Here is a 144,179-nt window from a genome sequence, read left to right on the forward strand (position 1 = left end):
ACTGCACAGGTTATATGTTTGAAGCTTTATCATCACCAAGGTAACTAATGTGCTCTGTTTGCTTTGGCTGTTTCCTTTTTCTGTCTGGGATGAAATAATTTGACATTGTTGCCACTTCCCCAATATTTCTTCTTGTGCTCATCAAGTAGACAAGTGTTGGCAAATATCAGAATATCACAGATACTGGGAAATCTGCAACAGTAGAAAATGCTGGAAATATTCAAGAGATAAGTCAACATCACTGCAGTGAACAAATAAGTTTGCATCTTAGATGTGGACAGAGTCCAGCCATGGAAATTAAAAAAAAGAAAAGATGTAAATCAGGCTGACTATTTCTTATCTCCTGTTTTACATTATACTATTGAGTCAGATTAAATTCAAAAGACACTAGGGGCTTCCAGAACTGATTAACTCTAACCCAGAAAAAAAACTGAGCTTGATTGGGACTATTCTATTCTCATTCCCATTTATTTTATATAAGTGCTGGGCTCAGTGGGTAATACCCCTGTTGCTGAGATTGAGGTTGAGAATTTAATTCCAAGTCTAGGGCAAGCAATAAAATATAGATTTATGCTCCCAATTCAGTACTTAAGGAGCATTGCACAGCTATGAAATGTGCTCATGGAATGATACATTATGCTAAAGATCCATCTGCCCTATTGGGGAATGTATAAAATACCATTACATCACTTTGAAAAAGAGCAGAGAAGATAGCCCTGGTGTCCTAGCCAATATTTATCTCACAATCAACATTACAAAAAATATGTATTACCTGGCCAGTGTCACATTGTTGTTTGTGGGAACTTGCTACGTCCACACTAGCTGCTGTCTTTCTCACAATACAACAATGACTGAACTTTAAAAAAAGTACCTGATTAAATGCAAAGTGCTTTGGGACGCCATGAAGATATTATACAAATGCAGTTCTTTCTTTTCATTTCATTGCTGTTTATGGGATCTTGCTGTTTAAATATTGACAGATCTCTTGTATGAATGAGGTATATAATACACTTCACGTCATTGTAATTTATTGTAATATTAAGTGGTATGATCAGGTGCTATATACACATAAGTCTTTATTTATTGAAGAAGGTAAAGTCATCAAATTTATTTTTAATTTCATTTTCAGGAAAAGACAAGGTAGGCATTCGTTACTTATCTTAATTACTCTGAGAAGGTGGTGTTGGGGTTCTTGAATCACCAGCCGCTGGATATAACAGTTAAATGGGGCAGACATATATCAGCCAATTTAGGAGCGGGCATTAATGAACCATCCTTTCATGATTACCAGACTTTTCAAAACATTTGAAAGAAATATAGGAAACACAGCAGCAAATTTGTACATAGTAAGCTCTTACAAACAGCAATGGAATAATGACCTGATAATCCTTTTTGCATTATTGGTTCAAAAATAAATATTGGCAAGTATATCAGGGATAGCTCCCCCTCCCCACCTCTTCAAAGTACACACGTGTCAGTTTGATATTTGTGTTCAAGTCAACTCAGAAATTCTAGACTACAGTCCAGCAGCATAACCACTCACTAGTGAATTTCACTCCAGGTGGAAGCAGTCAACGTAACCCCAAAGGGGCCCATTTATTTACTTCAATCAAGGTATTTCTGACAGCTGTTTCTCTTTCCTTTCTTCACATGATTTGTGACATTTATGTTTTTTTCCTACAAATTTCCAAGCACAGCTTTGAAGTAATACCTGACTCACTGAAAATACAGAATGATAAAAGAGTGATAGGGAATTTCATTTTAACTCTTGTAATGGTTTTGGATCAACATCAAAGTATGGGGAGAAAGAAAAAATAGATCAGAGTATTTTCTTTCTGGTTAGAATCAATGAACTGTGGAGTCGTCAAGAGATTTAAAGGGATCTAGTAGAGAAGTCACTAGAAGCTAGAGTACTGGTACAAATCTAGTCTAAAACGCTAATAAAATGCTTACCTTTAATCCAATCGGGCTGGAATATGAAGTATTGGAAGCTCATTATATTTATAAAAACTTTGATTACTTCCAATTTATAGTAATGCGTTCAGATCTGAGTACCACACTTCAATAAAAATATAGTGGTCTTGGAAAGTAGGAGTGCTGATTTCCAGATTAATCAATGGGTTCAAAGGGTTAAATTATGTGGACAAATCGCATAGACAAAGGTTGTAAATATTTGTAATCACCCTGTTCAGGCATGTTAAGACACATCAGGAGCAGGTGGGACTTGAACCTGGGCCTTCCAACTCAGCAGTAAGGACACTACCCCTTCACCACAACAGCTCTAAGACAAATGCTGGTATTCCCTTGAGTTATAGATTAAAGGGAGGGTTAACTGAAATACTTAAGGTCAAGTTAAGACATTGATCAGCTATGATCTAATTCAGTACAGAACAGGTTTGAAGGACTGAAAGAATTTTTTCCACCTTTATGCATGCAACTCTCTGAAACATTTTGGAGTGTCAATTGCCATGATATCATTGAGGCGTTCATTGTGACAAGAAGCATATTTCTTTATGTAACAATTTTATGTTGGGAATGCATATCAGTCCAGAAATAAAGGAGGCCATTTCAATACATCACCTTGCTCTCCTGCTAACATTTCTGTCCCAGGCCTGCTCCAGTGATCTAGTAAAGCTCCATGTGAGCCGAAGGAACCAGTACCTCATTTTCCACTTCGGCACTTCATAACCTTCAGGAATTAACATTGGGTTCAAATAATTCAGACCATGAACTCGGTCCTCCATTTTGAAAAACCCACCATCCACTTCCCCCAAACACCCCATCCCACCCTTGTGTCTTCCTTGCATGGGTTTGTTCTCAGTAGAGATGATTTACTTCCTGCTATTAACACCTAATATTAACACCCATTAACACCCATTATTCATCTTCTCAACTATTATTAGCCATCCTTAAACATTTTGTTCTGACCCTTTTACCATCTGTTTCCCTTGCTCCTTCTCCTCTCCCTTTTTGCAGAGCAGAAAAGTAATCATTTCTCCAGCCTCCTCCAGTTTTGAAAAAGAATCATATTGGTCTTGAAACATTGACTCCTTTTCTCTCTCCACAGGCAGTGCTGGACCTACTGAGTTACTCTAGCACTTGCAGTTTTTATTTTAGATTTCCAGCATCCACAATACTTTGCTTTTATTACAGGTGGCCTCATTTTGCGAACATTAAATCCAATTTGGTTGAACTCCATTTGTTTTTGGTGTCAGTTGTTGCAGCACCTCATGCTATGGTTACCTTTAGATCCATCACTTTCAGTATTAACACAAAATCCAGGCTGACACTCCAGTCAATACTGAAAGAACACTATCTCATTAGAAATGCTGTCTTTCAGGTGAGAGGTTAAAATCTGTCCCGTGGCATTATTCTGAAGTAAACCTAAATTTTGGCTAATATTTATTAAAACAGACTGTCTGGTTATAATTTCATTGGTTATAAATTGCTTTGGGATATCTTCAGATTCCTGGAATTTGCTCCCTAAGGGCATTGTCGGTCAAGCTACAGCATGTGGACTGCAGCAGTTCAAGAGGGCAACTAGGGATGAGAAATAAATGCTGGCTCAGCCAGTGATGTCCACATCCCATGAGTGAATATTTTAAAATTGCGAAAGGCATTACAGAAGCAGAGGTTTCTCTTTTCAGTTAACAGGAAGGATGGTTGTATAAACTCTGTCTCTAAATGTGAAAACATTGCTGGAGGTTTCTCATGCCTCAAGCAAGTGTTTTATAACCCAATTTATAAAAGATAAAGTATAAAGATTTTTAAAAAAATGTATGCAGGTGCTGTGAAGGATTGATGCATCTACACGCTGGGGCATGGAGTGTTGGGGCTTGTACATGCAATTCTCAACGTGCAGATTTCTCAGTCTTATTTGGCTCTTTATGGGCAGAGGTTGGAATAATAAATTTCCAGGAGCTAAGAAGGGACATTTATCCCTTTCACTAAAGTTAATTCCTATAGTTTCCACCTTGATTTTAGCACCCATAATATTTTTAAAAATATTTAAAACAAAAAGCTCCATAGTGACTCAAGCTGGGCAGACTTTCATATTTATAAATAGAGTGCCAGACAGATGCTCAGAGGGAAATGGTGAATTTTGATGGGTGGTTGGTATGGCATACTTTCCTTCTTTTCCCGGGGTTGCAATTCATTGCTGGAATTTGATTTCACAGTCACCAACAGACATCCTGACCTAAGTGTCTGTTTATGGTCGACTGTTTCAGCATAGGGGTGGCGGGCAGTACAGCCCAACCTGACATCCACACAGGCTCAATTTCCAGCAGGAATTGGTTATAGATCCAATCAATTGTGTTCTTTCCAAATCCTGGGGCATTGAGGTTAATTATATGGATCTGAGACCTTCCTGGATCATTAGACTTAGCATCACTGAGGCAGATGAATTTACTCACAGGCTTGGTTTTTACAATAAATAGAATCTCATTTATATTGGCGAGTTTCTGAAACATGCCTTATAGAATTAGATCAATGTCATTTAACGTCAGTAAGTAGACAATAAAACCCCTCAAAGCAGGAATCTTATGATTGGATTTTATAATCAAGCATTCAAAGTGCAGTCCCATCCTTGAATCAAAACATCGCCTCATAAACCGGACACATTCATTAGTGGGGTTGGACATCAGAAATTCGAAAGGAGAGGCCAAACCGAGCTCAGACCGAATCTCCTTTTCACTCACTTCACTAGACTTGACTAAAAGACAAGCTCGTGAATCAGACTGGCTCAGTTCCAGCACAATTGCCACTGAGTCGGAAGATCACAGATGTATCTTTTCGGCAAGACGTTAAACCGGGGCCTCTGCTTTTGAAGAGTAGAGAGTTGACAGTCAAAGAATAATCCATGAAAAGTGAGGTGCTTTGGGACCTACAGGTGATGTGAACGGCGCCAAATAAATGCAAGGTATTCTTGATTGATGGTGGCAAGTGGATAAGCTTAAAATGATTTGAGATGTGACCGGGAACAAAAAAAAAGACGGAACTGTAAGACGATTAGGACTTAAATGCACATGGAAGAGGGAGTGCTTTTGTAACAACCATCTGGACAGGAAACAAATCGCTGGGCAGGGTTTACAGACAATGGGAGGCAGGGTTGGGGCCGAAGTGGGTGGGGTTGTTCGTTTTCCACGTGGGTCGACTGGTTCCAAACAGTCCCGTTAAAAGTGGCAGCGATCGACCGTTCGTGAAGAGCTCCGAGGGCGGGCGGTCAAAAAACCACAGGCACCACCGACTGAAAGAACCGCTTCACTCGGGCAACCAGCAGTCCGGGAGCGGAGGATAATTCAGGTCCACACACTCCAGCAACCAGCAGCGATTTATTAGCGTGCACAAGTAACAGACGAGATTTCACGCCGAAACTTTTGTTTTAACGTGGAAACGGGCACTTTCTGAAAAAAAGCCACTTCCGGAACCTCTCTCTGTCTCTTTCCATCCGCACTGTGTTGTTACGGGATGTCGCTTTTCCCTCTCATCCTTTTGACCATTGAGCTGTTCGGTTTCTCCGCAACTTCCAAACCCCACCGGTTCGACAGGACTCTGGTAAGCGGCAAACTTCAAACTGGATCCCGATCCGAACTTCTCCCAGATTCCTTTATATAAACGTATCCACTGCGGTCAAATAACTCATTCCTTTTTGATACAGTTATGGCTATTTAAAACCAGTTTAAAGGTACATTTCCTCTCAATATAGTCAGGCAGAACTTGTATTTATACAACCGGTTACAACGCCACAACACTGGCCCAGACGCAATGAACTTACTGAAGTACTCTGTATTTCACTTACTGTGTGGGGAAACAATCTATAAATTCTATCTGAATTGCTAATCCAGCATCTGCAGTCATTGTTTTTACCTTCATTATTACAGTGGGAGGATTCTATAACGTTTAGGTGTTGGGAATAATATTCTACTGAAGACAATTTGAACCTATGTTTCACAAAATTAAAGAGATGGGTAAAATAAACTAAGAATTATTTCATAGAATTCCATTTCTATATTGATCTGCGTTTGGGGATATTCTTGAAATCCAGAGTTCAGATATTTTCTGCCCAGTTGTGGTGTTTTCACACACGCACATTGCGGAGTTTCGGCTGGAGAGGGTGTAATCTGTTGCATGTACCTGAGTTAAAGTTGGTCCTGTGGCTCTGATCATTCAGTGCAGGACGAGTCCGAACAGGCTGCGATCGGCTCGGTGACAGCGGGGAAACCTCTTGAGTGACGAGCAACGCAAACCCCTTTCCTTCTGTCTCCCTGTGTGCACGGTTACGGGGCGAATTTCAGTAAAATTACTCCCACTGAATAAGGAAGGAAGCTTTGCCTATTTCGTGAACGATTTGTGTTCCTCCTAACAAGTACGTCACGCAGCAGAAGATTTAGACAATTTCATAAATGTCCATAAATACAGATAGTGTGATTGTGGCGGATTGCCTCAGTTGGTGAATATTTCCCCTAGAGGTCGCAGTTTTATTCACTAGATTGCTGTGAGCAACCTGAATCAGTCTGTTCAAGGGCACTTGCTAGAAATGAACAGCAGGTTAGTTACCATCCACAGGCGACAGAGAAAACCGAAATGAATTTTGAAGCAGCGGGGACGACCATTATGCCTGTCATAATGATCTCGACTGCGTTGTCTGAAAATGTGGTAGAAACTCATTCAACAGTGACTTTCAAAAGGAAATCTGGTAAGTGGCTTGGAATTGGTAAAGCAAAAGGCAGAACCAAGGGCAAGGAATAGAGGAATGGAACTAATTGAATAGTTCCAGACCATATGAACATAGAACATTACAGCGCAGTACAGGTCCTTCAGCCCTCAATGTTGTGCCAACCTGTGAAACCAATCTGAAGCTCATCTAACCTATACTATTCCATTATCAAAGTTAAAAATCACACAACACCCTTTTAACTTTGTACACCCCAATCCAACAATGGCATCTCCAAATCATATTCCATTATCTGTTTATCCAATGACCATTTAAATGTCCTTAAAGTTGGTGAGTTTACTACTGTTGCGGGCAGGGCGTTCCATGATCTTACTACTCTCTGAGTAAAAAACCTACCTCTGACACCTGTCTTATATCTATCACCCCTCAGTTTAAAGCTATGCCCCCTCGTGCTAGCCATCACCATCCGAGGAAAAAGGCTCTCACTATCCACCCTATCGAATCCTCTGATCATCTTGTATGACTCTATTAAGTCACCTCTCAACCTTCTTCCCTCCAATGAAAAAAGCTTCTAGTCCCTCAGTCTTTCCTCATAAGACCTTTCCTCCATACAAGGCAACATCCTGATAAATCTCCTCTGCACCCTTTCTAATGCTTCCACATTCTTCCTGTAATGCAGTGACCAGGACTGTATGCAATACTCCAAGTGCTACCGCACCAGAGTTTTGTACAGCTGCAAAATGACCTCATGGTTCCCAAACTCAATCCCTCTACCAATAAAAGCTAACACACCATACACCTTCTTGACAACCTTATCGACCTGGGTGGCAACTTTGAGGGATCTATGTACATGGACACTGAGATCTCTCTGCTCCTCCACACTACCAAGAATCTTTCCATTAATCCAGTATTCTGTATTCCTGTTACCGAATGGAGTGGATGTCCTCGCGCCTGTTCCTTATGATTATAATATATTTTATTTCAAACATAGCAATTAATATAATAAAAAATAATATAGTAGATATTACTTAAATTCATTTCTCACGTCCCCACTATAACAACGTTATCTTTCTGAAAGTTGCTGTGACCTCTGGAGATTAAAAAACACGCTTCCTTTCACATCTACGATCTCTATCCCATTACCTTCTGCTTTCTCAATAATTCTATTGTAAATTAATTCTTCAAGTTAAATATATTTCCATAGTATCTTTATTTCCTGAAAGCTAAGTGATTCTGTTTACATGACAACAGTGACTACACTTCAAAAGTGCTTCATTGGCTGTTAAGCACTCTGTGGTGCTGGGTGGTTGTGAAAAGTGCTATGTAAATGCAAAAGTTTCCTTTTTCTTTTATAGAAAAGGGAAGAACCAGCCATGATTGAATGGCAGTGCAGATTCGATGGGCTGAATGGCCTTATTTCTGCTCCTATATCTTATAGAATCTGCACTGTGATTTATCGATCAGGTAAGTGCGGAGAATGGATTTGTTGTCGGGTGCAATTATTTTATCACAGTGCCCTCAGGCAGTTTGTTTGTAAGCATCTGATTGCCTGCTTTCTGCCTAATCCTATGATGATGGAGGATTCATTGTACCATTGCTTCCGTGAAACGCTCTCATCAGAAAGATGCAAAGAACCAGCCTGCTCTTGGCACAAGAATGACCACATCTCTGGTGTGAACCTTAGGTTTCACAGTGGAAGACACACTTCCATCATTCTCTCCTTCTTGAATTCTTCTCCTGCAGTTGGCAGAGAGAGATTAGGAGAAACTTCTCTGCACAGAGGGTTGATGGAACATGGAATGTTTTTGCCACAGTAAGTAGTGTAGGCAGGGGAAAATATTGCATAATATTGCATTATACACTGCAAGAGAATGGGTCAATGTGGGATTGGTTGCTGTGAAGAAGAAGTGCAACATCAGATTAAAATAGAGTCATAGAGTTGTAGAGATGTACAGAATGGAAACAGACCTTTTGGTCCAACCTGTCCATGCCAACCAGATATCCCAACCCAATCTAGTCTCACCTGCCAGCACCTGACCCATATCCCTACAAACTCTTCCTGTTCATATACCCTTCCAAATGCTTTTAAATGTTAACATAGAATATTACAGTAGAGTACAGGCTCTTTGGCCCTCGTTGTCGTGCCAATCTGTGAAATTAATCTGATGCCCATCTAACCTATACCATTCCATTATTATCCATGTGTATGTCCAATGCCCATTTAAATGCCCATAACGTTGGTGAATCTACTACTGTTGCAGGCAGGCCATTCCACGCCCCTACTACTCACTGAGTAAAGAAACTACCCTTGATATCTGTCCTAAATCTATCACCGCTCAATTTAAAACTATGTCCCCTCGTGTTAGCCTTCACCATCTGAAGAAAAAGGCTCTCACTGTCAGCTTTATCTAACCCTCTGATTATCTTATACATCTCAATGAAGTCACCTCTCAACCTCCTTCTCTCCAATGAAAACAGCCTCAGTTCCCTCAGACTTCCCTTGTAGGACCTTCCCTCCATATCAGGCAACATCCTAGTAAATCTCCTCTGAACTCTTTCCAAAGCTTCCACATCCTTCCTATAATGCGGTGACCAGAACTGTATGTAATACTCCAGGTGTGGCCTTACCAGTGCCTTGTACAGCTGAAGCATGACCTCGTGACTCCAAAAATCAATCCCTCTACCAACAAACACCAACACACCATATGCCTTCTTAACAACCCTATCAACCTGGGTGGCAACTTTCAGGGATTTATGCACCTGGACACAGAGATCTCTCTGTCATCTACATTGCCAAGAATTTTACCATTAGCTCAGTACTTTTTATTCCTGTTGCTCCTTCCAAGGTAAAGCACTTCACACCTTTCCACATTAAACTCCATTTGCCACCTCTCAGCCCAGCTCTGCAGCTTATCTATGTCCCTCTGTAACCCACAACATTCTTCAGCACTATCCACAACTCTGCCTACCTTAGTGTCATCACCCATCAACCGCAAATTTACTAACCTATCCTTATTCGCCCACATGCAGATCATTTATAAAAATGACCAACAGCAGTTGCCCGAAAACAGATCCTTGTGGCACACAACTGGTAACTGAGTACCAGGATGGACATTTCCCATCAACCATCACCCTCTATCTTCTTTCAGCTAGCCAATTTCTGATCCAAATCACTAAATCACCTTCAATCCTGAAACTCTGTATTCTGTGCAATAGCCTACCATGTGGACCTTATCAAATGCCTTACTGACATCCATAGACATCACATCAACTGCTTTACCTTCATCCACCGGTTTTGTCACCTTCTTGAAGAATCCAATAAGGTTAGTGAGGCATGACCTACTCTTCATAAAACCATGTTGACTACCCCTAATCAACCTATTCCTTTCCAGGTGATTATAAATCCTATCTCTTATAACCTTTTCCAATGCCTTACCCACAACCAAAGTACAGCTCACTGGCCTATAATTACCAGGGTTGTCCCTGGTTATTTCATAAATCATTTTGGCAAGAGTCTGAGTTGGAGAGTAGAAGTAAATAAAAGTGAGTATATATAATAGGCATTCCCAAAATATATCTTCAGTGTGAAAAAATGAATACAAGTATAATGTATAGATTTTAAATCATTTTCTTTAATTGCCAAACACCTTGATGGGCAAGAGCAGGCCTGAAGACATGATCTCATTTCCAGTTTATAAGATAGACATTAAAATTACATATGCACAACTTGGTGGCTCATTTTGACGGCAGTGACAATTATAAGTGAGCTGCTTTTCAATTCAGCTTTGATCTGTGTAGGTTACACACAGGACCTGCCTTCAGTGGTAATTTTGATTGCTGTAATGTCATGGAGAGCTAATGCTTTCCAGCAGGATTTATGTAATAGCATCAGATGTTTTTGCAAACAAATTGGAACAGAGTTTGCCAAACATTTTAATCATGAGGACCTACATAAGAATATGCTTCACTTCAATTGAGATTACATATTTATTTCTTAAGGAGTTTAAATGCAACTTGATGTGTGCATTTGTGATGAAGAGAATGTGTCTGTAGTGGCATCATTTGCAGTCCCTCACAGATGAGGATGACTCTCTTCCACTCTCAGAGTGTCAGTAGGTGTCTGTACTGACCTATGGAGCTATCGCAGGCTCTGTAAGACCTGGGCCAGAAAGGTGGTCCTGGGGAGAGCTGGAGGGGGTGTTGCCCTTTTCACTGTTTTTGCCTGGCTTGCTTTTTCCCAACAGCAAGTCTCCAGGTGCTCAATGCCTTCCAGGATGTTCTTCCAGCACTTTGGACAGTCTTGGGTCAGTGATTCCCAGGGTTCTGTGGGAATGTCACACTATGCCAGTGACGCCTTGAGGATATCACTGAAACACTTCCTCTGTCCATCTGGAGATGGCCATACATCTCTTATAAGGGACAATACTTGGGTGTGGGTTTGTGTGTGGTCAAGGGAGAATGAGTTTGTGTGGCTGCCCAATCAACACACCAGCAGCTGATGGGAGTTGCCAGCATTTATGTTTTTAAACTTTCAATTTAAGTTCAAACTGAGAACTTTGAGAAATTGATGTAAAGCACTTGGCAGGAGCTTTGAAGCGTCTTGATTCTTATTTTCATTAGCATCACAGAGCTTCTACTAACTGTGAAAATATCTGAGATTTCAATGTGTTCCTCCTTAATATTGAGCAGGAATTTTGCTGCAGAATTTGAGTTATATCAGTAAATACCAGGATGGCACCATATAACATCACCAGTGACAGATCGCTGGAGTGACAAAGTTCTACATTATACACACATTAACTGCTCAGAGCCTCTACTGTATCACAGAACTGCAATCTATCAGTGTTTCATTTATAGGTCCTCTAATCTTTCTGTCTTGATTAACAGTAATAATTTAAGAATTGAGGAGAACCAATATTTGCATTTTAAAATAACTACTGATATCTCCAAGTCCAGACACATCACTTTAACCTGATGTGCCTGTTGGAAGTCTGGGGGATTTGATGGAATGTTGGTTTCAAAGCCTGCTTAGTATTTAATTATTTGCTGAATTCACATAATTTTACAACATTGAATGAGACAAAATTCAGGCAGTGATGCCTAATGGCACCACGACTGGGATATCTCTTGCCCTGTATCTGTTGGAAACTTCCTTGCTTCCCGTATGCAAATAGCACTAGTGCCTGGAGAATTTCATTCCCATTTGCTGAACTTACTGCTGTTTCCCAGCACTGCTATGTGCAAAGTGGCCCTAGACTCTGTGAAATGGTAATGAAGGTCACAAGGTTTCCCAGAAGAGGGACAGAGTCTTGTGGAAATCTCACATACCGAGTTAAGCTCAAGAATATATCTGCTGAATGGCTGGGCTTCAGCCAAGGATTAAAATGGATAAAGTAACCATGTTAAAGTAGCCAGTCACCTTCAGCTTCCTTGCTATCTCTTTTGGTGCATCCTTGCAAGATGGTAGTTTGTAGCCTTGCCCTGGTAGGTTCCCTTTTGATAATGGAAGTCATGGTGGAACATACCTTACAGAAAATATGAATCCCAAATCCAGGTTTGGATTGGAGGCAGATGACGAGTTATGGAGGAATTATCTTCCTTTGTGTAGACCTCCACCCTAATAGTCTACCTGCTTCCAATCACAGAGCTGTTGAAGTGGAGTTTCATGATCAAACTCAAAATCAGAAATTGCTGGAAAAAACGCAGCAGGTCAGGGAGCATCTGTGGAGAGAAATCAGAGGTAATGTTTCAGGTTCTTCGGTTTATTTAAAATTTTATGATATTGCTTCAGGTTGAGTTATTTGTGCAATCTTTCTCCTCAAGACTTCTCCCTAAAACAATCAAGTTGGAAAAGGGAATTGTTTTCCATTGTGAACACCATGCATCAGTGTCAATAACCTCCAAGATCAGATATGACGTAGTTTTCTGTATGTACACCTTTCTCTAATGTGCCACAGACTTAATGGCAGAACAGCATTTTTGCTGAACCAATGCTGTACTTTATTTTCCCACACTGACCATTGTATTGCAGTTCCTGAGTAAGATGTTTATTTGTGCTGTAGCAGTTAGAGTTTTAGAAACAGTGAATAGGAGCAGGAACAGGCCATTTGACCCATCAAGCCCGCTTGATGGTAATGATCTATCAAGCCAGATTTAATTCCGGTATCTGACATGTTCAATAATATCATTAGTCACAACAATTAGGGGCTCTTGGTGGGATGTTTGAATTCACTGGGCTTAAAAGGAACCTGTGTCTTCCTTTTAAACACAAGGCTTTGTGGTGGTTCTGGGCATAAAGCAGTTGTATTGTGCTGAAGTTTATTGCACTAGAGTTTGAAAATGGCTTTAAATGTTGCTAAGAGTTTTCTATAAGTGAGGGATTTAACTGTGGACTACTTGGAACCATTGACTCAAGCTAAATTGAGAGAATTAGCAGATAAATAGAAGTAGAAATACAAGCAGGATCTTTAAGGATGAGATGTTGCAAGTGATTATCTAATATTTCGAACTGCAAGAAAGGAAACCTGAAATTGGGAAGTCACAAGTAGTTAAGGTACAGTTAGAAATGACAAAACTTGAATTGGAGGAGATAGATAAATAGAGACTAAGGTCATAGAGTTAAGGAAACTTGAAATGCAAAGAGAGGAGAAAGAAAAACAGTAGAAAATACAGGAAAAAGACAAACAGAGGGAGTTGAAATTAAAACAATTCGAACTTGAAAGAAATAGGGAATTTTAAGGAACGTGAGCAGGCCCTGGTGCAGCTTAGAGAAAAGATTATGCAAGAGGTGCTAGTTTTAGAGAACAGACAGAATACTATCAAACTAATAAAGGAGAAAACACAGAATCAAAAAGTGAGATTAAAAAGAAGTAACATACTTCCAGTTGGATTCCCTACAGTATGCAAACAGGCCCTTCAGCCCAACAAGTCCACACCAACCCTCTGAAAAGTAACCCACGCAGACCCATTCTCCTATATTTACCCTGACTTGGCAATTTAGCACAGCCAATTCACCTGACCTGCACATCTTTGGATTGTCTGAGGAAACTCACACAGACACAGGTAGAACATGCAAACTCCACACAGACAGTTGCCCGAGGCAGGAATCAAACCAGAGTCCCTTAGGCAGCAGTGCTAACCACTGAACCACCATGCCACCCCAACACATACCCTGCAAGTTGTGAACCTGTGACTTGCAAATTAGTCAGTGTGGGGGTCCAACCCACGACCTTGGCGTTATTAGCACCACGCTCTAACCATCTGAGCAAACTGACTTACACTACAACACAATACAGTTGCTTTATGCCCAGAACCACCACAAAGCCTTATGTTTAAAAGAAAGACACATGTCCCTTTTTAAGTGCAGTGAATTCAAAAATCCCACCAAGAGCCCCGAATTGTTGTGACCCCAGTCAATGATATTACTGAACATGTCAGATATCGGAATGAAATCTGATTTGATAGGTCATTGCCATCAAGTGGGCTTGATGGGCCAAATGGCCTGTTCCTGCTCCTATTCACTGTTTCTTAATGTTCATCCTGCAATTCAGTTACTAGTGGTGTACTGTAAGGATTTGTTTTGGGGCCACTGCTGTTTGTCATTTTTATAAATGACCTGGATGAGGGCGTAGAAGGATGGGTTAGTAAATTTGCGGATGACAATAAGATGGTGAAGTTGTGGATGATGCTGAAGGATGTTGCAGGTTACAGAGGTACATAGATAAGCTGCAGAGCTGTACTGTGAGGTTGCAAATGGAGTTTAATGTGGAAAAGTGTGAAGTGCTTTCCTTGGAAGGAGCAACAGGAATAAAGAGTACTGGGCTAATGGTAAGATTCTTGGTAGTGTAGATGAGCAGAGAGATCCCAGTGTCCAGGTACATAGATCCCTGTAAGTTGCCACCCAGTTTGATAGGGTTGTTAAGAAGGCATACAGTGTGTTAGCTTTTATTGGTACAAGGATTGAGTTTTGGAGCTATGAGGTCATGCTGCAGATGTATAAAACTCTAGTGCAGCCACACTTGGAGTACTGCGTACCGTTTTGGTCACTGCATTACAGGAAAGATGTGGAAGCTTTGGAAAGGGTTCAGAGGAAATTTACTAAGATGTTGCCTGGTATGGAGGGAAGGTCTTATGAGGAAAGGCTGAGGGACTTGAGGCTGTTTTCATTAGATAGAAGAAGGTTGAGAGGTGACTTAATTGAGAAGTATAAGATAATCAGAGGGTTCAATAAGATGGACAGTGAGAGCTTTTTTCCTCGGATGATGATGGCTAGCACGAGTGGACACAGCTTTAAATTGACAGGTGACAGATATAGGACAGATGTCAGAGGTAGTTTCTTTCCTCAGAGTAGTAGGGGCATGGAGTGCACTGCTTGCAACACTAGTCGACTCCCCAACTTTAAGGGTATTTAAGTGGTCATTAGATAAACATATGGGTGAAAATGAAATAGTGTAGGATAGATGGCTTCAGACTGGTTCCACTGCTTAGCCCAACATCGAGGACCAAAGGACATGTACTGTGCTGTCCTGATATATTTATACATGGAGGCTACAAGCTAATGTCATTATATAGAGTTGATTTAAAGGTTGACTTGGTAAATTGAAATGTTGCAGTGGGAGTATTGAAACAAATTCCTAAAGAAATAATTGGTTATATTGGGAAATGATTTGGCAGATTCAAGAAATATAGCTACAACTGGTGAAGGCAGAAGAAACTGAAATGTTACTAAAGGACCTTTTGTATTGTTTTCTGACTGTGTTGTGACTAGATCCTAGGCCCAAAGTATCAGACAGGAAGAAAAGGAGTCTATGAAACATGGAGAGGATTTGAAAATTCAGTTATTGGGCTTAATTTTTGAAAATGTAACTGAAAAGGATGAAGTTGAAATGAATGAAACTGAGATGTCTAACTTACATTTTTTAATAGAAATGCAACAAACTGAGTGAAAAGTTTATAACAGACAGCCTTCTCATGACTGAATCAGAAACAGTCCCTGAATATTATTATTTGAAAGAGATTGTCTTAAAAATGAAGATAGTCTCAAATACCAGCTAATGAAGAAAGTGCAGTGGTCCACCACATTGTAGCCCCATCTGAGTGTTGTAATGAAATTTTATGGGTGATTCAATACATTCCTAAGGCAAAACTAGAAGCAAGAGTAGGGAATTTAGCCCCTTGAGTTTGCTCCACTATTTAATATGATCATGGCTGATTGCATCTCAGCCTCGAGTCCACTTTCCTGCCCACTCTCCATAACCCTTCCACCCATTACTAATTAAAAGTCTGTCTATCAACTCTTTAAATTTATTCAGTGTCGATGTCCACCACAGTCTGGTGTAATAAATGGTGGAGTAACTTAACAGGTACTCTGCATCAATCATCATAGTGGAAGAATCTAGTTGCATACCAGAACTTCGAAAGTCAGGGTAGAGGTGAATGTAGTGGCCATCACTAAGAAGGAAGTGCTGGGGAAACTGAAAGAAGGTGGATAAACAACCCAGACAGTCCAGAATTCTGAAGGAGATAGCTGAAGAGATCGTGGCAGCATTGATGGCTCAGGTCAGAGTCCATTTGGAATATTGTGAGCGGTTTTGGGCCCCATATCTAAGGAAGGATGTGCTGGCCTTCGACAGGTTACAGCGGAGGTTTTCAAAAATGATCCCAGGGATGAAGGCTTTGTCATTTGAGGGACAGCTGAGGACTCTGAGTCTATATTTCCTGGAGTTTAGAGGATGAAACTTACAGAATATGGAGAGGTCTGGATAGACTGAAGATGGAAAAGATGTTTCCACCATTAGGACAGAAATCATTTCCTCGGCCAAAGGGTGGTGAATCTGTGGAACTCGTTGAGTATCTTTAAGACAGAGACACATAGGTTCTTGATTAGTAAGTGGATCAAAGATTACCGGAAGAAGAGAATGGGGTCCAGAAACATGCTAGCCATGATCGAATGGCAGAGCAGACTCAATGGGCCGAATGGACTAATTCTGCTCCTAAATCCTGTGGTCGAATAAATTCCACTCATTAGATATGAGTGTTGCTATCTGGGCCAGCATTTATTGCCTAGCCCTAAATGCCCTTGAAGGTGACAGTGACCTGCCTTCACTAGCTGTTGCAATTCATTTGGTGTTGGGCCACCCACAATATCCATCAGGAAGGGAGCGCTAAACATTTGACCCAGTGATATTGAAAGAACAGTGATATATTTACAAATCTGGATGGTGAGTGGCTTGGAGGGGAACATGTAGGTAGTGGTGGTCTCATGTATCTTCTTGCTTTGTCCCTCCAAACCAGAGTGGTTGTTGATTTTGTAAGGTGCTTTGGTGAATTTCTGAAATGCACCCTGTAAATGATACATGCTAACGCTACTGACCATCAGTGGACAGAATGTTTGTGGATGTCGTGTCAATCAAGTGTTGCTTTGTTCTGGATGGTGTCAAGTTTCTTGAGTGTTTTTGGAACTGCATTCATCTAGTCAAGTGGGGAATATTCCATCACACTTCTTGAGTTGTGCCTTATAGATGGTGGTTAGACTTTGGGGAGTCAGAAGGTGAGTTGTTCATTGCAGGATTCCTAGCCTCTGACTTGCCCTTGTAGCTACAGTATTTGTGTGACTAATCCAGTTCAGTTTCTGGTCAATGGTAACCCCCAGGATGTTGGTAGTTCAGAATTCTGTGATGGTGATGCCATTGAATGTCAAAGGGTGATGATTAGGCACTCTTGTTATAGATTATCATTGCCAGGCACCATTTGTCAGTCCAAGCCTGGGCATTTTCCAGGTTTGGTTGCGTTTGGGAATGGATTGCTTCAGTATCTGAGAAGTTGTGAATGGTACCGAATTGTGCAATCATCAGTGATCATTCTCACTTCTGACCTTATCATTGAGGGAAGGTCATTGATGAATCAGCTAAAGATGGTTGGGCCAAGGACACTACTCTGGGGATCTCCTGCAGAGATGTCATGAAACTGAGATGACTGAGGTCTAACAGCCACATCATCTTCTTTTGTGCCAAGAACTCCAACCAGCAGACGGTCTTCCTCCTGAATCCCACTGACCTAGGGCTCCTTCATACCACACTTAGTCAAATGTAACCTTGATATCAAGGGCAGCCAGTCCTATCTCACCTCTGGAATTCTGCTCTTTTGTCTATATCTGGACCAAAGCTTCAATGAGATCAGGAACTGAATGGCCCTGGCAGAATCCAACCTGAAATTATTACTAAGCAAATGCTGCTTGATAGCATTGTTAATTACAACATCCAGAACTATACTGGTGATCGAGCATAGATTGATTGGATGGCAATTGGCTGGGTTGGATTTGTCCTGCCCTCTTTGTGTACAGGACATAACTGGGCAATCAGCCATATGTTTGGGTAGATTACCAGTGCTGTAGCTGTACTGGAACAGTGGGGTACAGCAAGTTCTGGAGCACAAGTCGACTATTGCCAGAATGTTATCAGTGTTCAATGCCTTTGTAGTATCCAGTGCCTCCAAATATTTCTTTATCACAGGGAGTGAATCGAATTGTTTTAAGACTAGCATTTGTGATGCTGGCGACTTCTGCAGGGGCTGAGATGGATAATCCACTCAACACTTCTGGCGGAAGATTATTACAAATGCTTCAACCTTTATCTTTTACACTGATGTGCTGGGCACCTCCTTTATTGAGGATGGGGAGGTTTGTGGAGCCTCCTCCTCCAGCAATTATGCATGTCTCCACCATCATTCATGACTCAATGTGGCAGGACTGCAGAGCATAGATCTGATCTGGTTGTGGAATCACTTAGCTTTGTTTATTACTTGCTGCTAACGCTGTTTTACATGCAAATAGTGCTATTTTGTAGCTCCAGCAGGTTGACACCTCATTTTAGTGTGACTGGTGCTGCTGCTCCTGTAGGGTTTATTCCCTGGCTTGATATTAATGGCTCTATGGGGGATATGCTAGGCCTTGCTTTTGTATATTGTGATGGAGTACAATTCTTCTGCTCATGATGGCCCCCAGTGCCTCATGGACACCCAGTCTTGAGTTGCTAGATCTGTTTGAAGTTTGTCCTATTTGGCATGGTGATAGTGCCAACACAACGGAGGCATTCTCAATGTGAAGATGGGATTTTGTCTCCACAAAGACTGTGTGCGGTTGCTCTTACCAATACTGTCATGGACAGATTTTTTAAAATTTCAAAAAATATACTTTATTCATAATATTATTTTGATATCTATACAATTGGTCATGCCATTCTTATGCACACATTGCACTTCTTCACAGAGATCGGAATTAATCATTCATATATACAAGTCTGTACACTGGGCCCCACTGACGTCTCAGCAAAATATCTGGATGGTCAATTTCTGAGTGGGCCCCCTGTTCTTCTTAGGCAGGCAGGCCTTACAAGGTGGTCTTTCCCCACTGTGCCTTGGCGGCAGCTGCCCCAAGCTTCAGTGCATCCCTCAACACATAGTCCTGGACCTTGGAATGTGCCAGTCTGCAACACACAGTCGGGGTCAACTCCTTCAGCTGGAAGATCAACAGGTTTTGGACAGACCAAAGAGTGTCTTTGACCGAGTTGATGATCCTCCAGGCACAGTTGATGTTCATCTCAGTGTGCGTCCCGGGGAACAGACCGTAGAGCACGGAGTCCCGCGTCACAGAGCTGCTCAGGACAAACCTTGACAAACATCACTGCATTCCTCTCCAGACTTTCTTTGCATAGGCACATTTCAGAAGGAGGTGTGTAACAGTCTCGTCCCCTCCTGTCATGGACAGATACATCTGCAGCAAGCAGGTTGCTTTCCTTCTTGTTGGTTCCCTCACCACTTGCTGCAGACCCAGTCTAGCAGCAATGTCCTTTAGGACATTGTCAGTAGTAGTGCTCCTGAGCCAGTCTTGGTGGTGGACATTTGAAGTCCTCCATCCAGAGTACATTCTGCCACCCTCCGAGCTTCCTCCAAGGGCTGTTCAATAAGGAGGCATGCTGATTGATCACATGAGGGGGTGGGTCTACATGGTAATAAGCAGGACGTTTCATATCCCAAGAACAAGAGGAATTAAGAGACGTGCAGTTACACAAACTCTTTCATTATCATACAATGTCCCAAAGTGTGTTACTATCAATAGTTTATTTTTGAAGTGTAATTCAGATTTAATTCAGGCTGCACCGGGGATTGAACTCACAAAATTCTGACTCAGAGCCTACAGAGCCACATCAGGCACAAGAAATTTCTAATCATCAGTATTTATATTAACATCTCAGTCCTCGAGAGTTAGAGATGTACAGCGTGGAAACAGACCCTTCGGTCCAACCTGTCCATGCCGACCAGATATCCAACTCAACCTAGTCCCACCAGCCAACACCCGGCCCATATCCCTCCAAACCCTTCCTATTCATATACCCATCCAAATGTCTCTTAAATGTTGCAATTGTACCAGCCTCCACCACTTCCTCTGGCAGCTCATTCCATACACGTACCACACTCTGTGTGAAAAAGTTGCCCCTTAGGTCTATTTTCTACCTTTCCTCTCTCACCCTAAACCTATGCCCTCTAGTTCTGGACTCCCCAATCCCAGGGAAAAGACTTTGTCTATTTACCCTATCAATGCCCCTCATAATTTTGTGAACCTCTATGAGGTCACCCCTCAGCCTCCGACGCTCCAGGGAAAACAGCCCCAGCCTGTTCAGCCTCTCCCTATAGCTCAAATACTCCAACCCTGGCAACATCCTTGTAAATCCTTTCTACCCCAACATGTTTCAATAATTCAGGGCTCCTTTAAAAAGGCTGAATGTGCCATCAATAAAACTTGTCACCCTCGCCGAGAGCTCAAATAAGCTTCATACACAGCTACTGTAAGCACTTACATTTTTTAAAAAAAGGCTATTTATTTATTTTTTAATTGCCTAAATGCTTAAAACATTGAGTCTCTGTGCTCCGCAGAAGCAGGATAGTAATTTCTCAGGTTTGACACCAAGCTGAAGTCCTATGAGTCACAATCTTAAAGGAATCAGGCTCTGCTCCAGACCCTGGCTTGGCTGCTATGTTACAAAAACACTACTCATGTTATACTTGAAGGGTGTGAATCCCTTGTGTCCTATTCCACAATTTATTTTGGAAAAAAAAGATTTAATTTTTTGTTAATCCCACAAGCTCTTTCCATGGTAGAGTAATTACAGATGTTGTTGAGTGACAGGCTGCTGGCATTTATGTAGACCTCAGGCAGTCAGTGGCTACACAGAAGGTTATGTTCACCCTATCCCTTGGTGGGTGATATTTTGACCTTGGCTTGTTAGGGCTGTTGCATGGCTAATGCCGAAGCATCAATCAGTTAATTTGTTAAACTTACTCACACGTTAGCAGAATTTTTTTGGGGTCTGAACAGTTGCTGAGATGAATTCAGCATTGTCCTCAGCAGTGACATAAACACCGCACTAACTCATACATAAAGCTTCTATTGATATTTTTATGTACGTGGCTCACAGTGAGGTATGATAGATTTTGCAGCCACATTCATCAGCCCTGACACCCAGGGACATGGAATTTGCAGTAAAAATTTGAGTAGGGCAACTGACGGCCCCCTACCAACACTTTCTCTCAATCATTGTAACACATTAATCTCAGTCTGTTAATTTTTTAAATTTTTCATTAATTTGTAATTTGCTGTCACTTGTCAAATCTGAAGCATTTATACACGTGGTGAAAGTCGCTAAAGGAAAATATGTGTGAATGCATATGTGTTTGTTTAGATGTGTGTTGCATATCATGTGCATAAATATGTAATAACTTTGCATTTAAGTAAGTGCACACTGTCTGTCTATGTGAAAGACATACTGTTCTTGTATGCAGAATGTGTGACTATCGTTGAACAGTGTTTTGAAGATGAGAGGGATGGAATAGGAGGACTCCTGTAATCAGATGTTGCTGACAATTCCTTCACTAGAAAACATCCTAACAATAGCTTCCTCTTTAAAAGGTGCCTTTTTATTTATTTACTGATCCTGCTTTCTCTCCATTTCTCATGAGCCAGCTCCTGCCAGAATACAATCCTTTCACCATTCCAGAGTTGCAATGTAGAGAAATATAGCAACTTACTGACATATGAGTTAAGAGGTGGAGCAGGTTAATAGTACCTTGAGCCTACTCTGACATTGAATAAGGAAATGGTTGATCAGATTGTGACCAACTCCACATTCTAACCCATCCCGATAACCAGTGACCCCTTTGTTAGTCAAGAATCAATCAACCTCAGACTGAAAACTAGACAGTGATTCTACTTTCAATGCACTCTGGGGAAGAGAGGTTTAAAAGATTCACAACCCTCCAATTTGGGCACAGCACTGATCCACAAGCAGCAGTGAAATAATGACCACATCAGATTTAGCAATGTCGATTGTGGGAAAAACGTTGGTCAGGATGTTGGTGCAGGTAGATGCAAAAGTGGAATTTCTTCTGATGAACATTTTCTCAGCATGGCACTGGCAATGGTGGCCTAGATGTGCTGAAGACCTTGAAGTGGGATTTTGACACAATTCTCCAACCACTCTCTGGTGGTTGGAATCATGCCTTACACATAGGAAGATGGTTGTGTTTGTTGGAGATGAGTCATCTCAGCTCCAGGACATTTCTGTAGGAGTTCTTCATCTTCAGCTGCTTCATCATTGACCCTCCATCCACAATAAGGTGAGAAGTGGGGATGTTCCCTGATGATTGCACATTGTTTAGCACCATTCACGACTCCTCAGATACTGAAGTAGTCCATGTTCAAATGCAACAATATCCAGGCTTGGGCTGACAAGTGGCAAGTAACATTTGTGCCACACAAATACCAGGCTACGACCATCACCAATAAGAGACCATCTAACCACCACCTCTTGACATTCAATGGTGTTACCATCACTGAATCCCCCACAAGCAATATCCTGGGGGTTATCATTGACCAGTAACTCAACTGGACTCACCACATAAACACAGAAGCTACAAGAGCAAGTCAGAAGGTAGGATTACTGCAGCAAGTAACTCACCTCCTGGCTCCTCAAAGCCTATCCACTATCTATAAGGCACAGGTCAGGAGTGTGATAGAATACTCCCACTTTCTTGGATGAATGTAGTTCCAATAACATTCAGAAAGGTTGACACCATCCAAGACAAGGCAGCCAACTTAATTGGCACCGCATCCACTCCCTCCACCATCAACCCTCAATAGCAGCACTGTGTAATATCTATAAGATGCAGGAATTCACCAAAGATCCTCAAACAGCACCTTCCAAACAGATAACCACTTTCATGCAGAAGGACAAGGGCAGCAGATATTTGGGAACACCACTACCTTCAAGTACCCCTCCAAGCCAACCACCATCTTGACTAGGAAATATATCACTGCTTCTTCACTGGGTCAAAATTCTGGAATTCCCTCTCCACTGGCATTGTGGTCAACCCACAGCAGTTGGACGACAGTGGCTCAAGAAGGCAGCTCACTACCATCTGCTCAAGGAAACTAGGGAGGTGCAATATATGCTGGCGCAGCCAGTGATGCCCACGTCCCACAAATGAATAATTAATAAAAACAAACAACAGAAAATTTCTCACCCAGACATAGAAGTATTATCCTGTAAAAATCAAAGTAACATCTACTAGCATGGTCGAGTCCGGGCATCTCCCTAAACAGGATTTAGACACTGGACCAGCTTGCTGTGTGCAGCACAATCTCACTTCAGAAGAAAGAAGCACAATTCTAACCCAATTACCCATTGGCGAGAAACAATTAGAATCATGTGCTGGATTTACACCTGTCTGCGTTTACTCTGCATTGCAGAAAGTGGAGAGTGCGTGGAGTGTGAAGCCCGCAGCCAACTTGATCAAGTAGGATTTCCACTCAGTGAGCTAGCTCCCAAAGAGTTTATTTGACATACACTGCTGTCAAGTGTAGATATAGATAAATATCGCAGTTAATTTGTACAGAATATGGTTCCACAAATGAAAACAAATGACCAAATATTATCAGGGCATGAGGACAATTCTCTGCTTTCATTTGATGCTTTAACATACATTAAACAAAAAGGCTGGACTTCAGTTTAGTATTTTGCCTGAAGGCAGGCATTGGAAGTGCCGTACACCACTGCCAGCCTAGATGTGTGCCCAGATTGTAGCCAAAAGGTGTGGCGCTGGCAAAGCACAGTAGGTCAGGCAGCATCCGAGGAGCAGGAGAGTCAACATTTTGGGCAGATTGTGCAGTGTGAAATCTCACATGGGATTTTTTTTTGAGCAAAAGAAATAAAATCTTCACTTCAACTTCTTCACAAGAAAGTTCCAATAGAGTCCCCTTTAAATAATGCATTTAAAATCTGCAGGAATGTGGGGAAAAAGCAGGGAGAGGTTTTATGGAATTGGGTGATGCAAGTACAATGGAGTCAGTTGCCTCCTTTGTGGTTATTGCATTATGTTAATTTTGCCAAGCAAATGTTCTATCTACCTTCATGAAACGGTAGCAGGGAGAATAAGATGGATGGAAAATAGATTACTGTCAGCTCAAATTTGAGTTTTATTTTCAAATCCAGCTCTTACAAAAGACACAGTTCTTTGCCTGATTGCCTTGTATGTTGAAGCTGTACATTTTATTAGGCTATTAACACGACACAGTAAACCCTGTGAGCTGTGAAGAGCAATGTGCAAACACATGCTGAGTAAATCACTGCTGGCACATTAACAAAATAATATTTATGTAGCAATAATGTTAAGAAAATAAAAAGAGCTTTTATACCATTGCATATTTATGTAATCTGTGGTCACATTCCTTCATAATATATCAGCTTGGGGCTTGCTGTACTGGGGGAGCATGGGATTCACACACTGCTGTGATTCTGTAACTGAGAATAGACCACCTCTTATTCAGCTGATGGACATAAACTAACCAACTAACCATGTTGGACACTAATTCATTTGAACATTATATGTTCAGGTTTATCCATTCCTTGTTTCTCCCATCACCCTGCTATTTTCAACTGTTGACATTCGTCATTCATCTCCCCCTACATTTAGTAACAGAAGAACTTGTATTTGCAGGTGGTGGGGAAGGGGAGCAAGCTGGGGTAAAGGAATCTACCATTGTTTTCTCTCATTTTTTTATAGAAACATTATGTTGCTGTCATAATTTTTCTATGTGATCCATGTAAAATAGCAGCCCCCATTCCTATTTCTGTGGGATGGCAGCGAGGGTGTTCCATTCTTCCAATTGGATGGTGCTACATGGTGGGAGCAATGATCAGAAACTGAAGCTATAATATTTGTAATGCAAATTCCAACACTTGCCTTCCAGCAGGAGCTTGTCATCACAGTTATATCACTTTACTTCATAATTTCTTTTTGTATCTTTACCTTTCCTCTTACCATTTAATGGTGCTGCAGAAAGATTTTCACAGGTGGAACTGCAATACTTGCCAGATGTTTGAGAGAAAATGTCAATATTTGTAGGGAGTCCCTGGGAGTGTCAATATTTGTAGTGAAATCCTGGGAGTTGTCATTTGATTCAACTGACTAGCAAATTTCAAACATTTTGCTATGGGAATGGTTTGGCTGCTCAAACTGGGTATTGTTTCTTTCCTTAAAGGACCTTAAAAAAAAAAGAATTATTTTACCTTCATGATCACTTTACTGATTCCAGTTTCTTATTCCAGATTTATTTAGCTGTACTTAATGGATAATTTTAAGTTCTAAAATGGAAGTGAGTTAGGCTGTTAAGGAGTGCAAATTAGATACAAAGTTCACACGATTCATGTCGCCATTGAAATTCATTTTGAGAGAGGGAAGTTTCTAAGATATTTCTGTGAAGTACATTCACAGGCCAGAATGTAGGTAGAAGCTCATGCTTGGATTGTGAAGACCAAATTGCTGCAGATTTAGAGCAAGGCTGGAAGATTTGCCTCGTATGCACTCGAGGAAACCTCTCCAGGAAACTGGTGGGTGATGGGAAGGGCAAAACGTCACTGTGAAAGAAAGTACTGGAATTACAAGTTCCCAAACTGAGAAAGAGAAGAACAGATGTCAACCACTGGGAACTAAGAATCACTTTGGAATGATTTCTGCCAGAATTGAATTAAAGGACAGTGTAAAATATACCTGTGGAGTTTGCTTCCTCAGTTGTGCTAAACATAAAGGAGGTAAAACTTCTGATCTGTGGTTTAAAATATAGGTTGTCTACAAAGAAAATTGATTAGTCAATAGTGACTTTAGTCTTGTGTTTACTGTAAATGAAGATTTCTAAAAATCCAAAGTTTTTCTTTTGACTTGGTATCTATCTCCTTTACCTTTTCTCATACACAGAGCTGGCTCATTTTTAATTTAATTTTGTATTTTATCACACCATACTGAATTTTACCCATAACTTTTCCTGTCATTGTGTAATATTTTAAAGTTATGGGTTAGCAGCCCCTTCAATGACTCAGTGAGTAAATGCACAGTCTATCTTAAAAAAATAGAGACCAGTTTAGTTCAGGGTTCTGCTCCAAGTTAGCTGATCTCAGTTGGATCACACCACATAGGAAGGAGATAATCAGGATCAATATTGGCGTAATTCCATGACCATGGTTAAGTACAATAAGTTCCCTAACTGCTGTTACTGTCTTGAGGGATTTGTATGATGACCAGCTTCAGATATTCTCGTAAAAGTTCTGATCACAACATGGCCTGAAGCTCAGAAATCTTTTCTAATTTATCAAATGGATTTAATAACATACCACAAGGTCCATTTCTGATCACAATTGCTTGACTCATCTTGTGTGCTTCTGTATCCTTTACCTCATTATTGGTGAAAATGTCTACAGCAGTCTCTCAGCTACATTCTAAAACTATCTCACCATGTCTCTCAGTCACTTCAATTTCTTTCAAGACATTTCTTAACTCCTAGCCCTGACCAAACTTTTGCTTTGGGCTCAACTGCCTCAGCTCATACACTAACTCACACACCCACAGTAGTTCACAGTTGGCTGAAGGGCTAGAGAAAGAAACTCAGTGTATTTCAAGTATGTTCAAGTATTCATCAACTTCACACATTGCTCAGGGATGCAAATTTAAGGCAGAGTTAATGATTTAGTCACTTAGTAAATTACACACACGGAATAAAAAACCCTTAAAGTTAGAACTACAAAAATATATATAAATAAATAAAATATGTTTTTTGGGAGAAATAAGTTAATTTCTTTCCAATTTGTTTTATTTATTTAATATTCAATTAGTTAAACTGCCTCTTGTGTCTCCTGATCGTGGTTAGATTCCTGGGCTCCCCTGGGAGATGGGCCAGCTGGGGGCCAAGAGTCTGCTCGGGAATCTCTCCACTGCCAATGAGTTCCCAAACTACCACAAGCCGCAAAACCACAAAACCGCCTGACTCCAGCTGCCAAACTGTTCCACAAATATACAAATGGCAATTAGATGTGTTTTTCTGCTAAAGTGTCTCTCAGTGAGCTCTAACAAATTACAGTTTGGTTTCGTTTTTCTTTTCAGATGGTGTCTTTTTATAATGCATTTCTTTCTCCTCTGAGTTAATCCCTGGTGTCCTGTCCTTACCACTATGCAGACGATTACCTTTCTTCCAATGTCAGCAGAGGAAAGTCTGTATCTGACAATATATATCTCTTATCCTTCTTCTTTTTCTTATTTATTTGTGTGTGACCCTCTGTGATATTCTCTTTCCCCTACATAGAACAGTACAGCACAGCATAGGCCCTTCAGCCCATGATGCTGTGCCAAGTATTTATCCTAAGCTAAAATTAATCTAACCTATACACCCCTCACTTTACCACCATCCATGTGCTTGTCCAGTTTTCACTTGAATGTCCCTAATGTCCCTGACTCTACTCCCACTGCTGGCACTGCATTCCATGCACCCACTACTCTCTGTGTAAAGAATCTATATTTGACATCTCCCCAAAACCTTCATCCAACTACCGTAAAATTATGACCCTAAATTCTTAGCTATTTCTGCTCTAGGGAAAAGTCTCTTGGCAATCTACTCTAGCTATGCCTCTCATTATTTGTACACCTCGATCAAGTCACCTGTCTTGCTTCTTCTCTCCAGTGTGAAATGCCCTATCACTCAACCTCTCTCATAAGACATGCTGTCCAATCCAGGAGCATCCTGGTAAATCTCCTCTGTGTCCTCTCTGAAGCATCTACATCCTTCCTATTATGAGATGACCAGAACTGGACACAATATTCCAAGTGTGATCTAACGAGCGTTTAATAGAACTGCAGCAAAACCTTGGGGCTCTTAAACTCAATTACTCTGTTAATGGAAGCCAAAACACCATTTGCCTTCTTAACAACCCTATCAGCTTGGGTGGCAAATTTGAGGGATCTATGTACATGGACTCAAATCCCACTGTTCCTCCACACCACCAAGAATCCTGTCTTTAACCTTGTATTTAACACAGAAACCTGACCCAACCTATCCATTCCTGACTGCGCACTTCAGGCTGATGGTTTTTCTACCCATCTTATGGACTGTACAGCATCATCGGGTAAGACAAGAGGTGGAGGGGCTTGCTTTTTAATCAACAACTTGTGCATGGATGTGGCAACCCTGGGCAGCCATTGCTCCCCAAACCTTGAATTCCTCATCATCAAATGCCCCTTCTATCTACCACGGGAATTTCCCGCTGCTATTACTAACTGCTGTATACATACTGCCACAAGCAAAGGTTGAGGAAGCTCTCGATGTGCTGTACTCCAACAGTAACACCCTGGAGATGGAACACCCTGAGGCCCTGTTTATTGTGACTGGCGACTTCAATCAAGCCAATCTAAGGAAAGTGTTGCCCAAGTACCACCAGAACATTACCTGCCCCACCAAGGGCCTGAACATTTTAGACCACTACTACACCACTGTGAAGGATGCCTACCGCTCCATCCCCTGCCCTCAATTTGGAAATGCAGTGGTTCTTCTCCGGCTTACCGGGAAAAGCTCAAGCAAGAGAACTCCCCTCGCGGATACAGGTCCAGTCCTGGTCAGAGGAGGCACAGGATCAACTCCGGTGCTGTCTGGAATCGGCTGATTGGGCCGTGTTCAAACAGTCTGCGGGTACCTTGGACAAGTACGTCACCACCATCACAGACTTTATCAGCAAGTGTGTGGAGGACTGCATACTGAGGAAGTCAATCCAGGTGTCCCCCAACAAGAAACCCTGGATAGATCAGGGCATACAGAACCTGCTAAAAACCTGCTTAAGATCAGGAGACCACTCAAGTATAAGGAATCCAAGTATGACCTTCGCAGAGCCATAAAGACAGGCAAGGACCAATACCGATCCAAACTAGAGACCCAGACAGACACCTGGCAACTATGGCAAGACTGAATGACATCACATGTTCTAAAAGAAGGCAGTGCAAGATAGCAGATGATAACATATCCATCCCAGATCGTCTCAACGCCTTCTATGCTCACTTTGAGCAGAATTTCAGCGGAGAGGGAACACCTATCTCGACAAGTCCTGATGAACCTTTCCCAACAGTTACTGCAGCAGAGGTCAGATCAGTTTTCCTTCATGTAAATCCAAGGAAAGTGATGGGACCAGACAGAGTACCAGTCCGTGCACTCAGAGCATGTGCAGATCAGCTGGCAGAGGTCTTCTTGGACATCTTCAACCTCTCCCTGCAGCAGGACACTGTCCCTGCCTGTTTCAAGGGGCCAACATCATCCCTGTGCCTAAAAAGGCTCATGCAGCAGGTCTCAATGACTATCGCCCAGTGGCCCTAACTTTGGTGGTCATGAAGTGCTTTGAAAGACTGGTCATGGCATTAATCAACTCCAGCCTCCCCACCACTCTTGACCACTCTAATTTGCCTACCAGACCAACAGATCCACATCAGATACCATATCACTTGCCCTTCACTCCTCCCTAGAACATCTTAACATCAAGAACAGCTACGTAAGAATCCGACTTATTGACTACAGTTCAGCCTTCAACACTATTATCCACTCGAGACTGATTACTAAACTTAGTGATCTCGGACTAAGCCCCACTCTCTGCAAGTGGATCCTCAGTTTCCTAACCTACAGGCCACAGTCAGTGAAGATTGGGGACAATATTTCATCCTCATTAACACTCAACACTGGAGCCCCCCAGGGGTGTGTACTCAGCCCCCTACTGTACTCACTGTATATCCATGACTGCGTCGCCAAATACCAGACTAATGCCATTTACAAGTTTGCTGATGACACCACCATAGTCGATCGAATCTCAGATGGTGACAAAACAGATTACAGATGGGAGGTGGAAAACTTGGAAAAATGGTGCACTGAGAACAATGCCGGCAAAACCAAGGAACTAATTATTGACTTTCAGCGGGATGTTACTTATGCCCACCTACACATTTAACAGCACAGAGGTGGAACAAGTGGACAGTGTCAAGTTCCTGGGAGTAGTCATCCACAATAAGCTTTCTTGGACTCTTCAAGTGGACTCTTCAAAAGACCCAACAATGTCTCTTCTGAGGTAGCTGAGGAAATTTGGCATGATGGTGAATACCCTTGCCAACTTTTATAGGTGCGCCATTGAGAGCATTCTGTCTGGATGTATCACTATCTGGTATGGCAACTACCATTCAAGATTGGAGACTGTTACAGAGAGTGGTGAACTCAGCCTGGACAATCACAAAGGCCAACTTCCCATCTACAGAATCCATCTACCAGGCCCGCTGTCAAGGAAAGGCCGCTAACATTCTCAAAGATCCACCCCACCCTGGCAATGCTTTTCTACAACCTCTACTATCGGGAAGAAGGTACAGAAGCCTGAACACACACACCTGCCAGTTTTGTAACAGTTTCTATCCTACTGTTGTTAGAATACTGAATGGACTCACAAACCCTTAACATTCGCCTGTACCTGTGTTTTTGTTTTTCCTGCTGTTTACCTAGTATTTACTTATCTGTGCTACTCAACGCTGTGATCTGCCTGTATTGCTCACAAGACAAAGCCTTTCACTGTGCCTCGGTACACGTGACAATAAATTCAAATTCAAGTATTCAGCATTCAAATTCAACCTTCCAAAATGAATCACTTCACATTTATCCAGACTGAACTCCATCTGCCATTTCTCAGCCCAGCTCTACATTCTGTCAATGTCTTGTTGTAGCCTGCAACAGCCCTCGACACTATCAGCAACATCACCGACTTTTGTTTCATCAGCAAACTTACTAATCCACCCTTCCACTTCGTCATCCAACCATTTCTGAAAACTACAAAGAGCAGAGGTCCCAGAACAGATCGTTGCGGGACACAACTGGTCACCAACCTCCAGGCAGAATATTTTCCATCCACTACCACTCGCTGTCTTCTTTCAGCCAGCCAATTCTGTATCCAGACAGCCAAATTTCCCTGTATCCCATACCTCCTAACTTTCTGAATGAGCCTACTATGGGGAACCTTATCAAATGCCTTACTGAAATCCAAATCCACTGCTCGAACTCCGTCAATGGGTCTCGTCACATCCTCAAAGAACTTAATGCAAATGAGGCATGATCTGCTCCTCACAAAGACATGCTGACTATCTTTAATCAAACTATATTGTTCCAAATAATCATAAATCCTATCTCTCAGAATCCTTTCTTGTACCTTGCTTACCACTGAGCGACTGGTCTGTAATTCCCAGAGAACATTCACCTCCCTCCAATCAGCTGGTACTACTCCCAGGGAGAGTGAGCATAAACCAAATCATCCACCGACATTTCCGCCACCTCCAAACAGACCCCACTACCAGGGATATATTTCCCTCCCCACCTCTTTCCACCTTCCGCAAAGACCGTTCCCTCTGCGACTACCTGGTCAGGTCCACGCCCCCAAACAACCCACCCTCCAATCCTGGCACTTTCCCCTGCCACCGCAGGAAATGTAAAACCTGCGCCCACACCTCCTCCCTCACCTCTATCCAAGGCCCTAAAGGAGCCTTCCACATCCATCAAAGTTTTACTTGCACATCCACTAATATCATTTATTGTATCCGTTGCTCCCGATGCGGTCTCCTCTACATTGGGGAGACTGGGCGCCTCCTAGCAGAGCGCTTTAGGGAACATCTCCGGGACACCCGCACCAATCAACCACACCGCCCCGTGGCCCAACATTTCAGCTCCCCCTCCCAATCTGCTGAGGACATGGAGGTCCTGGGCCTCCTTCACCACCGCTCCCTCACCACCAGACGCCTGGAGGAAGAACACCTCATCTTCTGCCTCGGAGCACTTCAACCCCAGGGCATCAATGTGGACTTCAACAGTTTCCTCATTTCCCCTTCCCCCACCTCACCCTAGTTCTAAACTTTCAGCTCAGTAACTGTCCCCATAACTTGTCCGGACTTGTCCTACCTGCCTATCTTCTTTTCCACCTATCCACTCCACCCTCTCCTCCTTGACCTATCACCTTCATCCCCTCCCCCACTCACCCATTGTACTCTATGCTACTTTCTCCCCACCTCCACCCTCCTCTAGCTTATCTCTCCACGCTTCAGGCTCACTGCCTTTATTCCTGATGAAGGGCTCTTGCCCAAAACGTCGATTTCGAAGCTTCTTGGATGCTGCCTGAACTGCTGTGCTCTTCCAGCACCACTAATCCAGGATGCAAAGATCATTGTCAGAGGTGCAGCAATCTCATTCCTCACTTCCCATTGTAACCTTGGATATATCTGGATAGATCCAGCTCTGGAGACCTATCTATCTTGATGCTTCCCAGAACTTCCAGCATATCCACTTTCTTAATATCAATGTGTTCAAGCCAATGAACCTGGTCCACTGTGGTCTCACTATCAGCAAAGTCCTTCTCTCTAATGAATACTGAAGCAAAAAACTCATTTAAGGCCTCTCCACCTCTTCAGCCTCCAGGCACAAATTCTCTCCACTATCTCTGATCAGCCCTACTCTCTGTCTGATCATTCTCTTATTCCTCACATAAGTGTAGAACACCTTTGGGTTTTCTCTAATCCTTCCTGCTTCTTATGCCCCTTCCTAGCTCTCCTAATTCCATTTTTGCGTTCTTTCCTAGTTACCCTGTAATCCTCTAAAGCTGTGCTAGATCCTTGCTTCCTCAACCTTAAGTAAGCTTCCCTCTTCATCTTGAGGAGAAGCTCCTCTTCTTTTGTCATCCAAGGCTCCTTAACTTTACCATTCCTTGCCTGTCTAAGTGGGATAAAGTTATCCAACACTCGCAACAAGTGCTGCTTAAATAGCCTCCACATTTCTGTTGTGTATACTCCACAGCTCCTGTCTAATAGCAGTATAATTTTCCCTCCCCCAATTAAATACGTTCCCATACTGTCTACTCCCATCCCTCTCTGTGGCTATGGTAAAGGTGAGGCAGTTGTAGTCATTGTCACCAAAATGCTCTCCCACTGAGAGATCTGACACTTGGCCTGGCTCATTGCCTAACACCAAATTCATATGGCTCCACTCCTAGTCAGCTTATCTACATATTGATTCAGGAATCCTTCCTGGACACATCTGACAAAATTGGCTCCATCCAGACCATCTGCACTAAGGAGGTTCCAATCAATATTTGGGAAGTTGAAGTCACCCATAACAACAACTCTGTTACGTCTGCATCTTTGCAAGATCTGCTGTCCAATCTGTTCTTCCATCTCTCTGCTGCTATTGGGGAGTCGATTAAAAAAAATACCCAATAAAGTGACTGCTCCTTTCTTGTTACTGACTTCCACCCATATTGAGTCAGTAGACAAACTCTCCTTCACAATCTCCTTTTCTGCAGCTGTGATGCATTCTCTAATTAACAATGGTATTCCCCCTCCTCTTTTACCCCCCCCCCCACCTGTTTTTATTTTAGAAGATCTAAACCCTGGAACATCCAGCCCCTATGAAATCCATGTCTCCTTTATGGCCACAACATCGTAGTTCCAAGTACCGATCTATGCTTTAAGTCCATCACTCTTATCCCTGACACTCCTTGCATTGAAACAGACGCACTTTAACCTATCCTTTTGCCCTATCAACTGTGTATCCATCCTGCCAGACTCTCTGCATTCTATTTCAGCCTGTTCAACAACTACCCTCTCCACTGATTTGTAGCTCTGGTTCCCATCCCCCTGCTAAACTAGTTTAAACCCTCCCGAAGTGCCCTAGCAAATCTCCTGCCCAGGACATTGGTGCCCCTCCAGTGTAAATGCAATTCTTCCTTCATTTTCAGGTCCCACCTTCCCCAGAAGGTACCCCAATGATCTACGTATCTGAAGCCCTCCCTCCTGCACCAGCCTGTAGCCACGTTTTTAGCTGCACACGCTACTGTTCCTCACCTCACTAGTACATGGCACCGTTAATCATCCTGAGATTACTGCTCTGCTCTACATGCTTATTTATGTTTTTTCTCTCTATTTTTCTCTTTGCACAAGTGCCTGTCAATATCTTTCTCACTTTTTTCTCTTCCAATTTTCTCCTAACTTCCTAAAAAATATCAATTGATGATGGGTAAAGAGCCTCTCCACTCCTTTTGTGTCGTGATGGAGGTGAGTAAAATTTTGTCATTTTTAAAAAACATTTGGACAAGTACGTGGATAGGATGGGTATGGAGGGACATGGACTAAATGCAGGCAAATGGGACTAGATTAATTGTGAAAACTGAACGACATGTACAAGTTAGGCCGAAGGGCTTGTTTCCATGCTGTAAATCTCTATGACTCTATGTTCTTAAAGCTGATGGAAATGAATAATGACTTCAGCTTGTCAGTGGGACAAAGATCATAATTCAGTCCTGTTCACACCTGCCATATTTCTGATCATCTTTAAATTGAGGCTGTTGGATATGTGGAAAGCTGGACTGGAATTTTCTCCTCCTGAAACCAGTCTACAGAAGAGAATTGTAGCTCTAATCTTTGCTCCTGGTGTACTCCTTCTGTTTCCCTAATTATTTTGCCCCTTCCTTCACTCTTTATGCCTTCCTGTCTCTCTTTTCTCTGTTTCTCTGCCTTGGTCTCACTCCTGTTCTCTCTCTTTCCTCTTATTTCATAGACCAAAACAAGGTAAGGTTTATTTATAGCACTTTTACTATGAACTAGAAACCCTGTGACTTCTGAAATTACCTTGAGTAATGTATGACTTATGCATGTGTATTCTCACACTACAGATAGTGTTTTGGGTTTTTCTTTGGTAAAAGTTTCTTTTTGTAAAATGCCAGTCACTTTTAGATAGGCATAATACAGCTGACAGCAGATGCTTGGTTCTTTCATCACCAACAGCACTTGACTATTTAAAAAAAAGCTTGACTACAGAGATGGAAGTACTTTGGAAATGTGCATCTTTAACCACTGTTAGTAAGAGTTTTCACAAACAAAAAAGAGAGGCAGGAAAAGATCTACTGGTTCATTCAGGCATGTTCCGTGCCTCATGAACTATTCCCTTGCACCCGACAGGAACCATTTAATTTCTTGGGGTAATGAAGAAACCAAGTTCAATAAAGCCCTGACCAACTTGGGTTAAAAAAAAATCTAGAAAAGTCTTCTCTGAGCTTCTTAATCAACTGAAGTAGTCTGGGAGATTATATTGACCCTCATTATCATTACAATATTTCTATTTCTGTTTCCACGCTAGGCAGAAACAGGTTTAGCTCTCATTTGTAAGAATTCAATACATTAATATTCACCTCAAGAGTTGCACTCTGTTCTAGAACTCCATTATTCTCTTACATGACATATAAGCTAGTTCTGGACTTTCATAAACTAATTTTGTTTAAACAGTTGATTCACACCAAGTAACCTACTCTCTTAATAGTCTCTAATTTGATGTACACATCTGAAAGCAAGGGAAATTGAAAATCAAGTTGAGTATATGTTTTTAAAATTAATTCACAGGGTTTGGGCATTGTTGGCTAGCCAACATTTATTGCCCATTCCTCATTACCCAGAGGTAGTGAACTGCTAACCATGTTGTTGTGGGTCTGGTGTTATACCTAGCCAGACTAAGTAAGGGCAGCATTTTACTTCCTTAAAGTACATTAGTAACCAGATGGGCTTTCGTCAAGAATTGAGAATGATTTCATGGTAATAATTAGACTCTTAATTTCAGATTTTTACTGAATGCAAGTTGAACCATCTGCCATGACGGAATCTGAACCTCAGTCCTCAGAATATTATCTGGATCTCTGAATTAATAGTCTAAGCAATAAGACCACATAGCCATCGCCTTCCCTTTTGAGCATGTTGACTATTATGTTGAGTAACCTGTACATAGTGCAGACACGAGAGAAGTTGAGATTATTCTTCTTGGAGCAAAGAAGGTTATGGGAAGATATAATGGGGATGTTTAAAATTATGAGGGGCTCCTGATTCCAGGGGCAAGAGAATCAGTAACCAGAAGACACAGGTATAAGGTAAGAACAAAAGAACCAGAGAGAAGACTACTTTTTTTGTCATGAAGCTATTTTTAATATCTGAAAGGGTGCTGGAAATAATAACTTGCAAATGGAATTGGGTATATGCTTGAAACTCAAAAGGAGTAACTAGGAAAACTGGCAAATGAAATATACCAGACTGATATATCTTGTATACTTTAAAATGGACGACCAGTATGTTCATTTCCAAGTATTACTTTTTTTACACAAACAAAAGGCAGACAAATAGGCTTTTATATTCATGGCCCAGAAAGAGTTAAAGAACCTGTCATTAAAGTCCTTTAAAATGTGTTAACCATTAGTCATGATTAATACTCAATGGAACAGTCTTTAATGGTGGACTATTGGCATTAAATAAAGTATCTGATCATAGATTAGTTTACCTGTTGGCGTTGCTTGGATGGGAGCAAAACTCAATATGGTGTAAAGATGATTAACTGTTGATGATTTGACTTTTTGGCTCATTATTTATTTGCTCCTGACATAATGCCAGAATTATGATTTTTCTCCAGGATTGAGACTGCCAACGAGCAGAATGAAATTCCTAGCTAGCTCATACCCTCAACAGTTGAGGAGAATGAAAGCAGTTCAGAGTTTAATTGATGTGTTAAAACATACTTTGACACATCTCTAGAGTAGGTGGGACTTTGATCAGAAGCTTTTGGGTGAGAGGTAGAGACACTACCATTACACTAAAAGACCCCAGCAGTTCAGAGTTGTAAGCTAGAAGTAGAGTCCATCTCATTAGCAACCCACTTATTGTTACTTTAGGAATATTTCACTTTTTAAGTCACTGGTGTCCCTTATTCTATAAAAATTGCCATCTTCATAGTGTAAATCTTATGTCTCCATGTACTCCATGTCAATCCTTTTCATTATAAATTCCTCTGTTCTCATTTTATTAAATAATGTCTTCTTAAACACAACACACTTTGAGTACATCCTTCGACAGTGTGGCAGGAGAATGTTATTAATATATTATAAATTTACAGGCAATTTCCATTATAAGTATGAACCCAGAAACTTACAATTTCTAACATCCTTATTATGCGCTTTAAGGTATTGACTGAATTAGACTTGTACACTCTGATCGAATAATTACCCACATCCTCAAACTGCTTCACTTGAAGACTATTGTTGATTTTGACACCTGATGTACAAGACCGAGGAGATAAATTTGATGTGTCACTGTGGTAGAAATGTTACACAGCACTCATACATCTCCTCTCCACAAACATAAGTTCTGTCAGTTTTAATCATATAATTTGCTAAAAGGAACACACAACTGATATGCTGTAGTTGCAGGTTTTGTTCATCAGATGCCTCTCTGCTTACTTACCTATCATCGACATTTACCTGTACAGTATTTGAAAAAAACATAAAGGGCAAAATCTTACCATGATCTGAACAACATTGGCTATGGCATGAAATCTGGAAGAATCATGTAAGAAATCCAGTGAGGCATTTCTAACGGTTCTGGAGGCAGAGGTGAAATTCCTACTAAGGGGTACTATTACCTGTTGTCAGCCTAATTAATTGCACATCTCATTAATATGCAGCCTCCTATCCTACCATTGGCTGCGAGGAAAGGAGATGTCAAGAATTCTCAGTATCGAAGTCTGAGCAGATAATTGGTGACTCTTGCTCCTCTAGACCAGCATATTGGACAAATGAACCAACATCTCAGGGCATGTTCCCGGGTAATGGCTGCACACATCCAAATCCACAGACACTGGCACATACCACCCTCGCCATGCCATTGTGACATATCTTCAATGCACTTTTGATAATATATTTTGAAGTACACTAGCAACTATCTGTCTATCCGACAGGAAAGATCAGGTCTGGTTGCTAAAGTCGCAGGCCCCTATGATTTACTCATTGTATGCTTATGGTACAGCAGTGCTGACTTCACACCTTGGTCTGTTGAAAATCGACTAGAGATAAGGACGGGTGGATTCAGTATCTTCAAAATTGTAGTTAATGCTGCACAGACTCAGACAGATGACTGTCTAAACTGAACATATATATATACATATATATTTACATATGTGAGAACTTATTTGCAATGAAATGTCACCTATGCTACCAATGTACTCTTAGAAGGTCTTCTTCTTTTGTCCTTTCCACTATGTCTCAGTGAAATCTCTGGGTCCACAGCTGGAGTGGAAGGAGCCTACCAGACAATGGAGCTCATTAACCTTTCCAGAGGCAAGTGAACTATCCTAGACTTGGACTTTCACAAGACTGAGGGTGACAGGCAGGGTTGAGATAGAAAGCCCAGCTATCTCTATAGAGTCCTGAGAGGAGAATTCTGGGCCTCTTTGTAGTTGCCCCTCCAGCTGGATGCCTACTAGCATCACCCTGCATCCCTTGAGGAATGGGCACTTCGAATGAGGTCAGGGCTTCTTGTACTCTGTTGCCTTCCTGTTGGTTCCTTATTTTCTAGGGATCAATAGCTAGGGTAATAGTGTGCAAGTCCATCAGATTCTGAAACTATAGGATCTGACTCTCCACGGCAGCTACCAGCTTACCAAGGTAGCAATCACATGATCACATGCCTGAGGCAGCGAGATGCCCATTATGTTTTTGCATTCCCTCAGTCGTTGCACTGTGCTGCCTGTAATCCTCATCCTGTTTGCTGCTCTTATATCTGTTTTTGTATTTGTATGAAGTCCCTGTTTTGGTGATACAGATTTCTGTCTGGGCTGAGCAGATGACTGGTCTCTGACAGCCTCTGAGTGCCAATGGCCTGTGGCTAGCTGTGGAGACTTGTAGTGAAGTGTTCAGTAGCAAGTGCTCCCAACTGTAATCTAAATAACATTTCAACCAATGTTTCGGTCTTTGAGCTGGTGAAGGGTGCAGGAGGCAGTGTTGCTAGTGTTTCCTCTGAGGCATCCTTGCTGTCTTCTACAGAGGTGGTGAAAGGGATGCCGTGTGGGATGTTCCTCTTGATTACGGCCAATGTGGATATGCCATTTTGAAGACCCGAAAGAAAAAATTGAAAACAATGCTTAAAAGTTATGGTAGGCAAAAATGACATTGACAATGGGGTTAATGTGTGAGTCGCAGTACTATAAGTATTGAATCTCATTTGGTTGCTAGGCCATGGATGTTTCTGCATCTGTGCCAGAACTGTCGCAGTTTCTTGCTGAGAAGGGCCAAAATCCTCTCCTGTAGGGGGCAAGGAGCTGAATATTGGGCACCTACCAGTCATCCTGCTTATTCCAAGCTGCATTTTCCTGTAATGAGAGAGAAGGAGAGAATAAGTGAAAGTGAGAGTGGTAGAGCATGAACCTTGGTGGAAGATGTGTCCTGTAACTGAGGGAATGAATGTGAGTAGCAGAGAGAAGATGGTGGCATTAATCCTGGGGGAATGGAGAAAGTCATTGACCTTCCTATAAGTAGGTAGTTAATGAAGTGAGTTTTGGACAATAGCATGAGAAAACTTGTTTGGTCTTACAGAAAGAAACCATGCATGAAAAATGGTAAAATTGACAGTTAGCCAAAATATTGTAAGACTCAACCCAAAGTTATATTCATCAACTGACATTGACAACTCTCCAAACAATGTATCAGTACATTGTGTTTTAAAATTATATTTCTGTTTCGACAGGAATTTCCTTGAACATTCTGTGCTAAGTTAGCTTCTCTTAGACTGGGTATTATTATCAGCATTGCTGTTGGCAAACTTAGTGGCCTAAAGATTAAATTGTATCAGAATGGATAAGCTGAAGAACACAAAGGATTTGCATTTATATTGTACTTTTGATGCCCGCTGATTGTTTCAAAAGGCTTTAAGAACAACTTTTGAAGTGTAGTCACTGTTGTAATATAAGACTCTATATATTGGGCTGTATATGCATGAGAGCATTGGATAGCAGAGGCCCATGGTTTTAAAATGGATTGAAGAAAACTCCTGAACCACCCCTCTCCCCATTCAATAAATCTTTTCAAATTTATCTTTTTGATTATTTGTAATTGGCTTTGGATTACTACCTGAGCCAAGTACAAATTGACATAGAAATAATAAAATTAGGGAAGTAAACTTGTGACAAAAGGAGTGGTGTGGGAAACAGGGGTTCCATTTCGTTGGGCACTGGTATCAGTACTGGGACAGGTAGGAGCTGTACTGTTGGGACAGACACCAGCCGAATCAATCTGCGAACAGGATCCTAGTGAAAAGGCTAACTATGGTGGTCACAAGGACTTTAAACTAGTTAAAAAGCGGTAGGGCTCAAGAGAGGTTACTAAAATTTCCAGACCAAGAAATAGGACAGAGTATGAAAAGCATCATGAATCGAACTGCATCTATCTATGAGAAGAAGGGCAGTCAATGCAGGACTGAGAATATTGTACTTAAGTACACGCAGTATTTGAAACAAGGTGAATGAGCTTGTAACAGATTGAACTGGGTGGGTATGATGTTATTGGCAATATTGTGGTGTGGCTGCAAGGGGATCAGGACTGGGAATTAATATCCAATGATAAGTGTTCTGTCTCAGGATAGGCTGGTTGGCAAAGGGGACAGGGTTGCCTTGTTATTAAGAAATGATATTACATCGAGAGCAAGAAGTGAGTCGGAAGGTGCAGGTTTTGTGTGGGTAGAGTTGAGGAATCAGAAAGGGAGAAAGACCATGATGGTAATTACGTACAGGTCCCCTACCAGTGGTCAGGATGTGAGTCAGAAAATAAATCAGGAGATAGAAAAGACACGTAAAAAAGGCAATACTGGTAGCTCTGGGAAAATGTGCATTTCGGAAGCACAATTTGGCTATAACATTGCCAAAGAATTAGGGAATGGTATTTTCGGGAATGCTTACCTCTGCTCACAAAAGCATGATTCCAGTGAGGATCGGTTCATGTGCTTTGTTCTGCACAAGCGCCAATGTCCATGCCACTCTGTGCATGTGCAGTGTTGGTGCCAGTCCTCATGTCGTTCTGTGCATGTGCCGAAGTCTCTGCACCGTTCCACGTATGTGTGATGTCAGCGCTGGTCTCCACCCACCTAAAACAGTGCTGAGAAAGTTAAACTTGGAGAGCATAAAGGAGGACACATATGAAGCTTTACTCTGTGTCTGCACCTAAGATAACTGGACAGCAGATTGTACAAAGATGTGGAGAAAGGTGAACCTGGAGGCCATTAAACAGTGTGAGAGAGCAGGAGAGCAGTATTTAAAAAACAGGATCCAGTCCAGTGCAGTTTAGTCTGTTGCTCCTAAAGGGACTAGCTGTATATTTTGAGAAAAATCAAAGTGTGACATCACAGGGAAACAGGTAATTGATTGTTTTGTGAGTATTTGTCTAATTTATCTTTAAAAACTCCTGGAAGTTATTAGTAATTGTAACATTTTCTTATTAGTAGTAATGGTTACTAGCACTGGTAAAGCTTTTTTGGAGAAGTAAGGTTAAATAAATAAATAAAATAATTAAAATAAATTAAGACAAAAACTAACTGAATTAACATATATTAAAAGTTGGCAGGGAGGTGAGTTATTGTGGCTGGAGTATGTAAGAGCCGATGGATTCCAGTGCAATTCAAGGCAATCACATCTGCAGTAGCTGCCTGCATCTTGAGGAGCTTCAGCTCGGAGTTGAGCTGGAGGCTGAACACTGCAATGCATTAGGAAGGAGTACCTGGAAAGTTTACTCCTGAAGACAGTCACACCTCTTAACATAGAGTCATCTAATTTAGTCAGTGGTCAGGGACAGAAGGGTGTTTTTGCAAGTGAAACAGCAGGCCAGGCAGCATTCCGAGGAGCAGGAGAATCGACATTTCGGGCATAAGCCCTTCTTCAGGAATGAGCTCATTCCTGAAGAAGGGCTTATGCCCGAAACGTCGATTCTCCTGCTTCTTGGATCCAGCCTAGCCTGCTGTGTTTTTCCAGCACCATATTTTTCAACTCTGGTCTCCAGCATCTGCAGTCCTCACTTTCTCCTGTTATTGCAAATGAGACAGATAAAGGGACCAAGAACATAGAATTCGGATATCTCAGCTCTTGCAATTGCCCGACTGGTTCAAGGTTCTGGTAGGTTGTATCAATGAAAACCATGGCTGCAGGGTGGATGAGTGAACTGACTATGGCTCCATGGTACAGGAAGTCATTTATTTGGAGGGAATAAATAGTAATGTTGTGGTAGTAAGACATATACAAACAGTGTTCAGTAGCTGACAGCATGAGCTGAGAAGTTTGTGTTGCCTGTCCAGTGCCAGGATTTGAAATATTTGCCTTGATCTGGACAGAAACTCAGAGTGAGAGGGAGAGGTTCCAGTTGTTGTAGTCCATATAGGACCGAGGACATAGATAGGACTTGGAAAGAGTTTCTGTTTAGTGTTGGTGTTCGATTGAAAAAGCAGAACCTTGAAGGTAACATAGACTTTTACTTTTCTTTTATTTGTTCATGGGATGTGGTGGTTGTTGGCTATGCTACCATAAGGTCCGAATCATACAGTAAATGAGTCCCACTTGCTTGCATTTGGCCTATATCCCTCCAAATCTTTCTTTTCATGTACTTATCCAATGTCTTTTAAACCTTGTACTTGTAGCCACCATTTCCTCTAGCAGTTCATTCCACGTGCGAACTACTCCATGTGTAAATCTATTGCCCCTCATTTCCTTCTTAAATATTTCTCCTCTCATCTTAAAAATATGCCTCATAGCTTTGAAACCCACACCCTAGGGAAAGGACCCTTGCTCTTCACGTTATCTACATCATTTTATAAACCTCCTTAAGGTTATCCCTCAATCTCCTTCCTCCAATGAACAAATGAATATAGCGTGCAATTCTGGTCTCCTTCCTATTGGAAGGATGTTGTGAAAATTGAAAGGGTCAGAAAAGATATACAAGGGTGTTGCCAGGGTTGGAGGATTTGAGCTATAGGGAAAGGTTGAATAGGCTGGGGCTGTTTTCCCTGGACCGTTGGAGGCTGAGGGGTGACCTTATAGAAGTTTATAAAATCATGAGGGGCATGGATACGGTAAATAGACAAAGTCTTTTCACTGAGGTGGGGGAGTCCAGAACTAGAGGGCATTGGTTTAGGGTGAGGGGGAAGATACAAAAGTGACCAAAGGAGCAACTTTTTCATGTAGAGGGTGATGTGCCAGAGGAAGTGGTGAAGACTAGTACAATTACAACATTTAAAAGACATCTAGATGGGTATACGAATAGGAAGGATTTGGAGGTGGGACTAGATTGAGTTGGGATATCTGGTCAGCATGGACAAGTTGGACCAAAAAGTCTGTTTCATGCTGTACATCTATATGACTCTCTGACTCAAAATCCCAATCTATCCAACCTACCTTTATAACTCAAACCTTCCACTCCTGGCAACATCCTGGTAAATCCTTTCTGAACTTTTTCCTATTTAATAATACTATTCCTCTAACAGGGTGACCAGAACTGTACACAGTATTCCAGAAGAGGCCTCACCAATGCCTTGTACAACCTTAACATGATGTCCCAACTTTTTAATTCATTTTCCAACATTTAGCCCTTAGCCGTCTAAACCTTTCCTATTTATGTACCCATCCAGATGCCTTGTAAATGTTGTAATTGTACCAGCCTCCACCACTTTCTCTGGCAACTCATTCCATACACACACCACCCTCTGCGTGGAAAAAGTTACCCTTCAGGTCCTTTTTAAATCTTTCCCCTCGCACCTGAAGTCAATGCTCTCTAGTTTGGACTTCCCCACCCTTGGAAATAGACCTTGGCTATTCACCCTATCCATACCCCTCATGGTTTTATAAACATCTATAAGGTCACCCCTCAGCTTCCACTCCAGGGAAAATGCCCCAGCCTATTCAGCCTCTCCCTATAACTCATACCCTCTAGCCCTGGCAACACGCTAATAAATCTTTTCTGCCCCCTCAAGTTTAACAACTTGCTTCCTGTAGAAGGGCGACCATAATTGTACGCAGTATTCTAAAAGTTTTCTCACCAATGTACAGTACAGCTTCAACATGATTTCCCAGCTCCTATACTCAAATGTTCTGACCAATGAAGGCAAGCTTTCCAAATGCCCATTTGTCTACCTGCGACTCCAGTTTCAAAGAACTGTGCACCTGCACCACTAGGCATCTTTGTTCAGTGATACTCCTCAGGGCCCTTCAATTAAGTGTACGGCTCCTGCCCTGGTTAGCCTTACCAAAATGCAACACCTTACATTTATCTAAATTAGACTCCATCTGCTATTCCTCAGCCAACGTGATAAGTTAGAGGGAACTGACAATGCAATAAAACAGTTTAGTGATTTGAGTATTGAAACCCCATGTGTGACAGCAAGGTGGAGAGAATATAAACTTAAAATTATACTAGCAGAGTCAGAGAATGAAGTAATTGTAAAATGCAAGAGTTAAACGTCCAGTATCTGAATTAAGCAGCATTTTTAACAAAAATGAATTGTTAGCCCAGACTGAAATAAATATGTATGACTTGATAGCTGTTACAGTGAATGTGTGCAAGCTGACCAAGTCTGGGACTGGAATATTGAAGGGTATTTGTCATTTCGAATGGTAGAGTAACTCTGCTCATTAAAGATGAGATCAGTACAGTACAGTAGTGAGAGATGACCCTAATGTGAAAGAGCAAAATACAGAATTAGTTTTGGCAGCGATATGAAATAGGAAAGGTAAGTGTTATTTGTGGGAGTAGTTTATAGAACTCCCCCCCCCACAACAGTAATTATGCTGTAAGAGAGTGAATAAAGGAAGAAATAAATGAAGGTAAGAAAACTGAATTAGCTGGTGAATTAGCATACTAACAGACAGAATAGAATCTATTCAGAAGGAGTATTTGAGAATAGTCAGAATAAGTATATTCCTACTGTTAAAAACAATCTAAATGGAGGATCCACCATTCTTGGTGAACGAAATAAGTTAGGGAAACCATCAAATTTAAGGAAAAAGCATATAACTGCACTCAAATGAGTGGCAGGTCAGGTAATTGATCCAAGTATACAGAATGGCAAAGAATGACTGAAAGGTTAATAGGAGGAAAAAAGTTAGTATAAGAAGAAGCTAGCTAGAACTGTAAAAATGAAAAGCGAGAGTTCCTACATATATTTAAAAATGAAAAGAGTAAGAAAAATGAGTATTGGTCTTCTGCAGAGTAAAAATGGGGAATTAATGTAGATAATAAGGAAATGGTGGATGAACTGAACAAACATTTTGCTTCTGTCTTCACTATGAATATTAGAAAAAAAAATTCCAGCAGTAGCTGTACATCAGGAGGTGGAATGGAGAGAAGAACTTGGTGAAATTCAAATCACTAGGGGTCTATTAACCAAACTGATGGAGCTGTGATTTGATAAGTCTCTGAGTCCTGATGGACTTTATCCTAAGTTCTTAAAAGGTGTGGTTTGTGAGGTGGTAAATATGTTGGAGTCAATTTTCCAAAATTTCCTAGATTCAGGAAAGGGCTCCATCAGACTGGAAAGTAGCAAGCATAGGAATGGAGGTAGAAATCTGGAAACTATAAGTCAGTTATCTTGGTGTCTGTCATGGGGGAGGTATTAGAATTAATCATTAAACAGGTAATTGCTGCACACTTAGAAAAAACTCAAAGTCATAGAGTAATTGAAGAGTCAGCATAATTTTGTGAAAGGAAAATCATGTTTAACTAATTTAGTGCAGTTCTTTGAAGGAGTAACTGGTATTGTGGAGATTTGCCTACAGATGTACTGTACACATATCTCTAGAAGGCATTTTATAAGGTGTCATATCAAAGGTTACTGTGGTAAATTAATGCTCATGGTGTCATATTAGCCTGGACAGAAAATTGGCTGATTTGCAGAAAACAACGTCTGCTTAAACAGCTGATTTGAATGACTAGATGGATTTGATGAATGGAGTTCTGCACTGTCTGTGCTGCTGCCTCAATTTTTTATAATTTACATCAATATCTTAGAGGAGTGTGAAGGGATGGAAGCTAAATTTTGCAGATGACACAACAATAAATAGCAAAATATATTGTGACAAAGACAGAAGGTGGTTGCATAAAGCCCAAGAAAGATCAATTGAGTGGATAGAAGCTTAACAGATGGAACACAATATGGGAAAATATGAAGTTGTTTACTTTGGAAGAAAGAATGGAAAAGCTGATATTACTTAAAGGGAGAATCACTGTGGAAGTCATGTGTGAATGATCTTGGTATTTTAATGTATAAGTCACAAAAAAATTAGTAAGCAAGTACAGCATGTAATCAAGAAGGCTAATGGGATACTATGCTTCATTATAAGAGGAATTAAACTGAAAAGTGTTATTCTTCGGTTATAAAGCAATAGTAAGACCTCCTCTCAAAACTGTGTACAGTTTAATCTCCTTATTTAAGGATGTCAATGTATTAGAGGCACTTTGTTTGAGGTTTGCTAGTTTGATACCTAGAATGGATGGGTATGAGGTTAGGTTGGACATAGTGGGCTTGTTTCTACGACAGTGTAGAAGAGTGAGGGTGTCTTGCTGGAAGGGTATTAAGATCCTGAATGGTTTTGACAAGGTGGATTTGAAAATGATTTTTTTTTTCTTGTGGGTGAATCCAGAACTTGAAAGCAATACTTTAAAGGTTGTTCTTTTTATTGGAGATGAGAATTTCTTTTTCTCAGAGGGTTGTGTGACTTTAGAATTCTGCCACTGAAGATGATAGGAGCAGGGTAATTGAATATTTTTAAGATGGATGGAGATGGATTCTTGTTAAGCAAGAGAATCAAGGTTATTGGGGTACATTGAAATGTGGATTTCAAAGCACAAACAGATCAACCATGATTTTATTGAATAGGGAAGCAAACTTAAATAGCCTCCTTCGTATATAATTGATAATGGAAAATAAACAAGGCTATGGCAGAAGAGCTAAGACTTAGAAAACATCCTAAAGGTACTTGAAAGTCAAGAGGTGAACACAAGGGAGGAACTCAAAACAAACAGCGTCATGAGGGAAAAGTTGCCAGGGAAAGGTTTGGTAAGTTCCCAGGACAAGATAGCCTGCGTCCTAGAATCTTGAAAGTGGTGGCTGCAGAGATGCATTAGTTATCATCTTTCAAAATTCCTTCATTTCTAGAAGAGTCCCAGAGAATTGGAAAATAGCACAGCAATAGCCAAGCAAGCCACTCAGTCGTATCAATTACTATGAAGTCTCAACAAAGAAATGAAACCAGACACACCACCTGGCATCGACCTAGGCACTGGAAAAGACAATGACAGAAACAGCCCAGGGGATTCTGTAAATCCTCCATATTAATATCTGGGGGCTAGTGCCAAAATTGGAGAACTGTTACACAGACTAGTTAAGCAACAGTGTGACACAGTCATACTCGCAGAATCAAAGTTTACAGACAATGTCCTAGACAACACCATCACCATCCTTGGATATGTCCTGTTCTACTGGCAGGACAAACCCAGCAGAGGTGGCGGCATAGTGTATACAGTAAGGAGGAAGTTGCTCTGAGAGTCCTCAACATTGACTCCAGACCCCATTAAGTTCATAGCTTCAGGTTAAACATGGGGAAGAAAACCTCTGGTTGATTGCTGTGTACTGTCCTCCCTCCACTGATTAATTAGTACTCCTCCTTGTTGAACAACACCTGGAGGAAGCACTGAGGGTGGCAAGGACACAAAATGTACTCTTGGTGGGGGATTTCAATGTCCATTACCAAGAGTGGCTGAGGAGTCCTAAAGGTCATACCTGCTAAACTGGGTCTGCGGCAGGTAGTGAGGGAATCACCGTGATGGAAAAATATACTTGGCCTCATCCTTATCAATTTGCTGGCTGCAGATGCATCTGTCCATGACAGTATTAGTAAGAGTAACCATTACATAGTCCTTTTGGAGATGATGTCCTGCCTTCACATTGAGAATACCCTCCATTGTGTGTGTGGCAGTATCACTGTGCTAAATGGGACAGGCTGGCAACTTAAGACAGGGCAGCCATAAAGTCCTATGGGCCACCAACAGCAGCAGAACTGTACTCCAACACAATCTGCACCTTGTGGCATGGCCTATCCCCCACTCAAACATTACCATCAAGCTAGGGGATCAATAGAGAGTGCAGGAGGATATGTCAGAAGCAGCGCCAGGCATACCTAAACATGAAGTTTCAACCTGGTGAAGCTACCAAACAGACTTACTTGCATGCGAAACAGCATATACAGCAAGTGATAGACACAGCTAAGCAATCCCACAATGAACAGATTGGACCTCTCCAGTCCTGCCACATCCAGTTGTGAATGGTAGTGGATGATTAAACAACTCACTGGAGGAGGAGAAGGCTCCAAAGATATCCCCATCCTCGATGATGGAAGAGCCCAACACATTAGTGCAAAGATAAGGCTGAAGCATCCACAACAATCTTCAGCCAGAAATGCCGAGTGGGTGGTCCAACTCAGCCTCCTTCAGTGGTATACAGAATCACAGATACCAGTCTTCAGCCAATTTGATTCATTCTAAGTGATACCAAGAAATTGTTGGAGGCGCTGGATACTGCAAAGACTATGGGCCCTGACAATATTCCTGCAATAATACTGAAGACTTGAGCTCCAGAATTTGCTGTTCCACTGGCCAAGCTGTTCCAGTACAGTTACAACACTGGCATCTAAGCAACAATGTGAAGAATTGCGCAAATATATCCCCTATACAAAAAAACAGGACAAATACAGTCCGGCCAATTACTGCCCTATCAGTTTACTCTCATCATCAGTAAAGTGATGGAAGGTGTCATCAACAATGCAATCAAGCAGGACCTCCTCAGCAATAATCTGTTCAGAGACACCCAATTTGAGTTCCACCAGGCCCACTCAGCTCCTGATCTCATTGCAGCCTTGCTTCAATCATGGACAAAAAAGTTGAATTCCAGAGGTGAGGTGAGAGTGACAGTCCTTGACATCAAAGCTGCATTCGATTTGAGTGTGGCAACAAAGAACCCTATAAAAATTGGAATTAATGAGTATTAAGGGGCAAACTCTCCACTGTTTGGAGTCCTAGATTGTTTACGGTAGTTGGAGGTCAGTCATCTTAGCTGCAAGACACTTCTGCAGGAGTTCCTCAGGGTAGGGTCCTAGGCCCAACTATCTTCAGCTGCGTCATCAATAATCTGCCCTCCATCATAAGGTCAAAAATACAGATGTTCACTGATGATTGCACAATATTCAGCACCATTAGTTCTGAAGCAGTGCACATTCAAATGCAACAAGATCTGGACACTACCCAGGTTGGGCTGACCATTGGCAAGTAACATTCATGCCATACAAATACTAGGCAATGACCTTCTCTAATAAGAGACAATCTAACCATTAACATTCAATTATGTTATCATCACTAAATAACCCCACTATGAACATCCTCAGGGTTACCACTGACCAGAAACTCAACTGGACTTGCCATGTTAATACAGTGGCTTCAAGAACAGCTCAGAGGCCATAAATCTACTAGGTGAAAGTGAGGACTGCAGATGCTGGAGACCAGAGTTGAGAGTGTGGTGCTGGAAAAGCACAGTAGGTCAGGCAGCATCTGAGGAGCAGGCGCATCGGCTTTTCAGGCAAAAGCCCTTCATCTCGAATCCTGATGAAGGGCTTTTGCTCAAAACATCAACTCTCCTGCTCCTCTGATGCTGCCTGACCTGTTGTGCTCTTCCAGCACCACTCTCTAGATAGAGACTATAAATACTGAGGTGAATAACTCATCTCCTAACTACCCATAGCCTGTCCACTATCTACAAGGCAGAAGTCAGATGTGTAATGGAATAATCCCCACTTGCCTGGATGGATGCAGCTCCAAACACTCAAGAAGTTTGACGCCATCCAGGACAAAGCAGCCCACTAGATTGGCACCACATCCACAAGCATCCACTTCCTCCACAACTGATGCACAGTAGTAGAGTATGTGCCATCTACAAGATGCACTGTAGAAGTTCACCAAGGTTCCTTTGACAGCACCTTCCAAATCCATGACTACTTCCACCTAGAAGGCCAAGGGCAGCAGACACATGGGCACACCACTTCCTACAAGTTCCCCTCCAGGCCACTCACCATCTTGATTTGGAAATACAGAGGAACCTCGATTATCCGAACGAGATGAGCGGGCACTATTTCATTCGGATAACTGATTATTCGGTTAATTGATTTCCTCCTGGGCTCGAGTTTTCTGTGAAGTCTGCTCCCCGTTCAGGAGAATAGGCAAAAGCACACTGTACACGAGACCCCACCCCTCCTCTGCTCCCACCCCGCCTCCCTACCCACACTCTGCCCATCAGCCCACGCCCGCACCCAACCCGTCCGCTCCCATCCCACCACTCCCACCCTCCCCCAAACCTGTCCACTCCCACCCCGTCCCCCCGTCCGCTCCCACCGCACCACCCCGGCCCACACTCCGCCCGTCTGCCCCCGCCTGCCCCCAAACCTATCCACTCCCACCCCACACCCCCCACTCACCCCCAACCCCCTCCACTCCAACCCCACCCCCAACCCTGTCCAACTCTGAATGTCCGTCTGTCCCCTGCCCGCACCAACCCCACACCAGCGCCCCCCCCAACCCTGCAGCACCAACTCTGCTCCCCCATCCCCAAACTCCATCCATTCCCACCCACCATCCAATGCCCATCCGAACACCCGTACACCAACACTAAGACTGCTACTGGCTTTGTGGGGTAAGTTTCCACACACATTGTCACTGCAACTTTTTGACAGGTTCCACGTTTGCCCTGTACAGGACAATGTTGGAGAGATTATCTGGGGAAGAGGGGTTTAGGGTGCACCCCTGTGTAGAACTCCAGGGAAAGTATAGGAGGAGAGAGAAGGTGGGGGGTCAATCATTTGGAGATGGTTCCTGGACTGTCCAGGACTGTTCTCAGCAGCATTTTAGTGAGCCGAGTTTATTTTTAATCATTGTACCTGTAAAAAAAGATGCAATCAGGGTTGAAACATCTCTTTGATGTAATGTTTCTATCAGGACCTTGAGATCCCCTTTGGATAATCTGATATTCGGATAATTGATATTCGGATAATCGAGGTTCCTCTGTATATCATTGTTCCTTCATTGCTGGATCAAAATACAGAATTCCCTCCCTAAGGACATTGTGGGTCAACCTACAGGTGGACTGCAGTGACTCAAGAAGGCAGCTCACCACTGCCTTCTCAAGGGTAACTAGGGATGGGCAATAAATGCTAGCCAGCCAGTGACTTTCACAAGAGAAGAAAAAAATGCCACAAGAATTAGTGCTGTTTATATATTTATGCTATTTATAATTTATATCAATGAATTAGCCAAAGGGACTCCATGTATGATAATTAAACTTGCCAACGACACCAATAAAGGTAGGATAATGAGGTGTGAAGAGGAGGTAAAGTGTTTACAAAGACATAAGGAGGGCATCAGAGAACCAGATGGATTTTTGTGACAACCTGATAGTTTCATGGCTACTTTTACTAACATATTTTTTAATTCTAGGTTTTTATTTAGTTAACTGAATTTGAATCCCTGAGTTGCCTGACTGGAATTTTAATTCATACCTTCAGATCATTATTCCAGGTTTCTGAGTTGGTTAGTCCTGTAACATAATGTCTTGGCAACCATGCCCCCAGTGCATGAAATATAGTGAAGGCCTTCCTCACCTTCCTCTTCCTAGCTCTCTGATTTTTCTTGTTCCCTCTTCCCTCCTCAATTGAATATTCCGTCATGCCGCAGGAGTTTCTTCACCAAAATGATCATTTGCAGTGATCATCTCAGGGTGGTGGACCCCAACTACATTTAAGTGTCCCTCCTTATATAGGGCTAGGCCTTTGAGGTGATTAATCTTTTTGCCTGGCTTTGATTTTTCAATGGAATGTAGCAGTAATTCCACTTAGAGTCATAGACCTATACAGCATGGAAACAGACCCTTTGGTCCAACTTGTCCATGCCGACCAGATATCCTAAATTAATCTAGTCCCATTTACCAGCATTTGGCCCATATCCCTCCAAACTCTTCCTATTCATATACCCATCAGATGCCTTTTAAATGTTGTGACTAGCCTCCACCACTTCCTCTGGTAGCTTATTTCATACATGCACCACCCTCTGTGTGAAAATGTTGCCCCATATATCCTTTTTGAATCTTTCCCCTTCACCTTAAACCTTGCACCAAAACTCTTTCTGTTTAGCTAATGCAATTACTGTTAATTGTCCCATTCATGTGTAACACTTATTTAATATTAATATGGATGGGATTTCTATAGGGGAATACAAGTGCAGAAAATATTATTCATTTTTTTAAAGGTTACCTTTGAAAATAATCTATTTATTATGCTGTTGGAAGTCTAGTGACTGCCAGTTTGATATATAAGAAAGATCTTTATCAGCAGATTTAACACCTCTATCAAGTCACCTCTCTTGCTTCATAAACAGCCTCACATTTCTGTTGTGCATTTCTCATAGAACAATTGATCCCAATTTATACTCCACAGCTCCTGCCTAATAGCAGTATAATGTCCCCTCCCTCAATTAAATACCTTCCCATACTGTCTATTTCTATCCTCTTCCATGGCTATGGTAAAGGTGAGGCAGTTGTGGTCACTGTCATTGAAATGGTCTCCCATTTGAGAGATCTGACACCAGACCTGGCTCGTTGCCTAGCGCCAAATTCAATATGGCCTTCCCCCAGTCATATTGATTCGGGATTCCTTCCTGGACACACCTGACAAAATCAGCTCCATTCGGACCATCTGCACTAAGCAGGTTCCAATCAATATTGGGGAAGTTGAAGTCACCCATAACAACAACTCTGTTACAGCTGCACCTCTCCAAGATCTGCTGTCCAATCTGTTCTTCCATCTCTTTGCTGCTACTGGGAGGTTCTATAGAAAAAACCCAATGAAGTGACTGCTCCTGTCCTATTACTGACTTCCACCCATATTAGAGGAGAAAGTGAGGACTGCAGATGCTGGAGATCAGAGCTGAAAATGTGTTACTGGAAAAGCGCAGCAGGTCAGGCAGCATCCAAGGAGCAGGAGAATCGACGTTTCGGGCATGACTCAGTAAACAAAGCCTTCTTAACAACCTCTTTTTCTGCAGCTGTGAGTCACCCTCTAATTAACAATGCTACTTCCCTGTCTGTTTAATAGCTTCTCCCACCCCAGCACCTGTTCTTTTTAAAGATCTAATCTAAACCCTGGAACATCCAGCAACCATTCCTGCTCCTTTGAAATCCATGTCTCCGTTATGACCATAACATCGTAGTTCCAAGTACTGACCTATGCTTTAAGTTCATCACTCTTATTCTTGACACTCCTTGCATTGAAACAGACACACTTTAATCCATGCCTTTGCCTTATCAACCTACCTGACAGACTCTCTGCATTCTATTTCTGCCTATTCAACAACTACCCTCTCCTCTGATCTGTAGCTCTGGTTCCCAACCCCCGCCAAACTAGTTTAAACCCTCCCAAATGCTCTAGCTAATCTCCCACCCAGGACATTGGTGCCCCTCCAGTTTAAATGCAACCAGTCCTTCATGTAGAGGTCCCACCTTCCCCAAAAGGTACCCCAATGATCTGCATATCTGAAGCCCTCTCTCCTGCACCAGTAGCCACGTATTTAGCTGCACTTGCTCCCTGTTTCTCACCTCACTAGCCTGTGGCACCAATAGTAATCCTGAGATGTGCTGTTTTAACAGTCTCAATACAGCCTGTATAGTATGAAGCTGGGTAAAGGGGTTAAATCTATCTGTTTTCTGTTTGTGATAAGGATTTTTTTGTGTAATAGACATGATATTTTTGTTTAAAAGTACATTGGCAACCGCATGTGACTATGCTCAGTCCTGACCACCATGGTAATAAAATTGCAAAAATAAAACTTATGGTCCATCAAGCCAGGTTTCACTTTGAAAACGTACTTATCCAGTATTACAGTCAGCTGGGATCATAACATTGCTGACCACACAGTGCAAATACATAGTAAGCACAACAATAAAGGTAAGGTTGGGACCTTTATACTGGAATATTACATGTTATTAATATCACCTAACAGGCACACAACCTGCTTCCATGCCTACAGAAAGAGTCTAGGCTGAGTTGTAGCACCTTCTTGCTAGTGCTGTCACCTTCCCAGATTTAAGGGAGGTTCCCAAAATGGGATATATTCTCATAAACCTCTAAGAACCAGTACTGCACAGAATAAGCCAGCATGAGAACTTCACAAATGATTAATATAAGCTTTCTCAGAAGCATTCAGCATGGGATGAGGCCACTTGATCCTTTGTACCTTCACTGGTTGTTTATCCAATTAGTTTAATCGACCCATGCTCTTTCCTCATAGCTCTGTGAACCTTTCCTTTCAACTATTTATCCAACTGCATTTAAAAATTATTATTTGAATCTGTTTCTTCCACCTTTTGCAACAGTGCATTCTAGATCATGACAATTTTCTTCTTCATTTACCTGATTATTGGAGAGTTATGATTTCTTCCAATGTATCTGAGTGGTCTAAGACTGGAGTCAATTAGAGCCTTTAAACATCTAGATCTTTTGGAAATTGTGGTTCCTGCATCAGATATCCATATGGGAGTTGGGTGTGAAGGCTGTGTACCTGATTTGTAGTCTGCAAGAAATCCTATCTGTATCAACGGACCAAGAACTCAATATTAGTCTTGGAATGGGTGCAGTGTAGGTTCACTTGATTGGTATCAGGGCTTAAAGGGTTAAATTATAAGAGGAGGTTGCACAGAATGACGCTTTCTGCACTGTAACAACTCAGTTAATCTGCATTTGAGTATAAAAGATTGAAGGCAATCTAACTTATTTAAAATTATTAGGATTAGATAGGATAGATAGAAAATATATCCTCTGGTTGGGAAATTCAAAACAAGAGAACCTAATGTTAAATTCAGAGCTAATTGTGTTTGTGTGATGTCAGGAAACATTTCTTCTTGCAAAGGGTAGTGGAAATCTGAAACACACACCTGCAAAACATTATTGAGGCTGGAGCTTATTGAAAATTTCCAATCTGAAACTGGTACATTTTTTTTGAGGAAAGGGCAATAGGGGTCAAGGAACCACAGCAGGTAATTAAAATACATATCAATCATGATCTAACTGAATGGTACAACAGACTAGAGAGGCTGAATGGCTTCACGCTGTTCCTACCTTCCGAATCCAGGATTTGATATGCAACAGATATGGTTAGATTGCTACTCTTGAGTTTTGGTGGAAAGGTGGGCCCTCTCAGGAGATTTTGTGGTTGGCTGAGGACTAATGATAATGCAAATGTTAAAGGATGTGCAGACTTTTTCAAGTGTACATAAATTAACTAGAATGTTTTTTGTTCCAGTTTCTTATAGCTGAGAGTGATCGAGGGGGTTTGTGCAACATTGATTGCTCTAGAGCTCAACAGAAGCCAGTCTGTGGGAGTGACAGGAAGTTCTACAAATCCCACTGTGCTTTTCAACGCGCAAAATGCAGGGACCCAACCCTTGAAACAAAGCCTCGGAGCCGATGCAGTGGTAAGAATGGAAACATCAAAACAGCTGATTTGTCCATTAGTCAATAATCAACTAGTTCTAGTCCCCTTCACTGGCCTCATCTTTCCCCACATTTGTAACCTCACCTACTTCTATAAGCTTCTGAGAACTCTGCTTTCCTAAAATTCTTGTCTCCAAATTCTAACACCCTATCATTCATGGTTTTTCTGTCATCTCCCAAACTCTCCACCTCTACACTTCTCTTTCATCCCTAACTCTGGCCAAGCTTTCGTCACCATGGATCTGTGTCAAATTTTAATTGGCATGTTAAATTTTGGGAACTTGACTACATCAAAGGTACTACATAAATGCAAACTGTGTCACAGATCCAGAATTCCCATTAACAACAAACTCTATCATTTATTCTAAAACACTCCTTGCTGATTTCTTTTGCCATGTCAAACTTACCAAATTGTACCATTCCACACTTTTTGAAGGTATTTCATTATCCCCTCTTTCAAAATACTTGCTAATACTTCCACAACTGATGCTGCAGTTTGTTTCCACACCCCTTTCTAAGAAGGGCTTCATGTTTTTCAATGGGCTATCAACTTAAGCTATGGACTGAATAAAGCTCTTTTAAAATTATAAAGAGACTCCATTTATGGTGAGCATAGAGAAGGTGTTCCCATTTGTAGGGATTACACAGCTATGGGACAAAAATATGGTACAGTCACAAATAAATCCAATATGGAATTCAAGAGAAATTTCCTCCCCCACAGAGCGTTAGTATGTCTACTGAATAGCAGAGATGCCTTTAATGGATAACAAGATAAATACGTGAGAAAGAAGGAATAGAACTATATACTGAAAGGAAAATAGACCATGGGAACAGAGGACTTCACAACAGGAGTGGGCCTGCTCCACCATCCAGTAAAATCATGACAATTTGGAATGAGTTTTGCTCTCAGACAGTTGACTGTGGGACATATCTGTTCACTCCATTTTATTTTAGTCACACACAAGTCATCTGTTTAAATATTACATGACAAGATAGTGTTAAATCATTGGAGCAATTAGCTGGGTGTTCCTTGCATAACTCCTTGAGGGATTTCTCTAAACTACACAACCTCAAAGTTTAACAATTTCCATAAATCTCAGTGTGTCACAGTGAAAGGTGAAGGATGAAGTAACAATTTTCATCTGTTTTTTGAAACAGCAACACTGTGTTTTGGGTATCTTTTCCCTTCGTAGGATCTCTACAACAAGAAAACAAAGTAGTCAGCTTTCTCCAAAAGCATAAAAGAAATGCTGAGATGGGGCAACTACGTTTCTCCCTTCTTCTCCTGTCTGAGCCTTCACACAGTGATTGTTTTGAATTGTTGCAATTTTACTGAGTGCTCCATTCAACATAAGAATAAAGTAAAACTACAGTGCATTGTTTTATCTAAGTTGTTAATACTTTTGTTTCATCTTAATCCAGTTAATGACAGTTGAATATGTAAATTTAAATCAGTGCAATCCTCTAAATGTGGTTCTCTGCAGAGCTACCTTGATTAGGAAAGGGATGATTTAGTGTAGTGGTCTATCAATAGGTTTTATGTTTCATTTCAGGCTCGACTGATGAAACAACAGTCTCCTTTCTATAATTGTTCTAAACTTACCAAATTACTTCTGGTATTGAGAAATGCAAGTGATCAATCAAAACCAACAGGGCAATGCTGTTCAGAGAAGATGGATGTAAATGAAAAAGTTTGGGTTTTAAAAGCTTGTAGCAATAGGGGAAGATTGAATGAAGTAAGGAGTTACATAGCTTTGTGACTAAGGGGCAAACATTGAGTGGACTAGAATCAATTAGGAGAATTTTTCTGGCTTGCGTGAAGTAGGAAGCCAGTTTGTATAATAAGGGTAATTTTATTAGGTCTACACCTGGCAAACCTCTTCACCCCTGCTGGTTAGGGCATCTGTCAGGTAAATTGAAGTAGCCTTCTAACAGCAAACTGAGGGGTGTGGTGTAGTGTCTTACTGAAGAATAAAGGAGGGTCATGGGCAGGGAAGGCAATCTCTGCAGCCTCAGCATTTTCCTTGGAGAGGCTTCTCCATCATCAGTAACAAATTGATTATTTTGTTTAATTACCTTTGGCCTATCTTCTGCCAGCTTCATGGCCCCTTCCATCCTCAGTCACCACTGTTCCTGATGGCACTGTTAAGAATCCTGAGCTGTCAGCAGCTCAAGGTGGGAATTCCTCTGAGATGAGGGGAGAAAGTCCCAGTCTTTAATCAGTTAATGTTTTATGGAATGTTAAGTCTGCGGGACTACTGTCATCAGGGACGATGAGTTTCCCCATTGACCTTTCCACTGGTGGACCAGGAAACTGTTGAGTTTGGGAAATTGTGTCTATAGAATCTTACAGTACATTTTGATCTTTAGTGCCTCATTAGCTCTTTGAAACAACTATCCATTGTTCTTTTACCACTGTCATGCAATTTTCTCTCCATGTATTTTTCCAGTTTTCTTAGGAATGTTACTGCTCAGTTTGCAGTGAAATGAATTTCAACCAGGTTCACAACACAAGATTTGATGATGACTTTCAATTCCATTTTCATCACTAATAACCAACTGCACAAAACAGAATCATCCAAAGTATAGAATCTTGGAAGAATTTATCTTTAATGGAATCCATTCAAAACCATATTTTGTGGGTTGATAGTACTCCTCAAACTGAATATTGTTACTAGATTAATGAAAAGTTTATAAAATTATAGACATTCTTCTTTCATGTGCTGTCATCAATTTTTAATGTTCTGGTCCAACCGATGGTTCTGTACCGATGGGACGATCTCCACTTGAACCGATCTGAAACCAGTGTTCTAGCGAAAAGGATAAGTGGGGTGGTCACTAGGACTTTAAACTAGTGAGTCCAGGGGAAGGGAAAGGGAAAACCATAGGAAGTATGATGGTAAATAAAAAGGTAAGCAGCAGGTTAGCATGTGCAGGAGGGTTTAAGTACAAGGCAGACTATGAAAAAAAGTAAAAAGGAAGGATAACTCAGGAAATATTATTAGAGATGTTAGAAATCATGAGGTTAAGAAAATTAGCTTAAGGGCACTTTACCTGAAAGCTTGTAGCATTCGTAACAAGGTTGATGAGTTAATGGCACAAATCATTGTGCATGAATATGATTTAGTAGCCATAATGGAGACATGGTTACAGGATGGTCATAACTTGGAATTAAATATCCAGGGGTATCAGACTAGTTGGAAGGACAGACATTCCTGATGAAGGGCTTTTGCCCGAAACGTTGATTTCGAAGCTACTTGGATGCTGCCTGAACTGCTGTGCTCTTCCAGCACCACTAATCCAGGAAGGTAAGGGAGATGGTGTTGCTCTGATATTCAAGGATGACATCAGGGCAGCGCTGAGAGATGATATAGGTTCATAGATGATATATGGAGAAGAAGGCTTTGGGTGGAAATGAGAAATTCTAAGAAGAAAAAGTCACTGATAGGAGTAGTCTATAGGCCACCAAATAATAATATCACTTTGGGGCAGGCAATAAACAAAGAAATAACTAACGTGTGTAAAAATGGTACAGCTTTTATCAGGGGGGATTTTAATCTGCATGCCGATTGGTTGAACCAGCTTGGTCAGGGTAGCCTTGGTGTGGAGAGATTGAGTAGATTGGGATTATAATCTTTGGAATTTAGAAGGATGAGGGGGGATCTTATAGAAACATATAAAATTATGAAGGGAATAGATAAATTAGAAGTAGAGAGGATGTTTCCACTGCCAAGTGAAACTAGGACAAAAGGGCATAGCCTCAAAATTAGGGGGAGCTGATTTAGGACTGAATTGAGAAGGAACTCCTTCACCCAGAGGGGTGGAAATCTGTGGAATTCTTTGCCCAGTGAAATAGTTGATGCTGCTTCAGTAAACATTTTTAAAGCTAAGATAGATATATTTTGAACAATAAAGGAATTAAAGGATACGGTGAGAGCGCAGGTTAAGTGGAGCTGAGTCTATGAAAAGATCAGCCATGATGTTATTGAATGGGGGAGTGGGCTCGATGGGCTGGATGGCTTACTGCTGCTCCTAGTTCTTATATTCTTATTGGTTGCCTACACTTTACATAATCCTTATCCTTCTCTCTGCTTTTGACTACTTTCCTTCCGGATTGCCAAATTTTGGTATGCAACTATTCAATGATATGATTGCTATAAGTGCTCACATCACATGATTATGGTGTTTGTTTTGTTTAGTGGTTTGTGATTGGTTAGACCTGTTTGTAACATAACTGGACATTAGAATGCTCTCTGAGGCAAATGTAACTTTGTAAAGTACAGCTGAATGTGGTCAAGGGTTTCATTTTTTCTGATTTACATTTGAACCCAGAGATCACCATAATTTGTACTTCAATATGGAGAACAGTGTGATTTAGGAATACATTCACCTTAGCTATTTCTGAAATGAGTTGATCTGTGTTACAGAAAGGGCCACAGCAAGATGCCGAGAAGACAGAGCCCAAGCACTTGCACAAACAAGGAGAGCAACAGACTCCATTATTGTACCAGAATGCAATGAGGATGGCTCCTTTGCACAGGTACTATGAGAAATCAATATTAATTACTCGGTATTGAAATTGTGCACAGATAAGACATTAGGCATGGCAGGGTAGGGAGAAGATGAGGTGAATTTTTATTTCAAATAGCAAGTGTAACAAGTTACTACATAGATAAAAATTCCTTACGAGAATAAATTGTTCCAAAATCACAACTTTGTAACTTGGGCAAAGATACTCATGCTGCCACCAAACCAAGCATTTTTCACTTGCTCCACAATTGGTGAATTGTACCAATTATTAGCATTTGGGAAAGTAATTAATAGAGATGAACATTTCATGTTGCAGACACTTGTAAACCAGAAGAAGAACCTGCATCCCATTGTGGCAACAGTTTCTTGTTTTCAGACCCAGATTTTGAAATAGTGCAAGTTTTTCTGAATGACGTTATATTTTTATAGACATAAAAAGTTTCATATTATTGCACTGGCAAAACAGCACCTGGACATGTGGCAGTTGAACGTTGGGACTGAGTTCCTTCTGGTACTTTGTGAGTGCTTTGGCACTGCATGTACTTATCTAAATAGTTCTGAAATGTCTTGAGAGCTCCTGCCTTTTCCATCCTTTCAGGCAGTGAGTCCTAGATAGCCCCAACTTTCGAGGTGAAAAGATTTTCCTCAGATTTCTCTAAACCTTCTGGCCCTTACCTTAAAAACTGTGCCCTCTGGCTATTGACCTCTCTTCCGGGGGGGAAATATTTCTTCCTATCTACACTGACTACTGACTATACCCTTCAGAACTTTGCAGACCTGAATCAGATCATCCCTCAGCCTTCTCTGCTCTCAGGAAAACAAACTCCAGCCTATCTAGCTTCTCTTCATAGTTGAACTGCTCCTGTCCAGGCAACATCCTGGTGAATCTCTTCTGCACCTTCCTTAGTACAGTCACATCTTACCTGCAGCATGGCAGCTAGAAGTGCACATTAAACTGTGGCTGTGGCTGAACTTACATTATACACAACTCCATCATAATCTGCTGCTCTTGTATTCATGTCTTGACCAATAAAGGAAAGTATCCAATATGCCTTCTTAATCACTTGTCTGCTTGTCCTGCTGCCTTCAGGGTCATGCACATCAAGGTCCCTCTGATCTCTTGTACTTCCCAGGGTATTCCATTCCTAGGGTACACCATTCAACGTGTACTCCTTTGCCTTGTTAGTCCTCACAAAATGCATTACCTCATACTTTTCAGGATCAGATTCCATTTGCCACTCAGGTTGTAAGTTTGCTCACTAAGCTGGAAGGTTTGTTTTCAGATGTTTCGTCACAATGCTAGGTAACGTCATCAGAGAGCCTCCGGTGAAGTGTGGGTGTTCTGTCCCACTTTCTATTTATGTGTCTTGGTCTGTTAAGGTGGGTGGTATAATTTCCAGTTCTTTTTCCCAGAGATTGGTAAATGGGGTTCAAATCAACAGATTGAACAGACAGGCAGAAAACTAGCCACCAGTATACACAAACACAAACTAACCACCAAAAGACATGACCCACTATTACAAGTATCCTTACACACAGACGAAGAAGGACACCACTTTGACTGGGATAACACATCCATCCTAGGACAGGCTAAACAGAGACATGCACAGGAGTTCCTGTAATTCAAACCAGAACTTCATCAATAAACGCATCGATTTGGACACCATTTACCAAACTTTGAGAAAAAGAACTGGAAATGACATCATCCACCCTAACAGACCAAGACACATAAATAGAAAATGGGACAGAACACCAGCGTTTCAGCGGACACTCACTGATAATGTTACCTCGCATGGTGACAAAACTTCTGAAAACAAATCTTCCAGCTCAGTGAGCAAACTTTCAATCTGAACCTCAACCTGAGCGACAAATCTTCTCAAAAATCACTAACATCCATTTGCCACTGTTCAGCCCATCCAACCAGTCTGTCTATATCATACAATGGTCTAACTCTTTCCTCTTTGTTATGACAATTGTCAAGGAAGAAAATACAATTAAAAACCAAGGGGAATTGGCAAGGTTCAGGGAGGAGATGAAATCCACAGTAGAGAAGCAAAGAGGAATTATGAGAGAAGATTGACAGCCAACGTAAAGGGGGTCCTAAAGTCTTCTGCAGGTGTGTACAGGGAAAAGGAGGAGTAAGTCTAATTTTTAGGCACTAAGAAGGAGATTTACACACAGAGGCAGGGGCATAGCTGAGTTATTAAATGAAAACTTTGCATCTGTATTTACCAAAGAGGCAGATGCTACCCAGGCCATGATGACCGTGGAGGAAACTCTGTCACTAGTGGGTTCAAAATTGAAAATAAAGTCATGTTGGATAGACTTAAAGTTGGCAAGGTGCCAAATGAGATGCATCAAAGAATTTTGAAAGAAGTTAGACTGAAATTTGCAGGAGCACCGACCACAATCTTTCAGTCTTGCTTAGGCTCAGGGAAAGTGCCAGAAAACTGAATTATTGCAAATGTTACTTCCTTTTTCAAAAAGATTGTAGAGATAAGTCCAGCAACTACTGTCCAGTCAGTTTAATGTCAGTGGTGTGAAGCTGCTGGAAACAATCATTGGGATAGAGTTAGGAGTCAGGTGGAAAAAGGTGGGTTGATTAGGAAGAACCAGCGTGGATTTCTAAAGATGATAGTATATTTAACTAATTTCCTGGAGTTTTTTGAAGAAGCAACAGAACTAGTCAGTATTGTTGATGTTGTACACATGGACTTCTATAATGCATTAGATTTAGTACCACACAACAGACTTGTGAGAAAAGGTATAGGTCATGGAATAAAACAGGAAATTGCAAGTTTCTGCAAAATTGACTGAGTGATAGAAAACAAAGAGTAATGTTCAATGGATTTTTTTTTGCCTGGAGAAAGGCTTGTAGTGAGGATCCCCAGGATTTGCTGTTGTGATCCTTGTTTTTCCTGATTTGTATTAATGACCTGGATCTTGATGTGTCGGGAACAATTTCAAAGTTTACAGATGTTTTGAGACTTAGGAACATTGTAAACTGAGAGGAGAACAGCTTAGACCTTCAAAAGGACATAGAGAAGTTGATGGAGTGTGCAGATAGGTGGCAGATGAGATTGAATTCAGAGAAATGTGAGGTAATGCATTTTGGTAGGAAGAACATTCAATATTAGCAGACACTATACAGGGTTAGGGTTAGGGTTAGGGTTATTGGTGGCTAGTTTTCTGCCTGTCTGTTCAATCTGTTGATTTGAACCCCATTTACCAATCTTTGGGAAAAAGAACTGGAAATTATACCACCCACCTTAAGAGACCAAGACACATAAATAGAAGGCTTCTTCAAATCTGCTGTCAGTATCATCTAAGATAAAGGCAACAAGTTCATGGGAACAACAAGGTTTCTAGCTTCCCTCCAAGTCACAGGGCTTGAGGCAAATTAGATGATCTTTGAGGGAAAATGATTTTGGAGCAGTAAAAAATGCTGGCTTTCTAAAAGAAAAATCAGAACTGAAGTCAACCCAAAGCCCATGAAACTTGATGTTAATCTCCTAGTGATCAAAAAGCCCATTCCAGGAGATTCCAGAGCAATATTGTATACATACCAGACCGATAATTACTAATCAGCAATGAAGGAGAAAGAAACACCCACAGCTATTACCATATATCACTGCCATTTGGTTATATCAGATTTAGGGTGGTGCTGCACAATTAAGCTCAAACTCAAATAAAGAAAACAAAGTCAAGGGAGATCTGTTTGCCCTAGATTTAGGAGATTTCCAATGGAATTGATGGGACTTGAGTTTGCATGACTGATTGGGCACAAACAATGAGCAATAATCCAAATGTGGTACAGCGTATATTCAAGCAGGAATTTGGATCATTTCACTTTTGACTTGATCAGTCAAGTGATTTGTTCTTACAATTATTGCGTTATTTGGAAGTCAAACAACAATTTTCCTCCTTGAATTGACTGAGGCCTGCTGATAACTATGACAAGCTTCTTGGCTTTGTGTCTGTGCAAAACAGCATGGCAAGACAGCAGTCATATGAGCCTGGTATCTCTGACTAAAGGTCAAAGTGCAAAATGACAAGGCAAAGCAATGTGAGGTGGGGATGCTCTGAGCATCCAGGTAGACTCAGAGTCACTGAGCATTATGACAGCAAGTGAAGAGCTTGGAGATACAGCCCGGCCTAGTCTATGAAATGGATGCATGTCCTTGCTGTAGTACTACAATGATAGATGCCAGCGCAGCCTGAGGTACAGAAATGAAGTTCAGAAGCATCCTGTAAGTGGATCAGAGATGATCCATGAGGGTCGGCACATGTCAGATGCCAATGCCCATGGAAGTGTGGTGCCCATGACATACTCTGAGATGTTATTCTCCAAGTATTCAAAACGGACATCACTTGGAGCAAGCAACAAGCTGGATCTGTCAGATGCTTGATCTGGTTTCGTTGTCAAGCCTTCCTGACATCGAGCTTGTTTGGCAAGTTTGGTAAGATGGGAGGCTGAATATTAATGAGGGGAGTTGGGCTGTCAACAAGGCGTTTAACAGGCAATAATCATTGTCAACTGGCAACTCACCTCTGTCCAATGAGAATCTTGCGATGCCACATGTGAAAAGCCTAAAAGATGATACAAGTTGATCTCGACATCGATATGGGCCTCACTGCACTCTCACTCAATTTTGCCATACAACTTGCCATAGCCCTTGTTGTTCAGACCGCGATAGGATTCCATCCTTCGAGTCATTTAAATTCTATTTAAATATCTTGAACAATTGCAAACTGTGCATGTTTAAGGTAAAACTTATATAGCTTATAAATTTTATCCACTGCTTCATCTCACATGATAAAAAAATAAATCCCCACAAATACATACTCACTAAACCTATTCCCGAATACCTACTTTCTCTTAGCAGGTTTTGTTCTTCATTGCCGCCCGTCTGTGATATCACTTCTGTCAACATTTTATGAATTTGTTGTGCCAGAACCGGTGACCCTGCATGCAGGTCCGTTCACTGTGTATTTCCTGTTTGCCTAGGAAATGCAAACGCAATTGAAATTCTACCTTCCCAGCATGTGTTTGTGCACATGTGCATGGCGGGGGAGACTTTGAAGCAGCAGGCTGAAGTTTTCTCTAGGGCAGCAAATACTGTTATCCCAGCCCTGCCAAGTTGCCAAGATTCTCACCATTCTCACTTGGAGGTTTCTTGCTTTTTGCTCATTTTTACTGGATAAAAATGTTGAAACTTCCTGTTTTATTGTAAGAGCAGCTATATATTGAACAGAAGCAATTCAAAATGACACACCACTTTCTCAAGCGCAATTAAGGATAAGCAAAAAAAACTCAACCTTACTTGTAAGCCAATTTTGGTAGAATCAATGAGAAAAAATATACATTTGCAAGATCCCAAACCATAGTGAATGAAACAGTTACATTTCTGGTCTACAGTTCAGTTCTTATGAAGGGATAAATGTAACAGATATTATCTAACATTCTGTTTTGTTTGAACCAATGGAAATGACTGACCGAAAATTGAATGTTTTGGTCAGTTGAAAGTGATCTTCTGAGTTGTATTTACAACCATTAGTTGGAGTGGAAAGTGAGTAATGTAAAGAGGGATGATTTCACCATTAAAAGCAATATAAAAAACAAGCACAATAGTGATTGATAATTTTTAAAAAATTAATAAAAACTGAAATTCTAAAATGAATATTTACAAATTTTCTGTCAGAGAAAAACAAGAATGATCTAGCCTGGTTAAAGACATTCACTTTTTCTGTGACTTCTATACTGGTGTTTATTGAATGCATTGAACAGTGATAATCATACTTTGGCTGAAAAATACTTGTGGGGGGGGAGACTGATCTGAATGTGACATAGAATGGCTTGTGCTTGGCAACTGTGGATTGGTAATTATTAGCCTGTGAACAAACAATTACATTGAGGGCTATGATTTGGACATGCCGGTGGTGGACTGGAGTGTACAAAGTTAAAAATCACACAACACCAGGTTATAGTCCAACAGGTTTAATTGGAAGCACACTAGCTTTTGGAGCAACGCTCCTTCACCACCTGACGAAGAAACGTCGCTCCAAAAGCGAGTGTGCTTCCACTTAAACCTGTTGGACTATAACCTGGTGTTGTGTGATTTTTAACATTGAGGGCTAGAGTTAATTGAACTCTTAGTTCATTAGCTCATTCAGTAGACTTGAAGTGATTGATTGCTCACAGAGTATTTGCAGTGACATAAGACTTGGAAATGTATAGTTTTGATTGACGGTTTACTTACTGTCAGTGCAGTTTCATTTCTTTAATTGAGAAGTCAGAGTGAAATACCAAAGCTAAGAGTGCAGGACAACTTCATGTTTGAAAACAATGAGTAAATGGGCAAATAAACCAGGAAATAATGATAAAAATCACTCAACACCAGGTTATAGTCCAACAGGTTTAATTGGAAGTACACTAGCTTTCGGAGCGACGCTCCTTCATCAGGTGATTGTGGAGGGCTTGATTGTAACACAGAATTTATAGCAAAAATTTGCAGTGTGATGTAACTGAAATTATACATTGAAGAATTTTTTTTAGATTAGATTAGATTACTTAGTGTGGAAATAGACCCTTCGGCCCAACAAGTCCACACCGCCCCACCGAAGCGCAACCCACCCATACCCCTACATCTACCCCTTACCGAACACTATGGGCAATTTAGCATGGCCAATTCACCTGACCTGCACATCTTTGGACTGTGGGAGGAAATCGGAGCACCCGGAGGAAACCCACGCAGACACTGGGAGAATGTGCAAACTCCACACAGTCAGTCGCCTGAGGCAGGAATTGAACCCAGGTCTCTGGCGCTGTGAGGCAGCAGTGCTAACCACTGTGCCACCGTGCCGCCCTTAATTGATTGAACAGACAATTGATTGTCTGTTAAGCCTTTCGCCTGTTAGAATACAGTGATAGTTTCACTTCTTTCATGTGTAAATCACAAAACCCTTTTTTTTTAAAGGTGCTGTTAACAATGGTGATAGCTAGACAATATGTTGAAGGTGTTAGCCCCCTGTGTTCTCTGTCTATGACCTGATGTTTAGATTGATTCCAATCTAAAAAGTGAGATAACAGAGTTTTACATAAATTCATGCAGTTTTTGAGCTCAGAGTTCTACATACATGAATGTATGTGGTTTTTGAGCAAAGTGCAATGTAACTCTGCAAGTACAAAAAAATTCACCACACAAAATATATGTGTGCATGTGGGTCTTTGTCTGTCTGTGTGTGTGTCTGTCTGGGGTGGGGTTGTGTGTGTAGTGAGTGCAGAGTCTGTGAGGGGGTGCATGTGTGGGAGTGTGTGTGTCTGTAAGGGTGTGTGTGGGTGTCTGTGTGCGCGTCTGTGTGTACCTGTGTCTGTGTGTAGGTGAGCGTGTATGTGTGTAGTGCAATGGTGATCACCTGTAATGTGACATGAACCCAAGGTCCCGGTTGAGGCCCTCCCTATGGGTACCGAACTTAGCTATCAGCCTCTGCTCGGCCACTTTTCTCTTCTGCCTGTCCCAAAGCCCACCATCTCCGAATCAGGAAATAATGAATATGTGACCCCCAAACTTGATGTATATCATGTTGTAGATGGGGAGAGGACTGAACTTATTCAGTGGCATTTTGCGATCTTGGGAAAGAATGAGTTAAAGTATGTGATGATACCATCAGCTTTCACTTCGATGCACTGAAAAAGCCAGGAGGAGGATAAACATATTTATAGTTTGAGGAAAAAGCTATGCTCTAGTATGTGTTTTGATATGATGACAAAATGCATATCAGAGTTTCAAAGGAGCTGAGACTTAATAATGAAATCATTCCACAGAGGCCAGTATCCCATCACCAAGTTATCCTTTCTTTGCATGTGCATAGTACTTAACACTGGTCCAGCTTCATCAGAGCCAGCTCTCAGAGTGAGCAGAACCTCTGACGCTCCTGCTTATATCTGTTAACCAGGCCTCCCCAATAGAAGCAGGTTAACAGTTCCAATTAGGGAACTCATATTCTGTGAGGAACACTGGCTAATCTCAAAAAGTCAGAGATATTTCTATAAATGTAGTTGCAGATAGTGGACTTCATATATCAATCCAGCAATCTTGTACTATGAAATTATCACTTTCTGTGTGTCACTTGCTATATACCTTATATATGCCCCTCATGATTTTATAAACCTTTATAAACTAACAATATTTGAAATCCTGAACCCCAGCTGATCATCTCCTCAGTACATCCCAAACTATTTTTAAATGTTTCAATGGCAAAAGTCAATATTCAAGAAGCAAGATGCCTCAAATTAACAATGAGTGAGGTAGTTAATAAAATAAATAATTTTTGTGGTGTTGTTTGAGGTTGCTCTGGACATGGTATTCTCCTGCTTCTCTTCTAATAATGTCTGGGGATTTTTATGTTTACCCGAGAGGAGATGAGATGAGATCTTAGAATCTTAGACGTGTGAAATTTAGTATGGCCTATCCACCCAATCTTTGGACAGCGGGAGGAAACCAGAGCATATGAAGGAAACCCATACAGACACAGGGAGAACGTGCAAACTCCAGATAGATAGTTGCCCGAGGTTGGAATCCAACCCAGGACTGTGGCACTGTCAGGCATCAGTGCTAACTGTGCCACTGTGGGCTATATTGTGACTGTAACCTCATAGGGCTAGGATATAAGTATAAATGTTGAATAAGTCATAGTCGTAGAGTTGTCCAACTAGTCCATGCCAAACATGTTCACAAACTAAGCTCGTCCCAACGACTGACAGTTGGCCCATATCTCTCTAAACTTTTCTTATTCATGTACTTATCCAAATGTCTTTTAAACAGTGTAACTGTACCTGCATCCACCACTTCCTCTGGTAGTTCATTCCATTCATGAACAACTCCCTGCGTATAAAAAAGTTGCCCCCATGTCCTTTTTAATTTTTTCTCTTCTCACCTTAAAAAAATGCCCCCTAATTTTGAAATCCCCCAACTTATGGAAAAGACCTTTGCTTTTCACCTTATATATGCCCTTCATGATTTTATAAATCTTTATAAGGTCACCCCCTTACCCACCTACACTCCAGTGAAAAAAGTCTCAGCCTACCCAATTTTTATAACTCAAATCCTCGATTCCAGGCAAAACCCCGGTAAATCATCCCACCTTCTTAGACTGTAATCCCTAGTTCTGGATCCCTGGTCAATGGGAACATTATTCCTGCATTTACCATATCTAGTTCTATGGATTTCTATGAGACTCCCCTCATTCTCACATGAATATAGTCATAGAGTCATAGAGATGTACAGTACGGAAACAGACCCTTCGGTCCAACCCGTCCATGCTGACCAGATATCCCAACCCAATCTAGTCCCACCTGCCAGCACCCGGCCCATATCCCTCCAAACCCTTCCTATTCATATACCCATCCAAATGCCTCTTAAATGTTGCAATTATACCAACCTTCACCACTTCCTCTGGCAGCTCATTCCATACATGTACCACCCTCTGCCTGAAAAAGTTGCCCCTTAGGTCTCTTTTATATCTTTCCCCTCTCACCCTAAACATAGGCCCTCTAATTCTGGACTCCCCCACCCCAGGGAAAATACTTTGTCTATTTACCTTATCTATGCCCCTCATGATTTTATAAACCTCTATAAGGTCACCCTTCAGCCTCCGACTCTCCAGGGAAAACAGCCCCAGCCTGTTCAGCCTCTCCCTATTGCTCAAATCCTCCAACCCTGGCAACATCCTTGTAAATCTTTTCTGAACCCTTTCAAGTTTCACAACATCTTTCTGATAGGAAGGAGACCAGAATTGCACGTAATATTCCAACAGTGGCCTAACCAATATCCTGTAAAGCTGCAACATGACCTCCCAACTCCTGTATTCAATACTCTGACCAATAAAGGGAAGCATACCAAACACCTTCTTCACTATCCTATCTACCTGCGATTCCACTTTCAAGGAGCTATGAACCTGCACTCCAAGGTCTCTTTGTTCAGCAACACTCTCTAGGACCTTACCATTAAGTGTATAAGTCTTGCTAAGATTTGCTTTCCCAAAATGCAGCACCTCGCATTTATCTGAAGTAAGCTCCATCTGCCACTTCTCAGCCCATTGGCCCATCTGGTCCAGATCCTGTTGTAATCTGAGGTAACCCTCTTCACTGTCCACTACACCTCCTAACTGATCCAGTCTCCTTTCTTATGTCAGTCTTGTTATCCCAAGAATCAGTCTGATAAGTCAATGTTACACTCACTCCATTGACAGAACATCCTTCCTCAGAGAATGAAACCAAAACTGTGCAGAATATTCCAGGTATGGACTCTCATGATGAAGAACAACATGCAATTTGACCTAAAATAAAACAAAGAACTGTGGACAAACAAAAGAACAAACAAAAACAGAAATTGCTGGAGAAGCTCTGGCAGAATCAGCGGACAGAAAACGAAGTTAACGTTTCAAATCTAGTTCAGAAGGGTTACTGGGCTCAAAACTTTAATACCATTCGTCTCCCTCACCACTGCTGCACCTATGTGTTTACTTTCAGCAACTGGCGTACAAGGACATACAAATCGCATTGCACCTTCACATTTCACAATCTATTATATTTCCAATAATAACCTGCTTCCCTGTTTTTGCTACCAAAATGGATAACCTCACATGTATCCACATTATACTTCACCTGCAATGCATTTGCCTACTCGCTCAACTTGTTCAAAGACACTAAAGAACCTCTGCGTCCTCCTCACAGTTCACCCTCCAACCCAACTTTGTGTCGTGAATTGAGTGAGACCAGGAGTCTGTGTGAGTCAGTGAGGATAATGCTGATAAGGGAATGAATGAAATTCAGAGCATATGTATGGTGATGGGAATGTGAATAAAACTTGGTACAGAGGTCATCAGCAGCAGAGATTTTGACAACTGTAAGTTTGTGAGGGGTTGAGTGTGGGACACCAGTCAGGTGTGGAGGTAATGAAAGAATGGATCAGAATTTCAGAAGCAGATGAGCTGAGGCAGAGGACAAGTTGAGTGATGTTACTTCGATGGAAATAAGCAGCCTGGGACAGGTCATTTTGATTATTTTGTGATTTAGGTTTTTCTACAGTTGTAGACTTTACAACCTGATGCAGCCCTGTAAACACACACCATCCTGACCCGGAAATGTATCACTGTTCCTTCAAATGTCGCTCAATCAATATTCTGGAACACCCTTGCGAATGGCACTGTGCATGTCCCTACACAAAACAGACTGCAGTTGTTCAAGAAGGCAATGCACCATCACCTTCTCACATGCCACTAGGGATGGGCACTTAATGCTGACCAGTCAGTGATACCCATGTGAATAAAAAAAGCAGACATTTTTAAGCAGCAAGAGATATCAGAAGAATCAGCAGGGTGCCAGCACATATGAAACCATTTCAAGGTTCTTTCTCACTGAAGAATGTTAGCTCCATAACAAAATAACAGCTAATCTGAACCACTTGACTGAAGGATTCTAAGACTTCACGACACTTCAATGCTCTGTGTTCATGGGAATGTACCAATCATCGGGCAAAAAAATGTCATGCTCAATTTGATTGAATCACACAATAATAATGAAGTTGCTGAATAATCAACACAATTTTTTTACTGCTTATGTTTTCTGCAGATCCAAATACTATATGAATTAATAACCCTCAGTGCTTGAGAGCATTGGGAAAAATGGGTCCAAAGTCATCTGATCCTCTCAATTGCTCTACACTTACCACAAGTTACATTTTAAATTATTCAATGTAAATTTAAGAAATTCAGGCACCAATTGAAGGTCTGCCTTTTAAGTGAAACCAATACAAATGATTTTCTTAACCTTACTTGCTTATTATCACCTTTGGTAGTGATTTTTAACCAATGAGCTAAAAGGACAGTAAAGAATCTTCATACAGTGAAAGCATCCTGTAAATGTGAAAAGACTGACAAGAAAATGTCATCGTGCCTCTGAAACCTGCTGTGTCAGTGAATGTCACAAACCACTCACTGCTCTCATGCAACAAAGAAGCAAAAAACTGGATACCCAAATGCCTTTTCTTGTAGTAGCATCAAGTACAGTCCAGGAGGCTGTGGTTGTTCATGTCATTACAATCTTGATTGATTTATGATCAAACCTTCCGAACTGGCAAAGGAACATGAACCATGGAATTAAATTTTCAGGATATGCCTGGAGCTTTTAGTGGGTGGGTGGGGGCTATTTAATTGGGCAAAGTCCTGATGATTTGGAGATGCCGGTATTGGACTGGGGCGTACAAAGTTAAAAATCACACAACACCAGGTTATAGTCCAACAGGTTTAATTGGAAGCACTGGCTGCTCCTTCATCAGGTGGTTGTGGCATCTGATGAAGGAGCAGCGTTCCGAAAGCTAGTGCTTCCAAATAAACCTGTTGGACTATAACCTGGTGTTGTGTGATTTTTAGAAATCCTGATGGCATGTTGATCTTTTGCATTCTCATAAACTTTCACACAGTTTGGCTTTCAGATGTGTATGCTCTTCTAGTTATGATGAAAGGTCAGTGAGCCAATGGTGTGTGGCTGCTGATTGTTGTACCTCTTTTTATGTTTTAAGTGTGAAGCCTGGCTTGCGTATGACAGGCAATACAACTGTGGTGCAGGCAGTGTTACATTAGTAGCTGTAATGAAGTGACAGATACGTTTTAAACATGAGGCAGCTGATGGAGATATCCGACACCCAAACTCCTCTACGACAGTCCTCTTCTGTGGCAACTTTACATTGCTAACTCACTCTCAATGGGGCATGAAGCTTTGAGTATACACCTTGGCAGCACACAAGAGATCATTTATCCCCTTGTGGCACTGGAGTTAGGTTGTCTTGAGCTGTTGCCAGGTGCTCAACTCTGTAGCTACCTCTGTCCAGGCTACCTTCATCAATCAGAATGGCCCCTTTTTGCCCTGGGCAAAGGATTTCCTTGCCTCCTGGGACAACCTTCAAGAGAACCTCTAGGGAGGCATCATAAATGTATGGTGCCTTTTTTTTTGTGCGGGCTCTGACATTTCCAGGGATGTGTGGTGATGATGAGCAGAGGTTGAATGATGCCCTAGGAAGCAAAGAGTGAAGTGCTATTCAGTACTTTTAAATATGACACCCAGTTTTAGGAACCCGGGGGTCTTGAAAAGGGCCAGAACTTCCTGCCTACCAGTCACCAAAACTTTTGGTGTTTTATTTGTGCATAAATATATTTTGAGCTTTTAAGAATATAATCGCACAAGAAAACCTGCCCCAAAAAACCTCCCGAGTGGAAATTTTATTTATTCATTCAGCGGATTATGACATTGCTGGCTAGGCCAACGTTTATTACCATCCCTAATTATCCAGACGGCAGTTGAGAGTCAACCACATTGCTATCGGTCTACAGTCACATGTAGGCCAGAACAGGTTAGAATGTCAGTTTCGTTCCCTAAAGGACATTTGTGAACCAGATGGGTTTTCCCCTCAACAATTCAAGCCATCATTACAATCATTAAATGCAAATATTTATTGAATTCAAATTCAACCATCTGCTGTGGCAGGATTTGAGCCCAGATCCTCAGAACATCACCTGGGTCTCTGGATTAACAGTCCAGTGATAACACCACGAGGCCATTGCCTTCCCTTTTAATAGTATGTCCCACTATTCAGCCCATCTTTATATTTACTTTCAAAGAAAAATAAATTTCCAATCAAAGGAACAGGGTCAACAGTTCAGCTGCTTGACCCTGTTTCTCCATTCAATCAAATTTTCCCTTTTCAGTATATATCTTTATTTAGAGTCATAGAGATGTACAGCATGGAAACAGACCCTTCAGTCCAACCCGTCCATGCCGATCAGATATCCCAACCCAATCTAGTCCCACCTGCTAGCACCCGGCCCATATCCTTCCAAACCCTTCCTGTTCATATACCCATCCAGATGCTTTTTAAATGTTAAAATCGTACTAGACTCCACCACTTCCTCTGGCAGCCCATTCCACATATGTATCACCTTCTGCCTGAAAAGGTTGCCCTTTAGGTCTCTTTTATATCTTTTCCCTCTCACCCTAAACCTATGCCCTCTAGTTCTGGACTTCCCCACCCCAGGGAAGAGACTTTGTCTATTTATCCTATCTATGCCCCTCAAGATTTTATAAACCTCTATAAGGTCACCCCTCAGCCTCTGACGCTCCAGGGAAAACAGCCACAGCCTATTCAACCTCTCCCTGTAGCTCAAATCCTTCAACCCTGGCAACATCCTTGTAAATCTTTTCTGAACCCTTTCAAGTTTCATAACATCCTTCCAAAAGGAAGATAAGAATTGCATGTAATATTCCAAACGTGGCCTAACTAATGACCTGTACAGCCACAACATGACTCAATACTCTGACCAATAAAGGAAAGCATACCAAATGCCTTCTTCACTATACTATCTACCTGCGACTCACTTTCAAGCAGCTATGAACCTGCACTCCAAGGTCTCTTTGATCAGCAACACTCCCTAGGATATTACCAATAAGTGTAGAAGTCCTGCAAAGATTTGCTTTTCCAAAATGCAGCACCTAGCATTTATCTAAATTAAACCCCATCTGCCACTTCTCTGCCCACTGGCCCATCTGATCAAGATCCCATTTTAATCTGAGGTAATCTTCTTCAATGTCCACTACACCTCCAATTTTGGTGTCATCTACAAACTTACTAACTATACCTCTTATGCTTATGTCCAAATCAGTTATATAAATATGAAAAGTAGTGGACCCAGCACCGATTCTTGTAGCACTCCACTGGTCACAGGCCTCCAGTCTGAAAAACAACCCCCCACCACCACCCTCTGTCTTCTACCTTTGAGCCAGTTCTGTATCCAAATGGCTACTTTTCCCTGTATTCCATGAGATCTAACTTTGCTAACCAATCTCCCATGGGGAACCTTGTTTTACCTTTAATCCAGATCTATTGAGTGCTATGAATTAACCAAGCCAAGAGCCTCTTCACATAAAGGGAAGAAAATTACATGGTCAAGGATTTTGGAAGAAAGTTTTCAGAAATGCTAGCAAGGAGATCGTAACTAAAAGCAACAATGGGGTAGAGGAATGGGAAACCATAATGAAAGGTATAATCTGAATTACTTGGATGAAAGAGTTTTCTAGGATTGAAAATTAGGATAAGTGCCTTGAAAGATGGGTGGTGTAGTTTGGTACGTGTGCATACTCTATTAAAAAATACACGCACACACAGTTAGATTTCATAATAATTTATTTTTCTTTCTCTCTGCTTTAACAGGTTCAGTGCCATAAATTGACAGGCTATTGCTGGTGTGTCACACCTGACGGCAAACCAATCAGTGGATCTTCAGTCCATAACAGGACTCCAACCTGTTCAGGTACCAGACACAGAAAGTATTTAAACTTTGCGGCTACGTAATTATCAGTTGATGCTTTAGAGGCACAGAGTTCTTTGAGCCAGAAGAAGGAAATCAAATAAATATACTAAGCTTTAAAAACTGGTACATGAGACACTCACTGAGTTTGTAAAATGTTGAAATATATTTTGTGATCCACCGACACTGCCATGCAATCAGGGATTTGGGTACTGAGATAAAAATGCTTCATTTGCAGTTTTCCCTACACTCGTCATCATATTCCAGCCATCACACTTTGTATAAAACAGTAATAATTTCTTAAATTATGGAAGCCAGTAATTTCCAGTACATTATTTCTCACCTTGAGCTTGCTTATGCAGAAAGTTGAGAGGAACCAAGCAGCTGTGTATCCAAAGAAATGTCCAACTTAAATAATTAGCTCCATTTAAAACTTATTAATTCTGCTTCAATGCAAAAAGTTCCTGAGCAGCAGCCTCAAAAGTCCAAATCACTTAGGTACTCAACACTGAAAACGTATTCCACAATACAGAGTTGAGGAGAAACTAGTTCTCCCAAAGGATTGTAAACATGTGGAATTCGCTACCTGAAAGTGCGGTGGATGCTGGATAAGTGAGTAAATTTAAAGAGGAGTTAGACAGATTTTTCATTGGTAATGGGTTGAAGGGATATGGAGAGAAGGCAGGAAAATGGGGGATATCAGCCACGATCGAATGGCGGAACAGACTTGATGGGTCGAATGGCCTAATTCTGCTCTTCTATCTTATGAACTTACGAACTAACACCTTAAGCAACATTGAAGAAGATCGTTACATTTTTATTAAAAATGACAAAGGAATTTTGGAAACATGTTGGAAGAAAAAATAAAAACTTGCATTGAGTTTGCACTTCTCATGATCTCTGATCATCCCAAAGCAGAAGTAATTTTCAAGTGTAGTTGCTGTTGTATTGAGGGAAACTTGGGGTTCGCCAGTTTGCAGACAGTGCAGTATCAAAAACAACTATTTGAAAATCACTCGATATTCCAAACTTATAGTGATGTTAATTAATAATGATGAGTATAGCCAGGATTCTGAGGAAAGTTCCCATGCTCTTCTTTGAAGTAATGCTATGGTATATTTTACATCTACTCTACAGGGCAGATGGGTAAGTTAAAAGCTTTCAGCCATTTTGCTTGATATTGCTGCAGCTCTGTACTGCACCTTTGACTGAACAAGCTGACATGCTTATGAGCTGTAGTGTAACAAGACCATAAGACATAGGAGCAGAAATTAGGCCATGCCAGCCCATCGAGTCTGCTCTGCCAATCATGGCTGATACGTTTCTCAACCCCATTCTCCCGTTTTTTCCCCAAAACCCGAATCCCCTTGACAATCATGAACCTATCTATCCCCATCTTAAATATACTCAATGACCTGGCCTCCACATCCTTCTGTGGCAGTAATTTCCATAGATTCCCCACTCTCTGGCTGAAGAAGTTTCTCCTTATCTCCATTCTAGAAGGTCTTCCCTTTACTCTAAGGCTGTGCTCTCAGGTCCCAGTCTCTCCTACCAATGGAAACATCTTCCCAACATCCAGTCTGTCCATGCCATTTAGTATTCTGTAAGTTTCAATTAGATTCTCTCTCATCCTTCTAAACTTCATCAAGTATAGACTCAGAGTCCTCAAATGTTCCCCATATGTTAAGCTTTTCATTCCTGGGACCATTCTTGTGAACCTCCTCTGAACCCCCTCCAGGGCCAGTACATCCTCCCTGAGATATGGGGCCCAAACTGCATACAGTATTCCAACTGTGGTCTGACCAGAGCCTTACAGAGCCTCAGAAGTACACCCCTGATTTATATTCAAGTCCTCTCAAAATAAATGCCAACATTGTATTTGCCTTCCTAACCACCGACTCAACCTGCAAGTTTATTTTGAGAGAATCCTGCACTCGAACTCCCAAGTCTCTTTGCATTTCAGACTTCTGAATATGGTCTACTGTCCTTGCATCTCTGGTCTCTGGATTCTAATTGAGTCCAAAATATTGAGAGGAAACTCTCTTCCCTCTGTGGCTGTTTTGGCTCAATAGAAATTGAAGTGTGCAGTCCCAGTCTAGTTACTTGAAAGTCTCATACTAATTCTGACAGTAAGTTACTTCCTTAGTAGCATTTTGGTATGTCAAGCTAGAGTTTATGCTCAAGTCTCTTGATTGGAGCTTGAGCACATAGCCTTCTGAGTTCAGAGAAAGAGAGAGAGCCAGAAGTTTGTGTCCACTGGAAAATGCATCTCTCTCCCAACCTTGCCTAACTTTACAGTATAAAACAAAATTGACCCTATAGCTAACATCAAGGTCTCAGACAAGCAGTACCATTAAATGTTTGTTAGCTGCAGGATCTGTTAGTGCAAACACAGTGTGCTACAGGTTAGGAATACGTACCCAGGAGAATCACTGTATTCTTGCACTCCAAAGCAACTGCATGAAGTCCTCATTTGGAATTCAGTATGAATCTATCATTTAATGAGTCCCAACTCAAATCTTGAAGCAAACACGAATTGGCTTGTGGTGATTTCCTATAAACCATTGACCTCTCTCCCTTCCCACCGTTAGGTGGCTGTTATATTCAAATATATAATGTCATGATTTCTGTTTTAAAGGATTAAGAAAATACCTTTAATTTGAATGGCAATCTCTCTCTCAAATCAAAGATTTTTACCAGGCAATTCTTTTGTGTCATAGCAATGCCACACAAGAAAAGTCATTATAATATTGTTATAAATAATTGTAGAGCCCATTGAGGAAATCTCAATGCAGTGAACAGTGAAATGTAGGTAATTTAGAAATAATTTATCCCCAAATTTTCCCTTCCAGATTCTACTAAGGACAAAACATCCCAGCGAGGGCGTGACTCTAGCAGGATGCGTAAGTTAAAAGCTTTCAGCCATTTTGCTTGATATTGCTGCAGCTCTGTGCTGCACCCTTGACTGAACAAGCTGACATGCCTGTGAGCTATGGTCTCTGGACTCAATATAAGTCCAAAATGGTGAGAAAAAACTCTCTTCCCTCTGTGGCTGTTTTGCCCCAACAGAAAATGAAGTGTGCAGTCCCAATCTAGTTCCTAGGGTGCCTGTTGCACAGTATGAAACTGTCCAAAATGCACTTCAAAGGGGAAGTGAAAAGAGAATCAGAGTAGGAGAAAAACTGCCAGACAACTTAAAAGTGTATCACAAAGTCTTCAATATGCACATAGATGAAGGTACTAAAAGGAAGAGTGGGACCAATTAGGGATCAAAAATACATTGCGAATTACCATCAAGCCAGGGGACCAACCTTAGATCAATAAAAAAATCTAGGAGGCATGCTAGGAGCAACACTAGGCATCATTAAAAGCAAGGTGTCAACCTGGTGAAGCTACAAAATCAGACCACTTGTGTGCCAGATATCATAAGCAACAAGTGATTGAGCTAAGCAACCAATGGATCAGATCTAAGCTCTGCAGTGCTGTCACATCTAGTCATGAATGATGGTGGAAAATTAAATTGACTGGAGGTGAAGGTTCCCATCCTCAATAATGGGAAGCCCAGTACATCAGTGCAGAACATAAGGCTGAAGCATTTGTAAAAATTTTCAGCCAGAAGTGCTGAATGGATGATCTACTTTGGCATCCTCTAGAGATCCCCAACATTAGAAATGCCAGTCTTCAGGCAATTTGATTCACTCCACGTGATCTCAAAAAATGGATGAATGCACAAGATACTGTAAAAGCAATAGGCCCTGTCAAAATTAAGGCAACAGTATTGGAGACTTATGCTCCAAACAATTACCATCTTATCATCAGTAAAGCGATGGAATAGATCATCAACAGTGCTACTAAGCAGCACTATCCTAGCAATAACCTGCTCACTGATTCTCCACTCCAGTGCCACTCAGCTCCAGGCCTCAATGTAGCCTTGATCCAAACAAAATAGCTGAGAGGTAAGATGAGAGTGAAATCAACACAACATTTTACTGAGTGTAGCATCAACAAGCCCTAGAAAAGTCACAGTCAAAGAGAATTGGGAGCAAACTCTCTGCTGGTTGAAGCCATACCTAGCCAAGAAAGAAATTGAAATTTCTAACTAAAAATTGAACTAGCAATATAAATACAGTGGCTACAAAGACAGGTCAGAGGCTATGAAACCTGCAGCTTCTGGAAACAATATTTCAAGACAAAACTGCTAGTAATTTGGATGAATGCAGGTTCCTTCAGGAAAGCTAGCATGGATTTCTTAAGAATAAATTCTGTTTAACTTTCTTATTGAAGCATTTTGTTTGAAAAGATAATACAGAAGGTTGCTGAGGATAATGCTGTTGGTGTGGTGTACCTGGACTTCCAAACCACATTCAGTACATTGTTGCACAATAAACAAGTCAGCCAAGTTATAGCTCATGAAATTAAAGAATCAGTAGCAACATGCATGTGAAATTGGTTGACTGACAAGAAACAGTAATGACTAATAGAAAAAAAACCAAAGAACTGCAAATCCTAGAAATCTGAAACAAAAGCAGAAATTGTTGGAGAGATTCAGTGAGTGTGGCAGCATCTGTGGAGAGAATGCAGAGTCAATGTTTTGGGTCCAGTGACTCTTCAGAATGGTGCAGAAAGTGCAGATCTAAAGAAGAGTCTCAGGATCTGAAATGTTGACTCTACTTTCTCTCTACCGATGCTGCCATACCTGCTGATTTCTCGAGCATTTTCTCTTTTTAAAGTGGCTAATGGATTTTTTCAGATTGAAGGCTTGCACTGGAATTCCCCAGGGGTTAATGTTGGGTTGCTTGCTCTTCATGTTTTATGTTTATGACCCAGACCTTGGTGCACATGGTACAATTTCAAATTTGCAGATGATATGAAATTTGGAAGAATTATGAACTTTGAGGAGGATAGTCAAGGATATCTGAAGGACTTGGATAGTTTAATTACCTAAGCGGACAAGTTACAGATGAAATTCCAAGCAAAGAAATGTTAAGTGATTCATTTTGGTAGAAGGAATAATGAAGCTCCCATTAAGAGTACAATTCTAAAAGAGTTACAGGAGCAGAAGGATATAAGTATCTGGGAGCTTTGATTTTGAAGGTAGCAGGAGAGTTGAGAGCAGTAGTAATGCTTACAATATCTTAGGCTTTATTAAAAGGGGAATAGAATTCAACAGCAAGGAAGTTATGTTTTACTTTCACAAAACACTGGTTTTACCTCAGTAGGAGTTTTGCATTCAGTTCTCAGTGCCACACTTTAGAAAGATGTGAAAGCTGTAGTGAAAGTGCAAAAAAGAGTTTCAAGAAAGGTTCCAGGGATGTTCAGATCAGATCATATTCCCTACAGTGTGGAAACAGACCCTTCAGCCCAACAAGTCCACACTGACCCTCCGAAGAACAACCCACCCAGACCCATTCCCCTACATTCATCCCTGACTAATGCACCTAACACTACGGGCAATTCACCTAACCTGCACATCTTTGGACTGGGGAGGAAACTGGAGCACCCGGAGGAAACCCATGCAGACACGGGGAGAGTGTGCAAATTCCACACAGACAGTCACCTAAGGCTGGAATCGAACCTGGATCCCTGGCGCTATGAGGCAGCCGTGCTAACCACTGAGCTATCATGCCATTGAAGTTCAATTATGCAGATAGATTGGATTAGTTGAGACTGTTTTCTATGCAGAAGAGAAGGTTAGAGGAAATTTTAGACGTTCAAAGTTGAGGGGTTTGGACAGAATAGAAATGACAAAATTGTTCCTACTGATGGAATGACTGAAAATGAAAGGGCTCAGATTTAAGGTAACTGCCAAAAGAAGCCAAGAGGACATGAGGAATAACCTTTACATCCAGCAAGTAGTTAAGATCTGGAAGTTGCTGCCTAATTGTGTTCACCAGCTGTGGGTTCACTTGAGGCACTCAAAGAAAATTTAATTATTATCTGAAAAAGAAGAATGTGTGGGTAATGGGGAGAAGGTAGGTACTAAATAAATTGCCAGTTTGACAACTAGCATGGGTATTATGAGTCTAATGACCTCTTTGTGTTGTAGCAATTCTATCTTTCTGTGGCATTAATTAAAGAACTCAATTTAATGCTGGCATGGGAAAAGTTCACAAGTGCAGTGAGGGAGCACTGGCTAAGGCACAGTATTAGAGTCAAATAGTGGAACCATAGCTCTAACATATCTGAACAATCGATATGGAGATTGAGATGTCATACAGAAATAGAGTCATAGAGTGATATAGCATAGAAACAGACCATTCAATCCAACTTGTCCCATTTGTCTGCATTTGGCCCATATCCCTCCAAACCTTTTCTATTCATGTATTTATCCAAATGTCTTTTAAATATTGCAACTGTACCTGCATCCATCACCTCCTGCAGAAGTTTGTTCCACACACAAACCACACTCTGAAAAAAGGTTGCCCCTCATCTGAAATGGAAAAGCATTTGACTGCAACAGTAATGTTCTTCAACCTGATGGGCTCAATGAATTGAATGGAAAATAATTAAAGAATGTTTTAAAAAAATTTATTTGTTTAGTTACAAGCTGAATACATTTATGGTGGGAATGAAGAGGTTGTTAATGCTGTAAAATAATGCTTACACTTTAAACACTTATGTAAACTGAATTTCCATTACAAATCAACTAGAGTACAGTTTTCAGATTTAAAGATTTTCATTAAACCAACACTGGCAAATCCTTCACCACCACAATAATAAATTATGAAATTCTCTACTTAAACCCTTCTATCTCTGACTCTCTCTTGAAAACAACTTCCCAATATCCACTTAGGTATATTCTCAGTCATTAAAATCAGTAAATTTTATTTGAAGTACGACATTGACATTTTATCATGCCTCCGAGATTGCTGCTTTCCTCAAAAATCTGTTTTCCTGACTTTTATTGTTCTACCATTAGCAGTCAAAGCTTTGGCTGTCTAAACCCAAGTCTCTCCAGCTTTTGACCTTATAAGATATTCTGTAAAACTTACATTTTGGACCATGATTTTATCACTAATTCTAATAGCTGCTTGTGTGACTTGGTATCAAGGTTTGCCAGAAAATGGTACTGATAATCTTTTTACTATGTTAAGGGCACTATATAAATGCAAGTTGTTGTGAAAGCAGCTGTAAAATGATTAAGCTTAAAAGTGCTTTGGTGGCCTAACAGTGTGACATAATTGAATTGTTGCACTACATTTTTGAGATATTTTGTGGAACAATGGTGCAAAGTGGTTTCTAGTAAATGGTGCTTCTGGACAGGAGGAAGGAAAAAGATGATAATATTTGAGTTGTGGCATCAAAACGGAACTATACAAGCCCCTTCCATTTTATCTTTAAAGGCTGCTCTATGTTTTTGGCCATTTATCCAACAGCATGAGTAGAATAGATAATACTAACGTCAATAATAGTGTCTTTTCGATTATTTTCTTCTCTAATCCCAGAACAAGGAATAAAGCTTCGACCCACCACAAGGACTCTGATTCGCAACACAGGTAAAGGTATGCAGACTTTTAATTTTGCCTTTTAGGAGAGGAGACTGTTTTTGTATATGCATATCATACACCTAAAGAACAAAATAATGATTTTGGCTGAGAGATCGCTCAAAGATAACTGTATGTTTCATAACAGTGCAATTTGTGCTATATAACTGTGTGTTTGTGAGCAAATGATTAAAATTTTGTTGCATACATTTTCAAGCAGATGGCTCCTCTTTATGAAAGATAAATGAAAAACATGTATATATATCTCATTTTAATGTCCTCCGGATATTTAAAAGTGCTTGACAGCTAATGAAGTTCTTTTGAAGTGAAGGAATTGTTGTACTGTAGGTAACTGGCCAAATTGCAAACTGCAAAATTCCATAGACAACACTTAGCTCTTTGAGAAAAGCAATATTTACTAAATTAAGTGACAGGGAATAGTGAGTTTTGAGAAGATTTGTAGCTCAGGTTGAGGTTCTGGACTTAGGTTTGCTTGCTGAGCTGAAAGGTTCATTTCCAGATGTTTTATCACCGTACTAGGTGACATCTTCAGTGGGCCTCAGGGTGAAGCACTGCTAATAATTCCTGCTTTCTATTTATATGTTTGAGTTGGTGATGTCAATTCCTGTTTTTTTTTCTCATGGGGTGTTAGATGGGATCTAACTCGATGTGTTTGTTGATAGAGTTCCGGTTGGAAATTTCAAAAAGAAAATGACTAGATTTTCTAGATGTAGATCTAGATTGGCCAAGTGTTTTCTTGCTAGACTATTAATCCAGAGACCCAGATAAGATTTGGGGGGCTCAGGTTCAAATCCTGCCATGGCAGTTGGTGGAATTTGAATTCAATAAAATAAAATCTGCAATTAAAAATCTACTGATGACCATGAAACCATTGTCGATTGTCAGAAAAACCCATCTGGCTCACTAATGTCCTTCAGGGAGGGTCTGGCCTACATGTGAGTCAATGTCCAGCACCAAGTATGGCTCACCAACAGTAGTACTGATTGAGCTGGTCAGGTCCTAAAGGACATAGCTGCAGTACTGGCTCTGTGGCAGGTGGTAAGGGAACCAATAAGAGGGAAAAACATATTTGACCTCATCCTGCCAGCTGCAGATGCATCTGTCCATGACAGTATCAGTAAGAGCGGCCCCGCATATTCCTGTGGAGACGATGTTCCACCTTCACATTGAGAATGACCTCCATCACATTGTGTTGCACAATCACTGTGCTAAATGGGACAGACCTTGAACAGATATAGCAACTCAAGAACGGGCATCCATGACTTTCTGTGGGCCCGCAACAGCAGCACAATTGTATCCAGCACAATTTGTAACCTCGTGGCCTGGCATATCCCCCACTCAACCATTACCATCAAGCCAGGGAGTCAACCTTGGTTCAATGGAGAGTGCAGGAAGACATGCCATGAGCAGCACCAGGTATACCTGAAGATGAGGTGTCAACCTGGTGAAGCCACCAAACAGGACTACTTGCATGCAACATAAGCAGCAAGTGATAGTTAGAGCTAAGCGTTCCCACAACAAACAGATCAAATCTAAGCTCTGCAGTTCTGCCACATCCAGTTGTGAATGGCAGTGGACAAGGAGGCTCCACAACTATCCCCAACCTCAATGGTGGAAGAGCCCAGCACATCAGTGCCAAAGATGAGGCTGAAGTTTTCACAGTAATCTTCAGCCAGAAATGTTGAGTGGATCATCCATCTTGGCCTCCTCCAGTGGTCCCCAGAATTACAGACACCAGTGTTCAGCCAATTTGATTTATGCCACATGATACTAAGAAATAGTTGGAGGCACTGGATACTGCAAAGGCTACAAGCCCTGACAACATTCCAGCAATTGTACTGAAGATGTGTGCTCCAGAACTTGCCGATCTTCTAGCCAAGCTGTTCCAATACAATTACAACACTGACATCTACCTGACCATGTGGAAAATTGCCCAAGTATACTCTGTACATAAAAGGCAGGGCAAATCCAATCCAGCCAGATCCCGCCCATCAGTCTACTGTCTATCATCAGTAAAGTAATCGAAGATGTTATCAACAGTATTATCAGACAGACCTACTCAGCAATAATCTGTTCAGTGACACCCAGTTTCAGTTTCACCTGAGCCACTCAGCTCCTGATTTCATTGTTTTGGTTCAAATATGGACAAGAGGTGAATTTCAGAGGTGAGGTAAGAGTGACAGCCCTTGACATCAAGGCTGTATTCAACTGAGTGAGGCATCATGGAGCCCTTGCAAAATTGAAATCAATGGGTGTCAGGGGGAAAACTCTCCGGTGGTTGGAGCCATACCTGATACAGAGAAAGATGGTCATGGCTGTTGGAGGTCAGTCAACTCAGCTCCAGAGCATCTCTGCAGGAGTTCTCAGGGTAGTGTCCTAGGCCCAACCATCTTCAGCTGTTTCATCAATGACCATCTCTCCATCATAAGGTCAGATGTGGTGATGTTTGCAGATGATTGCACAATGTTCAGCACCATTTGCAACTTCTCAGATACTGAAGCAGTCCATGTCCAAGTGCAACAAGATCTGTACAATATTCAGGCTTGGGCTGACAAGTAGCAAATAACATTTGTGCTACACAAACGCCAGGCTATGACCATCACCAACAAGAGACAATCTAACCACTGTCCTTTGACATTCAATGGTGTTACCATCACTGAATCCACCAATATCAACATTCTGGGAGTTTTCATTGATCAGAAACTCAACTGGACTCACTGCATAAATGCAGTGGTTACAAAAGCTGGTCAGAAGCTAGGAATACTGTGGCACATAACTCCTCTCCCAAAGACTGTCCACCATCTACAAGGCAAAATCAGGATTGTGATGGAATACTTCCCACTTGTCTGGAAAAGTGCAGCTCCAATAACACTCAAGAAGCTCGACACCATCCAGGACAAAGCAGCCCACGTGGTTGGCACTACATCCACAAGCATCCACTCCCTCCACCACTGATGCTCAGTAGCAGCAGTGTGTACCACTACAAGATGCACTGCAAAAATTCACCAAAGATCCTCAGATAGCATCTTGCAAACTCATGACCACTTTAATCTAGAAGGACAAGGGCAGCAGATACATGGGAACACCACCATCTTCAAGATCCCCTCTTTATGAACCAGGTCAGACCCCCTCAAAACATTTCAAGGAAGTAAACCAGACCCTAACTTTGCTAGTTGTTTAAGCAGGTGTACAGTGGATATTCCAGGAGAGACACAGCTGGCCCAACCACTTAGTTTTAAACAAAACAGAATGTATTTACATGATTACTGAATGAAACACAAACAAAACGGAATAACTTAACCTATCCGAAAACCCAACAGATATCCCAACTTAATTATGCTGTTCCAACTACTTGCAACAATTCCCTTAAATACCCTTGGCAAAAAAGGTAAAATCAAACACAGGGTCTTAAAGGAGAGAGATGGCAGAGGAATTCAGAATGTAATACCTTCTTCCATATAGCTGTTTCTTGGACCAGCAGTCTCAAACTTACTGGTGGCCTGCTTTCAGTGAACAGCCAGACTGCTTACAAAAAACGAAACCAAACCAAACCAAAGAAAAGCTGAGCTAGAAAAACTTGGTTAGAAAACTGCAGATGCTGGAATCCAAAGTTGACAGGCAGGAGGCTAGAACAACATAGGGGGTGGAGAGGTCGACGTTTCGGGTGTAACCCTTCTTCAGCTTTTAAGAACGGTTACATCCGAATCGCGACTTCTCCATCTCCCGATGCTGCCTGGCTTGCTGAGTTCTTCCAGCCTTCTGCCTGAGCTGGAAAAACTGATCACTTCCCTTTCATTGTATGTCCTTTTGGTAAACTTGAAAGCCTTTTGTCGGAGGCAGTTTCTGTTAGCTATAATCAAATTGGCCCTAAAACCCTTCAAACCTAGACTTTTCAGAATCGTTGCTTTTATGACCTCACTGAAGAAAAAGCGAAGGACAGTATAACCTTGTTAAAGAAGCAGCTTCCTCACATTCTCCAAGCCATTCACCATCCTGACATGGAAATATATCGCAGTACCTTCATGGTTGCTGGGTCAAAATCCTAGAATTCCCTCCTTAATGTTATTGTGGGTCAACCCACAGCAGGTGAACTGCAGCAGTTCAAGAAGGCAGCTCACCACCATCTTCTTAAGGGCAACTAGGGACAGGCAATAAATGCTGGCCAGCCAACAACACCCACATCCCACAGAATGAATAAATAAATTTAAAAAAAGATATTAAAGTGCAGCTTTAATTTACAATGTGAGTTATGGAATGCACGCTAGAATGGCTCGCTTAAATCCTTTCGGAGCTTTATATGACAGTGTCACTGCCACTGCTTTCTAAATGCTCCGCGACATAGTCCTTGAGAATAGATTCAAGAATTTTCCTCATGACCAATGTTAGGCTTACTAGTCTCTAAATCCCTGGTTTCTCTCTTCTTCACTTTTTGAATATTAGAGTAACATTAGCTACCCTTCAATCTGCAGGGACTGTACCAGAGTTTATAGAATCCTGGAAGATGACCACTAATGTATTCGCTATTTCTAAGAATGTAGACTATCAGGTTCTGCAGATTTATTCACCTTCAGACCCCTCAATTTTCCCAACATTTCTCTACTAATATTGACCTCCTTCAGTTCTTCCCTCTCATTAAATCATGCATTCTCCAACATTTCTGGTATCTAATTTGTGTCCTCTTTTGTGAAGACAGAACCAAAGTACGTATTCAGTTACTCAGCCATTTCTTTGTCCTCTACTACTAATTTTCCCATTTCTATGCGTAGGGGACCTACACTTGTCTTCACCAATCTCTTTCTCTTTACATACCGACAGAAACTCTTTGTGTCAGCCTTTATGTTCCATGCAAGCTTACCTTTGTACTGTGTTTTCCCCTTCTTAATCAATCCCTTGGTCCTTCTTTGCTGAATTCTAAACTGGTTCTCACACCTATTATTTTTCTTGGCCTATCTGAATGCCTCTTCTGTAGTATTCCAAGTAACAGTCTAGCATTGATCTACAAAGACAGGAAAGGGACCAAGCCTGGAAATCTTTTCCCCATACATTTCAAAAGACGATAATTTAAGTTACTGTTCCAGACATGACGTTCTTTTAAACATTCTGTATTATTTGCTGGCAATCTAAAACCACACCATTTGGTTTTAAGAGCACGGCTGTTTCAAACAAGTTTTTATTTTCTCTTTTTTTTTTCTTGGCCCTTTTGAGATCCTCCCATGGCATCCAGCACCACCTGCACAGGATCAGTTGTTTGGTTCCAGGTCTCCATCAGTTAGCAGGTGTTCCTGGGGTAATGGTCACTCTGCCTCTTCAGTGGAGTGTGGCCAATCTCTGGTTGCTGGCTTTCCTCAGCTGTATGGTTTATCTAATACATTCCACAAAATGGAGACTGAAGGAAGGAAAAAGCAAACTCCAAGGTGCTGGGTTGGTCAGCCAAGTCACTCTCCATAATAACCAACTTCAGGATCTCTGGTCTTCTCCCACCCTCCTAATATAACGGCAGACAAATCCTGTCTTATATGCATAAAATGGTTTGCATCTTTGAGTTTTGGCCTGCAAATTAACTGAAAGGTTAGTTGGGTCATGAGACAGAAGGATTTTTGTAACTCGTGTAACTGAGTTGACATATGCACCCAACCACAATCAATCCAGAGGCATCAATGAGTTAATTTCCAAAAGAAAAACCTTCTTTTGATTAATTATTCCCCTTGCAGGTGAAGCACTGGATCATCACAAGCAGAGACCTGTTGAGGACAGACATAAAGATGCACTGCTAATCTCCAAAAATCCAGGTGAGGTTTCTGTGATTTTTCTACTCACCCAGAATGAAAGTAACATTCAAACATAAGGTCATCATTTTCAATGTGTGTCATTGGCAAGGCGATTTTTGTTGCCCATAAACACTTTAATGCTCCTGAATGTCTTGTTAAGCAACTTATAAGTGCAGTTAATCACCACTGGTATGGATCATATAAATTGGGAACAGTAAGAACAATTGATTTCCCTTCCTAAAGTTGATTCAGGAACCAGTTTAGTTTTGGCAACAAAAATACCATGTACAGTTTTACTAATTCTAGTTATGTATTTCTATTTTGAATTGAATTCAATTATTTTATGCTGGCATGGTGGAATCTGAATTTGCATTTTACCTGGATTAATAATGCAGAAATATGAATTACTTAGTCCAATTGCATAACAACCGTACCCAAGTTTGGGTTAGTGACTCTTAGCTTTAGATCAAATGGGTGTGACAAAATAGATTTGAAGATAAACAGTGTGGCATGGTGGCTCAGTGGTTAGCACTGCTGCCTCACAGCACCAGGGACCCAGGTTCGATTCTGGCCTCAGGCAACTGTCTGTGTGGAGTTTGCACATTCTCCCCTTGTCTATGTGGATTTCCACCGGTTGCTCTGGTTTCCTCCCACAATCACAAAGATGTTAGGTGAATTGACCATGCTAAATTGCCCATAGTGTTCAGGAATGTGTGGGTTAGGTGCATTAGTCAGGGGTAAATGTAGAGTAATAGGGTAGAGGAAATGGTCTGGATGGGTTACTCTTCTGAGGGTCAGAGTGGACGTGTTGGGCCAAATGGTCTGTTTCCACACTATAGGGATTCAGTGTCTACCTGGCAGGCACAAGAGATGCTGTTGCAAAGATGGTACTGTATATTGGAAACTTTGGGAGGAATTTACCCCTCCCTTGTGTCACATGAACAATGGTGTGAAAGTCGGGGCTGTGAGGGTGAGAATGAAAAAAAAATGTGATTTTTGATTAGATTATCTACAGTGTGGAAACAGGCCATTCAGCCCCATAAGTCCACACTGATCCTCTGAACATTAACCCACCTAGACTCATTTCCCTCTGACTAATGAACTTAACACTATGGGCAATTTACCTAACCTGCACATCTTTGGATTGTGGGAGGAAACCAGAGCACCCAGAGGAAACACATGCAAACATGGGGAGAATGTGCAAATTCCACACAGACAATCATCCGAGGCACTGAACCCAGGTCCCTGGCACTGTTAGGCAGAAGTGCTAACCACTGAGTCACCCTGCCACCCTCATGTTGAGAAAAACTCCTGATTTTTCTTTAGCCACAAATCATGACTTCAGAATTTCATAATACAGCTGTCAGTACCTCTATTTTCACACATTTGCATTTCATTAAAGCCCCAATTCACCTTATGCCACTTCCAATTCTCCTCTCCTGAGAAACTACACAGCACAAATTCTTGACTTGAAAATTAGAGCAGGAACCTGGCTGCTGAAGCTTGCGGAACACTTGTCCTGGCCATTGTACAACTGCTTCTTGATGTCCCTGTATGCTTCATGGCTACCATCCTTCTTGACCGTTCATTCATACAAGTTGGCATTAATTGACCACCAGCACTTTAGCCTTTCAGTGCTTTACTTTGTTGCTCAGGGAAACATAAAAAGAATGTTTCCGCTAGGTTACTTTGCAAGCAGGGACACACATACACCAACTCCAGATGCTTTTGAGCTTACACAGACACACGTACCTTATGACCTATTGTTTACCTTCCTTCCTAGCACTTATTCATTCACTGTTTAATGAAATGGTCATTGGAGCCACAGGGACAGCAATGGAAAGGGAAATGGGAACATGAAGGAAAAGGGGAAATTCATGCATCACAGGTGGAATCTGCAAGATACTCACACTGAAACGAAATTAGAACCTTGTCATATTGGATCGAAAGTCAACTGTGGAAGACTTCCATGAATGGTTACCCCCACCTGTAAACATACCACCTATTTCCATGATGCCCGTGCTTTAATGAATCTATGCTTGGATATAGTGTGAAAATCATAAGCACCCAAATTTCCAGTAAAGGCTCCCAATTAGTGAGGCTCTTTGTTGGATGTAAATCAGGAAGTTACCATACTGAGTTCATGAGAGAAAAAAAAACACATCATGCATGTAGATGAGAGATGAATATCGGAAAAGGAAATGAATACGAAGGTGAAAAGAAGATTAAAACATATAAATATTATATTTTCTCCCTCCAATTTGCTCCTCTCAAAGATGTGGCCTGATGATGGAGTGCAACTGTATGGATAAACCTACACCAACTCCATTAGCAATTCTATAAGCATTGAAATAAGGAATTTACTATTCATCCAATTTTAACCCATTGAAGTTTTTGTCAGTCATTGATCATTAGAGACCAATGAGGAATGGTATCCTATCTTGCTTCTTTCCCTCTCCTTGAGTCAAGGTTGTTTCACTTAAAATTGAACAATTTGTTAAGCAAAGACTGGGGATTGAACCTGGGATTGTTCTATATGTGTAAAGCTTAATAAAATATTGGATAATAATAATAAGCAATGTAGATGCCTTATCCTGTTTCAATATTTTCCTTTGTTCAGAACTGACATATCCAGCCCTATGGTTTCTATTCACTAGAGATGCCAAATCAAACCGCAGTGCCAAGCTAGGTAAGTGAGTCCAATGATTGCCAACTCTTCCTTACGATCACAGGGTGTTGTATATGCTACCATTTAAAACAAGTAATACATCCCAAGGTACCTCTCAAGTAAGGAGGTTGGAGGGAGATGGGGGACATTTGAATTTAGCAGGAATCAGAGGAGACAACCGAAGTGTATCATAATAAATAGCATTTTAAAAGAATGATTTGCTTTTATGTATTTTGCAGCCATTGAGACTCAAGTTTCTCAAAGCAATTCACATACAAATTATTAGTTATCCATGCCAAAATAGCTAGCATTTTGGGCATAATAATGTATCAGAAATAATGCTAATTTCCTAGTTTTTACTCAGGACTCATGTATGAAAACAGACTGGACCAGTTGGGACTATATTCACTGGAGTTTAGAAAATGAAGGAGATCTCATAGAAACCTATAAAATTCTAACATGATCAGACAATGTAAATGCAGAAAGGATGTTCTCAATGACCAGAGAGTTCAGAACCAGGCGTCATATTTTAAGAATACAGGGTTAGGGTAAGGCCATTTAGGACTGAGATGAAGAGAAATTTCTTCACCCAGACAGTGGTGAACCTGTGGAAATCTCTGCCACAGAAAATAGTTGAGACCAAGACATTCAATGTTTTCAGGAAGGAGTTAGATATAGTTCTAAGGGCTAAAGGGATCAAAGGATATTGTAGAAAGCAGGAAAGGGTACTGAGTTGGATGATCAATTATGACCATGTTGAATGGCAGAGTAGGTTTGAATGGCCAAATGCCTATTCTTTCTCCCATTTTCTATGTTTTTATCTATGCTCCTTTAATTCTGTTTCTTGTGGTTATCAATTTTAATTGTTTCACCATTGGTGCCATGCCTTCAGTTGCCTGGTCTCCAAGCTCTGAAATTAACTTCCTAAACATCGCCAACTCCCTAATTCACTTTCCTTCTTTAAGATGCTCCTTAAAACCTATGTTTTTGACTGAGCTTTTGCACCTCTAACTGATTACCTCCTTATATGGCTTAGCATCATACTTTGTTGTATAATGCTCTGTGAAACAACATGAGCTGTTTCATTAAATATGTTATATAAATATAAGCTGTCATTGTTGAAAGCTTAATTGTTTACTTTTAACTACTGTGTCCCAAGATCTAATTGCACATGCTGCACCTTTCTCTGTCCCTTCTCATCTAATTGTGTCATAAGACTGATACTTATAGAAATTAATCGACACATCACTCAAATATTCTTTATTTTATTTTGTTTGAAAGCATTCTGAAAACACAGTCTGTGATGTACTACATAATAAATTACCCTGCTGATATCTAAACATTAATGGGCCACTGATGCTTGGATAAGTTTCTGGAGGACAAGTAAATCTCAGCATGAGTAATGGGATGGGGTCAGAAGAGTGAAGAGAAATGAAAAGGTCATAATAAAGGTTTTTAATGGTGGCTTAAAGTGTCATTTTAAACTCTAAGTTTTCTTCCCTCATTAGACCAGCCAGTGTCATGTGACCAGGAACGTCGGTCTGCCATCGAAGAAGCAAAACAGCATCAGTACGAGGGAGCCTTTGTTCCACAGTGCAGCTCAAATGGATTATACAAACAGGTGCAGTGCCACCAAGCTACTGGATACTGTTGGTGTGTTCGAGTTGATTCAGGACATCCGATCCAAGGCACAACTGCACGGTGAGCGCTACACTAGATAAACAGGACTAGGACAAACTTCAAATGGCAGTAGTCTTACTGAGATTGGCAGTGTGTCAAGGATGAGGCAGTATGAATACATCATAAAAGGAAGATCAAAGATCAAACTTTTGTAGAAGTTTATTCTCCTTTTAATCAGCACTTTATCTGAGTTGAGGGAAAATAGTTGCAAATATAAAAGTCTGAGAATAAATGTTTCTAAGTATTGAAATCCATAAATTATCTCCATTCTATAATTCTAATTCCAGGAGAATGAATTATGTTGTTTGAAATTCAATCTCTCATCCAAGTGAAAAGGTGCACCTCCTCCATTGCAGGCCTCAGGTGAAATACCCAGTGAGTTTACAGTTTGCTCCTTTAAAAATCTCCCCAAGACATACTTAATTGATGTCATATCCTAATTGTCTCATTATGTGGTTCAGTGTCAGATTTTATCATTGCATTCCCATGAAGTAACTTGATGTTTAACTAAAGCTTAAGCAATGTTGTGTAAGTTGTTCCTATTAAGGTCACATACTTAGTTTCGAGACAACCACTGATCTGCAGTTATTCTCTCCAATTTCAAAATCATCATGGAAGAAACAGCTGGGTCAATATTATTTACAAAGGTGATTTGTTTTGGGAGGAACAGCCACTATTAACAAGAATAGCATGCAGTACACTATGTCATAAGAGGAGTGCAATTTGTTTTATTCACTTATGGGATGTGGGTGTCAATGGCAAGGCCAGTATTTATTGTACATCTGTAATTGCTTTTCAGAAGATGCTGATGATGCTTTTTTACCTTCATAATTTTTTTGCAAAAGCAGGACACCATACCTTTACTGGATGATTTATCCATTGGTTAAAAGTGCAGATTCACAGCTTTATTTGAGTCTCAGGAATCAGAAAGAAATGAGTTGAACAGCTCAAAATAGAAAAGAATAACATTGAAATATGAGCAGCAGAATCTAGCAGGCACCTTAAAATCTGAAGCTTTTGAAATTAATATTCAAACCAGAGGATTTCAACTTACTCTCCCATTCTTTGCAGTAACCAGACACCTGATTGTGGCACTGCTGGAAGGTCAAAAATCTCTGAGATGGCTCCCCTTTTCAGAGATAGGAAACTCCAAGGTGAGTAATTGAGAAATTAGTATGACAATGACAAAAGAAGAAAGCATTAATAGATGAGTATCTGCATGATATTTTTACAAAAAGTATCATGATGATAACAGGAATGCATGAGCCATTGGTAAGCCAACCTCTGGAGATATCGATAATATGGCCACATTAACTTTGACATTCCTTTACCTGTGTCAGTATAGCTCAATGGTTGTACTTCTGCTTCAGTTATCAGATTGTGTGTTCAAGCTCTTCCTCAAGGATTTGAGTTCTTAATCTAGTTTGATATTCCAGGAAGGATGGTGCTGAGTTTCAATTACGATATTAAACTGGATTCCCAATTTAGTTGATGTAAAAGAACTCCTGCTATATTCCTAATGTGAATATGCCATGGCTTTAAGAGGTTGTTTTGGCCTTTTTTTTAAAAAACGGACAGATTGAAGGAGAAGTGCAGAGCAGTGTGTAAGAGAATAAATAGCTTGGAATGCTTTGAGTTCTTTTTTTTAAATTGGAACATTAGAAGCAGCCGAGTGGGTGTGGTCGAGCTCCCACAGTATCAGGGATCTTTAGTTTAGGTTTTAACAGAAGTTGCTGGGGTTGTGGAAAAACTTGCCACATCTGTCTTTGCTACACCTAAAAACTAAAGTTCTCTCTCTCAGAATTGTCTTTTGATGTTCTTCCTTGCACATGACAACAAAACTAATTCATTCATTAATTCCAGGATTGGAGAACTGCATATAAGGCAAACTGTTTTCTGAATTTGCCTTTTGCCAAAGCTGTGTGTTACTATATTGGAACAGTTAATTAGTAATAGTTACTATTACTAGTAATTGTAATTGTTCTGTTAAGTTTTCCAAGAGAGTTGTTATTCCAATTCATTTTTTCTTTTGTTGTATTTTAACTGTTGTGGATGAGTGAAATTAGACTACTTACAGTGTGGAAACAGGCCCTTCGGCCCAACAAGTCCACACCACCCCGCCGAAGCGCAACCCACCCATACCCCTAACCTCACACTACGGGCAATTTAGCATGGCCAATTCACCTGACCTGCACATCGTTGGACTGTGGGAGGAAACCGGAGCACCCGGAGGAAACCCACACAGACACGGGGAGAATGTGCAAACTCCACACAGTCAGTCGCCTGAGGCAGGAATTGAACCCAGGTCTCTGGTGCTATGAGGCAGCAGTGCTAACCACTGTGCCACCGTGCCGCCAAATGTAAAGCAAATGTGTTTTGCTTTAAATCTAGTAGTTTAACCAATCAAATTGCAACTGAATGCAACACCTTACATTTACCTTTAAAACATGAAAAAAATTATGGTTTAGGCTATCTTCTGAATAGATTGAGGGGGTTTGGTCTGGTCCATAACACTAAAGAATACCAAGTTTTCCTGGTATCTCGGCAAAGACTTGTCCCTTATCAATGCCATTAAAATTAGATTACCTAACTGGTCACATAATTTGCTGTTTGTGGGATCTCATTTTATTCTTATTATCTGCTGTGTTTGTTTAGTTGGAATGAAGGGAAGACCATCTAAAACATGTTGGTATTGGATGTAGGTTTGCTCACTGAGCTGGAAGGTTCATTTCCAGACGTTTCATCACCATACTAGGTAACATCTGCAGTGGGCCTCCGAGCAAAGCACTGTTGATAATTCCTGCTTTTTATTTATATGATTGGATTTCTTTCGGTTGGTGATGTCATTTCCTGTGGTGACATAATTTCCTGTTCTTTTTCTCAGGAGTTGGTAGATGGGGCCTAATTCGATGTGTTTGTTGACAGAGTTCCGGTTGGAATGCCATGCTTCTAGGAATTCTCATGCATGTCTCTGTTTGGCTTGCCCTAGGATGGATGTGTTGTCCCAGTCGAAGTGGTGTCCTTCCTTATCTGTATGTAAGGATACTTATGTGAGAGGGTCATATCGTTTTGTGGCTAGTTGATGTTCATGTATTCTGGTGGCTAGATTTCTGCCTGTTTGTCCAATGTGGTGTTTGTTACAATCCTTGCACGGTATTTTGTAAATGACATTAGCTTTGCTTATTATCTGTATAGGCTCTTTCAAATTCATTAGCTGCTGTTTTAGTGTGTTGGTGGGTTTGTGGGCTACCATGATGCCAATTGTTATCCTACCTGCAGACAAAGGACACTTGACAGTCATTCTAAATTGAAGAGACTACATTGAAAAAAACAAACACACTAATTACAGATACCAACACTTACCAACAAATGACGGTAGACACAACCCCACAATTTAAAAAATTGAATCATAGCCCTACTCAAAAAACTTCATAAATCTGGAGAAATAAATAAGACCGACTTCCAAAAAAATGAAACCAGATATATCCAACACACTGCGCTTCTACGGATTACCCAAAATTTACAAATCAGGAGCCCCCCCTCAGACTCATAGTCTTCCTACCTGGAACACCAACCTACAGGTTGGCCAAGGAGCTACATGAAAGACTAAAACACTGAGTAGAAGACTCACGCCACTCCATCCACTCTACACAAGAATTCCTGAAGACCATCAAAGACACTAAGATAGAAGAGGATGAAATAATGGTCTTCTTTTGATACAACAGCCTTGTTTACATCAATCAACATTTACCTGGCCAAGGAAATACTGACTACACTATTAGAAAACCCAAAGACACATACACCAAATACCAGTAACTCCATCAGCAAGGGCAGTATCGTGAAGCTAGTGGACCTATGCCTTACCATAAACTTCATCTTTAACAACAAAACTTACAGACAAACCAACTGAACACCCATAGGATCTCCAATATCAGGGTTCTTAGCAGAGGCAATAATGCAGTTACTTGAACAAACAGTTCTGCCAACAATCCAACCCAAACTTTGGGTCCACTACTTGATGATACTTTTGTCATCACTAAACAAAACAAATTAGAGGAAACTTTCAAGACTATCAGTAATACCCTTACTGGCATAAAATTCACTAAACAGGAGGAAAACAACAGCAAACTGTCATTCCTAGATATCACAGCAGAGAGAACAGCCAATGGGGAGCTTCAAACAGGAAAACAACACATATGGACCAAACATTGAACTACAGAAGCAATCATCCCAACATCCACAATCGAAGCTGCATAGAACATTATTCCAATGAGCCACCACATACTGCAGCACAGAGGAACTACACAGAGCAGAGGAAAATCACCTATACAGTGTATTCAAAAAGAACGGGTACCCAATGAATACAGTCCGCAGATTTCTCAGCAACAAACTCAAACAAGCAGACAAAACATGTCCAGAAACCCTAGCCACTCTCCCTTAAATCAAAGACATCTCGGAAATGACTGCCATACTACTCGGACTTCTTGGCATCATGGTAGCCCACAAACCCACCAAAACACTAAACAGCAGCTAATGAACTTGAAAGAGCCTATACAGACAACAAGCAAAACTGGTGTTATTTACAAAATATCTTGCAAGGATGGAACAAACACTACATTGGACAAACAGGCAGAAAACTAGCCAGCAGGAAACATGAACATCAACTAGCCACAAGACGACATGACCCTCTCTCACTCGTATTCTTACATACAGATAAGGAAGGACACCACTTTGAATGGGACAATTCATCCACCCTACAACAAGCCAAACAGAGACATGCAAAAGAATTCCTAGAAGTATGGCATTCCAACCAGAAACTCTATCAACAAACACATCAAGTTAGACCCCATCTACCAACCCCTGAGAAAAAGAACCGGAAATAACATCACTACAGGAAGTGATGTCACCACAGGAAATGACATCATCAACCTAATGAAATCCAATCATATAAATAAAAAGCAGGAATTATCAACAGTGCTTCACTCTGAGTCCCACTGAAGATGTTACCTAGTATGATGATGAAACATCTGGAAATGAACCTTCCAGCTCAGTGAGCAAACCTACATCCAGAACCTCAGCCTGAGCTACAAATCTTCTCAAAACTCGCTAACATGTTGGTATGAATCACTAATCTTTATTATGTTTCAGGTTGTCCTGGTGGAAAGAAGACTGAATTTGTGGCAGGATTATTAAAGTCCCTCATCATGGACATGGACCAGTTTGGTTACCATCCAACATGGAGAAGGTATACTTCAACTATTTTAAGGCTTTAAAGGGGAAAGCATGTAGCTTTCATTATGCCCTGGTACCCTGTACAACTACAAAAAGTTCTCACTTTATTGTTTACTGCTATTGAATAAATGTTACTGGAATGGCTGCTACACTAATTATTGGGTTCGATGTGAAAATACTTCAGACAGTCTAATCTACAGCCCATAAGTGTGATTTTATAGTGCAAAACATCTCCCTAATTCAGGATAAATTCTTGTTAAACTGATAACTTCAATCATACAGTACATGGCATAAGAATAAATGGTGTAGGAAGTGAAAATGTTGCACTCATATAATTGGTTGCACTTTGCAAATGGATTGTATTTGAAGTGTTTCATTGGAAAACTGCAGGACTTTCTTCCAACACATATTTTATTTTGGAGTTCTTGAAACTGACAACTGATATCATTTCTTGGCAATCCCTCTGAAAATTAATTTTCAGCCAAAGGACGGGAAATGCTTAATTCCTCAGTTCCGACATTTCAAACTTTGGTAAGCTCTGATGAGATGTTCCAGACAGTTGACAGTGCCATTGAAGTAGTTCTGCACTTTCTCTGGTTGTTCTTTCTTTATGTATTTGCAAAGTTCCCCTCAACTGCTCTTGTTCTGCCAATGTAACTTCATTAGAAGCATGCTGCGAGTTGGATTTGCATAGGATATTATCATATTTAATATTATCCTTATCTGGAGGTATTACAAGATATTGTAATTCCTGCTTTACCTTTAACAAGTGTTCAAGGAGTTGGACACACTTGAACATATTTGGGTAATACACTGTTGGATTGTCAATGAGATAATAAAACAGATTCGCTTCAATGCAGTACTCTGTAGGTACCAATTATATTTGAGGACTCCTTCAATGAATAGCAAGCATGTTGTCTGAATCATTTACACTGCCTTCAGCAAGACTAGATCAAAACTCCTAAACTTTAGTGTGTTGTATCTTTACAAGTTTCATTATGTAGGACAAAAAAGGGCAACATGTCCAAAAGTATAGTACGTAGTCATTCAAAAATTATAATTTAATTGTTAAAGTTAGTTGTTACAAATGTGGTGCATGCTTTTGCTATTTTATTGCAAAAAGCGTTATTCTACAGTGAAATCCAATTCACATTGTTATTTCTTCCTCACACTTTCTACATTGTCATTTTAAAGTTGAGAAATGAGAAAGAACGACAAAGCTGAAAAGAAGAGCAAGTACAGAGATATCATAGTGGATGTCTAGATATGGGACCAATATTCAAGCATGAACAGGAATATGCTTTTAATTAATTTATTGTAAGGGGATGAGTGTAGGTGACAAGCCAGCATTTATTGCCCATTCCTAATTACGCCTACAAAGGGTGATGTTGGGTCTTTTTTATGAACCACTGCAGTCTGTGTGGTGAGGGTATTCCAATAATAACATAAGGTAGGGAGTTCTGGGATTGTCTCCCAGCAACAATTGAGTACTGAGAGCAATCTGGATGTCTGATTAAGATTAGGTTCTTTCTTCATTTGGCAAGAATCAGATTTGGGATATGCTGCTTTACCTACCATTGTATAAGTGACAGCCAATACACAAATGTCTTCTACTTCTTTGCAGAGTTTCTGAAGGATCTACTAGTTTCCTGTTGGAGGATCGTGCTATTCGCTGGTATTTTGGGAGACTAGACAAGGACTTCAACAATGAGATCTCTGAGAAAGAGCTGAGGCCCTTTAAAGTTTACCTGAGGAAGAATGCCAAGCCAAAGAAGTGCACAAGAAAGTTTATAGAATACTGTGACCTTAACAGCAGCAAGTCCATTTCATTGCACGAGCTGAAGGGATGCTTGGGGTTCATCAAAAGCAGAAGTAGGCCTTTGTTTTAATGACTTTTTGTCTTCACGTTTATCAAAGTGAAGATGTTCGTGCAGAAATATGGGGAGTAAGTACAGTATAGAAGTTATGTGACTGAATTAATAACCCAGAAGTCTATATGTTAATTTGGTGGATTGGAGTCTGTTTTGCTTCTTTGACTATTGTAACCACCTTCCCAAACACACCTGTTACCAAAGCAAAATAGGAAATGTCTGGAGAAACTCAGCAGGCCTGGAAGTATCTGTGGCGAGAAAGCAGAGTTAAGGTTTTGACTCCAGTGACCTTTGTTCTGAACTCAGTTCTAATGTTAACTCTGCTTTCTCTCTGCAGATGCTGCCAGACCTGCTGAGTATCTCCAGCAATTTCTGTTTTTGTTCTGGATTTCCAGCATATGCAGTTCTTTGGTTTTTTTTTGTTCATCGGTTACCAAGTTTATCAACTGCATTAAGAATATATATTGTATATAGACTGGTACAATGCCTGACTGGACCAATATCACTGTCATAAACTGAGTGTCTATCGTCATCTCAAAATGCTTTTACAATGAGTGTATTGGCTGACACAATATTCTGGAAGTACCACAGAAACTGTGTAATGAATATCAAGGTCACTACAATGAAGGTCTGTTTTTGACCAATTGCTTCATCTTGTTGATAGTTATGGATCTATTTTATTAATAAATCTTCTCAGCTATCTGCTGTTAACCTCCATATTGCATGATTGAAGCAAAGGGCTCTTCACTTCAGCAACATTTTACATTGGCCATGTTTTATATTGTTTCAGAGTTTTGAGTTTATTTGCTTACAAATTTTCACTGGACAGCACTGCTTAACATCAGCAGAGGGCAGTTTGCAAATATTTGCATTTTGTCCTGTGACTTCTCCAGTGTAAACCAAGAATTATGCTGAAGCATGGTTTGGAAAGATCTTCAGAGGGATCAGGGTCCATTTCTGTGACCTTTTATTCTGTTTACAGCTACATATACAATCTACTGAAAGGGTTGTGGTTTGGGAACTTCAAATTCGTAAACAACATACCGAGACAAAGGAAGTTGGTTAGCTCAGTTGGTTGAATGCCTAGTTTGCAATGCTGAGTGACACCAACAACTGTGAGTTAAATTCCTGTAATGGCTGAGATCACCATGAAGGTCCACCTTCTCAGTTTCGTCTGAAGCATGGTAACTCTCAGGTTAAAGTCACTACCAGTTGTCTCTCTCTAACGAGAGTGCAACCGTACAGTACTCTGGAACTATTGCAGTTTTACCCTTACCTGTACAAAACAGATGCCTAAAAGTATTTCTGGAACAGAGATATACGTATTCCCCCATACTCTTACTTACATGCTGACAGAAAACACAAAGTCCACCCCTCCCCCCACACACATAGTCCCACATCTTGCATCCATAAAGATTACTGATGACATCCAATAAGAACCTGATTAGGATTCAACCAGACTGTGCTTGCAAAGTTCCCAATAGTGTGTTTCTGTAATTGGACAACATTTACTGGATAATCCTTATTGTACAACAATTATACTGACAACCAATTTAGGATTTTCAGTTGGTTTACAGTGTGGGGCATTTATGCTTACCAGAGGCTATGTCTCAACTATGTACACAGGTCTCTGTTCTTTACACAACAAAAAAACATGTACATACGTTGCACCTGTTTCAACTCAACAAAATAGGTGATAGCTATTTGCTTGTTCACTTCAAAATCAGTATCAACCTGTTCAATTTATCTTTTAAACAAAGCTTGGCAGTTAACTGTCATAGAGTCATTGAATCTAGAGATGTACAGCATGGAAACAGACCCTTCGGTCCAACCTGTCCATGCCGACCAGATATCCCAACCCAATCTAGTCCCACCTGCCAGCACCCAGCCCATATCCCTCCAAACCCTTCCTATTCATATACCAATCCAAATGCCTCTTAAATGTTGCAATTGTACCAGCCTCCACCACATCATCTGGCAGCTCATTCCATACACGTACCACACTCTGTGTGAAAAAGTTGCCCCTTAGGTCTCTTTTATATCTTTCCCCTCTCACCCTAAACCTATGCCCTCTAGTTCTGGACTCCCCGACCCCAGGGAAAAGACTTTGCCTATTTATCCTATCCATGCCCCTCAATTTTGTAAACCTCTATAAGGTCACCCCTCAGCCTCCGACGCTCTAGGGAAAACAGCCCCAGCCTGTTCAGCCTCTCCCTGTAGCTCAAATCCTCTAACCCTGACAACATCCTTGTAAATCTTTTCTGAACCCTTTCAAGTTTCACAACATCTTTCCAATAGGAAGGAGACCAGAACTGCACGCAATATTCCAACACTGGCCTAACCAATGTCCTGTACATCCGCAACATGACCTCCCAACTCCTGTACTCAATACTCTGACCGGTAAAGGAAAGCATACCAAACACCTTCACTATCCTATCTACCTGCGGCTCCACATTCAAGGAGCTATGAACCTGCACTCCAAGGTCTCTTTGTTCAGCAACACTCCCTAGGACCTTATTATTAAATGTATAAGTCCTGCTAAGATTTGCTTTCCCAAAATGCAACACCTCACATTTATCTGAATTAATCTCCATCTGCCACTTCTCAGCCCGTTGGCCCATCTAGTCCAGATCCTGTTGTAATCTGAGGTAACACTCTTTGCTGTCCACTACACCTCCAATTTTGGTGTCATCTGCAAACTAACTGTACCTCTTATGCTCGCATCCAAATCATTTATGTAAATGACAAAAAGTAGAGGACCCAGCACCGATCCTTATGGTATTCCACTGGTCACAGGCCTCCAGTCTGAAAAACAACCCTCCACCACCATCCTCTGTCTTCTACCTTTGAGCCAGTTCTGTATCCAAATGGCTAGTTCTCCCTCTATTCCATGAAATCTAACCTTGCTAATCAGTCTCCCATGGGGAATCTTGTCGAAAGCCTTACTGAAGTCCATATAGATCACATCTACTGCTCTGCCCTCATCAATCTTCTTTGCTTCTTCTTCAAAAAACTCAATCAAGTTTGTGAGACATGATTTCCCACGCACAAAGCAATGTTGACTATCCCTAATCAGTCCTTACCTTTCCAAATACATGTACATCCTGTCCCTCAGGACTCCCTCCAGCAACTTGCCCACCACTGGGGTCAGGCTCACCAGTCTATAGTTCCCTGACTTGTCTTTACCGCCTTCTTAAACAGTGGCACCACGTTTGCCAACCTCCAGTCTTCTGGTACCTCACCTGTGACTATCGATGATACAAATATCTCAGCAAGAGGCCCAGCAATCACTTCTCTAGCTTCCCACAGAGTTCTCGGGTACACCTGATCAGGTCCTGGGGATTTATCCACCTTTAACCATTTCAAGACATCCAGCATGTCCTCCTCTGTAATCTGGACATTTTGCAAGATGTCACCATCTATTTCCCTACAGTCTATATCTTCCATATCCTTTTCCACAGTAAATACTGATACAAAATATTCATTTAGTATCTCCCCCATATGGCTCCACACAAAGGCCGCCTTGCTGATCTTTGAGGGGCCCTATTCTCTCCCTAGTTACCCTTTTGTCCATAATATATTTGTAAAACCCCTTTGGATTCTCCTTAATTCTATTTGCCAAAGCTATCTCATCTCCCCGTTTTGCCCTCCTGATTTCCCTCTTAAATATACTCCTACTTCCTTTATATTCTTCTAAGGATTCACTCGATCTATCCTGTCTATACCTGACATACGCTTCCTTCTTTTTCTTAATCAAACCCTCAATTTCTTTTGTCATCCAGCATTCCCGATACCTACCAGCCTTCCCTTTCACCCTGACAGGAATATACTTTCTCTGGATTCTCGTTATCTCATTTCTGAAGGCTTCCCATTTTCCAGCCGTCCCTTTACCTGTGAACATCTGCCCCCAATCAGCTTTCGAAAGTTCTTGCCTAATACCGTCAAAATTGGCCCTTCTCCAATTTAGAACTTCAACTTTTAGATCTGGTCTATCCTTTTCCATCACTATTTTAAAACGAATAGAATTATGGTCACTGGCCCCAAAGTGCTCCCCCACTGACACCTCAGTCACCTGCCCTGCCTTATTTCCCAAGAGTAGGTCAAGTTTTACACCTATTCCTGATGAAGGGCTTTTGCCCGAAACGTTGATTTCGCTGCTCGTTGGATGCTGCCTGAACTGCTGTGCTCTTCCAGCACCACTAATCCAGTATTTGGTTTTCAGCATCTGCAGTCATTGTTTTTACCAAGTTTTACACCTTCTCTAGTAGGTACATCCACATACTGAATCAGAAAATTGTCTTGTACACACTTAAGAAATTCCTCTCCATCTAAACCTTTAACACTATGGCAGTCTCAGTCTATGCTTGGAGAGTTAAAATCCCCTACCATAACTACCCTATTATTCTTACAGATAGCTGAGATCTCCTTACAAGTTTGTTTCTCAATTTCCCTCTGACTTTTGGGGGGGTCTATACACAATCCCAATAAGGTGATCATCCCTTTCTTATTTCTCAGTTCCACCCAAATAACTTCCCTGGATGTATTTCCAGGAATATCCTCCCTCAGCATAGCTGTAATGCTATCCCTTATCAAAAATGCCACTCCCCCTCCTCTCTTGCCTCCTTTTCTATCCTTCCTGTAGTATTTGTATCCTGGAACATTAAGCTGCCAGTCCTGCCCATTCCTGAGCCACATTTCTGTAATTGCTATGATATCCCAGTCCCATGTTCCTAACCATGACCAGAGTTCATCTGCCTTCCCTGTTAGGCCCCTTGCATTGAAATAAATGCAGTTAAATTTATTAGTCCTACCTTGTTCCTGCCTGCCCTGACTGTTTGAGTCACTTCTGTTCTCAGCTGTACCCGTCTCAGATTGAGCTCTTTCCTCACTATCTCCCTGGGTCTCCCCCCCCCTCCCTTACTAGTTTAAATCCTCCCAAGCAGTTCTAGCAAATTTCCCTGCTAGTATATTAGTTCCCTTACAATTTAGGTGTAATCCGTCCTCCTTGTTCAGGTCACTTCTACCCCAAAAGAGATTCCAATGATCCAAAAATGTGAATCCTTCCCCCATACACCAGCTCCTCAGCCATGCATTCACTTGCTCTATCCTCCTATTCCTGCCCTCACTAGCTCGTAGCACTTGGAGTAATCCAGATATTACTACCCTTGAGGACCTCCTTTTTAAATTTCTGCCTAACTCTCTGTAATCTCCCTTCAGAATCTCAACCTTTTCCCTTCCTATGTCGTTGGTTCCAATGTGGTCAGTCATAATTAATTGGTGCATTCTTCATGGTAAAACCTCTACCAATCAGAATACATTTACTAACCAATCTGCACTCTCTTCTCCTGCAGGAATTTCCCCTTAACGTTGATATAATTGTGAATTGCCTTGATTAGTGCAAAATGAGAAGCTTCAATAAAAGTGTCATTTTTACACAATACACATGTCCTGTACTACCAAATGACTATTAGACTTACACAAACTCATTTCAATTAGGACATATTGACAGAAAATAGAAGAGACACGCATTCTTTTCGGTAATGATCTTGAATCTCTCCTATCTATGTATCTTGTTTTGATCATGCTGATAATTCCTGGCATTTTCTTTCCACTGGAGTGTGACAGTACAAGGGAAGGAGAAGTAAAGCTAGGTATGGAAGTAGAGCTAACCCATCAACCCGGTGAATTGGAAGTTCTCTCTTTGAGCCTACACTTTCAAAAGAGGGATTCACTATTACAAAGCTAGGATAGTTTTGACTCAATTTCTCTCTCATGTTTTAATTTACTATCTAAGAAAAGAGAAAAAAATGGAACTTTACTTTTGTAGCAACAAACCAAGTCTCTCAAGCATACCGATATATCACATTCAATTAATTATCTTGAATTTCAGTGACCATTGTTAGGAAGCTGTTAAAGAAGGATTGTAAAGAAAAGAGGAGAGCAGGGATAGCAGTTGAGGCAACTGGTTTGCAGACTTTTGGGGCAAATGTGATGATTATAGTTTTGGCACAGGTTAATTTCCTCTGGATAAAAGGGCACAAATGGAAACTATATGCCAAGGAACTAGTCTGTGTTGACAGTTCTCATCACTCTCTCCCCACAAGGTGTTCACTTAATAAAAACTGGCTGCAGAGTAGGGTCTAACACAGGTCTGAGGCCAACAGCCTTACAAAGCTTTGTGCTAACCTAGGTTCTTGTTTGTTCACATATTTTTGTGGTTAAACATTTTGTACATATAGTAACAGATGTCAGCAAGCTCATAAATCAATGTGCCACATGATTTACCTAAATCTAATGTATTTGAAGTGAGAAAAGATGTGACGAGTGATTAAATACACATAAAATTAGTTATGTTTCTTCAGCAGCAGAAGGTAAAATTTGACAGTGTAGTTTAAAAAAAAGATTCTTGCACATTAAACATTCACACTTTTTAAAAACATCTTTTGTGTTATTTTTCTCGCTTAAAAGAACACCATGGTCAGCTCTATAAAGTAAATAGGCATTTGAATCATAGATGGTTTTTAGCTTCACAAATATTGGGTTGCTTTACAAAGAATCAGGTACCGAACAAGAGTTTGGCAATGGGGTCCAGTAAAGTGACCATCTTGAATGTTGGCTTTCACTGCAATTGGAAGGATTTGGAGTAGGAGTGGATTTCAGGGTTCTGTAGCATGATGACCGAAGCAACCCTTTTTATTTTGCAGCCTTGCACAGTGATTCCTTGTTTTGGATTTATGAAGTATTTTTTCCAAATCCACCTAGTTTTCATTTTTCTAGGAGTCTAGATAATAAGAGTCACTAAGAAAAAAGGTGTTACTTAGTCCATCATGCCTTTGTCAGCTGGATAATAGAAAAAAAAAAGGCAGAAATTGGAGAAATTGTGGCACAGAGACCCTCTGAGCAGGGTGTCCAACACTTAAGATTCTTGCTCTAGGACTTGATATCAGTGGAAGGTGTGGTCATAACATAGTTAAACAGGTTGATTGTCAACCTGCAAATCTTTTCAACACACTTAACAGGTTGTAAAAGTGAAAAGACTCATGGTCAATCATGTCTGATGCTCCTCAAGTTATATGCCCTGGTACTAGGCTAACAATTTGTTCCCAGAAAATCAAGCTAGAGAAAACAGATCTACTTTGTCTGCAGCATGCGTCCCTAGACAGAGGAAGAGGCAACAAATCAACTGATTATAATAGAGGGACTAATTATATTTATGATTTAAAATTTTATAAAAGGAGACTAGCTCAGCAGGGGGATAGGGACCAGAGGTGTAGCTGCACTGCATAGGAGGATGAGAGTAGGAAGGACAGGGACAGGATTTCAGGGTCACAGGAATACGCTGGCAGACAGCAAAGTGGTTTGAAGTGTGTCTACTTCAATGCCAGAAGTACCCGAAATAAGATAGGTGAGCTTGCAGCATGGATAGGTACCTGGGACTTCGATGTGGTGGCCATTTCGGAGACATGGATATAGCAGGGTGAGGAATGGATGTTGCAGGTTCCAGGGTTTAGATCTTTCATTAGAAACTGGGAAGGCGGTAAAAGAGGGGGAGGTGTAGCCTTGTTAGTCAAAGATAGTATAATGGTGGCTGACAGAACTTTTGATGAGGACTCGTCTACTGAGGTAGTGTGGGCTGAGGTTAGAAACAGGAGAGGAGAGGTCACACTTTTTGGAGTTTTTTTATAGGCCTCTGCAGAGTTCCAGGGAGGTGGAAGAGAGGATGATCAACATTATCCTAGATAGGAGTGAAAGGAACAGGGTGGTCATTATGGGGGACTTTAACTTCCCCAACATTGATTAGAAATGTTATAGCTCTAGTATGTTGGATGGATCAGTTTTTGTCCACTGTGTACAGGAGGGATTCCTGACACAGTATGTCGAAGGGCTGACAAGAGGGGAGGCCATACTGGATCTGGTGCTTGGTAATGAACCAGGCCAGGTGTTTGATTTAGTTGCAGGTGAGCACTGTGGAGAGAGTGACCATAATTCAGTTAGGTTTAGTTTAGCAATGGAAAGGGATCGGTACATGCCACAGGTCAAGAGTTATCGATGGGGCAAAGGGCAATTATAATGCGATTAGGCAAGAATTAGAATGCATAGAATGGAGTAGCAAAATGCAGGGGATGCAGGCAATTGAAATGCGTAGCTGGTTTAAGAAACAGATATTACGTGTCCTTGATATGTTTGTCCCTGTCAGGTAGGGAGGCAGTGATAAGGTAAGGGAACCGTGGTTTACAACAGAAATTGCATCTCTTGTTAAGAAGAAGAAAGAGGTTTATGTGTTGATGAGGCGAGATGGTACAGATGAGGCAATGGAGAGTTATAGATCAGCTCGGAAGAATTTAAAGAGAAAGTTAAGAAGAGCAAAGAGACGACACAAGCAGTCTTTAGCAAATAGAATAAAGGAGAAGCCTAAAGCTTTCTATTGGTATGTGAGGAATAAAAGGATGATTAGGGTAGGAAAAGGGCCAGTCAAAGACAGAAGTGAGAAGTTGAGTGTGGACCCTGTAGAGATCGGACAGGTGCTAAATGAACATTTCTCATCCGTGTTTACTCAGGAAAAGGAGAATATTGTAGACAGAAAAATGAGGTACGAGATATTAGACTAGAAAGATTGAGGTTAGTTACGCACAGGTGTTATCAATTCTAGAAGGAGTGAAAGTAGACAAGGTCCCTGGGCCGGCTGGGATTCATCTGAGGATTTTGTGGCGGGAATTGAACCCGGGTGTCTGGCGCTGTGAGGCAGCAGTGCTAACCATTGTGCCACCGTGCCGCCCACATTGATGAGGGTAGGGCAGTTGAAGTGGTATACTTGGACTTCAGTAAAACCTTTGATAAGGTTCCACATGGTAGGCTGATGGAGAAAATACAGAGGCATGGAATTGAGGGTGATTTAGCAGTTTGGATTAAAAACTGGCTTTCTGGAAGAAGGCAGTGAGTGGTGGTTGATGGAAAATATTCAGTCTGGAGTCCAGTTACTAGTGGTATTCCACAAGGATCTGTTTTGAGACCACTGCTGTTTGTCATTTTTATAAATGACTTAGACGCAGGCATAGATGGATGGATTAGTAAATTTGCAGACGACACTACACTCGGTGGTGTAGTGAACGGTTTGGAAGAATGTTACAGGTTGCAGGGGGATTTGGATAAACTGCAGAATTGAGCTTAGAAGTGGCAAATGGAGTTCAATGCAGCTAAATGTGAGGTGATGCACTTTGGGAAGAATAACAGGATGGCAGAGTACTTGGTCAATGGAAAGATTCTTGGTAGTGTAGATGTGAAGAGGGATCTTGGAGTCCATGTGCACAGATCCCTGAAAGTTGTCACCCAGGTGAATAGTGCTGTTAAGAAGGCATACAGCGTGTTAGGTTTCATTGGTAGATGGATTGAGTTCCGGAACCGCAATAGTATGCTGCAACTTTACAAAACGCTGGTGTGGCCACACTTGGAATATTGTGTACAGTTCTGGTCGCCCCATTACAAAAAGGATGTGGAAGCATTGGAAAAGGTGCAGAGGAGGTTTACCAGAATGTTGCCTAGTTTGGAGGGAAGGTCTTATGAGGAAAGGCTGAGAGACTTGGGTCTTTTCTCATTGAAAAGAAGAAGGCTAAGGGGGGATTTGATAGAGACATACAAGATGGTCAGAGGATTAGATAGGGTAGACAGAGAAAGGCTTTTTCCAGGGGTGATGATGTCAGCTTGTACGAGGGGCATAACTACAAATTGAGGGGTGATAGATTTAAGACAGATATCAGAGGCAAGTTCTTTATACAGAGAGTGGTAAGGGCGTGGAATGCCCTACCTGCTAAGGTAGTCAACTCAGCCACATTAGGGAGATTTAAACAATCATTAGATAAGCTCATGGATGATTTTGGGATAATGTAGGGAGACGAGCTGAGAAACGTCCACAGGTCGGCGCAACATTGAGGGCCAAAGGGCCTGTTCTGCGCTGCATTATTCTATGTTCTATGTTCTACTATGAGACAAAGATACAACTAATGGTGGTTTCCCAACACAAAGTGAATAAGGTGGTGCCAGTATATCCAGTCTTGACCACAAGTCCTAACAAAGGACACTGATTTGCATAATAGATAATTGACTCTGCGCAAGGTGTCAGGAAGAGCTCAGAGATGTATCATGCTATTCTCCCTTTCCAAGACACTGACCTATCAGGTAAGTTTTAATTACTTTTAAAAATTCATTTCAACTGTGTAAATATCGTGGAGAAGTAAAATTGTAACTTAGAGAAGTTTATAAACAAATTCTAATTCCTAGGTGGTGGTCAGTGCTCGCAATAATGTTACCATCTTGATAGAAGAACCTGAGATACACTTTACCGGACAGCTGTCGGTGATTACCCAAATTTAATTGGCCTCAATGCCCTGTAGCAGATATTCTATTTAATATTCATCCAAATGTTTTCAGTGTCAAGTTGCCTGTGGAAATTGAATTAATGGACCAGTCTGTCCTGACTGTACCCAATGTGAAATTGGGTGCAAACTTTCTGGAGGCCAGAAGTTGATGTTCTATTGCGAAACCTTTTTTGGCCTTTTGCAGACTGGCTTCAATCCCTAGTTTGTGGAAATTAAGTTGGTCTTAACTTCATTAGCTTCACTTCACAGGCATCAGGAAATTTGTTTTAAAATTAACAAATGTTAGTTTTCTTAATTCAACAAATGTGCAGAAATTTTAGAGATGCTAAATTAAGTTCAGTCTTTACTCTCAGATGAATATAAAACATTGCACAACTCATTGTACAATTTCTCCCCAAGTATCCTAGATAATATTTATTTTTCAACTAATATCATTAAAGAAAGTATTTTTTAAAAAGGAGTATTAGTTCCCACATTTTGGAATGTAATTATTTATTTTCCTTTTTGGAACTGTCTTCCAGGTGTGGTTATGAAGGTAAAAGCAGTTTAGATTCTTTCGAGGTTTAAAGATGTATGGTTCTATTTAATTAAGTTTAAGTTCAGATGGGCTGAGTGATCTCCTTTGTCTGAACTCAAATCCTGAAAATGCAAACATTAAAATTCTGGTGATAATAGGACTGAATCAATTATAATGCCTGCTTCAATCAAATGGCTTGCCATCAGTCACTTTCCAGCAAGAAGCAGTGGAGGGTCCCAGAGAAAATGTTCACAATTTTGGAAGGGAGAGCATAAGTATTATTCAAGACATACACAATATGAGTATTTTATTACCTATCTATAAATGGGCCAAATGAAATTGCCATAGCAAGCCACACAGTTCAAAGCCAATTAGAGATGGGCAACAAATATTGACATAGCCAGTGACACCCATGTTTCATGAAAGAAAAAAGAATTCGATCTTTTGTTATACTTGACACAAAACTCAGTTTCTACAGGCAATTACTCTCTTACTTCTTGTATTCAAAGCATGACACAATCTTCAAAAAGATATTGCCAAGTTGAACAGTAGATTTAGTTGATTGTATACATCAGCTTCATGCTGCTTCTGAAAAATCACCCGAAACACCTCTGCGTCTTTAATTTATTATTGAAATGGCTTCAAATAGCAGCCATTACTAAATTCTTGTTAAAAAAAGAGAATAACAATGGAAGGGTTAAATTGATAAAAGTTGTTATTTTTAAATAGTTTTTTTAAGATTTTCTAGGTAATGTGTTGACTCTTAAAGGTGAGTTAATAATAGTTTAGTTCTTGCTGGTTGTTGACTATATAAGTGCCTTTTCTCCATGTTAGTTCTGGTTTTGTCAAAATCATAATCAATTGATTAGAAAATCAAAATGGCCAAAATACATACTTCTTGAAATGTAGACTGAACTTTTGAGAAGCTATTTTGCATAACATGCACAACAGTCTCCAATGTTAGGAATTCTCTCAGAATCTTGTTTCTGTTGAATTTAAGACCATAAGACCATAAGACCATAAGACATAGGAGTGCAAGTAAGGCCATTCGGCCCATCGAGTCCACTCCGCCATTCGATCATGGCTGCTGGGCACTTCAACTCCACTTACCCGCATTCTCCCCGTAGCCCTTAATTCCCCGAGACAACAAGAATCTATCAATCTCTGCCTTGAAGACATTTAGCGTCCCGGCCTCCACTGCACTCTGCGGCAATGAATTCCACAGGCCCACCACTCTCTGGCTGAAGAAATGTCTCCGCATTTCTGTTCTGAATTTACCCCCTCTAATTCTAAGGCTGTGTCCACGGGTCCTAGTCTCCTCACCTAACGGAAACAATTTCCTAGCATCCACCCTTTCCAAGCCATGTATTATCTTGTACGTCTCTATTAAGTGTCTCCTTAATCTTCTAAACTCCAATGAATACAATCCCAAGATCCTCAGCCGTTCCTCATATGTTAGGCCTACCATTCCAGGGATCATCTGTGTGAATCTCCGCTGGACACGTTCCAGTGCCAGTATGTCCTTCCTGAGGTGTGGCGACCAAAACTGGACACAGTACTCCAAATGGGGCCTAACCAGAGCTTTATAAAGTCTCAGTAGCACAATGGTGTTTTTATACTCCTCTTGAGATAAGTGACAACATTGCATTCGCTTTCTTAATCACAGACTCAACCTGCATGTTGACCTTTAGACAATCCTCGACTAACACTCCCAGATCCCTTTGTACTTTGGCTTTACGAATTTTCTCACCATTTAGAAAGTAGTCTGTGCTTTTATTCTTTTTGCCAAAGTGCAAGACCTCGCATTTGTTCACGTTGAATTCCATCAGCCATTTCCTGGACCACTCTCCCAAACTGTCTGGATCCTTCTGCAGCCTCCCCACTTCCTCAGTACTACCTGCCTGTCCACCTATCTTCGTATCATCAGCAAACTTCGCTAGAATGCCCCCAGTCCCTTCATCCAGATCATTAATATATAATGCGAACAGCTGTGGCCCCAACACTGAACCCTGCGGGACACCGCTCGTCACCGGCTGCCATTCTGAAAAAGAACCTTTTATCCCAACTCTCTGCCTTCTGTCAGACAGCCAATCCTCAATCCATCCCAGTAGCTCACCTCGAACACCATGGGCCCTCACCTTGCTCAGCAGCCTCCCATGTGGCATCTTATCAAAGGCCTTTTGGAAGTCTAGATAAACCAAATCCACTGGGTTTCCCTGGTCGAACCTACTTGTCACCTCTTCAAAGAATACCAACAGGTTTGTCAGGCATGACCTCCCCTTAGTAAATCCATGTTGACTTGTTCTAATCAGACTCTGCTCCTCTAAGAATTTAGAAACCTCATCCTTAATGATGGATTCTAGAATTTTACCAACAACCGAGGTTAGGCTAATTGGCCTATAATTTCTGCCAGTTATGTCAACTAACCATGATAGTAAATGAAAAATCCCTGACCTGAGGGAAAATTCAGGGGTAATGCCAATAAACAGAGTTAAAAATCATACAACACCAGATTATACTCCAACAGGTTTAATTAGAAGCACACTAGCTTTTGGAGTGACGCTCCTTCATAGTGGAGGGCTCAATCCTAACACAGAATTTATAGCAAAAATTTACAGTGCGATGGAACTGAAATTATACATTGAAAAATTGATTGTCTGTTAAGTCTTTCATCTGTTAGAATAAAGTGATAGTTTCACTCCTTTCATGTGTAAATCACAAACCTTTTTTAAAAAAAAGTTGCATTCTCAGGTTAGCTGTTAACAGTGGTGATAGCTAGACAATATGTTGAAGGTGTTGGCCTCCTGTGTTCTCTGTCTATGCCATGATGTTTAGATTGACTCTAATCTAAAAAGTGAGATAACGGAGTTTTACATAAATTCATGCAGTTTTTGAGCTCAGAGTTCTACATGAATGCATACAGTTTTTGAGCAAAGTACAATAAAACCCTGCAAGTACAAATGCACCCCACAAAATATATGTGTGCATGTGGGTCTTTGTCTGTCTGTGTGTGTTTGTTTGTCTGGGTTGGGGGTTGTGAGTGTAAGAAAGTGTATGTGTGTGTGTGTAGTGAGTGCAGAGTGTCTTAAGTCTGTGAGGGGGTGCATGTGTGAGTGTGGGAATGTGTGTGTCTGTAAGGGTGTGTGTGGGTCTCTGTGTGCACGTCTGTGTGTGTGTGTCCATGTGTATGTGTGTATAGGAGTGCCTGTGTGTGTGTGAGAGTGTGTGTGTGTAGGGGTATCTGTGTGTGTGTATAGTGCAATGGTGGTCACTTGTAATGTGACATGAACCCAAAGTCCCAGTTGAGGTCCTCCCTATGGGTACCGAACTTAGCTATCATTGATCCCAATGAGCCCACTGATGAACTGGAACAGTCATCACAGGGATCTGTAGAGGAGCGACCAAAGAAGGTGTCAACTTGGAACCCACCGGAGGGCCGCTGTCCTGGGCTTGACATGTATGCTCAAACCGTCAGGACATATGTCAATGCCAATTTCACCAGCCGTACCCACAAGGTAGAGCAAAACATCACCTGTTCACAGCGCAATGCCATCCAGGCTCTCAAAACCAATCACAACATTGTCATCAAACCAGCTGATAAAGCAGGAGCCATTGTCATTCAGAATCGAACAGATTACTCCAAGGAAGTTTACCGACAACTGAACAACCAGGAACACTACAGACAACTACCAGCTGATCCGACCAAAGAACGCACCCGAGAATTAAACACACTGATCAGAACTTTGGATCCAGTCCTTCAGAGTTCCCTATGCGCCCTCATCCCACATACTTCTTGTGTAGGTGACTTCTACTGCCTTCCAAAGGTACACAAAGCCAACACGCTGGGATGTCCCATCGTGTCGGGCAATGGGACCCTATGTGAGAATCTCTCCGGCTATGTGGAAGGCATCTTGAAACCTATTGTACAGGAGGTCTCCAGCTTCTGTCACGACATTACAGATTTCTTACAGAAACTCAGCACCCACGGACCAGTCGAACCAGGAACATTCCTCGTCACAATGGACGTTTCCGCACTCTACACCAGCATCCCCCACAATGATGGCATCGCGGCAACAGCCTCAGTACTCAACACCAACAACTGCCAATCTCCAAACACCATCCTACAACTCATCCGCTTTATCCTTGATCTCAACGTCTTTACCTTTGACAACCAGTTCTTCATCCAGACACATGGAACAGCCATGGGGACCAAATTTGCACCCCAATATGCCAACACTTTTATGCACAGGTTCGAACGAGACTTCTCTATGCAGGAACTCCAACCAACATTGTACACCAGGTACATTGACGACATTTTCTTCCTCTGGATCCACGGCGAAGAGTCACTGATAAAACTACACAGTGACATCAACAAGTTTCATCCCACCATCAAACTCACCATGGACTACTCTCGACTATCTGTCTCATTCTTGGACACATGCGTCTCCATCAAGGATGGACACCTCAGCACCGCACTCTACTGCAAACCCACAGACAACCTCACAATGCTACACTTCTCCAGTTTCCACCCAAAACATATTAAAACAGCCATCCCCTTTTGACAAGTCCTACACATACACCAGATCTGCTCAGATGAGGAAGAATGTGACGGACACCTGGAAGTACTCAAGGATGCCCTCACAAGAATGGGGTACAATGCCCAACTCATCGACCGCCAGTTTGGACATGCCACAGCAAGGAACTGTAATGACCTCCTCAGGTGACAGACACGTGCTGCAACTGACAGGGTACCCTTCGTTGTTCAGTATTTCCCAGGAGCTGAAAAATTACGCTATGTTCTTCGTGACCTGCAACACATTATTAATGAGGATGAGCACCTCACCAAGACCTTCCCCACACCTCCACTACTTGCCTTTAAACAACCGCCAAACCTCAAACAGATCGTTGTTCGTAGCAAGCTGCCCAGCTCTCAGGACAACTCCATACAACCCTGTCACAGTAGACACTGCAAGACATGTCAGAGGGACACCTCCCACCTTGAACATGGCAGGTACTCATGTGACTCAGCCAACGTTGTCTATCTTATATGTTGCAGACAAGGATGCCCGGAGGCATGGTACATTGGGGAAACTGAGCAAAAGTTACGACAACGGATGAATGGGCATCGCACAACAATCAACAGACAGGAGGGTTCCCTCCCAGTTGGGGAACACTTCAGTGGTCCAGGACATTCAGCCTCAGATCTTTGGGTGACCATCCTCCAAGGTGGACTTCGAGACAGGCAGCAGAGAAAAGTAGCCGAGCAAAGGCTGATAGCTAAGTTCGGTACCCATAGGGAGGACCTCAACCGGGACTTTGGGTTCATGTCATATTACAAGTGACCACCATTGCACTATACACACACACAGATACCCCTACACACACACACACTCTCACACACACACAGGCACTCCTATACACGCATACACATGGACACACACACACAGACGTGTACACAGAGACCCACACACACCCTTACACACACTCCCACACTCACACATGCACCCCCTCACAGACTTAAGACACTCTGCACTCACTACACACACACACATACACTATCTTACACTCACAACCCCCAACCCAGACAAACAAACACACAGACAGACAAAGACCCACATGCACACATATATTTTGTGGGGTGAGTTTGTACTTGCAGGGTTACATTGTACTTTGCTCAAAAACTGCATGCATTCATGTAAAACTCCATTATCTCACTTTTTAGATTAGAGTCAATCTAAACATCATGGCATAGACAGAGAACACAGGGGCCAACACCTTCAACATATTGTCTAGCTATCACCATTGTTAACAGCTAACCCGAGAGTGCAACTTTTTTTTAAAATGGTTTTGTGATTTACACATGAAAGAAGTGAAACTATCACTGTATTCTAACAGATGAAAGACTTAACAGACAATCAATTTTTCAATGCATAATTTCAGTTACATCACACTGTAAATTTTTGCTATAAATTCTGCGTTAGCATTGAGCACTCCACTATCACCTGATGAAGGAGCATCGCTCTGAAAGCTAGGGTGTTTCCAATTAACCCTGTTGGAGTATAACCTGGTGTTGTGTGAATTTTAACTTTGTACACTTCAGTCCAACACCGGCATCTCCAAATCATGCCAATAAACAGTGCCACCTAGTGTCCACTGAAACTTGAGGAAGAGAAATGGATTAATTTCTGATGAAGATGGAATTCAAAATGGACAAAGGTCTTATACTGTAATGGGAAAGTTGTAGATCAAGTCTTGGGACAGGGCTTGAATAATGGAGTGAGCAATAGGGATTAAAAGTTACTTTCATTATCATGTCCTTAACCTTTTTTTTCTTAATATCTTGAATATTTTTATAAATTCCCATGTGTCAAGATATGCACAGATAAAAAAAGAACTTGAATTTATATAGTACCTTTGATTTAGTAAAAGGATACAAGATGATTCTCAGGGACCATTGTCAAGGAAAATCTGCTGCAGCCTTTTAAGGCAATATTATGATTTTATGAGCAAAAGCATATTGAAGAGGTAGATTTAAGGAGAAGAGCTATGAAGCTGGAAACTGAATCTATCATTGCAATTCAATGAAATGTATAGTGCACTTTGCTGCACTAGTAGAGTTAATGTGTAAAATTATCTTTTATAATTCATCCACTATGCTAGGACCCAGTTGTACAGTCCATAATTTTTAACAAGGGTTTTATAGCTTTACCTTTATGGTGCAATAGAATTGCTAAATGAGGAACAGGGTGGCACAGCAATTCCGAATATGTTTAATTGTGAGCACACCTATTGTAACTTATTTGGAGCACCATGGTGGCTATTACTGCCTCAGAGCTCACGACCTTCAAACATTAGCTAGTGGTCCCACTTGCGGTACCAGTCCCAACTTTGGGAAATATTTTAATAAAAACATAAGAAATAGGAGTAGTGATAGACCAAAGGGCCTGTAAATCAATCAAGTATGAAAAGGACAGTTTTCTGAATTCAACTCCATTCTCCGACCTACTCCCTTTATCTCTTAGTGCCCTGGAATACTATAAATCTGCTTCTCTTGGCTTCACGTACAGACATGATGGAAAATCCAGTTCAAGAATTCCAAAGATTCACGACCATTTGAATGAAGAAATTTCTCCTCATATCAGTCCTAAATGGTTGGACCTTTATCCTGAGTCTATGCCCGATATTCTGGGCTCTCCACCAGGGGGTAACAAGCTCTGTGTCTGCCAAACCCTTTCATAAACTTGTATGTTTCAATCAAATTACCTCTCCTTAACTCCAGAGAATATAGACCCAATTTACTCAGCCTCTCATCATAGACTACTTCTCTCATCCCATGGATGAATCAACTTAATCTTCACTGTATTGCCTTCAATGCAAATATATCTTCTATTAAAAACTTCTCCAAATAGAAACACATCTTATCTTAAAAAATTATATGGTTGGAATTTCCCTGTGGCTTTTTATATTTTTGAGATAGATGTAGTTTTCGACCACAGTTCATAGCATCAGAGTGGGAAAAGAAAGCTTTTGAAAATTTGTGGGGATATTATTGAATCATTGATCAATTAATATAGTGGGCTTAGATCAGCAAAAGGTTCAATTCCAAACTAACAATAAATCAGCCTATTTTTGCTAAGTCATACAATACCTACTTACCCATAAAACTAAGGGCAAGGTGGGTTAGGCCATGGGGCGCAGGTGGCATAAATTGTTTACCCATTTGGAACAGCTCTAAATTCCATCTGGCAATATTTAAATTCATTGTAGCAAACCTAGAGAAAAATAGAAATGCATATTTCTTATGCATTTGTTCTCAAACTATGTGCCAAGCCAATGTGTGGATCCTGCAAATGGAGTGCAACGTTAAACCTAAATATTTGTATCCTTAAAATTGCTAGAGTTAAATTGGAAGTTGTCTGTTATCACTTACGGTTCAAGATGAAAGATGGAGTGTTAGCCAAGAGGCAAATGTCTCATTTCAGATCATTGGTAGCTAGTTTGATATTAGAATTATTATTTAAAATGCTAATGCATGTGGCAGAATTGTATCCATATATGTCAGACATTGCAAACAGACTATTAAGCTGTTTGAGCTACTCATTTAATGCCTTGAGTGTTGAGTTTTGTTTTATACTTTGACAATTGTTTAAGAAATCATTTGAACTTCAAAGCAGAACACATTTGTTAGCATCTTTAGGCCTTATTTGTCTTTGATGTGTGCCACTTGGCAACATTTTTCCCATACTTTACCATCAGAGAAAGTAGCCCTGAATTGTTTTCTTGCTATTAACTTTACAGTGAAATATCTGTGTTGGGAAATTTCTTGGTCACACACCAGCAGGGGATCAGGAAAGGCCCTTCAGAACTTCAGAGTTGGCACAATTTGTAGATAAAATCTACTATTGATTTTTGGATTATTTTGTTTTTAAACAAATAGACAAATTCATATATGGGGGCTAATTTTATGTTGAGATGCAGACTGGGAATCCCACTTTACAACATCACAATAACAACAACTTATATTTATGCAATGCATCGAATATAATGCATTTAATGCAATGTTTATTTTGTACATTTATTGTGATATAATAGAAAAAAGAGTGCTTCGCAGTTCCATTGTAAAACAAAACATGACATCACTTATGGAGATATTAGGTCACATGACCAAAATCCAGCTAAAAAAGGTAGGTTTTAAGAAGTGGTTTTAATGAAGGAAAGTGAGGTAGAGAGGTGGAAAGTTGTAGGGAGGTAATTCCAGATTTTGAGGCTAAGGCAATTGAAGACACAGCCCCTCATCGCACAGCAATTGTAACTGGGAATGCAAAACAGGCTAGAGTTAAATGATATCTTGGTGAATGGTGCAGTTGAAAGGTATTACAATGATAAGGTGAGACCAGGCCATAGAAGGATTTGAAAACAAAGATGAAACTTTTGAAGTGAAGACATTGCTTGACCAGAAGCCAGTGTAGGTCAGCCAAGACAGGGTGACAGGGAATGGCACCTTTGAGTTAAGACATCAAAATTTTGGATGACTCAAAGTTTACAGAAGTTATAATGTGGAAACTGGCGAAGAGTGTGTTGGAATAGGTGAGTCCAGGGGTATCACTGGAATGGATGAGGGTTTCAACAGCAAACGAGCTAAGACAGGGACACAATAAAACGTGACACCACTTTTGTAAATCGACTTGCTTACTTTCATTGTTACCAGAGAGAGGTATAGAATTTGTAGTTAGGGAATGGGGTTTTGGAGTGGTGGCCAAAACGTAGCTTCATTCTTTCAAGTATTTAATTGGAGAAACTTTCTGCTCATTCAGTAATGGATGGTGGATGAGAAGTCTTATCATTTACTACAGTGGATAAGTTGAAAGAAGTGGTAGTGAGGTAGAAATGGGAGTCATCAGTATATGTATTAAAACAAATGTTATATTTACTAATATTGCCATGGGGCAGCAGAGATAAGAAACAGAAGGGTGTCCATCAAGGATAGAATCTTGGGAATGACTGGAAATAAAGGGATGGGAGATGGAACAAGAAAGAGATTGCAAGTGATTCTCTGGCTATCATTATATTGATAAGAATGGAACCACATAACAGCAAATATATTGCAGGGGAATGATGTGATCAACCATGTCAAAGGCTGCAGACAGGTTGAGAGGAACAAGAAGGGAAAATGTACTTATGTCACAAATCCATAGAATATCATTTGTGATTTTGATGGGAGCTGTTCCAGTCTTGTGGAACCGTGATTGCATATTGACTATAACCGCAGAGAATGATGGGTGTGCCATCTTCATTTTTGATATGTATTGATACAGGGTAAATCCCTTCTTCTCACTATAAAACACATCCCTAATACTCAATACCATGCATTCTACAGGATAGCTAGCTTGTTATGACTTTTACTTCTATGTACTATTTCAATTGTAAATAAACTCATTGTAATTTATTCTGTATCTGTGGTCTACTGGGATGTAATTTTCCACATGCTGGAGAACATGAGAGATCATTTGGCGTTCCATGTATTAACCAGTGTAGTGGGAACTGTATTTATGAATTAAATGGTCCTACTAACCTTCATATGGCAAAGAATACACCTTATATGGTAAAGTATACAATACTCGTAGGTTTTTTTGAGATGCAACTGCTTACTATTATCTATGGATATGAATAAAGCTTCTGAAGGAGCAAATGAGCAAAATACAACAACATATTTTAAGGGCTTACTACATTCTATGCCTGGGTCATTTTGCATCTGCAGCTCTGTTTCTAACCTCTGAGAGAATTCTGTTCACATTTCTTCATAACTAAATGGAGGGCTGTGATTTATAACCTCGTGGATGAGGCTAGATTTTGAAAATACTTTGCTGTTGTTTTGATAGATCAAGATAAGTAAACAGACAAACCAAACAAGGTGTTTGTTGTTCAATCCCTGACATATTTATGTCTGCCAGGCTCTGTGGTTTTCGTGCAGTAATGTTTGGAGTCTTCCAAACCAAACAGTAAACAAATAGGTTCAGCCAGGCTGTTCTCTCATCTTGGTCTCCATGATAGGATGCAGAAAGTCAGGCCCATTTGTTGCCTTTGGCTGTCAGTCAGGGCTGTCCCAAGATTTAAAATTTAACATCTCATTCCCAATTGTCACAAAATCAAGAATTTATGGTTGGTTGTATGCATACTTGAAAAAAACAACAAATAATTTAGTTAACTGAAATATGACAGTCTCCTGGCAGCATTAATTAGTCTGTTGGATTTAAAGAAGTATGGCAGTTTTAGAGGAAGAAAATTAGAAAAGCTTTTATGTTGCTTGGGAAAATTCTGTGTGAGATCTGTGTTATTTTAAACTTGTTGATATTTCAAAATCAACTTCATGTTTCGTTTTACTATAAACTATGCTATTTTAATACATTCATGAACATAGAATAGTATAGCACAGGAACAGGCCCTTCAGCCCACCATGTCTGCACCAAACAAGAATAAACAATTAAAGGTACTCCATGTAGTTTTCATGCAGGTGGTGCAACATTTTATTGCTCCAGGACATCCAAAAGTGTTTTTTTTTAGCTAATTATGTATTTTTGAAGTGCAGTTATTCTTGCAACATCGGAAATGTGGAAGACAATTTGCTCACAGCAAGTTCCCACAAACAACAATACATTAATATCCAGATAGCCTTTTTTACCCGTGTTGTTTGAGACATACGTATCAAACCAGGACACCAATGAGAATTCCAATTTTTTGCAGAGTATCATTAGATCCTTTCAGTTGCTTCAAATGGCAGAGGAGCTTTGGTTTAATGTCTCAATTCAAGGAGCGATATGATTTAAAGGGACATGAGCACTTTGGTAGCACCAGTAATGTAGTCTTCCTCGTATAAAGTCATGGGAAAACACCCTTCGGTCTAACTAGTCCACACCAACCACGTTCCCAAACAAAACTAGTGCCAATTGTCTGTGTTTAGAACATAAGAAATAGGAGTAGGAGTAGGCTATTTGGCCCTTCAAGCCTGCTCCGCCATTCAATAAAATCATGGCTGATTGTTTCATGGCCTCAGCTCCACTTACCCGCCCTCTCACCATAACCCTTAATTCCTTTGCTGTTCAAAAAATGATCTATCTTAGCTTTAAAAACATTCAATGAGGAGGCCTCAACTACTTCACTGGACATGGAATTGCACAGATTCACAACCCTCTGGTGAAGAAGTTCATGCTCAATTCAGTCCTAAATCTGCTCCCCCTAATTTTGAGGCTATGCCCTCTTGTCCTATTTTCACCCACCAGTGGAAACATACTCTGTACTTCTATCTTATCTATTCCTTATGATAATTTTATGTGTTTCTATAAGATCCCTCTTATTCTTCTAAAGTCTACTCAGTGTCTCCTCATAAGCCAACCTCCATAAATCCAGAATCAACCTAGTGAACCTCCTCTGCACCCCTTTAGTGCCAGTATATCTCTTCTTAAGTAAGGAGATTAAAACTGTTTGCAGTACTCTGGGTGTGGCCTGAGTAGCACCTATACAACTGTACCATAATCTCCCTGTTTTAACTTAATCCCTTTAGCAATAAAGGACAAAATTCTATTTTCCTTCTTAATTACCTGTTGCACCTGCAGACCAACCCTCTGTAATTCTTGCACAAGGACACCCAGGTCCCTCTGCACAGCAGTATGCTGTAATGTTTTATCATTCAAATAATAGTCCTTCTTACTGTTATTCCTACAGAAATGGATGACTTCACAGTTATTAACATTGTACTTTATCTGCCAGACCTTTGCCCACTCACTTAAACTATCCATGTCTCTCTGCAAAGTTTCACAATCTTCTACACACTTTGCTCTACCACTCATCTTAGTGTCATCTGCAAACATTGATACATGACATATGGTCCCCAACTCCAAATCGTCTACGTAAATTGTGAATAATTGCGGTCCTAACACTGATCCCTGAGACACACCTCTAGTCACTGATCACCAACCAGAAAAACGCTCATTTATCCCCACTCTTTGCTTCCTGTTAGTTAACCAATCCTCTATCCATGCTAAGACATTACAAGTAACACCATGCCATCTTTATCTTATGCAGCTGCCTTTTGTGCAGCACCTTGTTGAATGCTTTTTGGAAATCTAGATACATGTACTGGTTCCCTGTTGTCCACCTTCCTCGTAAAGTCGTCACAGAATTCCGGTAGATTAGTTAAACACGACCTGCCTTTCATGAAACCATGCTGCATCTGCCCAATGGGACAATTTCTATCTAGATGTCTTGCTATTTCTTCCTTTATAATAAATTCAAGCATTTTTTTCCCACTACAGAAGTTAAGCTAACTGGTCCATAATTCCCCATCTTTTGTCTACCTCCTTTGTTAAACAGTGTCGTCACATTTGCTGTCTTCTAGTCTGCTGAACTACCCCAGAGTCCAGCGAATTTTGGAAAATTACCACAAGTGCATTTGCTATTTCTCCCACCATATCTTTTAGTACCCTGGGATGCATTCCCTCAGGACCAGGACCTTTAACTTCATTAGCTTGTCTAACACTACCACTTTCATGATAATGATTATCTCCAGATCCTCACCTACCTTTGCCTCCTTGTCAATTTCTGGCATGTTATTAGTTTCGTCCGTTGTAAAGACCGATACAAAATACCCGTTCAATGCCTTGACCATTTCCTTGTATCCCATTATTAACTCCTCCTTCTCATCCTGTAAAGGACCAATGTTTACCTTAGCCACTTTTTTTTCATTTTATATATTTACAGAAACTTTTGCTACCTGTCTTTCTAATCTGAGCTAGTTTACTCTCATAATCTATCTTACTTTCCTTTATAGCTTTTTTGTGGCCATATCCCTTCAAACTTTTCCTATTCATGTATTTATCCATATGTCTTCTAAATCTTGTAATTGTACCTGAATTCACCATTTCGTCTGACAGTTCATTCCACATAGGAACCACCCTCTGTGTGAAAAAAGTTGTCCCTTATGTCCTTTTTAAACTTTCTCCTCTCACCTTAAAAATATGTCTCCTAGTTTTGAATTCACCCACCCTGGGGTAAAGACCCTTGCTATTTACCTTATCCATGCCCTTCATGATTTTATATGCCTCCATGAGGTCACCCCTCAACCTCCTACACTCCAAGTGAAGAACATCCCAGCCTATCCAGCCTGGTAAATCTTTTCTGAACCCTCTCCAATTTAATAATAGCCTTCTATAGCAGGGTGACCAGAACTGGTCACAGTAGTCTAGAAAAGGTTCACCAGCATTCTGCATAACCTCAAGGTGACGTCCCAACTCCTATACTTAAAGGTCTGAGCAATGAAGGTAAGTGTGTTAAACACCTTCTTAACCACCCTGTCTACCTGTGATGCAAATTTCAAAGAATTATGTACCTGAACCCCTAGTTCTTTCTGTTCTACAACACAACTTAAGGCCCTATCAATAATTATGTATGTCCTGCCCTTGTTTCTTTTATCAAAATGCAATACCCTCACACTTATCCAAATTAAACTTGCATCTGCCATTCCTCAGTCCATTGATCCACTTGATCAAGATCTCTTTGCAATCTTAGATAACCTTCTTCACTGTCCACTATATCACCAATTTTGGTGTCATCTGCACACTTACTAACCATGCCTCCTATATTCTCATCCAAATGACAGATGACAAACCAAAGTGGACCCAGTACCGATCCCCGTGGAACACTGTTAGTCACAAGCCTCTCGTCCAAAACACAAACCTCCACCACTATCCTCTGTTTCCTACTATCAAGCCAGTTATGTATCTAATTGGCAAGGTCACCCTGAATCCCAGGGATTAACTTTAATAATTAGTCTATTATGTCAAACCTTTTCAAAGGCTTTACTAAAGTAACAAAAATAACGTCTACTGCTCTGCCCAAATCAATCTTCTTGGTTACTCACTCAAAAACTTAAACAAGTTTGTGAGACATGAGATCCCGCACACAAAACCATGCTGACTATGCCTAATCAGTCCTTGCCTCTCCAGGTGCTCGCAAATCCTATCTTTCAGAATCACTTCCAACAACGTACTCATTACCAATGTCAAGTTCACAGGCCTAGAATTCACAGACTTCCCTTTACAGCCTTTCTTAAACAAAGGCACAATATTACCCAATGTTCAGTCGTCCAGCACCTCACCTGTGGTTACAGATGATGCAAGTATTTCTGCTAGGGGCCCCACAATTTAGAGTCAAGAGGCATAGAGATACACAGCATGGAAATAGACCCTTCGGTGAGACTCGTCCAGGCCAACCAGGTATCCTAAATAAGTCTAGTCCCCTTTGCCAGCATTTGGCCTACATCCCTCTAAACCCATCCTATTCATATACTCATCATGATGCCTTTTAGATGTTGTAATTATACTAGCCTTCACCATTTCCTCTGACTGGTCATTCCATATACACACCACCCTCTGTGTGTAAACGTTGCCCCTTAGGTCCCCTTTAAATCTTTCCTGTCTCACCATAAACCTATGTCCTCTAGTTTTAGACTCTCGCACCCCAGGGAAAAAACTTAGTCTATATACCCTATCCATGCCCCTTGTGATTTTATAAACTTCTATAAAGTCATCCCTCAGTCTCTAATGCTCCAAGGAAAATAGCCCCAGCCTATTCAGCATCTCCCTATCACACAATGCTCCAACCCTGGCATCTCTATGGCATTGAATAACACGTTCAAATAAAAGCCATTTACTTCACTCATTTTGGGTGTGATGGCTGACATTTTTCATTTCCATTGCACATTTGTGATTTGGATGAAAGGTAGCACAGGTCGAACTTCACAGAATGAGTCACAGGCCCAGTGTGCTAATCTGGATGACCCTCATAAATCTTCATGCTTTTTTTATTTCTTGCACTTCTTGTTGACCCCAATAATTTATCCAACTATTTTGTTTAACTCTTCACATTGCCTCTTGTGCCCAAACATACAGTTTAGTTACATCAACATAATGATACATTTCATTGTCACTCAACCACCCAAAAGCAGGGTGGTAGTGTCTGTCAATGACCAGCCCCACAGTAATCCATGTCCTTCATTGCACTATTGTCTCCCATCCTTATATGTTAATTGCCTTCTCTATTACAATTATTGTCCTATCTGCTTCCCAGCAATCTTACTCCAATCCCCACAACTGATCTCCCCAAACTTGCCCATCACAGCAGTGGCCAATGATAAACCTCGTTTGATTTTCAGTGAACAGTCCCCCAAAGCTGATCATAGCTCAGTCCCTGGAATTTAATGACATGGAATTCCTGACTCTGACCTCCCCAAACGGTCAACAGACCATGTCTAAGCCCCTGAACAGAGCTTGAATGACAACTGACTGACAGCGGGAACCTCTGATTTACAGAAATCCCCTTGTTTTGATGAGGTCCAGTCTTACTAAACGTTGAGCCATAGCCATTTAGGTGAAGCATGTTGAGCATGTTCACTGTGTAAGCTGCTATAAATGCTGTAGGTGTTACAGTGATGTGATGTGGTATTGTACAGCAACATGTTCCCCCTCCCCCCACTTCATTTATGACATGCATGAGACATTGCTGACATCCATGAGAAGCTGAATGGCTTTGTGTCTGCACTAAATGCAAGGCAAGGCAGAAGTATTGTGAAGCTGTATGTTCTGAATGTTGCAGCAATGCACAAAAAGGCAAGGCAAGGCAGAATTACAGCAACCATCTAAGTAAACACAAAGTCAGTGAGTGCAAGAAAGCAAGATAAGAACCCTGAGATGCACACTACTGTGCTGCAAGAGGTGTTTGCCTGTCCCTTTTACAAAATGGCCGAATAACAGCAACTGACTTGTCACTGCATACATTGTTCAGGAACTATAAAGATTCCACCCATTGTTTCTGAAAGTTGGTGCCTCCAGCACTGAAGCACTTTTACAGAATGGCACCTGAAATGTCAGCCTACAAGTTTAATTCCAGATGTGTAGTTCAATCATCACTTAGATGCAAGGATGCCCGGGCTGATAGAATTAAAATGGATTCTAGACAAGGTGGTGAAGGAGTTTCATTGGTGCATGGGGCAAGGACCTAGTTATTTGTCCGTGCCAATTTTTTTTTTCAGTTGAAAGCTGAAGGTGAAGTGTCAAGCAATAGGACACCACTGAAGCTTAAAAGAATGAAAAGTGATGATAATGAAGCAAATAGTGCCAGCTATGATCCAAGTGCAAACCATCAACAGCTAGTTCCAGCTTGCTGCTGGGAGGAGATCAAACTATCACTTCTGCTTTAAGGAATAATTCTCCTTTTTATATTAATAAATATAACATTATATCATCTCTGGGATGATACTTGTTTATATATAAACTTTAACACCATAAATAAGTGTGTGTGGTTAACTCCAGTGCAGGAAAGTAAATGGATGTGGAATAATTAAATTATTCAGCTTGCCATGTTTGATCATGATCTTACTTAGCTTTGATGGGTACACACCCAAGCTTTTGTTTGCAATTTTAAAGGTTACATTTCACTGTGAAGTTACAACGAATCTGAAACACAAAGGGAGTGAAGTACATGTACAACTCTATTATATATTGATTTACCACAATCATTTAACACACTGTAACATATCACAATGAATTGTAATCTTTTATAGTTTTGCCATTTTTATTACGTGGCAGCTAATTCTAACATAGTAGAATTCTATGTATCACTACACTGAAAAATATTACTTGTCAATTATCTAAATTTGTGTCCACTACATATCAATGCTTCTGCCAGTTGAGTTTGTCCCTATTCACACTTGGAAAAAGACAATCTGATTCAGAATACCAAAAGCTGCAAAAGCTGCTGTGACATTATTGCATCAAGTTGGGAAAATGCTTCACTTACAAGAATGCCATTTGTGACTTTCGTTAGAGCTATTGCAATGATGTAGCTGCACAGAGGCTGATTGAAGAGGGTCAAACATGACACTGCAAGTGAGGCGGACTTGAATGTGGGGAGAAACAACCTGAAACAATAAGAATTTTGGACAGGAAATGGGAAATTAGAAATGGTTGGTAGTTTGCAACAATAATGGAGTTTAGTATAGACTTTGGAGAAGATGAATGCTGACCATACATAGAATGTACAGAGAACTTGATTACAGACAGCCATTTAAAAAATCAGCTAGCACGGGTGCCAGTAAAGGAAATTGGGCAGTTAGGACATTAGTGAGGATGAGATCAAGGGAGCAATTCTGAATACAAAATAAATAATGGAATGTATATGTATAAAATATATTGTTACTGCTTGTTCATTTTGTGGTGTGATACTTTTGCATTTTGGATTTGGATTTGCAATTACAAATGTAGATTCTATCCACTGGTTGAAGTAAGTCTCTAAAACCTCTCCAAAGTCCATCTTGTATAGTATTTATCAGCTGACCATAAGTAAGCTCATACAGTTTACTTTCTTTAAATGTTGTGCCTTATTCTGAAACAATGCAGTCAATTTTTGGTGCTCCTCCTTTTTGATATCCTGATTTGTGGAAATGAACATCTGGAATTTACATAGGACCTTCCATATCCAAAGATATTTCATAAATGGAAACTGTTAGAAATAGACATCTGGGCAATGAAGGGAGAGATTAAGACATGAGTCCAAAACCTGCAGGAGAGATTAAGTTTGACACATTTACGATTTTTCTTTCTTTCTTTCCTCTATTTTTTTCTCCAGTTCTCAGTCTAATATTTCTCTTTGTTCTTTTACTTCTCTCTTTTCCTTGATCCTATTCTTATTCATCCTCCATTTCTCTTTTATTTCTCTTTTCCTTTCATTCATCTTTCTTGATTGGGATTATTCTTTCAGTCGACTGGAGTGTTTCCTTAAATGAAAGAAGAATTCCTAGCTGTAACTTCTCCCACTGTTCTGAGGAGAGTCACCTTTATTAGAACGTTGATGCTATAATAAGTATATAATTTCTCATGTGTCAATCACCATTGTTTTTAATTTAAAAATATCTGCTGACCAATCTAGTCTCATTTAGATGAAATGCCAAAAATAGTTTGAAGTGAGAAAAGCAATTTAAATAAACTTTACTCCACACAACGAAGCAAAAGAAAGAAGACATTTGTGAACCAGATGAGCTTTTACAATGACTAATTGTTTCATGACAATTTTTGAGATACTAGTTTCCATTTCCAGATTTTAAAAATACGATGAATTTAAATGCCATCATCAGCCAAAGTGACACTGAACCTGTATCCTGAGAGCATTAGCCTAGACCTCTGCATTATAAATTCAGTGACATTGCCAGTACCCAGCATCTCCTCATAATGGTTGACATAGTGAAGAGAATCTTAAGGGGTCTGAATGGTGTTAGCTATCTGGGAGAAGTACGTCAGAAGTGCAGTCAAGCCTTTCTCAACATAGGAAGCAGCGAGTTGCATTTTCCAGCAGAGATCTTGGTGTCAAGATGAGATTCCAGGTAGAGAGCAGTGAGGTGCCTATTAATGGACTTATTGCTTGTTGTCAGCCTCATTAAGTGCAAATCTCACTTCATTAATATGCAGCTTCCTCTCCTACAACACACCACAAAGAGGCTAGATGCAAGAATTTCCAACCTGGAAGTCTGATGACTGCAGCTCATCATTTCCACTTCCAGACCTCCATTTTGGACACCAGGTACCAATATCTCCATATCACACCCCATGGGCAACGCAAGCACGCATCTCATGTCCACTGACTTTGGCATTGGGAATTTGTCAATCTTGATGCAGCATTATGGTGCATCTCCGAACTATTTAAACCATGCAGCTGCATGACCATATTGCAACTTGGAGCATATTTGGCAACTACCATCACAAAGCTACTGCAAGACACTTTATGCACAGGAACTTGCACCAAGCATCTCAGGATTGGTCAGTTGCTTTCTTACTTCTCATTTAGCTCAACCCTACCAGGCTATTCCTCAAAGCATCCCTGCCTTGCATTTTTGTACTTTTCTCTTACAGCCAGAGCTACCAGGTTCACAGGACTTCTGCCTTGCCTGGCGTTTAGTGCAGACATAAAGCCAGGAGTCTAGTCATGATTGTAGCAGTTATAGAGTTACAGAGTCATACAGCACAGAAACAGACCCTGTGGTCCGACCAAACCATGCTGACCATAATCCTAAACTAAACTAGTCCCATGTGCCACTGCTTGGCACATATTCCTCCACATATTTCTTATTCATTAACGTATTGAAATATTTTTTAAACGTTGTAACCACTCTCTGTGTGTAAAAATTGTTCCTCATGTCTTTTTTAAGTCTTTCTCTTCTCACCTGAAAAATATGCCCCCTAGTCTTGAAATCCCCAACTCTCAGGAAAAGATGTCTGCTATTCACCTTATCCATACCTCTCGTGATTTTTTTTATAAACCTCTATAAGGTCACCCCTAAACCTCCTCTGTTCTGATGAAAAAACTCCCAAGTTGTCCAACCTCTCCTTATAACTCAAACCCTCCATTCCCGGCAACATTCTGGTGAACCTTTTCTGAACTCTCTCCAGCTTATTAACATCCTTCCTATAACAGGTGACCAGAATTGCACACATTGGTCCAGAAGAGGTCTCACCAACTTTCTGTACAACCTCAATATAATGTCCCAACTCTTATATTCAAAGGAGTGTCACTTATAATGCAGAAAATCAAAGCAGACAATTTGCAGACAATAAGATCCCATAAACATTAATTAAATAAGCTGTTCTTTAGTGAAACAAAAACAGAAATTGCTAGAGACACTCGGCAGGTTTGGCAGCATCCATTAAGAAAAATGCAGCATTAATATTTCAAATTCAGTGACACTTAGGGTTTCTCCAGCAATTCCTGTTTTTGTTCTAGATATCCAGATCTGCAGATTTTTTTGGATTTTTTTCTTCTTTAGGGATGTGCTTGAGGAATGAATACTGCTCTGGATATAGAGGAGGACTGAGCTGCTCTTCAAACAATATCACTGGAGGTTCAAGGAGAAATAACATTTACATAATAATGGCAAATTTATTGCAACATAACCTTGGACACACTGGAGTTATCAATTTTAAAATGGACATATTGAGAGTGCTCTTGTTCTCTAAGTGATGACTCGTATTTTACACTGATTAAAAGAATTAGAAGTGACACAGAATTGGTATTTGCATTGCAGAAATGCTAAGCTGTGGACAGGGTGGGAGAGTTAACTGGGCAAAAGTGAGGACTGCAGATGCTGGAAACCAGAGTTTAGATCAGAATGGTGCTGGAAAAGCACAGCAGGTCTATAGGGCTATTCCTAATGAAGGGCTTTTGCCCGAAACGTCGATTTTCCTGCTCCTCGGATGCTGCCTGAACTGCTGTGCTTTTCCAACACCACTCTGACTTAAACTCTGGGAGAGTTAACTAGCATGTGAATAAACTTTTAGTTGTTGGCCAAATTCCTGGCTGCTTGTTTATCCTCGTTTTCTCACCAATTTTCAAAAAAAAAGACAAAAACTAAACAAAAACATCGTGTGCTTAAAACTTATAAACAGAAGGACTTTGACTCTGCCAATAGCTTGATGGGCAAATGTATTTCCAATGTAGAACAATGCCAAAAAGACAGGAGTATCTTAAATACAAACAGTGCACCTCATTTTGAGGGGTTTCTCTTATTGTTTCAAAGATTTGATGTTGCGAAGAAACTTATTGAGGTTGTTAGAATAGAATAGATAGAAATTTACTGTCACATGTACTTTTACGTGAAAAATACAGTGAAATGTTTTATAAGTCGCCCCACCATGCCACCTACATCAATGTCAGAAGTTATATATAATAATAAAACAAAAGTAAAATTAAGACAAAAGTGCATCACAGTTCAGTTAATGGCTCCTGGGCTCAGGGAAAGCTGATCAAGGAAAGATGGAATACCCTGGAGATGCAGCTGGGATAAGGCTGCTAGTTGGGCTGCTGAAATACTGGGCTGGAAGTCTCTGCCAAAGAAGAACGCCATGCCAGGCCGAGAGTGCCACTGCTGAATGAGACCACCTGCACTGGAAACTATTGTTATAAAGAGCAGCAAGGACATTGTGCACTTAGGGTCATGAAGTAAGCTCACAGACTGGACTAGGATGTATCTTAGGCTGTTCACTTGCTGTCAAAGTGCTTACTTGCTCTGAGTTTGTCTTTCACAGCATCCTTAATTTGCATTGTGTTATCTTGCATTTTTTGTGCTTTTCCCTTTCAAACAAAGATACCAAGCTATATCACTGATATCATGCCATGCCATTTAGCACAGACACAAAGCCAGAACACCTGTCATCAGGCTTCAGCTGAGTTAAGGGTCATAGTTCAGACGTTCCCAGCACAGTACGTCACAGGCAGCTACAAATACCATTCCAGGCCCCACTTGGGGCAGTAGTATCCTCTCCTCATAAAGGGTGAGGAGCTGAATAATGGCAGCACACCACCTGTCCTGACCCTTTCTGCTCTGCTGGGGCCTGCTTTCTCCTGGAATGAGAGAGCTAGGTATTACTTAGATGAAAGTGGACATCATAGCTGACACTTTTGGTGCAGGTGAGAGAGCATCCAGAGTGAGTGAGTGGGCATTGCAGGGGGGATGTAAGCTTAGTGGTGTTGGGACTTGGGTGGGTGAGAGCAGGGCAGGTGAGTACAGTAGTAAAAATAGTTAGTGTGATATACCTGAAGGTGAACTTTACCCTGATGGAGAGAAGGATACAAACCTTCTTCCAACAGTCATGGCAATTTCTCCAGATGGCTAAGAAAGGTGGCAATGATCTGCTGTCATGACCTCCAGTCCAGGTCCTGAGGGAAGAGGAAGACCCTCCTCCGCACTGCCCCATCCAGCAGGACCTCCACAAATGCCTGCACAGCAATATACTACAGGGAAAAAGTGACAACTGCAGATGCTGGAGATCAGAGTTGAAAAATGTGGCACTGGAAAAGCACAGCAGGTCAGGCAGCATCCGAGGAGCAGGAGAATCAACATTTCTGGCCAAAGCTCTTCACCAGGAATGAAGGGCTTATGTCCGAAATGTTGATTCTCCTGCTCCTCGGATGCTGCCTGACCTGCTGTGCTTTTCCAGGGCCACACTCTTCGACGAAGATGATACAGGCACAAGGGATGCCAGTGAATTCTGAGATACCTGCTGAGTGATGGGAAGTTGCTGTGGGAATAACACATGGTAAGATGAGCAGGAAATCAGACATGAGAGACACCACAGGTGTGCAGTAGGTAGTTAATGAGGCAGGCTTGATAAGAATAATTGACAAAACTCGCTAGACCTCCAGGCAACAAGAGCTCCAAAGAATCTGAGATAAATTGGACTGAGCCAACAAAATGTAAGATTCAGCCCATTTTCAAATAAAATTAAACTGCTGGCTGTATGCACAGGAGAAACTTATAATTGCATAGCAGGTGAAGCTTTTTAATGGTGAAATCTGCCATTAACAACAAAGCAGCAGGTATTCACAGGCTGTATGAGAGCTTCCTGAATAGGCAGGGAGGCTCTGCCTTCAGCTAAAACTTTCCCGTCTAACCCCACTACTGTAAGCATAAGATGTACTGAGAGGACAAAAGTAGTATGGGTGTTCTTCAAATTTAAATTTCACCTGTGAATATTTTAGATTTCATTGATTCAACCTTATTCATGTGTGCATCATTAAGTTGTCAAAGAGATAAATGTACTAGTATGCCTCATGGTTGGCATACATTAATGGTAACAGAATGTTAGGGACATTTTTTGTGGAACAAATTATATTTTATATTTGAGTTTTTTTTAATTGAACACTCATATTAGTGTCCACTGTAGTACTTGCCATTCTGTTGATTATAGCTGATCTTGCACCCTCAGCTGACCCTTCCTTCTGTGCATTCAAAAATGATTGTCTTTCCACAAGATAATTGAAATATTGTAAGTGAACTTACAGGCTGGTAAGGACTCTACCATCTGCCTTTAGGCCCCTTATTCTCTTATCTTGACTGAATCTCCCTACCAGACCCCAACATACAAGGTTGTAAGCGTTTCCCATTCACTCCTCCATGCCACCAATCCAATTCTTTGTCTCGCTCTTGGATTCCTCTTCCACTTACCCACACCTGCTCCTTTATTCCTGTCTCACCCTTGCTGGTTCTGAGGTATTATGGAAAGTGCCATTCTGTTCTCTTCCTGACAGTACAGAGTTCAACAAGGACATAATTGTATAAAGCTGAATGTTGCATGCCACTTTAAATGAAGGTGAACCATGAGATTTTTGTGCACTGCTAACTTAATTTTGAAGATAGGACACCATTGTTTTAACATAATGAGTATTCGAGGTCTGCAAATGTATTACAGGTAGGCATGTGCCATGGGACAGTATGAGGGCTTACCCATCACATTCATGCCAGTGACTTAATTTTTAATTTTGAATCCACTAATAAGAAAGTGAAATTAAATCTAGGTACTTTACTCTGCCCACCATGTCTTCCACTCACGTAGGCCCAATAAAACATCCCCCCCATATATGATTTCAGATGGGAGAGGTGAAAACCAAATATTCAATGTTTAAATTGAACTGAGGAGAACATGGTGCAATCCAGAGTCAAAGCAATAGAGGGTGTAGATGGGAAATTTGGCAGTAGATTCTGGAGCTAAGAAAGTCCCAGATGACTGCATTTTACTTCACTGCTCCTGGGCAAAAGAGGAGAATTTAAACCACAAAGCATAGCATTGATCACTATCCAGTAAAGCCTGATAGACAATGCATATGTGTGTGTGTTTACCTCAGGTAAAAACAGGATCTGGTTTAACTTCAATGCCCACCTGGTAAAATAGGCTGCAAACAATCACTACCTAGGATACTGCAAAGAAACAAATTAATGCTTAACTGAGAGACTGTAGACAAACTGAGATATTAACGTGAGTAAGCATTTTGGGAATGGATGGGTGGAAATCAGAAGCAGTAAAAACAAATCTTTCAATTTTGTTTTAAACCAAAACACTGGAAATGACAGCTGAAGCAACGGAACTCAGTGGCAGTTTTCCCAGCCAGGTGAAATGCCTGAGGCAAGTAAGAGCAACAGGTCAGGCCAGGTTTCAATCATTACCTGACTTTTCCGTACCTTTTCTTGGATGTTTCCATGGTGGGTTTGTGAACTTTCTCCTCCATTAGTGAAAAGGAGGCTACTTCAGTAAGCTGTATTTATATAAGATCATGTTCTTCGTATTCACCTTTGTTGGCTTTAATCTTCCAACCCTCCTTAGCTACAGGAGCTGTGCCAGAGGACTGGAAGATTGCAAATGTTACACATTTGGTCAAAAGAACATGCAGCGATAGGCCCAGCAAATACCATTCAACTTCACTACAATGTTGAAAAAGCTTTTAAAACTGATGATCCAGAATAAAATTAAGTCACTTGGACAAATGTTGATTAATTAAGGAAGGCCAATCAAACTTGTAATTGGAATATCATATTTAATTAACTTGGTTTTCTGATGAAGTAATAGAAATGGATGAATTATCTACTGTGGTTGATGTGGAATATGTGAACTCCCCAAAAGCATTTGATAAAGTACCATTAAACAGGCTTCTCAGCAAAGTTAAAGCCAATGGGATAAAAGTAACAGTGGCAATGTGGTTACAAAATTGGTTGAGTGTCAGGATATAGACAGTTGTGGTGAACAGTTGTTTTTCAGATGTGAGGGAGGTATAGAGTGGAATCTGGAAGTATTTTGAATTATAGAGAGGATTTTGATTGACTGTAAGAGGATATAGACTGGTAGAATGAATGGATATATGTCAGAAGAAATTTAATGCTCTGAAATGGAAAGTGATGTCTTATGTGTGGCAGGAGAAAAAAAGGGAAGCAATATAAAATATGGAATCCAATTATAAAACAAGCAGAGGGACCTAGGGTTATTTGTGCTCAAATAATTGAAGATGACAAAGCAATTTGAGAAAATGGAAATAAAGTATAAAGGCTTTATAAATGGAAGGATAGAGTGTAAAACATTAACTATAAATCACAGGTTAATCTTCAACTGGAGTACTGTGTCTAATTTTGTGCACCATTCTCTAAAAACGATGTGAAGACATGAGAGAGGGTCAAGAAAACTATCAACAAGAATGAAATGAAGGACTTCAGTTACATGAATAGATGAGGAAGCTGGGACTGCTCAGAGAATAAATAAGTTTGACAGAGGTGTTGAAAATCATGATGGGTCTGGACAGAATATATAGGGAAGTCTATGTCCAATGGTGGAAGGGTTGAAAAGCAGAGGTTCAATTTAAGGTAAAAACGAAACACAAATGAATTGTTTTTGCACAGTGTGTAGTTAGGATCTGGAATGTACTGCTTAGGGATGGCACAATGGTTCACACTGCTGCCTCACAGGTCCAGGGACCTTGGTTCGATTCCAGCCTCAGGTGACTGTCAGTTGGAGGTTGCATATTCTCCCTATGTCTGTATGGGTTTCCTCTGGGTGCTCTGGTTTCCTCCCATGGTCCAAAGATCTGCAGGATAGATGAATTTGCCATGCTGAATTGCCCATATTGTCCAGGGATCTGCAGGCTTCGTGGATTAGCCATAGGAAATGCAGTGTTATGGGGACTAGGTGGGATATTCTTCGGGGGTTCCCTGTGGACTCGAGAGGCTGAATGGCCTGCTTCCACATTGTAAGGATTCTATGATTGAGAGTGTGATGGAAGAAAATTCAACTGAAACTTTTGAAAGGAAGTTGGATAATGATCTGAATTAAATCAATTCTTGTAAAAGAGCTATGGGGAAAGGTGAGTTGCTCTAGCAGAGAGATGACACTGACACTTCCATCAACGTATCTCTTTTTGGGTTGTAACCAGTCTACAATTCTTCTTAAAAAACTACACAAAGAGCCAGTATAGCTAAGGTAATAGATTATATGAGCAGGGAGGTTATGACAGTTTGAAAACCTAGTATGGTGACATTACAAGAAAGATATGACTATGTCCGAAACATGTTGGAGAACACAAGATCTAGTTAGAGAGAAGTACTGAAGCAAATCAGTATGAACAAGGAAATGGTATTGGGAAAATTTATGGTATTAAAGGACGATAAATCCCCTGTCCTGATAATCTACATCCATGAATACTTTTAAGCAAGAGGCCCTAAAAATAGTGGACAAAAAGCCGAACTAACTGTGGGCTGGAAACCTGAAACAAAATTGGAAAATGCTGGAAAATCACAGCAGGTCTGGCATCATCTGTGGAGAGAAATCAGCATTAACCTTTCAGGTCTAGTGACCCTTCTTTAGAACTGATGGTGGCAAGGAAAAGGATGGTTTTTATGTGGAAGATACGATGGGGAGAGAGCCCAAGAGAGAAAAACAATTGGAGATAACAATGGAGTGCATGAAGACCAGCTTGGGACAATGAATAGGTGCTAACCGTAGACTATTCATAGCTGACAGTGGGTAGTGTGTGATAGCAGCACACATGATGACGAGGCCTGTCATGTGGAGGTGGGGGGCAAGCATGGCGAAAAGTGATCAAACCCTAAAATGATTGAACTCCACATTAAGTCCAGAAGGCTGTAGAGTTCCCAATGGAAAACGAGGTGCTGTTCTTCCAGCTTGTCTTGAGCTTCGCTGGAACACTGCAGCAAGCCTAAGACAGATGTTGGCCAGAGAAGACGATGGTGTGTTGAAGCAGCAATCAATTGGAAGATCAGGATCTTTTTCTGTGGATAGAATTTAGGTGTTCTGTGAAGCGGTCACCCAGTCAATACTTTGTTTCCCCGCTGTAGAGACCACATTGTGATCAGTGAGTGCACTAGACTAGATTGAGTGAAAGCTCTTCAGCTCTTCAGCCTTCTGAAGAGCTGCTTTACTTGGAATGTGTGTTGGGGTCTTCAATGGTGAGCAGGGAAGAAGTAAATGGGCAGGTGTTACATTTTCTGTGATTGCTGTGCGGATGTATTGGAGTGAAGGAGGAGTGGACCAGGGTGTCCCGGAGGAAATGGTCCTTAGGGAAGGCTGACAAAGAAGGGGAAGGGAATATGTGCCTGGTGGTGGCACTCTGTTGGAGGTGGCAGAAATGGCAGCTAATGATTCTACTGTCAGCTATGAGTAGTCCCCATTATCAGCTATTCATTCTCCTCGGCTAGTCTTTATCCACTCCTTTGTTTGTCCAACTGTTTTTCTTTTTCTTTGGGTTCTATCTCCAACTATTGCTTACCCCTCACCCCTCTCCCAACCCTATCTTCTGTATAAAACCCATCCTTTTCTGAGCTACTATCAGCTCTGGAGAAGGATCACTGGACCTGAAACATTACTCTTCATAGATGCTGCCAGACCTGCTGAGACTCTCCACTAATTTTTGTTTTTGTTCCTGAAAACAGTGGATGCAATGGTGATCATTTTCAAGATTCTATAGACACTGAAATAGTTGGAGGGTAGCTATTGTAAACCCACTATTTAAAAAAGTTAGACAGAAAACAGGGAATAATAGACCTGTTAGCCTGAGACCAATAGAAGGAAAAATGCTAGTCTTTAATAAAATCTTTAATAGCAGAGCACTTTGAAAACAGTGTCAGAGTTGGACTGAGTCAGCATGGATATACAAGAGGAAATCATGCATGAGAAATCTCCTGTAATCTTTTGGCTATAAAAGGAAATTAGATGATTGCATATCAGAGCAAATTTTAAGGGCTGAATGGCTTACTCCCCTCCTATTTTCTACAATTCTATTACACTAATGAGGGTATAGAGGAGATCTTTGAGGATTCTGTGTAGTAACTGTAATGAGGTCAGCCAGCTCAAACTAATAGAATGAGTTCCCTGACTGGGCTATTAATCTGGTCCAATCAGGGAGCCCTAGCTGACATATAAAAAGGTGAGTATCAGAGATACTGACATATCTGGTACCTGACTCTAAATGAGGCAGTTCTAAAGTCAATGATTATTCCTGTGTAAATGAAGGGAGTCTTGGTGACTGTATACTGACCTTTGTGGAGTTATGTCATGCTGTCAGTAATGGAGAAATTTAGCAATGAGATAATATTGGATAAGTTAGGGTTGTTTAAATTGGAACAAAGGGGCTCAGTGGACAAGTGTATGAAATTATGTGTTGACTTGATATTTCTTTCTATCCACTCTATCTTCCTCAACAGAATAGTCATTAACCAGACAGCATATGTTTAAAGTAATTAGTAGAAAGATTAGAAGGCAAACTGCAAATTACTTAACAATATTTAATACTTAACTAGTTTATTTTTGTCCTTTTATTTTGTGTTTATAACAGAGTCTTTTACCTGCTCATACTGAATATATATTTAATAGATTACATTTCATTGAATTAAGCTCCCTGATCTCCGAATGAATATCAAAATGCTACTAGTATTGCGCTATGGCTCAAAGTGCAGAATAAGGCCCAAGTTTCAGCTTCTGTCAGTCTTAATCAGTCAGGTCTAAAACACCACATTTCAAAATTTATCTTTGTGTGCAGCAGAGGGCTTGCCATTATTAGAGCAGTGATGTGGAGATGCTGGTGTTGGACTGTGGTGGACAAAGTCAGAAGTCACACAACACCAGGTTATAGTCCAACAGTGTTTATTTAAAATCACAAGCTTTTGTAGCACTGCTCTTTCATCAGGTGAAGTCACCCTCACCTGATGAAGCAGCAGTGCTCTGAAAGCTTGTGATTTTAAATAAACCTGTTGGACTATAATCTAGTGTTGCATGATTTCTGACATTAGTAGAGCATGGTAGAGACATCTTTGCCTAGTTCCCTGCTCAGGCCTTGGACTAACTGCAATCAAACTTAACAACTTCTTTAGAACATAATCTGAATACTTAGAGAGAATATTGCTTACTTCTTGAGGGAGTCCTGCTCGGCGGAACAGTTCAGATTAGGGCACAGAGGAATCAAACAGCATGAATAATCTTATAATAACTATCCTTTCACCCAGTTTCCAACAGGCAGTCATAGAAAGCAGGAGGGTAACTGCTTTCTGTTTGTGTAGTTAATCGTGAGAGGGATTTGGATATGAGACAACTTCTTGAGAGACCATCAACTTGTGAGGTAAACCCTGCCTTATTCGTGGTAAAATTGTAGACCTGGCCAGAAATACATATCTAGTTGTTTCAGTCAAGGCCAAAACTCAAGCTTTGATGCCACAGAGTTATGTTTCTTCAAAACTGTCAGCATAATCCACCACAGAGGAAATTCAAAGCAACTTGCCCAAAACCAAATAAGATCATTTTTGAGTCACATTTGTGAGTCACAAATCAGCTTTTGACTGATTCCATCTGAAGAAAATATTTATCATCTCTTGTCCCACTTTCATATAGATGGAAAAATAGGATCTATAGTTGAATTTTTATAATGTGCCTGGCTGATTTTCTTTTCTGTATTTTGAATTTTCCATGTTGTCCAATTCTAACTCACTTTTTCCCAGGCTTTTGCCACTGTGGAGCTCCTTACCTCTCACAGTGTTTCCCATTACCAATTCTCTACAGACATATAAAACCCTCTAAACCCTTGGTGCCAGGTAAACACAATTCCTTGGTTTATTCCAGCTTCTCCCTCACTCTTTCCAGCATGTACTCTGCAAATTGACAGCATGTTCACACAATTTTCTAAATTTAAAGAAAATGAAAGGCTATTAGTTATAAATACTTTCTATGCTGTTCTATTAATTGCCACAGCAGACCATTCATCTACTGTAAAAACAATGACTGCAGATGCTGGAAACCAGATTCTGGATTAGTGGTGCTGGAAGAGCACAGTAGTTCAGGCAGCATCCAAGTAGCTTCGAAATCGACATTTCGGGCAAAAGCCCTTCATCATTCATCTACTGTGCCAATTTGATTAGTTATGGTCGGTTTCTTGCTTTATACCTGAGATTGTTAGTTTGAGGGTTTTTCTTTCTATTGTAGTTCCAAATGAAAATTTTGTGTCATTAACTGACCTTAAGATGTCACAAAGTGCTTTACAAACAATGTAGTGCATCTGAAGAGCAGTTACTGTTCTCATAATAAATGTGGTGGTCAATTTGTTTACAGGAAACTCTCACAAACAGCAATGAAATAAATCATCAAATGGCCAAATAATTTGTTTTCGATGGTGTTTGAGGGAATAGATGTTGTCTGGGGACTCACAAGGCAGTGACAAAAGTGCCTGACTTGTGATCAGCCAAAATGGAAGTTCATCTAGAAAGGCACAGAACACATTGAAAAACTTCATTGGGAACACAAAAAGAGAGAAAGTACATTAAACAACTCATTCACTGTACTGAACACCACCTGTGGCAGAATGTCTACACCGTGTATTGCCATCAGTCCATTAGACCGTAAGATACAGGAGCACAATGAGATCATTCGGCCCATTGAGTCTGGTCTGCCATTTGATCATGGCTGCTATATTTCTCAACTCTATTCTCCTGCCTTCTCTCTGTAACGCCTGATCACTTCACCAATTGAGAATCTATCTATCTATCTCTGTTTTAAATACACTCAACAACTTGGCCTTCTCAGCCCTCGTGGCAATAAGTTCCACAGAGTAACTACCCTCTGGCTGAAGAAATTCTAAAGGATCATCCTTTACTCTGAGAATGTTCCCTCAGATCCTAGTGTCTCCTACCAATGGAAATATATTCTCTATGTCCACACTATCCAGTCTTCTCAGTATTCTGTAAGTTTCAATTAGATCTCTCCTCATCGTTCTAAACTCCATCAAGCACAGACCCAGAAACCTCAACTGCTCCTCATATGAGAAGTCCTTTATCCTGGGACCATTCTTGTAAATCTCCTCTGGACCTTCTCCAACACCACCACATTGTTCTTTAGACACGGGGCCCAAAACTGCTCACATTCCAAATACAGTCTGACCAGAGATTACACAGTTTCAGCAGTACATCTCTGCTCTTGTATTCTAGCCTTCTTGAAATGAATGCTAACATTGAATTTGACTTCTTAACTGCAATTGAATCTGCATGTTAACCTTAAGAGAATCCTTAACCAGGGCTCCCCAGTCCCTTTGTATTTCACATTTCCGAAGCCTTTCTCCATTTAGAAAATATTCTCTGCCTCAATTCTTCCTACCAAAATGCATAACCTCACACTTCCCCACATTTTATTAAATCTGCCACTTCTTTGCCCGCTTGCCTAGCAATTCTAAGTCCTTCTGCAGCCTCCCTGCTTCCTCAACACTACCTGTCCTCCACCTATCTTTGGGTCATCTGCAAACTTAGCCACAATACCCTCAGTTCCTTCATCAGATTGATAATGTTTTCACATGAAAAGTTGTGGTCCTAACACTAAGCCCTGAGGAACTCCACTAGTCATTAGTTGCCATCCTGAAAAAAATTCTTTATTCCTACTCTCTCCCTTATACCAGTCAGCTAATCATGTGTCCTGTCATCTCAGAATCCATCAATCAGACTGCTAGCAAGTCATCCTCAATTCTGTTTGAATGTTGGCCAGCAGAACATTTTCAAAATAGTGTTGTGGGATACCTTAATTGAGAAAGCAGACAGCCTTAGTGTAAAATCTTATCTGAAAGAAAATACCTCTGTTCTGTACAACACTAACGTCTCAGTTTGGATATGTCTCTGAAGTAAAACTTGATCTCATATCCTTCAGATGCAGATGCAAGAGTACCACCAATGAACCATCTTGACATTAGGAGTGGATTAGTGCTAAAAAGAAAATCAATTCATATATAAGACCTCAAACTGCCCGTATTTGCAAGAAGGTTTCAGCCTGTCATTTGGGCTTTATTTGTATCCATCTCCTGAAGATAAAAGAATAAGTGCCCAATCTATCATCATTTGATCCTTCAACTTCTTGGAGGTCTTCCGAAATGAGACTATACACAGTTCAGCAGTACAGTCTGTTAACATGCTTCCCTTCATCTCCTGGCTTTGGCTCACACTAATATCTGGAAATGCAGCTGTAATCAAATGAGTCTGGAAAAGTTGTGATCTTGTCTCTACTGCCAAAATGAAGATAAGTGATTCAGTGTAATTTGACCACACTCACATTAGGCTAGACTGGCTTCTGGAATTTTTTGCAGATACTTAACAGTTTAATACCACTGCTTTGAAATTATCCTGATTGAGAGTTCCATGTGGGTGGTTGGTCAAATGCGACTTTGAGGTTGAGAAACCCATAAGAATGGATTTCCCAAATGTACTACAGAGTTTGACTACAGGGTCATTTTAAATATTTCCCATGGAGCTCCTGCTTACAGGCAAACTGAGGGTGTGAAGGGCTTCACAGAGTCAAAGTCTACAAGAGGGAGAGGTATACCGGTACATTAGCGAAGTAAGAAATGTTGGGGTGGGCTCTCAATCTCAAGTGGGAATGGGGATGCAATTACGGCTGGGGATAGCAGGCGTAGACCAACTGCAGTCTCTCTTGCATAACTAACATAACTGAAGAGGAGTGTTCATTAGTGTAACACAAAGAAATTCCAAGATCATTTCCAGCAGGGAAAAGTACACATCATTATATCTTTTCTCAGAAAAGCTGTTAGGAGGAATGCTTCAATAGAAATCTGTTCCCTACACTTATCTCCACCTTAAAGGGATAGCCAGTAAAATACATTATTAGACTCTTTTCATAGCTAAGACATCAAATGTAAGGGAATAAACACAGAAATGGTTGACAGTTTGGGCTGAAAAATACAACTTTGGATCTGGCCTGTATTAGTTCTGGCCCCAGAAGAAGCCAGATAATACTTGGCCCATC

General features: G+C 40.9%; 1 protein-coding gene across 2 annotated transcripts; it reads left to right on the forward strand.

Moving 5' to 3' along the window:
* The first annotated feature begins 5,132 nt into the window (after positions 1-5,132).
* On the forward strand, positions 5,133-100,831 carry LOC140454617 (SPARC-related modular calcium-binding protein 1-like). Of its 2 annotated transcripts, none has more exons than XM_072549507.1 (12): positions 5,133-5,556; positions 55,327-55,498; positions 59,945-60,057; positions 75,311-75,410; positions 78,260-78,310; positions 82,853-82,903; positions 88,624-88,701; positions 91,301-91,369; positions 92,857-93,049; positions 94,100-94,182; positions 98,177-98,273; positions 99,885-100,831. In XM_072549507.1, the coding sequence occupies exons 1-12, from the start codon at positions 5,470-5,472 to the stop codon at positions 100,147-100,149; spliced, it is 1,359 nt and encodes a 452-aa protein (XP_072405608.1). In that variant the 5' UTR covers positions 5,133-5,469; the 3' UTR covers positions 100,150-100,831. The 2 variants fall into 2 exon arrangements, with proteins under 2 accessions (XP_072405608.1, XP_072405607.1); XM_072549506.1 differs by having other exon boundaries at positions 5,135-5,556; positions 82,853-82,909.
* The last annotated feature ends 43,348 nt before the right edge of the window (positions 100,832-144,179 follow it).

This window comes from Chiloscyllium punctatum, chromosome 29, assembly GCF_047496795.1.
Source record: "Chiloscyllium punctatum isolate Juve2018m chromosome 29, sChiPun1.3, whole genome shotgun sequence".
Classification (NCBI taxonomy): domain Eukaryota; kingdom Metazoa; phylum Chordata; class Chondrichthyes; order Orectolobiformes; family Hemiscylliidae; genus Chiloscyllium; species Chiloscyllium punctatum.

What these genes read in the sequence shown, in the direction of transcription:
- LOC140454617 (XM_072549506.1), top strand. Translation starts at nt 5,470, where the DNA reads ATGTCGCTTTTCCCTCTCATCCTTTTGACCATTGAGCTGTTCGGTTTC. An exon ending in AGGATGGCTCCTTTGCACAG is followed by an intron (nt 60,058 to 75,310) that starts GTACTATGAGAA and finishes CTGCTTTAACAG; the next exon opens with GTTCAGTGCCATAAATTGAC. An exon ending in CAGGACTCCAACCTGTTCAG is followed by an intron (nt 75,411 to 78,259) that starts GTACCAGACACA and finishes TTTCCCTTCCAG; the next exon opens with ATTCTACTAAGGACAAAACA.